The sequence below is a fragment of the Pan troglodytes genome, chromosome 10, assembly GCF_028858775.2.
Source record: "Pan troglodytes isolate AG18354 chromosome 10, NHGRI_mPanTro3-v2.0_pri, whole genome shotgun sequence".
NCBI lineage: Eukaryota > Metazoa > Chordata > Mammalia > Primates > Hominidae > Pan > Pan troglodytes.
This window is the reverse complement of record NC_072408.2, coordinates 43,201,844-43,319,807: the sequence shown is the minus strand read 5'-3', so window position 1 is coordinate 43,319,807 and position 117,964 is coordinate 43,201,844. Positions and strand designations below refer to the sequence as shown.

Below are 117,964 nucleotides of genomic sequence, written 5' to 3'. Positions count from 1 at the left end.
TGCAAATCAGAAAATCTTTGAATCTGTTTATGACCTGTAAGCTCCCACTTAAAAACATCCTGACCAAACACCGCATGTTCTCACTCATAAGTGGGAGTTGAACATTGAGAACACATGGACACAGAGAGGGAAACAACACACACCAGGGCCTGTTGGGGGGTGAGGGGTGAGGGGAGGGAACTTAGAGGATGGGTCAATAGGTGCAGCAAACCACCATGGCACATGTGTACCTATGAAGCAAACCTGCACGTTCTGTACAGGTATCCTACTTTTTTAAAGAAGAAATAAAGAAAAAAAAGAAAGACATCCTGCCATTTTAGGCCAAAGCCAATGTGTAGCCTTCATGTATTGAATTTCGCCTGTAACTTCTGCTCTGCTGAAATTTACCCCGCCTTTAAAGCCTCTAATCTTCACACCATCAGGGAGGTTGGGACTTCAGCATTAGCTGCCTGGTCCCTCTTGCTTGGTGCCCTGCAAATAAACGCCTTCCTTTCCACTGCTGCAAACCTCGGTGTAGATATCTGGTCTTCCTCGGCCGGGCAAGTGGACTCCAGTTTGGTTCTAGAACTCTTGCCTCCCTCCCACCCTTCCTTTCTTCCTTTGGTGGACTTCTACTGAGTGCCTGCTGTATGCTGGCACCATGCTCAGTGCTGGGGACACAGGAGTTGGTGGTGTACACTGAAGATTTGAAGGTTTTCTAGAGCTCTTGCTTGTGGTCCTCCATCTCTGGCTCTGAAGGCTGCATTTCTTGACATGCATGGCAGAGCCCTAGCTCAGCCTTTAGTGTCCCTGCTGCTGCTGCAGCCACCCCAACCCATCCCACAACCTCCTTCCTCGATGCCCCAGCCAGGGACATCTCACCCACTGGCCCCATCTTCGACTACCTCCAAAATTTTGCCAAGCTATTCTTATTCAGCCTGGAACACCTTATCTCCCGATCTCCTCTGACCCCAATCCCACTGCTCTTCTGAACTCTTGCTTAAAACCCTGGATTTTGCAGTCTCCCCTCCCCAGCGTCCCGACTCCTCTGTCCCTTGACACCCATGTGCAGGTTGCTGTTTCCTAGGGCCTGGGTCCTGGGTCCTGGGTCCTGGGGAGGGTCCCATGTCCCAGTCAATTCCTCCTTCTGTGCCTTCCCTGAGAGCCCAGGACCAGCCTCTGAACATCCCCTCCCAGGTACGGGAGAATCAGTGAATAGCCCCTTGTTGGAGAAGCAACAAAACAGAGCAGAGTCAGGGCATCTTTAGGGGGCTTCTAGGCCTGTTGTCCACCTGGAGTGGCACCAGGTTGGAGCCCAGGCTGCTGCAGGGATCTGAATTCCATGCCACCACTCAGCCGCACAGTTTGCTCAGTCTCTCTAAGCCTCAACTTCCCCAGCTGTAAATGGGAAATAAACTCCTGGTGAGATAGTTATGATGATAACATGTTAATCCATAGAAAGTGCCTGCTTTATAAAATACATAATAAATGTTATCAACAACTAAAAGCAGAGAGCTCAGTAGAATTGGGGAATTGGCCTGTCCTCCCCTCTCTCCTTTCTCTCCTCTGGACCAGCACATTCCCATGCAGTGTCATCTGATGTTGTAGGAAAGGGAGGGAGTGGGGTTTCCTCAGGCCCCAGGCTCAAAGAATCTGCCAACTCAGACCCTCCTTGATATTGGAAAATTTGCCATTAAAAATAAAAATTGTAGGCCGGGTGTGGTGGCTCATGCCTGTAATCTCAGCACTTTGGGAGGCCAAGGCAGGAGGATCACTTGAGATCAGGAGTTCAAGACCAGCCTGGCCAACATGGTGAAACCCCATCTCTACTAAAAACACAAAAAAAAGAAATAGCCGGGTATGGTGGCTCGTGTCTGTAGTCCCAACTACTCGGGAGACTGAGGCAGGAGAGTGGCGTTAACCCAGGAGGTGGAGCTTGCAGTGAGCCGAGATCGCACCGCTGCACTCCAGCCTGGACGACAGAGCGAGACCCCATCTCAAAAATAAATAAATAAATAAAAATAACAGCCACCATCTAATAAGTGCTAGCCAAGTACAAAACTCAGTAGGAGGCACTTTACAAACATTATCTCAGATCTTTTGGTATTGATCTTTTATCACATATTTATTGGGTACCTACCAAGTGCTGAGGGGGGCCATAAAAAGTTTCCTGCCCTCAAAGGATTTAGTCTCTGGGTCCCTCCAAATGCAAGCACCCCTGGGAGAAGAAGCTCATCAAGCTTTTAACAAGTGGTTAACACCTTAGCATGAATTAGTTAGTCAGACACTGGCCATTAGGCATGAGACACCCAGTGTTGTTGATGAGGCCAGTGATAGAGGAGGAAGGAGAGTTGGGGACCTCCCACAGGAAGGGAGGGCCTAGGTGGGGCTCCTGAGGTGCCTGTGTTTTTCGGGAGGGAAAAAAGGAGAGACTGAAGGAAACCAGGACAGGGCCACAGCTCACTAGGGGGACTAAACCCCCAATCCCCCCGGTCCCGCTTTAACTGAGATCTGGGAAGATTTAGGGGTGGGAGGAGCCAGTACCCCTGCTTGGGGAGCCCTCTGGCCTGGTGGGGAGGCAGGATCTGAGCTGCCCGTCTGGCTCTGTTTTTCTTTCATGCCCTCCATGGGAGGGGTCCAGCTTTCCACATGAGAATTGAATTCTGAGCAATGTTTGGGCAGGCGTGGACATCTCTGGGCCAGTTATACCCATCTGTGAAACAGTCGGGGGAATGCGTCATATCAGAGGATCAAACCCCTAAGATACCAGGAACATCTGGCTTGGACATTCAAGAAAAAAATTAAATGGCATGTTACATTACATTTGTGTGGCTCTTGGTTTTATAGCCACATGTTTTATTTGGCTTACATGTATAATTTGTAAGTGTCTTTGTATTGTTGTTTCTGTGTCTGTGATCATGACCAGTTTGACACATTTGTGTGTGAACCCATGGCTCTAATTTGTATCTTGCTCTTTCCTCTCAGCACTCTTGGGTCTGATAAGTCTGGAGAGAGAAGACCTCCAAGAGCAGGGCAAGACAACCGAGTACAATATAAGAGGGTAGTTGCTGGGTGAGAGGAAAGGGGAATGCATAGATGTGGGGACACTAAACCTACAAGGGCTGCCTGGAGGATGGAGTTTGGATCCCAGTCTCTTAAGGGAAGAAGGCTTGGATGGACAGGCATGGAGGAATGAGGAAAACTGCCCTGGGTGGCAGGAGGCAGGTCATTTGTGAGGAAAAGACCCACCAGGCTGGAGCAATCATGAATAAAGGACGACTTTGGGTGGGGGGACTCTAGATGCCAGGCTGTGCACATGATGGGGCAGGCAAGTGATGGGGAGCCATTGAGGGCTACTGAGCCAGGGAGGGCCTGAGCAATCCATGTTTGAGGCAGCAGAATCCAGGTGCTATGTGGGCAGGATTGGTGGGGGTGGAGAGAGGCTGGAGGCACCGAGAGAGGGTCAGGTGGTTCTCTGAGCAAATAATTGTCTCCAGAATTAGAGAGAATGAGCTGAGCTATTTGGATGATATCAGCCCAGGTCCTGCCAGCCCTCCTCAGCAGATGAACCCAGGAAATGAGCATGTCATCTATGGATCCCCCAGAAGCCCCCCTCCTGGCACCCCCTCATCTTTCAGTGGTTTCAGATAGGCAGGGTTTTCAGCCCCAGCCAGCCGGATGGAGCACAGTGCCGGGGGCCTGGCCACAACCCACCATTCATTGGGGGGCAGGACAGCTGGTCAGCATTTTTGCAGCTGCCAAGGCTGAGGGTGTGCCCACCCCAGAGGAGCTGGGTTATAAAGGATAGGAGGGCTGTCCTTCCAGGCACGGCTCCCCTCCCATTTTGCCATATTTCTGACAGAGAGGGTCATCTGGGGCTGCCCCCTCCTCATTTCCTCCGCACTCAGCTCCGTGGCTGGGAGCACCTCCTTTGAGCCATGCTGCAGCCCCACGCCAAGCCTCTAGCGAAGTGCATGGACTTGAGACTCTGAGGACCCAGGTCCCAGTCTTGCCTTGGCCACTCATGAGCCGTGTGACTGTGGGCAGGTCTCCTACCTTCCTAAGCCTCTGTTTTCACATCTCTAAAAGAGGGGGTGCCAACACCTGCTCCACCTACTCCCCAAGGTGGTTGGGAGGCACCTTGTAAATAAGAATAATGGTGACGATGATAATAATAGCAGTGGTTAACACATATACAATGTGAGTGCTGTGAGGCATCCTTCTAAGCGCTTCACATATATTAATTCATTTAATTCTCACAACAGCCCTATGAGGTAGGTGCCATTATTGTCCCCACTTTACAGATGAAGATGCTGAGACACAGGAAGTTAGGCAGCTTACTCAAGAGAGTACTCAACCAGGATTTTTTTTTTTTTTTTGAGATGGAGTCTCACTCTGTCACCCAGGCTGGAGTGCAGTGGCACGATCTCAGTTCACTGCAACCTCTGCCTCCAAGGTTCAAGCAATTCTCCTGCCTCAGCCTCCCGAGTAGCTGGGATTACAGGTGTGGGCCACCACACCGGGCTAATTTTTGTACTTTTAGAAGAGACAGGGTTTCACCATGTTGGCCAGGCTGGTCTCAAACTCCTGACCTCAAGTGATCCACCCACCTTGGCCTCCCAAAGTGCTGGGATTACAAGTGTGAACCACCAAGCTCAGCACTCAACCAGGATTTGAGCCAGGGCTCAAATACAGGCATGCTGGCTATAGTCTGTGCCCTTAGCCTCCACACCATCCTGGCTTTCTTGAGTACAAATGTCTAGTGCCCCTGCGTGTCCTATTCCCAGGTGAGCATGCCCACCTCTAACCCTCACCAGCTCTGGTCTCTGCTCTCTCCTGTCCCTCCAACACTTGAACCATAGTGTGAAAAGCTGAGCTCATCACTTTCTGTCCCTAATATACCGTCCCACCCCATCAGTGCCCACGCCCTCACTCATCCGGGTGCTCCGCACTCTCAAGAAGTCACCTGCCATCTCTTAAGGCACTTGCTCTGCATCTATCGCCATGGCATGGCCCAGGCTGCCCCTCATCCTCTCCCCTCTGGAATTCTGGCAGCAGCCTCTTGGGTGGTCCTCCTGCCAGCCCACCCTATAAGCCTCTGGTTTCCAGGATTAACATTTCATACACTCCTGTCTTCCTGTCACAACCCTCCAGCCAGCCACATCTGACCCCTCAGTCCCCTTTTCAGCCTTCTTTGCTCTTTTGGGGAAAATAGATGTGATTTCAGGACCTGGGTGAGGATGGGGTTGGGGATGCTTGTGAGGCCCTGACATGTTTCTTACGGGCAGCTTCCTTTTTCCTGATGTCATGCTCTGGGCTATTCTCCCAGCCTCCTGCCTACCAGGCAGGACATAGCTACTCCAAGAAGCCTCCCCTAAGCCCTTCCGAATTCCCCTGGTTTCCACCCCTTCCCTGTCAGGGTCAGGCTGCAGCTTTCTCCTGCTGCTCAGGTTCTGGGCGCATCCCTCCACCCCAAAATGACCAAAGGCTCCAGGGCTTAATGCATGAACTGTGAGCACTGCATGTCTTACCAGCTGACAGACATGTTCCAAGGCATATCAGAAGATGTGTGTGCACATCTGTATGTGAATGGCTGGGAGCAGAACAGGTGTCCAGCCATTATGAACATGGCTGTCCTGGTTGTCCATGGCTGACATCTCTGATTGGTTAGTGCCTGCTTGTACCAGCTGTTAAATATTTTGCATCTTCCATAGACATCAGCTTTGTGAGCCTGCAGCCTCATGTCTATGCATGCGTTACATGGGTTTCTGATGACATTGCACCTGATAATTGCTCCCATCTTCTATTAGCTGTTGCTTTCAAACCCCTGAGTCTCCATTATTCTCCATTAGTGGTTTCTAACAGGGAGCTGATTGTCCCTTTTTCATATATTTTCAATATATTCTTTTTCAATAATAGCCATGATGGGAGGGAGCAAAGCAGTGACTCCCAGCTGGTGACCAAGTGAGGGAATCAAATTCATTCATTCATTCATTCAACAGCTCTGAGACCATGAAAGCAGGAGAAGTCATGACAGTTTAGACCTGAAAGAACATCCCTTCCCCAGGGCAGGAGGATGGCCAAGGTGAATTTTCAAGGTCACAGAGGATGCATTTCAATGAGACTTTCTCTACCAATGAACACAGATTACTCAGTTAAAGCCTCCTGCTACACTGAGTTTGGAACCTAGAGAGAATGGTTAGAAAAATCAGAAAATGGGAAGGTCAGAGGCAGAGGGAGAGGCATAGGAAGAAGCTGCAGGAAAGGGTGGATGAGGTCCCAGGACACAGTGCACAGACACTGATTGTCGTGTTCTTTTGCATTCAGTGATCCCATTTGACACTTACTAAGCAGCCTCTCTGTGCCAAGCATTTACCACATACAGGGATAGAGGAAGACACCAGCCTGCCTTTGAGGACTTCTCAGTCCAGCAGATAGGTCTGCCATTGCAGAGCCTTGTAGGTTTCATTAAATCCCAGGTGGAGAGAAGATTCCAGTAGCAATTGGGTTTTGTGCTCACTTCAACTAATGAACCAAGGTACCGTGAGTTTGGGAACTTAAGCAAGATTTTGGGTGTCCACTTAAAATCTTAATCCAAGTTACTGTGCAGAGGCCATGACCCTGACAGAGAAAAAGAAATATTGCAGTTTTTTGGCTTCAGATGCTTCAACTCAACAGGCATCAGCAAGAGCTATGAGAGCCACTCGAGAGCACTGAGTTGCTCTTCATAACCAAAGTCTGAGACTCAGGTGGTTAGTTAAGCAAGCACTTAATTAGCCGAGAGAGAGCCAGTGGTTGTCCTCAGCTGGGTGTAGCGGCCAAGTGTCAGAGACATGGTCAGCTCTTGGCCATCAGAAGTCCAGCTCCCCCAGGCTTGCCTTGGCCAGTCAAAATGAGGGTAAGTAGTGTCTGTCCCCCTGCTGGTCATGGACAACTCTGTCTTTATGCCAGGTTGCTATTTGCCACACGGTAGGGAAGGCGGAGAGCAAAGTCCACGGATACAGTTTCTCTGACCTTTTCCCTGCTGCACTCCCAAATTTTATTTTATTTTTTATTGGGGTGAGATTCACATAACATAAAATTAACTATTTAAAGTGAACAATTCAGTGGCATTTAGTATGTTCACAATGTTGTGCAACCATAACCTCAATCTAGTTCTAAAACATTGTCATTACCCCGAAAGAAAGCCCTGTGCCTACTAGCAGTCACCCCCATTTCCCCTTCCCCAACTCCTGCAACCACCAATTTGCTTTCCATCTGTATGAATTTACCTCTTCTAGACATTTCATATAAATGAAATTATATAATGTGTGGCTTTTTTTGTTTGGCTTCTTTCTCTTAGCATAATGTTTTTGAGATTCATCCACATTGTAGCACATATCACTGAGTCATTCCTTTTTATGGCTGAATGATATTCCACTGAAAGTATATACCACAGTTTTTTTTGTTTTTTTTTTTTCATTCATTGATGGACATTTGAGCTGTTTCCACCTTTGGCTATGGTGAATAGTGCTGCTGTGAATATGCATGTACATGTGTTTGTTTGAGCAACCTGGTTTTAATTTTTTTTTTTTTTTTTTAATGAGACAGGGTCTTGTTCTGCCACCCAGGCTGAAGTGCAGTGGCACAATCACTGTTCACTGCAGCCTTGAGCTCCCGGGCCCAAGTGATCCTCCCAGCTCAGCCTCCCAAGTAGCTGGCACCACAGGCATGCATCACCATACCTAGCTTTTTTTTTCTTTAAGAGACAGGGTCTCCCTATCTCCCTTGCCCTGGGTTGCCCAAGGACAACCTCCCTTGCCCAGGTTGGTCTCAAACTCCTGGGTTCAAGCCGCCCCCCAGCCTTTGCCTCCAAAAGTGCTGGGATTACAGGGATGAGCCACTGGGCTCAGCCGTGTTTTCAATTATTTTTGCTTTCTATCTAGGAATGGAATTGCTGGGTCATATGGCAAATCTGTTTAACTCCTTGAGGAATTGCCAAAGTTTTCCACAGTGACTGAACCAGTTTACATTTCCAACAGTAATGTATGAATGTTCAAATTTCTCCATAATCTCACCGCATTCATTATTTTCTGTTATTTTTATTATAAATCATCCTAGTGAGTATAAACTGGTGCCTAGTTATGGTTTTGGTTTGCATTTCCCTGATGACTAATTATGTTGAGCATCTTTTCCTGTGCTTCTTGGCCATTGTGTATCTTCTAAAGAAAGTTTATTAAAATTACTTGCTCATTTTTTAACTGAGTTGTTTGTTTTTTTTTATTGTTGAGTTGCAAGAGTACTTTATATATTCTGGATACTAGACCCTTATCAGCTCTATGATTTTCCAATATTTTCTTTCATTTGGCAGGTTGTCTTTTCACTTTCTTGATAATGTCCCTTACTGTAAAGAAGTTTTTTAACTTTGAGGAAGTCCAATTTATCTAGTTTCTCTTGTGTTGCTTATGCTTTTGATGTCATATCTAAGAATTCATTGCCAAATCAAGGTCACAAAGATTTCCCTCTACATTTTTTCTAAGAGTTTTATGGTTTTAGCTCTTATATTTAGGTTGTTGATTCATTTTGATTAATTTTTGTATATGATGTAAAATAGAGATTCAGCCTCATTCTCTGGCATGTGGATACCTCACTGTCTCAGCACCATTTGTTGAAGAAGCTATTCTTTCCCCTATCGAATGGTCTTGGTACCCGTGTCAAAATGGCCATAACTGTAAATAATTGAAATTAACAATCGCCTCTGGTCCTGCCTTCATGATTTCTCCTCTTGGGCTTCAGGGGACTCTGAGTCCAAAAGCAAGAGCACAGTCACTCCTGTGCACCTCTCAGCATCTTCATAATCCCAGATGGCAGAGAATCTCTCCATTTCTCAGGTGGATAAGCTGCAGCCAGAGAGGCTGCTCCTTCTGCCCACCTCAGCACTCTAGTAGAGGACACACTGTATCACATCTGCTTAGCCCTTCATCCCTGCATCCAGAGCCACGTTTGCATGCAGCCATCACAGCCCAACAGCACCAGCTCAGGTGTGCCCAGTTGTCAGGGGCATGCTGCACAGCAGCCTTGAAAGAAGTGATTTCAAGGAGGCTCATGAATTAATACTTCTCCAAATGCTATTTCAGGTTGTGGGTCTCATTCCCTCTCTCACCTCAGGCCCTCTTACTGGGTCCCTCACTGGGAATGTGGTCTTTTGGGAAAGACAGAGCATCAATGCTAGGAAGGGCCTTAAGGGTATCTGGTGCAAAGGCTCTTAACCGGTGGTTCATGACCCAGGGAACCCATGGATGGGCTGTGGGGATCTGTGAACCTCTGGACATGCAGTAGACCCTGTCCACATTTCAGGGGAAAGATCCATGGCTTTCATCAGCTCTCAAAATGTTCATGACTTACAAGGTTAAGAACCACTGTGTGTAACAGGTGACTGGTTAGTGGTAGAGCTAGAATGGAGCCTCCCACTCCCAGGGCACTAGTTCAGTATCCACAGTGGCAGCAGTGGTGACATCAGAGGGAGACATTTGGGCAGAAAGCCCAACACACTCTTGGGCTCTTGTGTTTCCCACGGTTTACTGCACCCTGGCACACACAGAAGAGGACCTCCTTAATACATGAAAGCCACAGGGAGGTGAATGGAGGCCACTACTTAGGCCAGAGTTCCCATCCTCCCAAGGCCTGTCCCCATTGTCTTGAGGCCTGTAGAGGTGAACATCTTTGGGCACACCCATGACACAAGACAAATTTGAAGGCTGCTTAGACAGCTAGACTCTGCCGGCCACAGCTGAGGGACTTGGAAATCCACCCAGCCCCACTGCAGATTAAGCATCTCTAATCCAAAAGTCTGAAATCCAAAGTGCTCCAAAACTTTTGGAGCATTTTATTTAAAATTTGTATAAAATTATCTTTAGTCTACGCAGAAGGTATATATGAAACATAAATGAAGTTCATGTTTTGATTTGGGTTCCATCCCCAAAGTATCTCATTATGCACATGCAAATATTTCAAAATCCAAAGTCAGGAATGTTTCTGGTCCCAAGAATTTTGGATAAGGTATACCCAATCTGTATTGACTTTGGAAAATCTGAGATCTCCCACCCCCTACTAAATAAGCACATGAAAGCCTGTGTCCAAACTACTATGTTGCTGTGATTTAAATTCCCTCTCCAGGAGCCCATGTGTCCATCTTTCTGGTTATTTAATTAAACTCTCCTCCTCCTCCAGGAAGCCTTCCTTGCTTAGCCTCTCTATTCCAGTCCCTTACTAGCATTGCTGCCTTAGGCTGCCCTTCCCTGATTTACATGAGTGTATATCTGTCTCTTCCAGCAGCCTGAGATTGCCTCCAGAGCAGCCTCATCTAAGTTGGCCTGCAGCTTCCCAGCAAGAGTCCTGCACGCTTGCTGGGGAGAAATGGAGGGTGGCACATCATCACTAGAGGGTGGAACATTTGGAAAGATTGACAGACTGACAGAAGCATACCTCTGACACCACTCAAGGACAACTTAATGAATATACAGCAGAAATTCAGAGTCTTTAATTCAAACAAAAGAGGAAATAGATGCTGCCATTCTTAGGAATATTTACACCCTGAGCCATGACATCTGGACTAGGCAGTACCACTCAGCGACAGAAAAGCCAGCTCCACTCACTGAGCTCAGCTCATGGCACCAAAAATTGAGAGTCAGAAGCTATGTAGGACACAGCCCCAGAGAGACTGTGGAAGACAAATCACATACCCACAGTCCTGACAAAAGGCAATGTAATTACGCTGCCCTCATCAAAAAGAATGGTGACTTTGACAGCCCTTTTGTTAAAAAGGCAGTGACACACCACAGAAAAAGCATAGATCCTTGTGTCGGCCAGGCCTGACTCTGGCACATAGGTGGGTGACTGGGGCCAGTTCTGCAGCCTCTTGGGATCAGGCTCCCAGTCTGTTCCAAGGATGCTCATTGCATCTTCTTTGCAGGACTGGATGAGAATAGGAGGCAATGTGTGTAGGGTGTCTGGCATCTAGTAGGTGCTTGACAAATGATGGTAGCTATTGCTGATAATGAAGGAGGTGGGTGGGTGACACAGGCTGGCAGAGAATCCCCAATACACCTTCACTTGGCTTTGTGGAGATGGGTGCAGCTGGTGGTCTACAGATGTACACGTGGTGTCCTAAATATTGGCGTCATCCTGCAAAGTTGTTTCTGATGGAGCAAGTAAAGGCTGTCTAACTTCTCACCACCTGCTTACAGGTCTCGTGTCACCCCACCATGCTGGCAGGGGATGTAAAACCTCTCAGACAGTAGCTAACTTGGCCTAAGCACAGAACAAACCAGCCCCTCCCCTGTCGTCTCCTGCTCCTTCCCTCTTTCTAGGGATGATCACAGCTTCCTTAGGGCCAAGAAGGTTATAATGGCTTGTGCCTCCAAAGCCTCCTGCCAGCCAAAGGCAGCGAGCAAAATGAGAAGTCATTAGTCCACATGGGACCTAAGGAAACAGGGGAGGTGACTGTGTCAATCAGAGCTTGAAAGTAAAAGCTAAACCACGAGGCAGACAGTTGAGTGTACTACAGACAGTTTTAAAACTCAGGGCCTGGGAACTTGGGTGTGGCAGACACCTTTGGGGGTGGCAAAGTCACCTCTTCTTCCAAGTGCTGAGGTGGGTGAGGCCATGGGTCTAGCGGGTGGCTTTCCTTGCTGGGATGCTGGCTGGGGTGCTCTTGCCCTGGGAGTCCTTGAGGTCTCCCCCTCGCACCTCTGTGGTCTTGGTCTGCCCGCTCTGGGTGCTGCCAGAGCTGCCTGCCACAGCGCTGGCCCCGAGGTCAACACCCGCAGAGCTGGGGTGGTGGTAGCTGTAGCTGCTACTGCTGATGACAGCTGAGGAGGAGGGGCCAAGAGCAGGGGAGAGGAGCAGTGTCAATCAGCAGATAACAGCTATGGTAACGGCTGTCCCCAAGGGCTTCTCCACAACAACACCTCATTTAATCCACAGAACCACCCTCAGTAGTCAAGAAGCACTACAGAGATGAACTGAGAGCCTATTATGGGCCGGACTTCGTGTGAGGTGAAGACCCCATAGGATAGATACAGTCCCTGCCCTCCTGGAAATTCTAGGAAAATCCATGTCCACCAACCCTTTCTCCAAACGACAACGTCCCAGGGGAGAAACAGGAAGGGAAAAGGGTGGGCATGACCTCAGTCACCATTTCACAGGATGAAAAGGGAGAACATTTCCTTTGAAGCCCAGAAACCTTCCCAAGACAGTAACAGAAGCTTCTTGGGAGGTGAGACAGTAAACGGAGGTGACATCACTTTGTCCCAGGGTCCCTGGCTTTCCCAACCCAAGGCATCTCTCAAGAATACTCACAGATGCTCACAGAGGATGGATTCTCACCAGACATCCTGTGAGACAGAAAGTTAGAGAAAGATAAAAACTCAGTGTCGAGATTCCACTAAACATCAATGGGGTCCTGCTTTTATACGTGCATCATTTAAACTCATCCTTATAACATCTTACGAAACTGACACTATCGCCTTCATCTTACAGATGAGAAAACAAGAGTCCTGGAGATACTAGATGATTTACCGAGACCACACCACTAGCATGGGGTAAAGCCAATAATTAGCCCCTGCTGAACAGCCAGTCATTAGCCCCAGGTCTGTCTGAGCCCCCGGTTCTCTTCACAGCAGCACACGGCCATCTACGCTTCATGGCTCATGTCCAACAACCCCTTGCAGGAAGCTGCCTCTGAGTTCACGAAATCACCACATCTCTTGCTTGTATTGGCACTAACCATGTTGTTCTCCGGGTGGCCCCTCAGCCAGACAGGAGCCACACCCCAGTCCCTTCTCACACTTTCCCCTCCACCCCACCTACCTGCACTCCTCGCCCTCCAGCAGCTTGCGGTAGGTGGCAATCTCCATGTCCAGGGCCAGTTTCAGGCTCATGAGCTCCTGGTACTCTCGCAGCATCCGCGCCAGCTCCTCCTTGGCCTGGTGCAGGGCGCCCTCCAGCTCATCCAGCTTGGCCCGGGCATCCTTCAGGGCATTGTCTCCCCGCTGCTCAGCGTCAGCGATGGCCGTCTCCAGGCTGGCACGCTGAAGGGCAAAGAACAGAGAGACCATCAGAACAGAAAATTACATTTAGCTCATACCCGTTAAGTAGAACAATGCCCTCATTTTGCAGATGGGGCCCTAGGTGACAAGGAGTAAAAGCTGCAAAGCCAACACCAGAACTTTGTCTCTTCTATTTTCTATTGCAGAGGAGTATTCAAAGCTGTTGTCACATGAAGCTGTGGAAGCAGTTTCATTTCAGGAGGTCAGGAAGAAATGTCGATGTTTGCAAAGTTAGATAGTGCCTGAGACCGGAGGCCACCAGTATCTACAGATTCAAAATACTCCAGGTTCAGGAAAATCATGCCCGATCCCCTAGCAAGGCCAGCCCTGAGGATGAGACAGTATGCCACGGTCCCACTGCGATCAGATTCCTGCTGCAGGACCTCTCCCCATTGGGGATCCTTCTGATCTGTTAGCATCCAGATGAGTGTTTCTGGACTCCAGCACTCTGGGGAGAGTCTGTGTGAAGGCTCCCAAATCTGGCCTTCCCTTAGAGCAGGAGGATAAGGCCCTAAATTATAGGCACAACCTCAGAAGCTGGACTCTGATGAACATCTGGGGGCCATTGCGATGCCTGTTGCTAACAGAGAGGGAGGAACTATGCTCATGGAATTTGTGAATTGGCCAAATGTAGAGTCGTAGAGTTGTCCCTGTGTTTGCCTGCAGAGCATGGAGGGTTGTCGGGGCACCAGAAGGAGAACAGGCTCAGATCTTTCCGCTGGGCAATTCTATCACTAGCAGAGCAGACCTGGTTCTCAGAGAGGTCACAGGAAGGATCCTCCAGCCTCCAATATCATCTCCCCACTGACGCAGTGTTTAAAATTTGCTGCTGCCAGGTAAGACAGGCCCCCCACCCCCACCCCCCCGCCCACTAACATGGAAGTAGTACCATGGCACAGGGCAAGGGAACCCAGGAGGGCTTCATTGACTGCTGTGTCCCTCAGTCAACAGACCATGCCCCACTCCGAGAGCAGGAACCTGGTGTGGCCACAGAGGCGCCTGATGCATACCCTCTGCACCCCACACACGTTCCGTGTCCAGTGGGAGGAGGAGACAGAGGGTCTGCCCTCAGAGGGGGCACCCAAAGGGGACATGGGGCAGGTTCATTGGACACAGAAAAAGTCTGCAGAAGAGGAACCTGGGTTCTAATCCTAGCTCCATTCATTACCAGCTGGGGGCTCTGGGAAAGTCCCTTCCCCTTCCCAGCCCAGTTGCTTTATCTGCAAAATGAGGAGTCAGAGAAATAGGTTTGAGGCTCCTCCCAGTTCTGGGCGGGGTACCAGCTCTGATGGTAGGGTACTGAGGTAGGGTGGGAAAGGGAGACTGTGGGTGGCCGAGGGACCCCTAAGCCCAGCAGGGGATATTTGCTTGTTCCCAAAGGGCAGGCCCCATTTCCTCATCCCAGAGCCTGCTGTGGAGACCGAGAGTTCTTTGTGGGGCTGCTGCCCACCTGCTTCTTCACATTCCCGATCTCACACCGGATCCTCTGGATGAGCCGGTTCAGCTCCACCATCTCGCTCCTGGTGTGTTTCAGGTCGTCACCATGCCGACTGGCTGCCAGCTGCAGCTCCTGGATCTGGTTTCCCAGAGATAGGAAGTTGGTGATGAGACAAGGGCACTGGGGAAGGGTCCTGTAAATAAGCCACCCCTGCCACCCTCGCTGTCGGTGGGATTTAACGGAGCTGAAGAGGAGTGCTGGGACAGGGTCCTGGGGGCCCAGGTAAGGGGTTTTCTCCCTGACAGCCCCAAAGCATAGTTCCATTACTCAGTTTACCCAAAGCATAGTTCCATTACTCAGAGCACTCCTCGCCTTCCATTTCCTTTTGAAAGTCTTCCCGTGGGGATCAGGAAAGAGCTACAGGCTTCTCCTTCTCTCACTCGCCCCCCACCAAATTCACCCATGGCTACACTCCCGCAAGTCTGTGATTCTCCCTCTGCTCTGTGGCAGCATGCCCCCATTCCTATAAGTGTGTTTGTTTTACCACCTCACTTCTTTCACATGCAACAGAGAGGAACAGGCAGTTCGTGGATGGAGGAAAGAAGTGAGGGATCCTCTCTGTTGCATATATTCAATCCATACCAGTTTCATGATTTATCTTTGATAACAAGCTCTGCTAAGAATTCCTTTTTTCCTTGAAGCCTTGGTTGGAACCTTTCTTTCATTCAGCATGCCCACAAAAGTATTCCTCACATTCACTGTGCAGGTGACCCCTCCCAGGAAGCGAGGGGCTGCTGTGGGAGGAGACCCATTCGGTGACCACCTTGGTCTGGTACAGGGCCTCGGCCTCGGCCTTGCTCTTCAGGGCGATCTCCTCGTAATGCATGCGGACCTCAGCGATGATGCTGTCAAGGTCCAGGTCCCGGTTGTTGTCCATGGACAGGATGACAGAGGTCTCACTGGCGTGAGTCTGGATCTGAGCGATCTCCTGCATTGAGAGAGGAAGACAGATTCAGCAACCCCCTGGCTTCCCTCTTCTGCCCCATCAGTCTTCTGGGCCCATGGTCCCTGGCCCAATAGGCTGCTAGGATCCACGGGGACAAAGTAGGGGGAAGAAGTGCCCTGTGGGATGTGTCTGCAGAGCTGAGGGAGAGCAGCTCACAGCAGCAGGAACCCCTGCGTATGGCAGATGCCCGCTGGCACATGCAGACGGGTGAAGAATGCATTTTCCACAATTTCACAGAATCCAAGGGTCTGTGCTTTGTAAGACCTCACTGGGTTATCTTTTCCTGCCTGTGGGCAAGGCCACTATTGTGGTCAAGATCAATTTCCTCCTGTATGTATGGCCTCCAAGGACCAGCATCCTGCACTTCCATGGTCTCCTGGTGCAGGGTTTTGCACCTTTCTACCAAAACATCTTTCATTTTGTTGATCCTAAATCTCTCCTTTTGGTATCTCCCTGGAAGAGTCGGGAAGGAGGCAGGGTGAGGGTGGGGGGACAGGAGTGTCCTTACTGCATCATACAGACACTTGAGGAACTTGATGTCTTTGTCCAGTGAGTCCACTTTGGCCTGAAGCTCCACCTTGACTGCGTAGGCTGCATCTGCATCCTGCCAAGAGGCCCCAGAGTCATTGGGGGATGCAACCCTCATCCCACAGCTGCCCTGCCCAACTCCTGCCTCAAAGCCACCTGATTTTCTATTTTCTACCCACAAAGGAAAGCTCACTCAATATCAATTTCTTCTCAGACTCCCTGAAGCTTTGGGAATAGGGAAAGGAGGATGGGGCAGCTCTGTTATGCCAGGAGAAAACAAAGCCCAGAGAGGTAGTAGGTTTCCTCAGGTCACACAGCAAAGTTGAGCTGGACCCGAGTTTCACAGTTCCCAGACCAGAATTCTGTCGGTCTCTGTCCCTTTCCCGAGTGTGTGTCTTTCCTCTCCAACTCACTGGAGGCCAGGACTATGACTCCAGCCTCACCAGGCACCAGCCCCCTCCCCAGCCTCCTGGGCTGAAGTCCTGAGCAGAGTTGTTAAGATGGGGGTGCGAGAGACCCTAATAAGGAGGCTCCTCCCTCCCTTACCTTCTTAAGCACCACAAACTCATTCTCTGCTGCTGTGCGCCGGTTAATCTCCACCTCATATCTGCCAGCAGGGAGAGTAGATGGCCTTAGCCCCCTTAGCCAAGGAACTTTCTCTTCCTGCTGGCCAGGCAAATGTTTGGGATACAGGGTCCCTGCAGGGTCTCTGGGGTGAGCAGTAAGAGGCTAGTGACAGGAGTAAGATATCCCTGAGTTGCTTCACTTGCCTCCTAGTTTTTGCATGTTAGGAAAACACCCAGGTGCCTATTGGGCCCCCGACACCAGCAACTGAACATTTCAGTGGGTCAAGGAGCACAGGAACTGCTTCCTATCAACTAGGCAGGAAGTTATCATCAAAGAGGATAGGCCCTTCCCCCTAGCCAGAGAAAGGGATGTGAGCTCCTGACCCTGGAGCATACTCCCCCATCTCCTAAAAAATAATGGCACAGATATCAGGTGAGCCCAGAGGCACGGGAAACATGGTCTGTGACCCTCGGGTGGGGCCTGCTCACCTCTTCTTATAGTCCTCCACCAGATCCCTCATGCTTCTCAGCTCCGAGTCCAGCCTCACCCTGTCCCCAGACAGTGTCTCCAGCTGCTTCCGCAGGTTGCTGATGTAGCCCTCAAGGATGGGCTCCAGGTTCTTCTTGCAGTTGTTCAGGTCCAGCTGCTGCAGCAGCTCCCACTTGGTTTCTAGAACCTGGTTCTGCTGCTCTAGGAACCGTACCTGGAACCCAAATCAACAGACACCTGGAACCACAATGGGTGCAGTCATGCCCCCTGGACACACACCATTGACTCCCCAGGTTTGCCATAGATTGTTGTAGTCATTTTTGCTCATGTCTTGACTCTCCACCCTTGCCATTCCACACAAACTAGATCCTTTACAAGTGCTCATTTCCTAGCCTTCTGGACAAGCCATCACTGAGAACTCACTCAAGGAGTTTCCAGAGCTTTCTTCTATTGCTCGGCCCTGGTCCCAGGAGATGTCCTTCCTTATGTCTCGACTAAGTGTCTCTTCCTGTACCATGAGCCCTTCCCTCTGAACACTGCTGGATTCTATTAGCCTTTCATGTTCTTGGAAGATCCAGCTGTCCTCAAGAAACTCATCACTTTTTTGTCAAGGAAGGGCTGCTCTTTACCCAGCTTCCCATCCTTCCCTGCAAAATCGCCAAAGAAGCCGATATATTCATGTATTCCTTTGTCCTCCATGGCTCACAGACCTACTCTCCTTCCCTAATGATGAGGAAGCCCTTCCTGAGGCCCAGCTGCACCTTTCCAGCCACAGTGTGCAGTCCATTCCCAGGCAGCAGGAAAACTGCTCAGACCTCAAGGTGCGGCCTCATCCTCCTCCTATGAGACCCACCTTGTCAATGAAGGAGGCGAACTTGTCGTTCAGCACCTTGATCTGTTCCCGCTCCTGGGCGCGCACCTTCTGGATCTCAGGGTCCAGCTCCACGTTGAGGGGGGCCAAGAGGCTCTTGTTGACAGTGACCTGGTGGATGCCCCCAGGTGGGCACACAGACAAACATGCAGGCCCCAGGTCCACACTGCCAAACATACTGCCAGCAAAGCCACTGGCCCGGCCCCCTCCATACCCAGAGCCAGGCCTGAAGCCGTAACCTCCAGCCCGAACGCCGCCACCAGCCACATTGAAAGAAATACGCCGATTCCCTCCAAGGCTATAGAGGCTCCGACTGCCAAAGCCAGCACCAGCCCCTCTGCCAGCTGCACAGTAAGAAGCCAGGCTACCCACAGCCTTCCTTGGCACCACTGCCGAATGCACACTGAAGTTGCCCTTGTCACCACTGGACTTGATGTTCAGTTGCTGACTCATGGTGGGAAAGGTTGAGTTGACAGAGCTGGAGAAAAGCAGTCTCCAAGGGGTAGAGAACACACTGATGGGGCACCCAGAGTGCTGCCTCCTTTTATCCCTGTTGAGCCCAGGACACCGGAAAAGGGCGTCTCTCCACTATCTCCTTTCCCCTGCTGATGGGCCAGGGGCCATGGGCAATTTGTAGAACAGAGATCTCCAAGCCCTTTGCAGCAACAAAGCTCTTCTGATAGCAAGTGGAATATGCTGCCCTTGCAGAGTGGAGTGGTCTAATTTGGAGTTTATCTGTGCTCCCTAATTAGGGACCTGAAGACTTATCCCCTGAAGAGATCTCCTAGCTTTATTTTTCCAGTGCTACCTCCTTCTTGCTTAACCATCAGCAAGGAGCAGGGGAAATGCCTGACTTTCCCCAGAGGAGACTCACCTGAAAAACCCCAGGTTTCTTCCCAAAAGAAACCATCTCTCTATTATAGGGTCTTGTGTGGAAGCTGGAATTTTTACATCAGGGAAAAGAAGACATGGAAAGATGATTCTTCTTGGAAAGATGTCCTCAAAGATCTGGATCTGGGTAAGAAGCTCCAGGGTCCGTCCTTGGGCCATGCTAAGGACCACAGCTGTCTAGCAGTGAAGTGGACCCCAGGAAGGAAGAGGAATGACTCTGCAGCATCTGCATGCCCCCCTAGCAGGCATATTGTCTAGGGCCTTCTGTGTTGGGCAGGGCCTGGGTGTTGGTGACCTTGACATTGCCTTACAACCATGAGAACCTTTCCAGTCAGCTGCATTTCCTCCAGTTGGATTTTCTCTCCTGGATAAGATTATTTGTCCTACTCTAGGAGGTCAGGCAGGAGCTGGGATATTAGCCCCTGCACTCCCTGGGGAAACACCCTATGGCTGAAGTCACCAAGGAAAAGGACCCCCTAAGTTTCACTCCCAGGTTCAGGGTGGGCTGTTCTGCCAGTTTCCTGGCAACTTCAGGGAGCACTCAATTTTCAAACAGGAAGTATCACTGCTTTATAGCTCAGGTAGTGTGGGTACAGTGCAATGTTAAAAAATTATTTCAGGGCTGGGCATGGTGGCTCACACCTGTAATCCCAGCGCTTTGGGAGGCCAAGGAGGGCAGATTGCCTGAGGTCAGGAGTTTGAGTCCAGCCTGGCTAACATGGTGAAACCCCGCCTCTACTAAAAATATAAAAATCAGCCGAGCGCAGTGGTGCATGCCTGTAGTCGCAGCTACTCAAAAGACTGAAGTAGAAGAATCACTTGAACCTGGGAGGCAGAGGTTGCAGTGAGCCTAGATTGTGCCACTGCACTCCAGCCTGGGCAACAGAGCAAGACTCTGTCTCCAAAAAACAAAAAAAATTATTTCAAAGCTAGGTATCTGGCAGCTGCCCTCATGCAAGACTCTGACCACTTCCTATAACTAAACTGAGAACACTTGGCTTGTTTGGATCCAGCTGAGGGCAGAAGACAACTGCTCCCACTGCTGGGGAGGGAAAAGGAGAAGCTGACCTGGGCAGGGAGCGTGGAGCTTAGGCCTGGAAGCTGCCCCAGAAGAATTTCCCCTTCACAGGGTGTTTTCCTCTCAGCCCCTGAGGTAACGGTGGAAGGTCCTTCCCCAGGGACCCTGTCTCGGGGGGCCTTCCTGGCAGGGCCTAGCCCTACAGCACAGGAGCATGTAATCAAAGGGGTTGCTTGTGGTTTTCTAAGTCAGGTTGCAAGGGCAGCAGCAGGGGTGCTGCCAGATGCTGGGTTTGCCGCCCTCCTGTGCTGGAGTGTGCAAGACAAAAAATGGCGTGAGTTCCTTAACCTGGGGGTGACTGTCCTAGGGCCCCAGCCACCAAGAAGCCTGCAGACCAATGAGAGGAATCTACACAAAGAACTTAAAGTAGAGCCAAAGCTCTGGAATGACAGAAAAGCATTATGAACCATGAATCAGAGGTGCACTGAGGAATGGCTCATCTTGATTAGGGTTTTTGGGGATCTCCAGAAGCCAGGCTTATATTCCCAACAACGCCCACTACAGGTGCTGGCTCAGAGTAGTGGCTCAGAGGTAGTGGGGCTGGTAGTAGTAGCAATAGTGGTAGTAACATCATTGTATAATAGTGATGGTAGTAACAGAAAGTGTTAACACTTATTCTTCACTTCACATGTGCCAGGCATGGGATGTCTACATGGGATGTCTCACTTAACCCTCTTTAACTAACTTTATTTACAGTTGAAGAAACAGAGGAACTTACCCATCTCACTCAACTGGTAAGTCAGAGCTGGGCCTGGAATTCAAGTGCGTCTGGTTTCAAAGTGCATGTTCCTGACCATCGTGTTATGTGATAGAGATGGAAGTTAGTGGCAAAGATGCAAAGACATTGTGGTACGTGTGGCAGGCATGGCAGCTGTGGGCTGGGGACCTTGTGCTTGTGTTTCTGTTGTTTTTGATTCAAGTGTGACATGAGGAGAAGGGGAGGTTGTTGCTGAACTAGGGGCTTGCAAAGGGTAGCTGCTCAAGATAAGACATCACTCTAGGTTCAGAGAGAAAATCAGCCACAGCAAGGATGGGCAGGGGGAAGGAAGAGACTTGCTTTCATGAGCGGCTGTTTTATTCTAGAATCACCAGCAGCTGGCCCTTCATTGCCCGGCTCCAAGGGGAAATAATCATAGTTCTGGCTAGCTGAGTCTTTGCGCCACCACTGCCTGGCTCACTATGAGCCCCAATCTGATAGGAACTTCAACAAAAAGGCATTTACAAAGCAGAAAAGGCATGAGGCTAGATCTTTGAGGCTGGAGAAGACTTAGGGTAAACAAAAGGCAGATATCCAGGTGCCCAGGGAAATGCAGCAGAATGAATGGGGTCCATCCACACTCAGAAGTGATGGGCTGGGGAGGGCCAGGACTAAGGCTAGGGGTCCTGGCACCCTTTGTATTCATTACAAAGGGTGCCCCTGTGGGCTGGGCCCTGTGCTGGAGGCTGGCCAGTAAGGGTTGCTGACAGCGGTGGTAATGATGGTGGCAGAGTGGCTGTGACAGAGAAGGAAAAGGTAGAGGCAGAGTAGAATTTCCTGACAACAGTGTTGTGATTGTGGCCACACAGAAGCAATCCTCCTAATTGGTTCCTAGGGAGCTTAATTGCAGGGGAATTGCCTTTGGCCTATGCAGTCAGATCCCTAGAGTTCCAGCCTTCACTGTTTCAGATACCCTTTAATTAGTAATCACACACCACGCCCTGGTCTTTGAGTTCATTGGACTAATGAATGTCCCAAGTCCTGAAGGGATTAGTTCATTAAATGCATATAAAACTGGGCATCTACTGTGTGTTCAGCTCTATGCTAGACAGGGGGAGATGTCTGAGACACTCTCTTTCTCTTTTAGGAAGTTAATTGAACTGGAGGACAAACAATATAAACTTACAAAAGTTGTTTTGCTGTTGTTATTGCTGTAGTTTTAATTCTACATGCCTATATTGGATTATATGCTTGAACAAGTAACTCAGACAAGCTGTTCATTGAAATTCTGATCTAAAAAAAAAGAATTTAAAAAGTACATGAAAATCTACTTTTTGCTTACCCTAAATCTTCTCCATCCTTGAATTAAAAAGAAATGGAAAAATAGAATAAAAGAGAGGTTGGGCTCTCTGAGGTAGGGGTTGGGAACTGGAAGGTCGGCCAGATTGGGCAGGTGCATGGGGCATCCCTGAGACAGCGAGAGGCCCAGGCGGATTGTAAAGGAAGGCTCGACTTGGGAAGCAGAGATGGAGGCAGAGATGGCGGCGCAGGCCTAGACAGTTCCCTTCTCCCTGTAGACAGTGTGGCATCATGCGAGGGTCCTGAGGGGAAGCAGTTTCACAGGGCCAGTGCTTTCCGTTAAGGAATAGGCTCTGTGTTGCAAGAGGAGGGCTGTGGAAGACACAGGTACCCCAGGGAACCCAAGGGAGCTGAGTCAATTGGGCCATAATCTCTCACCATCTTCCTGGAGGATAAGAATCCCCTTCTGCAGAGCACCTCACCAGAGGGAAATAAAAAGCAGCCCCGTGAAAAATCCCAATGGCCGTAACCATCATGTCTGTAGTTTGAAGATGAATAGCGAATGTCATTTTTCTCTAGCCCTTTGGCCTTTGACTGCTCCTGGGCACAGAACAACAGTTGAAGGACCCAAATTCTGTAGATCAAGGTCATTAAAGAAAAGAGAAAGAAGGCCAGGCATGGTGGCTCACACCTGTAATCCCAGCACTTTGGGTGGCCGAGGTGGGCAGATCACTTGAGGCCAGGAATTCCAGACCAGCCTGGCCAACATGGTGAAACCCCGTCTCTAATAAAAATACAAAAATTAGCTGGGAGTGGTGGCACTGCCTGTAATCCCAGCTACTTGAGAGGCTGAGGCAGGAGAATTGTGTGAACCCAGGAGGCAGCGGTTGCAGTGAGCTGAGATTGTGCCATTGCACTCCAGCCTGGGGCACAAGAGCGAAGCTCCATCTCAAAAAAAAAAAAAAAAAAAAAAAAAAAAAAAAAAAAAAAAAAAAAAAAAAAAAAGAGAGAGAGAAAGAAAAAAAGAAGCTTGAAGGATTCTTGAGCTAACTTTGCGGGGACAAGACCTGGGGACAAACCACAGCACCTTAGCACTGGAAAGGACCTGAAACTGAGTTCTCTGATTTCCCTTTGAAAATAAGCTAAGTGCAGAAACCTAATACCCTCTGCCTGTCTGAACCGGTTTGAAAGGAGCCTGTTTTTCCATGCTAGTCCAAAGTTAGCTAGCCCAGACAATAGAGTTCATCTGCTTTTTCCCCATGTGTCTCCCAAAACCCTTCACTTTCCTGACATTAAATTTTCTGTGCCAGGAGTCCGATGACAGATGGTTATATGCACCAGAGACATGGGCAGAACCCACTGCTGCAATCCCAGGCTGTAGACATGGCTTGGGGCCTAGTTGGAGTGGGTGTGGAGAGTGAAGCAGAAAGCTCTGTGTTGGTGAGTGGGGGAAGAGGAAACTCTAGGCACAGAGGAATAGGAAAAGCGCCCCAGGCAAGATGATAGGGATTATCTAGATACTATTTTGTAGAGTACTCAACTATCCCAGTTTTCCTAGGGCTGAGGGGTTTTCCAGAATGTCCGACTTTCAGTGCTACAGAAGTTCTGGAAAGTTCTGCACTGTTCTGGAAAAAACTGGACCCTTGAAAACCAGAACGTCATTCACCATATTGGAGAGCTCTGAGTACCCAACTCTCCAGTGGACCCTAAGGATCACTGAAGTCACATCTACCAAGCTTGTAAAACTTAAACACTCAAGCAATCCCTGGTCTGTCTCCATCCCTACTAGACCCCCTTTTCCCCTCACACACACTCTTGTTAAATGAATTCCTCAGATTATGAGAAGAAAGCAGGTGGCTGGATGGCATCAATTTTTTTTTAATTCCAATCCCTCTCACTCAATGCCTATTCTGCTACAGGCACTGTGCTGAGTGAAATCCCAGACAGGCAGTCAGCATGGTCAAAATTCCCATTTCTTGGTGTCATATTAGTGTAGAGCATATTGTGCAGTAAGCCTCTATTTATTAAACACTTAGCAGAGGATGTTTAGTGACCTGAAACCTGGCAGTTTCCTTATCACTGCTAGTCTCATGGAACTTTCTACCTGCACCTCTCGGGGTAAATGTAGGGGAGCTGCGTCTCTGCAGACACCCTTCTCTGAGTCTAGGACCTTCCCCACGTCTTCCCAGCACGGGTATCTCCCTCCTCTCTGCTGCAGCCCAGCTCAGGAGGGGCATGCTCCACCCTTCCCACCTGGAGAGAGAAACATCAGAGCAGTTTAACCAAGTGGTTGCAGGGCCATATGGTGCCTTTATGCCAATCAGAAAAAGGCACCCCTTCCTCTGGGCAGACGGAGCCCTTTCCCAGGGTGCATGGCTGGATTTCAGCCTCTACTTCCCCCGCACTGAGACTTAGTGCTCAGCACAACCTGCACGCCCCTCCAGGGCCGCCCTGGTAGCTTGCCTAAGTCTTGGGGATGGGCTTGCGTTCCACAGATGAGTTGGAGCCTCTGGTCAGAGCTGTCCTCCTGCACAAAGGGTCATGGGAGCCTCCTGGCTTCCCCGAGTACTTGCCTCCTTCTCCAGGGCTGCCTGAGATCTGTCTGCCAGTTCCCAGGGTCTTTCCTCTCTGATCCCTGGGGAAAAGTGGTGGTCTCCCAGCTCCCTCATCACTGGAACCCCCAAGGGCTTGTCCACCAGGAACTCTGCCCCGCCTAGCTTTTCTCTGGCTTGGGGATCCGCGGACTACTGTTCATTGTTCCAGCCTGAGTATCCTTTTGTCTTCAGCACCTCCTGGATTGTGTCTCTCCAAGCTCCTCCATTCTTGGTTCTCTCCCTGCTCGGGCTCCTAAGGTTTTGATGATGGAACAGGCCCCTAGCCACTTACTGTAGATCAAACACTCTTTAGTTCTCTTTCTCTCCTCTTTTTTTTTTTTTTTAAAGAAAAGCTCTTTGAACTCTTTACGACTCTACCCACCACCTACCTAGTCATCACAGGGAACTTTTCTCAGCTCCAGTGCACATAGGTATGTGAAGACAAGCACTGTCTTGCCCTGGGAAGGACACATTTCTTCCATTTGTTCATTTTAAAATTCCACTAGGCCCCCATCTGGGCACTATTTAATCCATCTCCTTACCTCAGACCCCCTCCACCTCCCCTCCAGCCACTTCAGGAAGAAATTTATATTGTCTGACACCCCAACCCCCTTTATTACAGGATTCATTTTTGAAAGACAACAGGGAGGCTGGGGGAAATGCCTTAATCTTTTGATCTTCACTGTGAAGTTTGATGCTTGATCCACCTCTTCTTCTGCCCATTTGCAAAGCAAACAAGCAGGCTGTGCATTGGGCTGTAATTAAGCCACATCATCGCTAATGACATGCTCTCTATCTCCCATCATCAGAGCATCATACAATCCATCCAAACAGGAAGGAGAAGCCCAGCCCTGCACCATCCCTGGGGAGTGCTGGAGTGGTGGGTCAGGCCTGGGGTGGCAACTGCCTCCAGTGTGGAAGGAATGACCAGCTTCCCTCCCTTGGCCCACATCATATCTGAGCCTGCTGGGCCCTGGGGAAAGGTGTTAAGAAGGGACAGGAGAAGGGGAGAGATACCAGGCAGGGCAGAAGCACTAGGGGCCTGGACCACCATAGGCAATGTGGAAATTGGGAGGAAGAAACATAAAAGTAGCACATCAAGAAGACATAGAAGAAGTGGAGACTTTAGAGAAAGGAGCTAGGGAAGGCTGGGTCAATGAGGAGGGGAAGTTGCTGCTGAGGGAAGGGCTAAAAACAGAGAGAATGGAGGATGAACCCCGAGGCTGGGGCAGGGGGCTGAAATGAGCCTTTCAGAGCTCCATGGGAGACACATCCATGCAGCCCCACCCTGCGGGTGGAAGGGATGGTTGGCCTGCTGGATACAGGGAACCTCTCACTGCTGTGGGGTGAGGGACCCTCAGCACCACCCTCACCGATGCAGACCTGCCATGGAATTAGAGGCTTGGGCCCGTGGGGCCTAGGGCAGGCTTGACGCTGGCACCTGAGCCTCGGGGTCAGAGAGTGAGCTCCTCCATCTGGAGCCAAGACCACAGCCAGCCCTTTTGGAAAGTTCTATCCCCCTCTCCTACAGAAAAGGAGGCAGGAGATGTTGACACCAGGAGACCAAGTCCCCATCTTCCCATTGTCATGGGCCCCCACTGAGGCAAGTGGTGTCTTATGCAGGGCTATCAGGTTGGACACACAGCTGTGGGTTCAGGAGGCAGGTTATGAAATAAGCCAGGAGCCTGCAGATCCAAGAGTTGGGGAGAATGACTCACATCATGGGGAAAGCCGTCTGGAAGTGAGAACCGGTGAAAGCAGGTCCTGGGTCCTGGTGGCTCCTATTTCAGGGAAGAGGAACAGGGGCAGCGTGGAGCAAGGGTGGGGGCTGCATGTTTTAACAGGGGGCCAAGGAGAAGGCTCAGAGGAACCAGCAGCCCTTCCAGGAGGAGAGAACCTTCTGGAAATGGATGTGGGCTGGGAGGCTGGAGGAGAATGTAATGGGACTGGAACGGAGCCAGCAGCTAGCCTGGCAGGTGTGCCTCAGGTGCGACGAGGCTTGCTTTGCACTAGTCGCTGTGCTAAGCTTTTTGCATATTTTAACTCATTTCATCCTCACACCAACCTGTCAGGTAAATACTCTTGTTTTTCCCACATTACAAGTGAGGAAAGAGAAATTGAGCAGAGAAACTGAGTTGCCCACATTGCAGTTATAACTGGGAAAAGAAACAAATCAACAAAAGGATTCAGATCCACACCTGGCCGACTGCAAAATGTGTGTACCTCCACACTGGACTTCTAAGGTCCCTTTCAGTCCTATATCCACCACACTATGGTTCAGTTCCTGAGCTGGGAGCAGCTTTAATCTAGAACTTGAGCTGCATCTGGAGTTCCAGGAAGAAGAATCTGGAATCTCTCCTGGAGATGGACGAATTGGAAGCAAGAAGGAAGGATTTCAAGGATAAGCCCTCTAAGAAGGGTCTGCATCTAAACGGGGATGCAGCGTGGACGACTTACCAGGGAGGAGGGATGGACAAGCCAATGGCAGCTGGTTTGCAGGAGAGGAGGGACCCTCAACATCTCTGGTGCTCCTGGAAGCTTTGCTAAATGTGAATGTAAGAACTGAGGGGCAGTGCAGAACAATTATCCTTTGTGTAGTTGCCACTCTATAGGTGGCAGAAGTGGCAGAGCCCCTGAGACGGAGATTGGAAACAGCTGGCAAAGGGCGGCTCAAACCCCAGAGCAGCTGCCAAATGGGACCTAAGCAGTCTTTAACAAGCTCCCTGTCTCCAACAATTCACATCCCTGTTACCGCCTCCTCCAGGAAGCCTTTCCAGATTGTGTTCCTCTCTCAGGCCTTTCTTCCTATGGAGCCCCCTGGCTGTGCCTTGCCAGTGCCTCCATGCCTGGCTCATCTACTGCCTGAGAAAGAAAGAGTTCTCAGAGGAGGGAGGGGTTTGCACACTGTGCAGGCAGGGCTTAGGAGAGGGGGTCTCAGCTGAGTCATGGGGGCCCTCACTCCAAGGACCTCTGGATCAGCACCAATATTTTCAGGAAAAGCTGTCTGAAGGCCTCAGGTTCTCTAACAAGAGGTGTGGAGGTTCAGGCAGCAGGCAGCATCAGCCCCTGCCCCCTCCTCCTTCCTGTAAGAGGAGAGGCCAGAGAGGAGAGGAAGAGGAGACAGGAGTCAGACCCAGGCAACACAGAGGCTGGGGCCAGCCTGGGCATGCCAGGGAGTGAAACAGCATCCCCTCCCACTGGCAGCTCCGCGAGGGGCGCAGAGCCTGTCTAGGGTCATCCCACGCCCTCTCTGCTGTAGGGAAGTCTTTCCTCCAGAGTCACAGGGGTAGAAAGTGCAGTATCCAGGACCAATGGCAGAGGGCAGTGTGTGCACAAAATAGAGGCACCGAGGGTTTTTTCCCCTGCTTGGAAATGAACAGCCAGTGAACAGATAGGAATGTATTTTAGTGAATGGACCCAGTGCCCTCCACCTCTCACTTAGCCCATCTCGGCCAGGTCTCTGGGCAAAGTCCTGCTGTTGGTCCACACCTCTCAGACATGAACCAGCCCACAGCCAGCAAACACAGACGTGTGCTTTAAAAATACTAGTAATAACAGTGAACATCTACAGGTGTCAGACTGTGTTCCAGGCACTGTTTTACTCCCCTTATCTCTTTTCCTATTCTCTGATCTCCTCTAAGGTGAGTTCTTTGAAAGGTAAGGAGGTGTCGAAGCCGGGAGCATAGACTCCAGAATCAGACTGGAATTCAGTTCCTCCCATTTACTAACCAGGTGACATTTGGTTAGTTACTTAACTCCTCTGAGCTTCAATATCCTCACAAGTTAGATGGACATTATAATAATCGCATCTTATAAAAATAATACATGTCAGATTGTTGGGAGAATTAATTGAGTTACCAGCCATAAAGTGCTTACCAGAATGAGTGCTGAGAACAGTTTCTGGCACACAGAAAGCACTTCATAACGGCCAGCTTGTATTTATCTTCTTTTACAAGGGCAGGATCTTGCACTAGGCCACTACTGGCAATTAGAAGAGCTAGGATTCAAAGCTAGGTATATGACTCTTCTGCCACTATGCTAGGCCCAAGGGGACCATTTATCTGACACTCCTGGCTTTGCCAGTTGTCCAAGGATCCACCTTAGTATTTATTTAGATCAAAAGTGTCCCAGTTTGAGTGACTGCCTGCACACAAATGCATATAAGACACAAATTTATTAACACAAATATGTCATATCACTTGCATACCAGACAATTGAGACATGGGTATGTTGTGTGTATATCCAGCTCTTTTTCCCAGGGAAGGTGGGCTAAACTAAGGCATGCATTCCCATGGTAAAAGTGCTGACTGCGAGCCGGACCCTGGAACAAGGGGATGTAGGGCATGGAGTGAGGGACAGACATGTGAGCAGCTGACATGACACCAGAAAAATAGAGTGCCGGCTTTAACACAGGCTCAGGACAAGGCTGTGAGTGTACAGGCCACTGGTCCAGCCCCGGCTGCTCACCAGTGGTGTGAACATGGACAGGTCACTCAGCCATCTGGGACTCGGTTTGCCTGCCTGTAGAATGGGGGTGTGGGGTAGGGAGGTGTTGGGCCACAGCTGTATTGATCCTTCTCATGTAATGCTTGAAGATGGATGGGTCCACCTGGAGGGACCAGGCACCACAGAAATGTGGGTGGTGGAGTCTCGGCCAGGCCACACAGGTGCGCAGGCTGTCCATCATGGGTAATGGACATCTGAGGTTGAGAAAATGATATGTGCAAAGGCCCTCAGGTGTGAAAAGTTGGCCTGCATGGGGAAAGGCTGGAGAATAAGGTGGGAAACGACGTGGGGGAGACAGGATCTCGGGCACTCTGAATGCCATCCTCAAACGAGGCTTGCACTTGAAAGATGGTCTCGCATTAAGGGTTTTTCTCAAATCAACTGTGCTAACTGACTCTGAGAAACAAACATTCTTGCAGAAACACACACATACACACACAAACATACACACACATACACATACACACACACGCAGAGCTAAAAGAGCATCCTTGAATCTCTCTGCTTCTTACTCCACCGAATTTTTCTTCATAGTAGTTAACACTGCTTGACTTCATATTATATATTGCTTTGGTAGGTGCATATTTTCACTCTCCCTCTATGGGGCCAGTGTCTGTGCCTATTTTGTTTATTCTGGTATTCCCAGTGCCTGAGCAATGCCTAGCTCACTAAATATTTGTTAAATAAGCACTATTTCATATACACCTTAGATAGAGAGGCTACAAGCATATATACACACAGGCCTTACATATTAGGGTGAAAAGGAAGTTGGTTAAAAGAAGAGGAAGGCAGGGCCATTGTGTGGGAGCAGGACTGGGGAGTGAGTGGTGGGTGGTGGAGAGTGAGACAGTGGGGAGAATGAAGGGACGACCACTCGTTACACAGACAGTGAGTGTGCACAACCACGGGTGCTTTAAGAACCAGAGCAGGAAGCCATGAGGAAGCTCTAACGTCTGTATCTGTCATGGGGTAATGATGTCTTGCAGGGCTATTGTGCAGAATAGGTGGCACAGGGCACGTGAAGCAATGGGCCTGCCCGGCAGCGGCCTCAGTAATACATTTCAGCTGTTTACAAGGATCAGCCCTCACCCAGTGCCTACCTGGCTAAAACCAGTGAAGAGCCACATGAGCCCAGGGATACAGAGTGAAGCAAGAATCAGATGAAGAAAAGTTAAGGCACTGCAGATGGTGACATCCTGGGCAACAGATTCAACTGAGAACCAAACAGATTTAATCATTTATTGCAGAAGAAGCAGAGGACTGGACACAATCCCAATCAGAAGATGAAGAGAGTCCCTTGGCAGTGAAGGCCCAAGAAAGGCATGGGGGCAGAGGGGCTTGTAGCTGGCCTTGGGGAAACATCCTGGGTAAGTGTGTTGTCTTTGCATTTCAGGCAATGACCCAACGAAACGGGACCAAGAAGGAGGCCACTGAGAGAGCTCCTGACTGGACTCCTTGCATCGAAGCATCACACCTTGAGGACAACAGGGAGAGGAAATGGGGTTGGGACTGTAGTGACAGACAAAGCATTTCTTGACTTGGAAAGGGAGCCCAGGGAAGGAGAGGGAGGAGACGGGTGAGTTAGGAAGCCTTCTGCTCATAGAGCCAACCACTTGTCCATCATCTGGAGGCCTTTTTGGTGGCACAGCTGCTCCCCGAGGTTTTGGCAAGGGGATCCTTGAGCTCACTGCCACAGCTGCCTTTGGTCTTGACGTCTGCAGCTGCAGTTTTGTAGCTATAACTGCTTGAGGCGCCAAAGCCCATGCTGAAGCCAGCCCCTCCTGCCCCAGCATTGGTGCTGCTGATGACGGCTGGAATGGATGAGAGAAGACCTCAGCCCCCGCCAGCTCTAGCCCCACATCAGAGCCCCTTCCGGGGCATCTCGGGCCACCCCCTTTACTCTCGCCCGCAGTGGCTTCCTGCTGAGATGGATTCTCTCTGTTGTGTGTTTCAGTCTACTCAGAGATTTTTATCAGCACTGATCATACAGCTTCATTTTTCATGCACTTAGCCTCATACATTTTACCTTTTCCTATTAGTGTGTGAATTTCCCCCATGGGCAAGACCAAATGAAGAGAGGCACTTCCCAGGGCCCATCTGGTGCTGCTGGTCTGCTGATGAGGAAAGGGGCCACTGAGGGCCCTGTCTCTCAGCACCACAGCATCTCCACACAGGCTCTCCAGCTTTTACAGCTGAGGACATGCTCTCATTCATTCATTCAACCATTCCATCTCATTCATTCATTCCATCACTCAACCCTTCAGGCCCCTCAATTCCCCTTAACTACAATCTGAGGCCTTTGCTTTGGTCAACAGAAAAATAATGTCACCATTAAGCATCAATCGTTGGATGATACCCTCATGAGTATCATTTGATCTTTCTATAGGTTGTACTTTTGTCTCTCATGATAGTCTTCTCCATCCACTGCTTCCCCTTAGTTACTACAGCCAGCTCCTTCCTTTTGCCCTTAAGTCTCCCCTGAGCCCCCTCTGTCATTCTGATTTCTCTTTTGTGTCATGAATTAAAGGGACTCGGACTTCTGGTAAGGTGACTAAGGGCAGAACTGAGATCTGCAGATACTTACAGATGCTCACAGAATTTGGATATTCGCCAGACATCCTGAAGAAGGAGAACAAAAACAGGTAAATCCCCCATAAATAATCACCCCAACCACCTGGAAGTCACCTCTGTGAATAAGCCTCTCCACGCAGAATGCGTCTTCCCAACCCCATCCCAGCCTCCTTTCTTCCCACACATCCCAGTGCGACACACCCCAAGAAATAGAAAACTGAGATGAAAATCTGCTGCAAGGAGTCAGCCCTCCATCAAGACGCTTTAAAACTGCTTGCTGTGTGGGATCATTAGGCCTCCACTTCCCTCTAGTCATGCCACTGTTCTTAGACAATTAAGAAGAATGAGCTTACCTCCCCATTGGAGCCCCAGGCTTTGCTGGAGCAACCTTGAACTTGGACAGCCCTTAGAGGCCATCTTGCTCCTCCCCCCACCCACAAAAATGCACCATGAACGGTCGGGGATGCTGTTTCTCAAACATTGCCGGCATTAATACCTCCTCTCCCACAGCCTTTGGGATTTTTTACAACTTGGTCTTTCTTGCTGTCTAACTTTGGCCTTCCTAATCATGTGACAAGCCCATTTGCTATATGGTTTTACTTCAGTAGGACCTAAACAGGACCAAACTGTTTGCCTTGGAGCTTCCTACCAAAGCAGAGAGAAAACTGGTCCCGACACAAGGGTATCCGGCCCCTCACCTGCACTCCTCGCTCTCCAGCAGCTTGCGGTAGGTGGCGATCTCCATATCCAGGGCCAGCTTCAGGCTCACGAGCTCCTGGTACTCACGCAGCATCCGTGCCAGCTCCTCCTTGGCCTGGTGCAGGGCGCCCTCCAGCTCATCCAGCTTGGCCCGGGCGTCTTTCAGGGCGCAGTCCCCCCGCTGTTCAGCGTCGGCGATGGCCATCTCCAGATTGGCACACTGAGGGGCAAACAGATCCAGCACTTAAAAGTCAGAGCCCAGTTCTGAGATCTTGCTTGGACAACCTCCCCTTGTTTTGTCCTGACTGATGGCAAGTGCTTGGAGATCCTCCTGGTTTATCCAACTTTGGCCATCCCTAGAGGTGAGTCTGTCCTTCCCCTAACTCCAGGCATGGTTCACCCTGGCTCATGCCTCTGCATCTGAAAGTAGAAAACCTTCACCTGGGAGGGAGGAGGGGAAGGCACGGAGAAAGAGGGCGGCCTGGGCACATGGCCCCTGCCCTCTCCCTCCTGGCCTGAAATATCAGCTGTAAGATTCTTATGTCAACTCTGAAAAAAAGTCTCTGAGCAGCTAGATTTCATTCAGCTCTGCAGTGTACAGGTTGTTTTAGGAGATCCCATAAATCATGGGGAAAACATGAGGGCTAATAAAGTTCCTATTAATAAATTGTCCTATAAACTTGCCACACTTAGAGTTTGGTCGCCAAATCCCAAAGAGAACTATGCTAAATGGCAACAGGCTTAGAAGATACCTTTACTTAACTGGGAACAGAAAACCAAACACCGCATGTTCTCACTTATAAGTGGGAGCTGAACAATGAGAACACATGGACACAGGGAGGGGAACAATGCACACTGGAGCCTGTTGGCAGGTGGAGGGAGATAGAGCTTTAGGAAAAATAGCTAAAAAAAATAGCTAATGCATGCTGTGCTCAAGATGCATGGTTAATAGGTGATGGGTTGATAGGTGCAGCAAACCACCATGGCACACGTTTACCTATGTAACAAACCTGCACATCCTGTACATGTACCCTAGAACTTAAAACCAAAACTAAAATTAAAAATAAATAAATAAATAAAATAGACTGGGCACAGTGGCTCATGCCTGTAATCCCAGCACTTTGGGAGGCCAAGGCAGGTGGATCACCTGAGGTCAGGAGTTCAAGACCAGCCTGGCCAACATGATGAAACCTCGTCTCTACTAAAAACACAAAAATTAGCCGGGAGTGATGGCGTGCAGCTGCCTGTGGTCCCAGCTACTCGAGAGGCTGAGGCAGGAGAGTCGCTTGAACCCAGGAGACAGAGGTTGCAGTGAGCCCAGATTGTGCCACAGAACTCCAGCCTGGGTGACAGAGGGAGAATCCATCTCAAAAAAATATATATATATATATATATTAATTAATTAATTAAAGAAGATAGCTTTGCATAACTGCAGCTGGGGCTGTGTGCTTGCACTTATGTGAAAGCCCCCAGGGAGCTTCCTGAGCCCTTCAGTCTGGTATGTGTTCCCTCAGCTAAGGTTTTGGTGGGAGCTGAGGTTTTCTTTCTGGGGTGTGCCCATCTGTGGAGCCACATTTGCTTCACACCAAGGAAAGCAGCTGATCCAAGGCCAAATGGGCTCTAGAATATTGTCCAGCTGCCACCATCCTCCTCTGCTGGGCAGGCCCACAGCAGTGCCAATGCCCTCGTATTTTGGATGAGTGGCTCACAGCCTCAAGATGCCTAGGACCCAGCCTTCTAACCACAGAAAACCCTGCCCCACCCTTGGGACTGTAGAAGTTTTAATCATTCATGGAGTGGCCACACACACTGTCACCTGAACTCATCAAACTGTCTTCTGTTCTTTTTTACTGACTAAGATCCCACAGAGTGAACCTGGGGCAGAGGGACACCAAAAGCTTGGGTCTTGTGAACATGGCCCGAGTTGAGAGGACTTGAAATTTTAGCATCCTTTGAAACAAATGTCACATGAATGCTGAGGACACCAAATGCCAAGGAACTCTGCATGTGACAGGGTGGGCTTCTTTGATGGAGGAGGCCAGAAGGGCAGGAAGCACCTTAGCTGAGGGCCCTCAAAAGGAGCCGCAATGGGGACTCAGCATTGCAAGGGATCCCCATTTGTTCCCCGCAGAGGGTATCTTCCCTGACCACCAAAGCAAGTCAGTTTCTGGTAATAACTTCGTCCAACCATAAACACATAGCATTTCATTAGTTAAACACTGTAGTAGAATACTGAGGGTAGCTTCAAACATCTGTGTTTTTTCTGCACTTATATAGCTCTTGATTAAACAAAAACACCTTAAGTTATTTAATGCTGGTCTTTCTTCTTCCCACTACCATGAGCACAGAGGAGTAGTGTGTGTGTGTGTCTGTGTGTGTGTGTGTACATGTGTAAGCATGCACCATGCGTGGTGAGAGATGGGGTGCAGGGGAGGGTAAGGAGATGGGACAACTTGACTTGCCTGGGAGCTGAGAGCCTTAAACCCTTGCACTGCTTTCACAAACTTGAGGACTCATGGGTTTGCTTGCTTTAGAGCCACAGATGTGGTTGCATGGGTACTACCTCCCAAAGAGGGGGACCTCGGTGCAGTGTCCTCCCCACAGCACAGCACTAGTGCAGGAAGGCCCCACGCTGGTGCAGGGCCCTGAGCCCGATCTGGGTTGTGGGGGCTGTGCCTCCTCCATTTTGTTCTAAAATCTCCTGCTGGATTATCTCTCCTCCCACAAGGTATCATCATGGGAAACCTTCAAATGGCTCCCTTTTACCTCCTGCGTTAGGTCTAAACCCCAAGGCTTACCTATTCCTACCCAGTGGTGTACCCTGCTCCCTGCCACCCCTGCTGAGCAGCGAGCTGCCTGCCCCAGATAGGCAAGCCCACCTGCACACGTGCTGTGCACATCACTACCTAGGCCCATTGCTCCTGTGGGCTCCTTCACCTGCTCCTTCCCCTCTCCTGGTGTAATCCCACCTCCTGCAAAGCTTCCCTGGAGTCCTCATTCACCTCTCACCCCTCTGGGCTCCTGTAACACTTACCTACAGTGTGTAGGCTGCTTTATCCCTCCATATCTGTTCAGATCATCCTCTCCTGGTAAATTAGAGGAGGCCCTAAGGAGGGCACTGTGTTTTACCCTTTCTTCATATTCTCTCTGGCCCAGATTGTGACTCAATAAATACTGTTAGTGGATTAATTTCATAGAACCCACCTGCTTCTTCACATTCCCTATCTCTGAGCGGATCCTCTGGATCAGGCGGTTGAGCTCAGAGATTTCAGCCTTGGTGAGCTTGAGGTCATCCCCATGCTGGCCTGCTGTGACCTGCAGCTCCTGGATCTGAGGTTGGGTGACAAGAGAAGAGGAACACAAGGATCCTACTGAACTAGGGCAGGTCCCTTTTCTTCTGGACAGAAAGGATCCTGCCCTAGTTCAACAAGATCCTCAGGTTCTCAAACATGAGAGCCTTGGCAGAGTGTGAATTTCCTATCCTCATTTTGCCAAAGTGGAAACATGAAGATAAGACAATATATGTGAATTACCCATAGAAACTGTGTCAGAATCCTATCAGGGTTGTAGCTGGTGTGGCCTCAGCCAAGGGCCGTGACAGGAGAAGGGCTAAGCCCCATATATGTCCGCAAAACAAGCCAAGACTGTAGTTAATCTCCCTTACCCATGGGGTGGCATTTCCGCAAGGCCCAACTCCAAGACAAAGGAGGTCTTGACTGAGCCCAAGTACACACACACACACACACAAACACACGCACACACACGTACACATGCACACATACTGAGAGGGTGCTAGCTGTGGCCAGTGGGACTCAGCACACCTGGCACCCAGCTCACCTTGGTCTGGTACAGGGTCTCAGCCTCGGCCTTGCTTTTTAGGGTGACCTCCTCGTACTGGGCACGGACCTCGGCAATGATGCTGTCCAGGTCCAGATCCCGGTTGTTGTCCATTGACAGGACGATGGACGTGTCGCTGATGTGGGACTGGATCTGAGTGATCTCCTGGGGACGGTTGCGGGGAGGGGAGCTAGTTAAGGGGTACTCATGAGGAACCAGTTCTCTTGGTCCTCCCTGGGCAAATTCCTCACTGTCCCTCTGCCTTTCCTCAGCATTTGAACTCTGCCCCAGCACCAGTGCCTGGCAGGCACGTGAAGAAGTGCCTTAGGCTTTCAGCCCCAAACGCTGGGACTCCTCTCTCCATTGCACACTCAGGAGCACTCCCGCACTCTTCTACATTCTCATCCTCAGAAACCAGCCACCGCCACCCTCCACCCATAGGACCAAGTCTGAACTCTTTACCTAGCACGTGAAGTCCCCTAGGGAGTCACCAGCACCAGTCCCTTCCCCAGGCCTCTGCGCCCTTCTTCATTCCTCATGCTTTAGCACAGGACAGGCTCCTGGACCTTCTATTTTTCTGCCCCCCTCAGCACCCACTGAAATCGTCCTCTTTCTCCTCTCTCTCCAAGAACCTTCACTGATGGCCCAGGCAGAACCCACCATTCCTTCCTCTGCTCTCTGAAAGCTCAGCTACGTGGTGTTTTCCTGCCAAGCTGTGAACTCCTGGAGGGCGAGAATCATTTCTTCTCTTTCACGGACTCCTCAAAACCTAGCTCATTGTTCAGCACCCAGTAGGGCCTTGGTGAATGTCAGGGGCACCAGGTTGAAAGCTTTCTCCCTCCCAATTCTTGGTCCACACCACCTTCCAGCCAGGGGCCAGAAACCACTTGTTAAAGGAGCAGATCTCACAAGAGAGGTCAGCCAAGTCCTTACCCCTTCATAAAGGCACTTGAAGAATTTAATCTCATCTGTCAAGGAGTCCACCTTGGCCTGGAGCTCAACCTTATTCATGTAAGCAGCATCCACGTCCTGGGAGCACATGATAGTCAAGCCGCCCTGAGAGGGCCTCCCCTGCCCATCCCTCCCTCCCTGCCACAGGAAGCGTTGCTCTTTCCTCTCCCTTCACCCTGTGCTTCATGGGGGGGCTCCCTGAGAGTCCCCTTCAGTCCCTGAGAGTAAACCAACTAACGTGCAGTGCAATGGCTACACCAGTAGTGCAGTAAAATGCCCAGATTTTAGACTGGCAAATTCTAGAAACAGCATGCATCCCAGGCAAGGGACTTGGAGGCAGGGGCTGGGAAGTTAGAGTGCCAGTCACCCCTGCCCAAGGGACTGAGTGACCTACAGGGCCCCTTTCCTCACCCTACAAGCATCATTGTGCCAGGTGGTCAGGTCTAGGCTTCTTCCAGCCCACCTTGCACCCCTCTTACCTTCTTGAGCACCACAAACTCATTCTCAGCAGCTGTGCGTCTGTTAATCTCCACCTCATACCTGCATGGGGCAAGACAATGAGGTAATTCAGTTCTGCAAACACTCACTGAACAGTTAGTGACCACCTCTGTGCTGAGAGCTGCAGGGTGGGGGTCTTCAAACTGGGATTCCCATACCCCTGGGGCACACATAACCTTGCTTAAGAGGATGCAGGCAAGGACATATTTAAAGGCATCAATTTCCAGCTCCTTTGTGCCTATGCAGTCTGTCTTAAAACTACCTGCCTCAGAGAGCACCTGTGGTTGAGATGTCATACAGATTCTACTGTCCCTCTCCCTGTCACAATTAGCCCCTCCCACATTATAGCAGAGGTGAAAAGACACTCCCTTCTGGCACATGGCATCTTAATACTGTGCAATGGCTCAGGGTGCAAAAACCTCCTAGGCACCAAACAAAAGCACCATTCTCACTTTCAAACTGTATGTTATACCTATTTCTTATACATATTTCTGTTCCAGGTGAAGCAGAAACAGAAGCAAGGTCTAAGACACAGAAATGTGGTTAGGACTGGGATGTTCTTAATACAAACATATTGTTGATTGGGGAGGTAAGGGTACTAACCATTTTATTTAAAGAGCTTACCTCTTCCATCCCTTATTATTCTCAAAGAATGCATTACAGGACATTTGTGAGAGTATGGTAACGAAATAGAGCATTGGTAAGAAATAATTAGTGCTAAATGGATAAGCAAAATGTGGTGTATACATACAATGGGATATCATTCAGACTTAGAAAGAAAAAAAATTCTACAATATGCTACGACATGGATGAACCTTGAGGACCTTCTGCTAAGTGAAATAAGCCAATCACAAAAAAGACAAATATTCCAAAAGACAAATGATCTCATTCATGTGAGGTACTTAGAGTAGTCTAAGTCAGAGACAGAAAGTAGAATTGTGGGAGCCAGGGGCTGGGAAGAGGGGAGGGAAGAAATGAGGAATTAGTGTTAAGTGAGTATAGAGTTCCCATTTCACTAGATAGAAAGTGTGTTCTGGAGGTGGACAGTGGTGATGGTTGCACAACATTATGAATGTATTTGATACCACTGAACCGTCCACTGAAAAATGGTTAAGATGGTAAATTTTGTTATGTGTATTTTACCATAGTAAAACATTGAAAAAAAGAATTAAGGCTAGATAATAGCTTTTTTATTCATGTACTTAACATAAACAATCCTTTTCAGCTCTTCGCTCATTCCTAAGGCATGTCCCTGGAAGCCCCCTCCTCAAAAAGCACTGTTGAGTGTGGCAATTCCTCAAGGATCTAGAACTAGAAATACCATTTGACCCAGCCATCCCATTACCGGGTATATACTCAAAGGATTATAAATCATGCTACTATAAAGACACATGCACACATATGTTTTTTGCGGCACTATTCACAATAGCAAAGACTTGGAACCAACCCAAATGTCCAACAATGGTAGACTGGATTAAGAAAATGTGGCACATCTGCACCATGGAATACTATGCAGCCATAAAAAAGGATGAGTTCATATCCTTTGTAGGGACATGGATGAAGCTGGAAACCATCATTCTGAGCAACTATTGCAAGGACAGAAGACCAAACACCGCATGTTCTCACTCATAGGTAGGAATTGAACAGTGAGAACACTTGGACACAGGAAGGGGAACACAACACACCGGGGACTGTTGTGGGGTGGGGGGAGGGGGGAGGGATAGCATTGGCAGAAACACAGTATAAATGATGAGTTAATGGGTGCAGCAAACCAACACAGCACATGTATACATATGTAACAAACCTGCACGTTGTGCAAATGTACCCTAGAACTTAAAGTATAATAATAATTTAAAAAGCACTGTTGAATGGCTGAGCAGTGCAGGGTAGTGAAGGGAGCTATTTCAAGTGTGACTGGGATGTTTTCTGAGGCTGCAGATCTATCTAGTTATGCTATATAAAACACACAGAAAGCAGTTTATATGATTTATCCCAGATTCTGTGTCTTATTCAAAAGATAACCAAAACCTTTTAATCAAATTATGTCATGAAACAGCTATTTCTATTACAGTCAATCTTTATTTTATATTGCCTTACAAAATGATTAATAATGTCTACCCCCTCTTAATAAAAATAAAACATATGGTAGTTGCCAGGCCAATTAATTTTTAGTAGTTTATATCTATTTCCTAAAATACATAGAAAACGTTTGACCAAGTGGGCTATCAAAATCAATGACATTAGCTGTAAATAATTTTACATTATTTACTTCTAGAGGCCAAACAACAGAGTTCAATACACACATTAAAAAGAAAAATAAGTTTTATAGCATTATTAACTTAAAAATAACTTATTATTTAAAAATATATTATAATGAATAATTAAAAGTTAAATCATGAAAAAGTACATATTGATTTCTCTTGTTTTATAACATAAATAGTTATATTAGTTATATTAAATCTAAATCATTTTAATCTTGAATGCTTTCAATAACCTATTATACAAGACATATTTCTTAGTTTATTGCTGAGTGGATTTTATAACAGTCCCTAAAGTACAAATTCTTATTTTTACTTGAATTTAGAAATGAAGTCAGGATTTTTCTGATAAAAAGCAACTCATGTCTCTGATTTGAACATGAAAATTGGCTTTTCCAATGAAGCTAGAGGGCAGATATTTTCTATATAAATTGAATGAGGTAAATCTGCAGCTCCAGAGTTTCAAAAATGTGCCAGTGTGTGTATTCGTGTACAAAAACATGAGGCAGAATCACATTATTTTTTAAGGATAAAGAATTGGCATAGGTGTATTGAGTACTAACAATGTTTTATGTTTCCAGTTCTTTCTGATCCATTGGATTAAACGTGGTGCTCCTAAAGGACAGAATAAGTTGTATAAGCATGGCCATTTGATCAGTCTTGGTAAAGCCTTATTGAAAAATTTTCCAGAAATTTGGAAGATAATGACTTTACTGACTAGGAAACAAGTTCTTTTTGCAAGTCAGATGGTTTTTAATTTTTGCTTTCAAAAAAAGAAGGATTTGAATTGTCAGCTGACAGATGGTTAAACATGATCTTTAATGGTGAGTCATTATGTGATTTTGACATGTAATCATTCACCTAAGAAAATATGTGTTAAGTGTGGGGTACTTTGTAGGCACAAAACAAAACAAATATCCCTGCCCTTACGAAGCAGAGAGAGACAAATAACAAACACAACAAATAAGTTGTGTCAATTATGCAGCATGTTAGAAACAGTAAGCACTATGGAAGAAAGAAAAAGCAGAAAAACTGGAAAGGCATTCCGAGAACTAAATAACACTGGGTTTGCAAAACTCCTTCCGTTAAAATCTACTTATATAATTAAAGTTTCCCAGCACTCACCTAAGAATGGAAAACACACAGGACTAGAATCCTATCTCAGCTCAATAAGAATCAATATTCATACATGGATAACTAAGCCACTTAGAAAAAAATCTGCCCCATTCGACTCAATAGGAAAAGTATTTTCAATTTTTTTTCATTTTTTATGTTTAATACTTATTTAACAAAATTAGCAATACATTTTGTTTTTTGGATAACTCAACCCAAAATAAGTATTTTGACATTTAAAAACTTATGATCACAAAAGGTAAACTTTCTTTTTTCCTTTTTTTGTTTTTTTAGACAGAATCTTGCTCTGTCACCCAGACTGGAGTGCAGTGGCTTGATCTCAGCTCACTGCAACCTCTGCCTCCCAGGTTCAAGACATTCTAATGCCTCAGCCTCTGAGTAGCTGGGAACACAGACGCACGCCACCATGCCCGGCTAATTTTTTATATTTTTTGTAGAGACAGGGTTTCGCCATGTTGGCCAGCTGGCCTCGAACTCTTGAGCTCAAATGATCCACGTGCCTCAGCCTCCCGAAGTGCTGGGATTACAGGCCACAAGAAGTAAACTTTCTAAGGTTTCAAGATACATGCATATTTTGTGATAGGGTGATCAATAAAAGACTTAGAGGCATAAAAATATATTATATTATAACAAAATTATGTGGGGAAAGTGGGATGAAAATTGGAGTCCAAACGGGAAAAGGATCAAGGTAAAAGTTATGATTTTTAAAGCAGAGCCCATTCATTGGCTTTTTAGATGAAGGGTGATGGGCGCTAACCTGCTGCAGCACCTGGATGCAATTGGATACATCTCAATGAGTGATGTGGCTATTACAATTTTAAACGGGAACACACATAATACGTTTGAAATTACACCCTTTGAAACTACTTACACTTATGATTAAAAGGTTGTAGTTTCAATTTTTTAACTGTGAAATGTTTTAATTGTGAAGTTTTTTAAAATCATTTTACAGAGTCTATGAGAAAAGCTTCAGCATATACAATGATGCTTAAGACATATACACTGTGCATCTTTTAGAAACTCACAGTTTAACAGGAAGGCAAATGCACTGAAAATTCTAATTCAACAATGATATATGATTAGCATTTCTTATGATATATCATAAGAGAGATGCAAAAACCTGGCATGAGGACCCACAGGTGGAAGAGATGGGTGATAAAATCAGTTTTAAAATACTCCTAGTAAATGCAGCTAATATTTATTGTACCCCTTACTACATGCTAAACACTGTGCTAAATTCTTAGCACAAATTATTTCATTTAATCCCCACGACAGCCCTATGAAGTAGATTCTATTATTATCCCAATATTATAGGTGAGGCAAAAGACATGAAAATACTTGGCCAAGGTCATAATGCTAGTTACTAGTGAAGCTAGGATTCAAATCCAAGCCTTCTGACATAGGGAAAACAACGCCTTACATTTGTGTAGCACTTGGATTCTTTTCAAAGCTGCTAATACACTACTGTCTGGCTGGCATTATCCTCTCAATAGCTCTTTTAGGTAGCAAGGCAAGTATCAGTATTTAGTTTTCATAAATACTAAAACTAAAGTTCACAGAGGACACAGAGACTCATCTGTGGTTGCTCAACTAGTTCATGGTGATTCAGGAGCACAAAGCCACTCCAATCTGAAAGGCCCAGAGATAGCACTGCCCCTGGATGCCTCCATGTGGGACTTCAGGACTGTGTCTGGCAGCCCCCTGTTCTTTCCAGACCCTGCTTGCATCTCTAGTTGGGCTCCAGTTCCCATCTTAATTCCACCTATCTCAGTTCACACCATATTTGTTTCTTCTTGTTGGTGGCTATCTGAAACTGTTCTTTAAACCTGTCCTCACAACCTGTGTGCTCTCTGAGGTCAGGGACCGTGTCTCCTCCTTCCTTAGGTTCTCCATGCAGGGCTTGGGCCAGGGCTCTGCTTTGAAGGAATTTCAGAATAGGGATGGGAAGGTAGATTGAATATGGAGCAAGAGAAAGAACTCAGCTCTGACGACCTCCAACCACTTGAATTGTGGAAGAAGCCACCTGTCCCTAGAAATCCTGGCATCTGGAAGCAAACTTCCAAAATATCAGGTCACACTGAGCCTTGATTTATTACTGTCTCATATTCAGCTCAACTTGGAGGAAGACACAACCTCTGGTTCCATCTCATTCTCAATCATCCTCAAACATTCTCAATTATTCTCTTTAAAGCCAGGATTCAGCAGCACAGCCATGATTCAACATGGAATAAGTTTTTAAAATTCTTTTTTTTAGATTTAAAATCTGCCCTGGAATTGGTGGGGTGTCTTACATTCTGGGAACTGCCATGGAAAACTTCACTCAGGAGGAACTACAAAGGCGTTTGGGTTGTCCATCTGGTTTTGATACAACTCTCTTTCCCCCATTCCTTCATTTTCAGTGCTAGAAATTGAGCACACATTTCCTCGACAGTTTGGAGAACCGGTGTAGGTAGATCTATTCTTTTCCTAGTTCCATTCTGTCTGGATGTTCCTCCCTCCCCCAGTATCAGCAAGGATCTCAGAAGCAAAAATGCCGTCTCCAAACGAAAACCTCATTTGAAATCAGATCCTCCAGGGCCATATTCCCTGCCTCTCACTCACCTCTTCTTGTAGTCCTCCACCAAATCCTGCATGTTCCTCAGCTCTGAATCCAGCCTCACCCTGTCCCCAGACAGCATCTCCAGCTGCTTCTGCAGGTTGCTGATGTAGCCCTCATAAATGGGCTCCAGGTTCTTCCTGCAGTTGTTCAATTCCAGCTGCTGTAGGAGGTTCCACTTGGTCTCCAGCACCTGATTCTGCTGCTCCAGGAACCGCACCTGGAACCCAAAGGCAGTCATCGCCCAGAGTCCCCATGTTGTTGCCTCTCAAGAGTGGGGAAAGGGCCCCAAAAACCAGAGGCAGCCATCCTGGGGGACTGGGGGTAGGAAAAAACAAGGCTCATCCCGGGGTGGATTCAGCCAAGGGACATGCTCACCTGGATCTCCAAGACAAGAAATAGGACCCGGTCTATATGAAATCAGGAAGAGGGCTTAAGCAATGGTACCATCTGCCTCTGCCTCAGTGAGTTTTCATGAGACAGAGGTAGCTTCTCTTGCTATAAATGCTGGTGTTTTCTGAGTAAAGAGAAATGGGGAGCAGGGGAGAAACAGGGACTGGGGAGTGACATTGGAAAGCACACTGGCATTTAGAGCTTTCCTCCTGTTGTGTAGCCTAAATTGCACTTGGTTTGTTCATTTCTTTGTTGTTCACAGCAAGTTACCACATCTTCACAAGGTTCCTTCATACTTGACCAGGGTGCACATTTTTAGACTCAATAACTCCAACCCCTCTGCCACACACCAGCATTCCTCTTCTCACCTATCTTTTAGCTTGAGGGGCAGAAGGAAACATGCTAGGGAACAACAGACATAAAAGAGCAAGAGAATGCCCTGGCCTCTGGAATAGCCGCTGTGTTTCTTCCATGCAGACCTGTGCCCTCCTGCCACCTCACTTCCTCTTCCCTAGCATAGTAGTGACACTCGGTCCACCACCAACTGTCCTGTCCAAGGTGAGCTCATTTCTTAGCCTCCCATGTCTTAATATCCTCATCTGCAAGGCAGAACAACAACAGAATCATGGGTTGTGCATTAGTAAATCAGAATCACTTGGGACGGCACCATAAATGTCAGCTATTGTTATCAGGCTGTGCCCTTATCACTCACCATCTAGACCTTCCACCCAGGTGGAGACAAGAGAAGCCCATTCCCTGTCTCCTCTCCACTCACTGGGGTCATTGCCTCAGAAGCTCCAGAGACAACTTCCCTATTACCCCAATTTCTGGATGCCCCACCCTCAGCACACACCTGTAACTTTACATGCACTCTTTCCAAGTGCCTCCTCAGCCTCACCCTTCAGTTTTCTGGCCCTTTTCTCTCACCTCCTCTATCACCTTCCTGGCTACACACTCACCCCACTCCTCAAGCACCAAGCACCATGTCCTGCAACGTCTCTTGGCCTCTGTTCCTAATGCCCTGCCCTGAATGTGGGTCCCATCTCCTCTTCTGATATTGGGAGCTCTCAAAGTGCCCATTCCTTGGACATCCTGACCCCTCCCTTCCCACAGTCTTGTCTCATGCAAGAAAGAAATGAAGGTCCTTGATACGTTTTGGCTGTGTCCCCACCCAAATCTCAACTTGAATTACGTCTCCCAGAATTCCCACGTGTTGTGGGAGGGACCCGGGGGGAGGTAAATGAATCATGGGGGCCGGTCTTTCTCCTGCTATTCTCCTGATAGTGAATAAGTATCACGAGATCTGATGCGTTTATCAGGGGTTTCCGTTTTTGCTTCTGCCTCATTTTTCTCTGGCCGCCGCCATATAAGACGTGACTTTGGCCTCCCGTCATGATTCTGAGACCTCCCCAGCCATGGAGAACTGTAAGTCCAATGAAACCTCTTTTTTTTTTTTTCCCAGTCTCGGGTATGTCTTTATCAGCTGCATGAAAACGGGCTAATACATCCTATTTATTGGAAGTATGTGCCAGGCACTGTTCTGAGCACTTTGTAAACATCCCAATTAAGCCTCATCGCAACCCACTTGAGTAAGACCCATTATTGTGCCCATTTTACAAATGGAAAAGGGAGGCTCGGAGAGGTTATGACCCGCCCACGCTCCCACACAGCTTGCCAGTGGCAGAGCCAGCACCACTGTGCACATGCGCCCTACACAGGGACAGGCCAATGCCCGAGGACTCACCTTGTCGATGAAGGAGGCGAACTTGTTGTTTAGCGCCTTGATCTGCTCCCGCTCCTGGGCGCGCACCCTCTGGATCTCGGGGTCCAGCTCCACGTTGAGCGGGGCCAGGAGGCTCTTGTTGACGGTGACCTGAGGGATGCCCCCGGGTGGGCACACGGAGGGACACGCGGGCCCCAGCCCGGCGCTGCCGAAGATGGTGCCCACGAAGCCGCCCAGGCGGCCGCCGCCCCGCCCCGCCGCAGCGCTGAGCGCCAGGCGTCGGCTGCCCCCAAGGCAGGAGAGGCTCTTGCTGCCAAAGGAGGCCGAGCCCTTGACCCCAGCCAGGAATGAGGCGGAGCTGCTGCCGATCCCACCAGAGAGGACCGTGGAGCAACCGCTGAAGCCCAGGCGCTCCCTGCGGGGGAAATGGGTCAGTTGGCGGCTCATGGCTCCCAAGTACCGGTGCTGGCCGCGCGGGAGGCAGAAGGGGCGCAAACAGCCGCTGCGTTCTCGGCCCAGCTCGTCCCTTAAATAGCCTGGCTGGCTGGAGTCAGCCTAATTTGTATGTCGACAACACCTTTTAGATCCCTTGAGGCCTCTTGGGTTCTTCATATAGGAAATTACCATGCACTCACCGAGATTTTTGTCTGTTCCACCGTGAACTCCCCATGAATCCCTATAAAGTGACCCAGAACCCAGCATTTACTTGGCTCACCTCCTGCATTATCATGGCTTAGCGACCTTATCTCCACCTGCTGGCCTCCAATTACTGGGGTTATCACTCCCAAGATCACCCCTGGAAACTTCCAGTGGGGCTGACCCTCTGGGTGTGTGTCTGGGGAGACGGAGGTGTGTGAAGCAGAAGTCCAGGCTGCTTCTGCTTCAGAAGGCCATGAATAGAGTCAAGACTATCGCAGAAAATCATCCTTAGCCTGTCCTCCTCCTGCCTCCCAGGCTTCTGGATGAGGACAGCTCTGTCCCTTGTGCAAGAAGGAAGTTCAGAAGGAGGAGATTTTGGCCCCGTCTGCAGAGACCTCTCAGTCTATTGGAGAAGGCAGGACACAGAGACCTCTGGTCACAAGTGTTGGGGGTTGACTTTGGACCAGAGCGAAAAGATTTCTCCACTAAGCATTTCTGGATTAAGAATGGGGACCATGCTATCTGGGAGGGAGGGAAGAAGGCCTGGGGAGGTGGCACAGGAAGGCTCAGGCATGGTTTAGCAGATGATGTTTCCTAAGGCTTTTGGTTGTTTTCATTTTTGTTTTCTTTTAATAGCAGAAGAGGCTTATTTATCCCATCCAGGAAACCTCTGCTCAGGTCATTTGCCACCTGGTCATTTCTAATTCAGCATCAAAATGTAAACAGTTATTAGGAACAGGTCAAGACTCTTCAGATCTAAAACCAAGAACTAGATTCTAGAACTTCATTCCCTTTCAGCTACAGAGGCTCCTTCTTCCACCTAACCTGACTTCCTTTTCTCAAACTTAAGCTGCCTTCAAGTCTCCTCCTCTCTTAGCAACAGCTCTCCTGTTCCTTTGGCATGCGGGTAGGATTATTTCATTGCTCTTATTTCTCAAGCTGCCTGAGTCCTGGGTGTGTGTTCCATTTCCTCTATCAGATTGACAGGGCCCCCTGGATTCACCCTTCCCTCCTCTGCTCCCCCAGTGCTCAGCCCAGGCCTTGGCCAAAGGGACATTTAGGATGATTGTGAAACAGCAGAGTGCTTAGGGCAAGGCTTGTTACTGCACCTTCAGTGATACCCTGAAGGCTGGGCTCCCCTTGGGGACCTCATGGGTTGGCTAAATGGTACCTGGGGGTAATTGGCTGACATAGCCTCCACTGGGCCAATGACAGGACATAATAACAGCCAAAGCGTTTACTCCACGGGGAACAAAGTTGTGAGGGCATTGTTAAGCGGTGGAGATGGCACCGATCACAGATGAACAGATAACGGCGTCTGGGTGTCCTAGGTGGGAGAGAGGGTGGGCTCTCAGTGCTGCCTCAGAGGAGGGGCTGTAGTCCCTTCCCTCTGAAGAGGAGAAGGGCAGTGTCAGTGTGGCTGGGTGACAGCAGACCCTTCAAGAAGATCAAGGTTGTGTTTTTTATTATTACATGAGATTTTCCCTCTACCCCATAATTTTAGCCAGTTTTTTTTCCACAAGCACAAAAATGAATTTATTTATTCCAGCCATTGAGAATAGAAAAGCAAGGAATGGATTACACTGAAAGAGGAGAATTTTTACGTAGGATTGACTGACAAAGGGTGTCTTTGAAATATTTTTTTTTTCTTCCTAGGAATTTTCTAAGGAGTTAAGATATCCTGGGACCAGGGCTCTTCTGCCCAGGGTTAGGGAACTGTAAGATGACCTTTTCTCATCTTCCTATGAGGGGTTGACTGGCTGGATGAATAAGGAATTCCTCAACCCCTGAATCACCTTTATTACAGATCATGAGGAGACACAAGTGACACATGCAGATTTCAAAGGCCTCAGATGTGTCGGGATGTCAGCAGATCAAAGGGGGTTGAGGCCTGGGAGGAGGGGTTCTCATTGCCTCTGCCTCTGACAGCAGCTTACGGTGTCACCTCAGGCCTTGGTGACCACCTCTGTCATTAGTTCTTGGGTTAAAGCAACCCCTGGATTAGTAAACCAGACAAGGAACATTGCCCTTAGAAGTCAGATCTTTACAAAAGACGGATGAAACCACTCTAGGCTGGGAACTGAAAATGCATTGCTGGTTAAACTGGGTCTCCTTGCCCTGTAACACTACTTCTTGGGAAGTTAATAGGTATCATGGGAAAAAAATATATGGGAATGGATTCTGTGCTTGGTTTAAAAAAAAAATGAAGCAGGCATCTTATTGCAGGACTTTCTAGGCCCATTAACATGCTCAGTGCTAGAGCAATTTTAGGGCAGTGAACTATTCTGTACAGTACTGTAATGATGGCTACATGTCATTATACATTTGTCCAAACCCACAGACTTCCCAGTGAATGCCAGTGTAAACCAGGGACTTGAGGTGATAATGCTGCATAAGTGTAAGTATCAGTTGTAACAAATGTACCCCTATGGTGGGAGATGTTGATAAGGAAGGAGGCTATGCATGTGTGGGGGTAAGGGGTAAATGGGAAACCCAAGTACCTTCCACTCTATTTTGCCGTAAACCTAAAACTGCTCTAATGAATAGTAAACAAATAAATGGATATATAGATGGGTGGGTGGGTAGATGGATGAATGGATGGACAGATGGATGGTATTAAACCATAATAACAGAAAAATGCATGATACTTTCTGTTGCACAAAAGGGTAATACAAAACTTAATGTTTTTCACACCTGATGGCTGAGAGGTGAACTTGTGAATGGGGCAGTGTCAGTGGGTTTTTTTTTCTATTTTTTAATATTTCTGAATTTTCTAATATGAGCATATAATGCTTTTATAAATAAGTTACATTTTTCAAAAAAAAAAAAAACTAAAGATGAAAGGAGAGGGAAGTTGATTCTAGAATCGGAAATAAAGTACTGTTCTTGTCACACACAAAAAAACCCCACAAAACTCAGTGTTTTCCAAACCACTTTTTAGGCCATTGAGCCCTCTCTTTGGCCAGATACTTTATGGGGCCAGAGTTTCAAGGAATATACTTTAAGAAACACTAAACAAGATATCTCCACTTCACCATTAAATTGACTTAAATTTCCCAAATCTGAAGAGACTTACAATATCTCCCTAAAAACATGAAGGAGACCTAAATATAACAGGCAGGCTTATCTAGTTTATGGCAATATGGCCAGGGTTGTATTGTCCAAACCAAAGGGAGGTAGTTTGCATGGACTCCTGAGAGCATGGCCAGCATCATCCCTGCACTGGCCAAGGGAGAGAGAATTCTCAGCCTGGTGATGAGCATTGGGTATCTAGACTGAGCAAGGTGAGCCACAGCTTGCTCTCCTCTCACTTCCCAGCCTCCTTTGCAGTTCTGGTGGGGCTTGGGGTCATGTGACTAGCGCTGGCCAATGAAACATGAGTGGCATTGAAGTGTGTCATTTCTGGGGTGAGGCAGTAAGCAGGTCATGTGCCTCCTCCATCTCTTTTCCCCTGTCTGGTGACCTTGGAGTTCATGTGTCCCATGTGGCAGGGCTACAAGGCAGAAGAGCCTGGGTCCCTGAGACACCCAATGGGAGAACCACACAGGGCAGCTGCCCTAACCTGCCTTGGACAGTGAGTGAGAAATAAATCTTTGCTGTGTTAAGTTAAGCTGCTCAGATGTCAGGGTTTGTCTCTTGAGGCTGTCAGCATTCATTATATGAACCCAAGCTTAGAAGTTAGATGGCAGAAATCTTACATAATAGCCAATGCTATGTAATCTAAGTTCATGTTCTCAAGCAATCTTCTGATCACTATCAGACATTCTCTACTTCCCTTCTCACTTCAGTTTCCTGACAGAATAGTCTATACCTAAAAACAATAGGGGCAGCCATTTATGGAGCACTTACTATGTGCTAGAAGAACTAAATAATTCTCGTGCATTATTTCATTAAATTTAATTCTCATGACAACTCTATGAGGTAACTCCAATTATTAACCCCTTTGTACGGATGAGAAAACTGAGGCTTATGGAGCAGAAGTATCTTGCCTAAGTTACACAGTTAGTAAGTGGCAAAGTCCTTCTGACTCAGGGTCCATCTGACACCCAAGGTGTTAACTTCTTTCTCAAGCTCTACAGGATAAAATCCCAGCTCTTAGCATACATGAAGGGGCCTCTCTTACACATCTGCTGCCTGCCTCACCAACTCTGGATGCCACTGCACCCTCCTTCTCCACCTACTGAGCCTCCTCCATCCTTACACTTCACACTCCAGCAACAGTCACCTATTTGTACCATGTTGGTGCCTCTGGCTACAAAGCCCACTTCCTCCTCTTGTCCACCTAGGAAATTCCTATCCATCCTCTAAAACCTCTACACATATTGCCTCCTCTGAGAGCTTTCCCTGACCTCCCTGAAGTTCCTCTCTCTCCTCTGTGCTGCCTCTGTGTCTTCTATTGTTGCTGATACCTCATCATGTGAGACACCATGTTACAGTTAGGTGTTTTATGGTTATGCCTCCATTAGGGACATGGACAAGATTTCTTCATCACTGTATCCCCAGCACTAGCACATGCCAGGCATATGATATATGCTTAATGAATATTTGTTGAACTGACTTTCTTCACTGGCTCTAAGAGTATAGTCCTGAGACTAATTATTCTGTCTGCCAGTTCTCCTTTGGGAAATAAGCTTGTGCTGTAATTTATGAGATGGTCTCTTTAAAGTCAGAATTTTTGAATTGCTTTACCAGCAGCTGTACACCTCTTTCAGCGAGCTAATTAAGTCAAACCAAAAATATGGAGGACACGCTTTTGTTTCCACTGACATTTATTAAGTATCAATTTTGTGCCAGTAATTGCACAAGACATCCTCGTGTTGTCTCATTTTAGCTTAACAACAATTTAGGGGCATTAGTCTTCCTGTTTTATAGCTAACGAAATGAGGTTCAAGAAGATTGAGAACTTTGTTCATTATTGCCACTTAGTTTCAGAGTCTAAATCTGAATTCAAAGCTATTGACTTGAAGTCTAGGACCCTCCCAGGAACGACAGGGACCTGTTCAGATGCAACGTGGTGGCCCCAACCTGAATGTGTGCTAGCCTCTCACTCGCTTTCGCATCCTGTTGCAACCTGATGGCATCATCATGGCCTGGGGATCTATGAGAAATCTCTGAGCATTTTCAAAACAAACATTTCCCCCCCTGAGTTCCTCCCTGGGCCTCACTTCACGTCTCCCACGCTCACAGTGGTTGAGCCCTCCTCTGTCCTGCTCCATCTCCTCCTAGAGCAGAGACCCAGCCACATCCAGGTGGAGTCCTGTCAACCTGGGACTGACAGGCTTGTTACACTGGGCCCCACAGCTTTATGAAAAGAATCTGCAATTGTGTGTGTAACAGAGAGCCCCGTTCTTAAACATATACGCATATGCACACACATATTCATACATACATAAACAAACTCATACATATACACATATACATAAACACCCGTGCTCAACTCAGTGGGAACTTTACTAAGGGCCAAGAGAACACATGTCATTACTTCAAAGAGGAGTCTCTACCTTTGGGCCTTTTCTTAGGGGACATGGAGCCGTCATAATTCGACCTAGGCTACCTAGAACTGGCCTTCTCCTGCCTCTTGACCAGTTTTAAATCTTGACACCAGGCAAGTGTGGGCTCCTTCTCCCTGCCAATAACCCAAATGTTCTTAGAGATCCCCCATTCACTGGAGAATTGGCCTGAGAAAAGCAAGACTTAGAAGGTGATGGTGAGATCACCCAGGCTGAGTAGGGTCTATTTCACTCAGATCAAAAGATCCTTCCAGACTTCAGGTGCCCCAGGCTCCCATTCATTGACCACTCCACAGGCAGAAGACACATGGACTGAGATGAGGACTCCCTTAGGAGAGAGAATCAGCCTGACCCCACGTGGGCTTTATAAGTTTATTGGTAAGACACAGGAGCAGGGAGGTGAGGCCTAAACAAGGACAAGTACCCACAGATGAAGAGCACAAATCCCTTGGTTGGTAGAATTAGCCTCAAGGGGTACTCCTGGCTATGTAATATGCAGTGGCTATACAAGATACAACTTCCCACCAGGTGTTTTGCCTGAGCCAGTATTGCTCTAACATGAGAGAGTTCCTGCAGGTCTATCAGTAGATCTGAAAACTTGTGTACCCAGGGAGCACATGGCCAAATAGTTACTGAGAGAGGGTATGAAAGAGCAGCACAGGCAGATTGGGGTTACCCTTGAGAGACAGCCTTCCTCTGCACAGGGACATGCAGGCAGAGAAAAGGCCAAGTCTTCTTCCAGAAGGGGAGGCTGAGTTAAAAGGCCTCTTTGGATTGAGGCAGAAAGATGGGCTCCAGCTCTCAAATCCTGACTCAACATTAACAAAGACTGAGGCAGAGAGGTCAAGGAGAAGGAGGAGAGGTCCACAGCAAAGCAAAGCAAGAAGGAGATGAGGACAAATGAGACAGAGGAATTTCCTAGAAGAGTCCGGAGCAGTCTGCCAGGGCAAGGCAGACTACTGGGAAATGGGCTGCGTTGCACTTTTATCTCATGGTTTTTTTGGTGGGTGAGCTTAGAGCTAAGGTCTTTCCCTGGGAGTCCCTGAATTCACTTGCACTCCCCAGCCTGGTCCTGGCTTCCCCACGGGGGCTGCAGTTCCCACTGCCAGTGACACAGCCCCCAGGCAGCATGCTGTAGCCCCCGCTGACAGAGCTGGGCCAGTAGCCATAGGTGCCAGCATTGCTGAATCCAAAGCCAGCCCCTGTGCCTGCCATCCCGGCCATGGAGCTGTTGATGACCGCTGCAGAGGAGGGAGGGACGAGTGATCAGTGTATATCCCAGGACAGAGGTGGCCTTAAGTCCCCCTCCAACCTCCCAGCCCCACTAGCTTAAATACCTCCTTCTTAAGCAAACACTTCCCATCAACCATGAACTTGGGTTCATTTGAGCAACTCAAGCGCGGGAAGAATAGCCCCAATCCTGCAAGACTCCCAAGTCAGGCACCTTGTCATTCTATGAACAAACAGGAGTAGCAAGGGCTTTCCCCAAGGGACAGATGATGCTTGAGCATCAGATGAGCCAGCAGGTTCTTGCATTTAGCTTTACAATACCTTCTGAGTATTTTTCAAAAGAATTTCCTGATTGTTAAAATTAGGGAGTTTCTGCTGGTCCCGCTATAAGAAGGAGACTGCCAAACCCTGTGGGGCCAGCAATAAACTGGCTTGCACAGTGGTCCACACACCAGTCTCCACTCCCATTGAGGAGGCACCACTCGGCGCTCAGTTTCCTTCATGCAGGAGAGCCGGTGTGGGGGTGAGAGAAGAGGGGAGGGGCTGAGAGTTTCACCACAGCAGGCAGGAGATTGCTATGAAAGAGGCTAGTGTGCAGTATCAGAATGTCCTGGGCGCTGGCTCCACCTGGAAGAAGTAGCTCTGAATGGGGAGGCCGCAGGTCTCAGCAAGGAAGGTGAGTATGTGACAAAGTGGTCAACAGGCAGAGCCAAGCTGTTCCCCAGGGGGCCGGGCGGTAGACACCCACCCACTTTGTGTTTGCTGATGGACTAAAAGTATTCCCTCAGAGTCATGAAATACTCACAAATGCTCACGGAGTTGGTATATTCTCCGGACATCCTGCAAGAGAGAAAAGCACAGGAGAGTCTGAATCACGTGGACTCCCATAGTGGCCCTCACTGCCTAAACACAGGCTGGGGATCCCCAGCCAGACCAGCTCAGCCTCCACGCACCCCACACTTGCCAGATGGCACTGGCTGCCCTTGCATGTCTCTAAGCCCTCCCTCTCGCTCCTCAATCTACTCTTCCTGCTGCAGAGATGTGGAACCTGCAACTTTGGAACCCCCAACAACATTACCACCCCCAAGGTCCCTCCTGCAGGGTTTCTCTTGAACCCATTTCTTTACTACTGTGAGCAGCTGTCTGAATGAATACATATGTGGAAAGATCAGGATCAGGAGTTGCTACTAATGAACGAACTGTATGATTTTGGGACAAGTGACTTCTCTCCAGGTCTCAGTTATAAAATGGTGCTAGGTTAAAACAGGGTTTTTCAAATGTTCATGCTTCGTGTGCCACCCTTCCGACTGTTGCTAGGACCATGTTTGACTTGTACTGTTAGATATTTAGTATTTTTAATTGACTCTGCCTTTTACGACAAAAGTGCATTTCTTTTAAAAAGAAGTTTTATATCACCAGGGTAAATAGAAACCAGTATTATTACCTAACCAAATAAGAAAAAAAGTAGCAGTAAAAATAAATATAATGAAAAGAAAACAATTTAAAACTTTTGGGCTAAATAATGCTATTATCTTCCCAGAGATTCTGCACCTGAGATCTACTGTCTCTTTATCAATAGGGGATATTTGTAAGTGTCTGAGAGGTGTTTTTGTGTTTTGTCTGTTTGTTTGTTTGTTTGTTTTTGAGATGGAGTCTCATTCTGTCACCCAAGCTGGAGGACAGTAGCAGGATCTCAGCTCACTGCAACCTCAGCCTCCTGGGTTCAAGCGATTCTCCTGACTCAGCCTCCCGAGTAGCTAGGATTACAGGCATGCACCACCACATCCAGCTAATTTTTGTATTTTTAGTACAGACGAGGTTTCTCCAATGTTGGCCAGGCTGGTCTCAAACTCCTGACCTCAGGTGATCCACCTGCCTCAGCCTCCCAAAGTGCTGGGATTACAGGCATGAACCACTGCGCCTGGCCATCTGAGAGGTGTTAAAGACACAACAGCACCCAGCTAAGACTTTCTCCAAAGAGTCAAAAGAGAACTGTAAAGGAAATTGCTGTCACATTATCTGGCAGGATGCTGTTTGAAACTATGCTTGTGGGTGAAGTAAACACATCGCCAGCGCGCCGCCGCCGCCCCCGCCCCCGCCCCCCGCCCCCAACCACACTCTGGGAAACTTTAAGGTGGAGACTTGCAGTTTCTTCCAGTCCCTCGGTCCCGCCCACCTGCACTCCTCGCCCTCCAGCAGCTTGCGGTAGGTGGCGATCTCAATATCCAGGGACAGCTTCACGCTCAAAAGCTCTTGGTACTCGCGCAGCATCCGTGCCAGCTCCTCCTTGGCCTGCTGCAGGGCGCCCTCCAGCTCATCCAACTTGGCCCTGGCGTCCTTGAGGGCACAGTCCCCCCGCTGCTCGGCGTCAGCGATGGCCGTCTCCAGGTTGGCACACTGGGGTCAGGAGGTAGCATTTCTCCCTGAGTTCCTCCCTGGGCCTCGCTTCACCTCTCCCATGCTCTCAATGGTTGAGCCCTCCTCTGTCCTGCCCCATGTCCTGGAGCAGAGACCCAGCCACATCCAGGTGGAGTCCTGTCAACCTGAGACTGAGAGGCTTGTTACGCTGGGCCCCACAGCTTTATGAAAATAATCTGCAATTGTTCCAAACTTCAGATGGCAGCTAAGGGTGAGGGATGAGAGCAGGACCTCCACTTGAGGAAGGGGATTCTGAAATGGATGCTCAAGAGAAGGAGGGGGCAGGGGGTGCTAAGCAGTTCACCCTTCCCTTAGGAGTGAGTAAGGAAGGCTCCAGTCCCCTTCACCTGCTTCTTCACACTCTCAATCTCCGAGCGCAGTCTTTGGATGAGACGGGTCAGCTCTGAGATCTCATTTTTGGTGTGTTTCAGGTCATCCCCATGCCGGCCGGCTGCTAGCTGCAGCTCCTGGAACTAGAGGAAAAGGAACCAAAGCAAGAACACTGACTCAGGGCTTGGCTGGGATCAGCCTGGTACAGAGACTGTGCCTGCACTTGCAGAGCCTGGCAGAGGTGGGTCCAGGTCCCCCACCTCACCATGTCTATCAGCAGCTTCCCATTAAAGCATTGGGCCATTGCATTTGCTTGCCTTAAGCACGGCTGATCTCATGGATGGTTAGAATTGGCCATAAGGACTGTTGAATGTCCCAGACTCTCCACATGGCAACTTTATAACACACTACTCCAATTATGACGTTCCTCTGCCTATCGTCCTTCAGAGTCAAGGTCAAATTCAAACTCTTACATGGCATCCAGGGGCTCATTTCTTTCTGCCCTTGCCTAACACCTATCTGACTCCCAAGCTGGGCCAAACAGTCCCACGCTTCCCCCAGATGTCCCACATGCTCTTTTGTCTCTGAGTCTTTGCCTGAGCCTCTCCTCTGACCTGAAAAACCCTCCCCCATCCATCCTCCTTTTTCCCTAGCTAGCTCCAACTTAGCCAGTGCAGAGTCCCTTCCTCCATGAGGACTTCCGTGATGCCCTGGTTGGGTGCAATTCTATTCCATTGCCACTGGCACACCAGTCCATAGGTCTCCCCACACTGTAGTGTATTGTGAACCTGTTTCCATGTGTTCTCCATCCGACCCAGAATGAATGGATGACAGAGACTTTTTCTTTTAACTTTGAATTCCCAGTACCTAGCATAGTGCCTAGTTGGTGCTCAAAAAAAGTCTGATGAATGAATGAGTGAGCCAATGAGCTGTCCATCTGTATTTTCTGTGACTCCCTCCCTTTGATACCTTAGCTGGGCCCCAGCCCACAGGCAGCTTTCCTGGGCTGGGATGGAGGGAAGGATTAGCATGGAGGAACATTTTGTGTGCATGATGGGGGTGGATTCAGCTATACCCCAAAACCACTAGCCATGAATTTTAGGTCATCTACTAATTCGGGATTATTTCTGTCTTTGTTGTCATCTATTAAACAGTCACAGAGAGTACATCAGTCCTACTCAGAATGTGGCTCAAGGGGAAAACAAAACAGGGACCCTTCAGCACTCTGGTGTACTGCTCTGTCTCTGTCACTGGGTGCTCCACCCCAGCATGGCCCAAGATTTAGGATTGTTCCTAAAGATGCCAAGTTATCCAGAAAGCAGAGAAGGCAGAAGGGCTTCTGTCTTCACTCCTTGTATTTTATCTTTGGTGCCAACCCTAAACAAGGGGCCTTCTCCTGCTTCTCCGCAAGGCTGTGTGAGCAGGATGCCTCCCCGTACACTGGTTCTGACACCAAGCAGCTTCATTCTGAGACAAACAGATGAACATCTTCCTGCCACTCCTCTGTCAAGCCACACAAAGCCCTTAGAGTAAATGCTTCTTTCCCAGAGTCACCTTCTGATTTTCTGCCTAAATGCAGTGGAATTTGAAGTCAGTCACCTAGATTCTGATCCAACTGCGTCACTTGTCAGCTATTGCCTTTGGTAAGTAGCTTGAACTCCCTGGGCCCTACCTTCTTTATCTTTAAAAGGGAATCATCAAAATAAGCAATCATAATACTGTTATGATTCTGGGCATTCCTGACCCTAGCTTGCAACACTAATGTGGAAGGCTTTGGGGACTGAAGAGTTGAGTTTGAACCTTTACCAAGAAGCCCTAGCCTATGTCTCCTAGACCTTGAAAGCCCTCTCTCCTCCACCACTGCAGGCTAGCAAGGAGGCAGGGAGAGGGATGAAATAAGATTTCCCAAGAGTGTGGATTCCCTTGGGAAAGAGCCTGATAAACAGCAAGGAACAATCAGGAAGTTGCCATCTTGATCTGAGAAACCAAATTATCTAAAGAATCACTTCCCACCCACTACCATTAGGGGAGTTAAGATCTGAGGCCTCAAACTTCTGCTTTATCCTTGGAGTTAGACTTGAATGAAAAGGTAGAAATTACTTGATTCCAGATCACACTGAAGAGACCCCCTCATTTATGATAATTAGTGGGGGAGTTGAGATGCCAACTACTCATGTGGCTTCTCCCCTCCAGACAGAACTCTCTGCCTCCAGGGAGTTGTTTCTGACCTGCCCCACCTGGTCCTAGTTCCTCAGTCTGGACTCTGTTTGCACCACATTCACCTGCACTCAGCTGAGTGCATCCTCCAGGGGTGCTGTTGATCTAAGTGGGTGCCAAGGACAGAGCTGTGTCTTCTCCTCCCCTTTGGCTTCCCCCAGTGCCCAGGACAGTGCTGTGCTCCCAGCAAGCTATGGGCCACCACAGTGAGTCATGGGGCAGACAAGACAGAGTCTGGAGCAGAGGGCCTGGCATACTTCACTGTGGGGAGTTTTGCGGCCTCACCTTGGTCTGGTACAGGGCCTCAGCCTCGGCCTTGCTCTTCCGGGCGATCTCCTCATACTGGGCACGGACCTCAGCAATGATGCTGTCCAGGTCCAGGTTCCGGTTGTTGTCCATGGACAGGATGATGGATGTGTCGCTGATGTGGGACTGGATCTGAGCAATCTCCTGCAGGGGAAACAAGGAAGCATGAAATGCCTTCTGTGACCAGAGAAAGGTGCCAAGGTGATGGCCCTGTCCCAGAGGGATGGCCCTAGACCATCCCACACAGATGGAAGCTGCACTTCCCAAAGCTTGTAAGAACAGAGCTCACAGCCCAGAGGTTCCAATACCACATCTGAAAACTGTTGAATGGGCTTGAAGCAGCCCAGGAAGAAAACAGCCCATATGTCTGTCCCCTGAGGCAGGACAGGAATGGGGAAGGTGGAAGACAACAGCGTGGCTGCCACACATGGGACACTAAGGGGCACAGGAGCCCAGGAATGCTTGGCCAATAGGTTGAGGCTTGAAACCAGATGTACATAGAGAAGGCAGAAAGGGTATGAGGACTTCCTACCTCTATCCCTGGGGATTCCTGCCCAAGACCCCAGGAAACATCCCCAGCCACGGAGAGAAGAGAAGCAGGAATGAGAATATGCTTGGCTGAAGTTCAGTGGGAACCCTTTAAGGACTCTGTTTTCCTGGAGGAAGTGAAAGCAGGACATCCTCAGGGCAGTCAGGGATGGATGGGGCACCAGGATAGATGGCCACTCCCACCTTTGATCTGCAAATTTCTCAGCACCCCAATGCTGGAGGTGCCCTGGACTGCTTAAGTTACAGATAAGTAAGAAACTGTTCATCACATATCTGTCCTTCCAGAAGACAGAGCCAGAGGTGGGGCAGGGGGAGCCTTACCCCCTCGTACAGACACTTGAAGAACTTGATTTCTCCATCCAGGGCATCCGCCTTGGCCTGCAGCTCCACTTTGGTCATGTAAGCTGCGTCCACGTCCTATGGAGAATCCAGATACCCCTGACCTCACCTTTCTTCAAGCCCAGACAGGCCTCTCCAGCGAACTGACACCCGCAGGCCCTGCCCTAGCTAGCTGCCCAGGACTTCAGATCCAAGGGGCAGGAACCTGCCTTCCAGTCACAACTTCACTGTCAGACTCACTGCGAAACCTGGGGCAAGTTTCTCATGCCTCTGGAACTCCTTCTGCCTCTATTTCTCAGAGAAGGGTGTGAGACTCTATACCCCACTCAGCCAGTCATTCAGCCAACAGAGGGAGGCAAGGACAGCCACGGCGATTTGCCAGAAACTAGCAGAGTTGGAAGGCAAACCTGCAGCCCCTCCCAAAGCCTGTCCTGTTCCCCAGCCAAAGGGGACATGAGTTGGGACTGACTATCCACATCTAGGTTCCTGTCCACAGACAAAGTACTGTGTGCTAAACCAACACCCAGGTGTCCCAAAATGTCCTGAGCAGCAAGCCCTTCATCTCCTCCTTCAGCACTTTGGCTCCAGGCCCTTCTGCGGGGGGCTCAGACCTCAGCTGCTCCTCTCTCTTAGCCCAACACCCACTGCTGGGGGACTGAAGGGAACCCATGCACCCTCCTCACCTTCTTAAGCACCACAAATTCATTCTCAGCAGTTGTGCGCTTGTTTATTTCTTCTTCATACCTGCAGGGAAAGCATCACAGTAAGCAGAGTGTGTGTCTGTGTGTGTGTGTATACATTCTCATAGTGAAATGAGAAAAGAGATACCCATATTATATGCCTTTTAAGAGGTATTATTCTATACCTTTGCAAGTCCATCCCAACACACCAGGACTATTTGGCCAGAGTTGGAGGCCAGGTATGAAGTAACCTCCTCCTAAGCCTGGGTGGTTTGAGGTCTGATTTCCTCTGATGCCTGGGGAGTGAGTAGGTTCTTCCTCTTCCCACTCAGTATCTGAATCACAGAAGCATGCCAGCTACCCCTTTCAGCCATGATTCTTGTGTCAATCCTGCTGCCTGACAACCTACCAACAACTCCCCTCCATCCCTAGGCAGGGGTCCCAAGGAAGCCAGAACTATCCCCCAGGGGAAAAAGAAGGCACATGGCCCGTGTCCAGGACCTAAAGGCAATGAGCGAGGAAGCCCAACAGGAACTCCACCTCCTTCCCCGCGGCAGAGAGCAGCAGGTGGGTGGGGGGTGGTTCTTTGGAACTCAGGGGCACAGTGGTGAGCTTAGGAGCCAAGAGGCTGTGGCACACACAATACAGGCTCTCTTGAGCAGGGAGCAGGAAGGAGCATGCCAAGGAGGGGATCACCTGCCAGGACAGCCCTGACGCTGCCCAAGAGGCTGGTTGTCCACTGTCTAGTCTGCCTCGTTGCCCATAGAAGGCTCTCATCTTGCCGGGACAGATGAACCCAATACTTCCAAGGCCAGAGGCAAACATCCCAGTGCCTGCTGGGAAAGCCTCACCCTGGGAGGCAGACCAGCCTGGAGTGGCGTCCTGCTCACCTCTTCTTGTAGTCCTCCACCACTTCGCGCACGCTCCTCAGCTCCGAGTCCAGCCTCACCCTGTCCCCGGACAGCGTCTCCAGCTGCTTCCGCAGGTTGCTGATGTAGCCCTCGAGGATGGGCTCCAGGTTATTCTTGCAGTTGTTCAGGTCCAGCTGCTGTAGCAGCTCCCACTTGGTCTCCAGCACCTGGTTCTGCTGCTCCAGGAACCGCACCTGGAACCCATGCCACACATACTTAAGCAATGTGGAGAGGGGATGTGAGATTTCCCTTCCTGGACAGGAACTGTGTTTTCTTATGCTACATTAGCTTTAAAAATGAGCCTCAGCCCTTAAAAACTGCCACCCATGACACTCACACCCCCCACTCCTTACCTAGGGTCCTTTATCTGACTGAAGTTCTCACTCTGAGGCAGCCCGTAAGGTTGGGAGGGGCACCAACGTCTTCATTTCCCTCTCAAACTATCAAGATCTAGATCTCCTGTCTCCTCTGCACTTATCCAAACCTGCCTGGACCGATGTCCATGTTCAGTCCAGGCCACCTCTCCAAGGCAGCTCCTTAGACACAAGCTGGCCTGTGCTAGCCTTCACACTGTCAGGCCTTCTGCTCGGGGTCTGGTGGCCCGTGCTCTGCCTATTCTCTCCCTCCTTGTGCGTGGGCTCTCCCAGCCCAGCCAGAGGCAGATGCTCAGCTTATCTGGGGTCTCCGGCCCTCCTAAGTTGCTTTCATGTCTGAATCTCTACTATCTCAATCACAGCATTGTCCCAGCAGCAGAACAAGCATTCTCAAGTTGCAACCTACAAATATATCATTCCCTTGCTTAAAACCCTCAGGTGGTTCCACATCATCCTCAGGGTCAAGTCTATATTCCTTATCACACTCTTCATAATGTGCCCAGCCCTCCTGGCTTCCTTCTTTACTCATACAATGATGTCATAAACCGAAGGTCTCCCATTCCCCCAGACAAGTTCTACCATGCTGCACGTGCTGTCTCCCTAGATTGCCTTTTCCCCACCTCCATCTGAAAACTCCTACTCATGCCTCACCACCCTACCTCACTGTCGCTCTGGGTGAGCTTCCCCTGCTTCTCTAAGCTTAGGAAGTCTCTGCTTCCCAATACCTTCCTACCACTTTGTTCCTCAGTGATTCTCAAATCTGAGTGTACATCAGCATCATCTGGAGAGCTTGTTAAAATGCAGGGTGCTGGGCCCTACTGCAGAGTCTCTGATTCAGTTGCTCTGGGGTGGAGCCTGAGAGTTTGCATTCTAACAAGCGTCCAGGTGATGTTGCTGCTGCTGGTTCCAGGGCCACCTTTGAGAACCACTGCTCTAGGGCACCATGACCTCCAGCTGCCTTGCCTCATAGGCTGTGTGTGTTACGGACTGAGTCTGAGCTTTCAGGGGACACAGGAGGAACAGCTGGGTCGCATGGCAGTCTAGATGCCCCAGGCTGTCAAGGGCATCTCCTTCGCCTAGCTTCTAAGTCTCACAGGCTGTCACTCTGCTACTTCTCAACTCAGAGACCGCTCTCATTGCTTCCAGGACACTTCCTGGGCTAGGCTGCTGGCTCCTCTCACCCCTCCAACCCTGGTCCCTTGGCTCTGATGTCCAGGCTTTGTCCAGTTCCTCCCTGGGCTATGTCTGCATCCTGGGGAGGTGTCCTGCCTTCCTCTGCTTCAGACAGGGAGCACCCCAAGGACAATGAAGGCGGGGGAAGGAAGGGGCTCTATGGCATGAGCAAGCCTTATGGGCCCAGCACCTGGGGAGCTTTCAAGTTGTTTACCTGGTGTCTGATTTTGCTGGGAGAAAATGATTTCTTGCTCTCAGGCAAATTGAACCACAAATTAGGGCAGTGGCTCCCTCCTGAGTCCTTAAAAGGGGAGCCCAAGGTCAGCTTTCTCCAGAAAGACCCACCTTGTCAATGAAGGAGGCGAACTTGTTGTTCAGCACCTTGATCTGCTCCCGCTCCTGGGCACGCACTTTCTGGATTTCAGGGTCCAGCTCCACGTTCAGGGGTGCCAGGAGGCTCTTGTTGATGGTGACCTGATGGATACCCCCGGGCGGGCACAACGACGGACACACGGACCCCAAGGCCACACTGCCAAACATGCTGCCAGCAAAGCCACTGGCCCGGCCCTGGCCAAATCCATAGCCTCCTGCCCACCCACTGCCACTGGCCACATTGAAAGAGATGCTCCGGGCACCCCCCAGGCTGTAAAGGCTCCGACTGCTGAAGCCTCCACTGAGCCCTTTGCCCCCTGCTCGGTAGGAGGATGAGCTGCCCCCTGAGAGCACAGCGGAGCAGCCGCTGAAGCCCCCCTTGGCAGCAGCTCCCGACTTGTAGGTGAATTGGCGGCTCATGGTGGGGAGGCCAGAAAGTGGGGATAAGATGCTGACCCTTAGCTGAGATGCAGTTCACCAGCCTGTGATCCTGGGCTCCTACTTTATAGGACTCAGGAGGGAGCCATGGGCCTAATTTGTGGGTTCAGTTTGCCTGGGAGCAAGAAATCATTTTCTCCCAGCAAAATCAGACACCAGGTAAATGACTTGAAAACTCCCAAAGTGCTAGTCTTGCAAGTCTTGCTCATGTAATTTGAGTTTTATCTAATGAACATGTGTAATTAGCATGGGCACATTATCCATAGAAAGATCTTAGGTGGGAGATTTGTCGCAGTCTCAATTGCTGTTCCCCAGGGAGTGGTGGAGCCTGGGATTGTAGGGGTACAGAGGGGAGACCTTTAATTGACAGTGTCATCTGTGAGAAATCTCACAACCATGCCAGCATCAGATGGGCTGCTTCAGGGACCCTGGCCGAGCTGCTTTTATGTGGTTAAGAAGAGGCTCCTGCTGCCTGGCTTCCCAGAGTTCCTGGAGACAGGTTTGATGGCTGGCCAGGGCCATAGGAGAGGAGCACACTGGGAATCCAGGACCAGCCTCTGGCTGCCAGCCCCCTGCTGTGCCCTCCCAGGCAGCTCTCCTGCTCCTCTGTGCCAGCCGGGCTGCCCTGCTCACCTTCCTTTGCACACACTGACTTCTTTGTCCCTTTACCATCCCACTACCCTGACTCTTGACCTTGAAATAATGGTCATTGCACCATTCACGATGGCTGACACTGGTGCAGCACTTTACAGTGTAAAAGAGCTCCTCACACAAGAAGCTCATTTAATCCACTTAGTCTGCATGGAGGGGAATGGTGATGATCCACATTACACAAATGGGGAAACCAAGGTTCAGATAATTGAGGATGTCATTCCTTTAGCAAACATTTAGTGAGTCCTTTCTTTGTGTGAATCCCAGAGAATGAAAATGCCCCAGAAAAGCACAGGCCCCAGCCCTGAGGACTCCCTTGGATGGTCTTCTGACTCCACATTCAGAGCTATGCCCGCCTTATTCATTCGTCCATCTATCCGTCCAACCAGCCAGCCAGCCATCTACTTGTTCATTCATTTATCCATTCGTTTAACAGACTTCTCTTGAGGGCTGACTCTCTCCCAGGTACTGTGCTAGGCTCTTGGGTCCCGAATTATGAAGACCAAACCTAGCTCACAATTTTGGAGATGGGGAGGTAGGGGCAGACATTTGAATTTCATGGATCCTTGTCATTGCCAAAGTATGTGACCCAAGAGTTTCCCAAATCCCAAATCCCAAATACATCCATAGTATAGAATTTCCTCCATAAAAACACAAGTATTTCACTAGCTGGAGTACTTGAATGAACAGCTGGCCCATCCTTCTTTTCTATTTCTGTATAGAGGTTATGATATGCCTCTAAAATTGTTGTACTAGGCAATTGCCAAATTCAACCTCCCCTCTTTTTTATACAATATGGTTGTTTTCTAGTTAAGAATAATCATTTTCTTTGATGTCTTCAATTTCACTAAAGGCAATGCCACTTGGCAGTCCTTTAATCTTTTTTAGCTAACACAAAGTTCTATTCCTTTTTTTCTTTTTTTTTTTTTTTTTTTTTTTTTTTTTTTTTTGAGATGGAGTTTCACTCTTCTTGCCCAGGCTGGAGTGCAATAGCATGATCTCGGCTCATCGCAACCTCCACTTCCCGGGTTCAAGGGATTCTCCTGCCTCAGCCTCCTGAGTAGCTGGGATGCAACACCACGCCCGGCTAATTTTGTATTTCTAGTAGAAATGGGGTTTCTCCATATTGGTCAGGCTGGTCTCGGTCTCCCAACCTCAGGTGATCTGCCCGCCTCAGTCTCTCGAAGTGCTGGGATTACAGGCGTGAGCCACCGCACCTGACCCAAAGTTTCTATTCCTTCGTAAGTTTCTTTGTAAGGCACAAAGAAGACCAACAAAACTGCATTGTGATGAGAATGCTGAGTATTCCAGCCAGAATCACTCCCTAATTGGCTCATTTCAGCACACCAGCACTGGGGTGGAGGTGATTCAGGCCTGCATCTCAGCAAAACTACAAATTGCTGCATGTCACAGGCCCTGAGATCACCCCCAATGGCATTTATGCTGTGAATGCCAACTCTGCAGTATGGCGTGGATGTGCTTATGAGCAAACAGCCCCTCTCCTTATGGTTTTCACTTCCCCTCCCCTCCCCTCCCTGGCCTTCTCATCTTGTGAACCTGCCACAGAGGCACCTCCGGAAACCTTCTCTGATCACTTTCCTAATCCAATCACACCTCTCTTCCCAGCCTCCCACATGTTGTTTGTTGTCCAAACAACAGCATCTATTATGTCAATTGTCTCTTCTAATTTGATGTCTCTACCTGTGTTCAGGAGGTATGTCAATCTTTCCTAATGGCCAGAAATTTTCCTGAGGACAAGTTCCAGGTCCTATCCTCCCTTTGGTCCTCTCTACTCACTTCCCAGAACTCCAGTGGCAAAGGACTCTCAGGCAGTCATGGACTAGGCTAAAAAACTCTTAGGTGCCCTTTGAAATCATTCTCCCTAAGAACAGTATGCCTAGCACCTGTCATTGAAACTCCTCTAAGTGGGTTTTCACACAGTGAGCTCCTTATATTTCACATCCTGCTATTGCCCTCACCAGGGGAAACTCAGTGCCAGATGAACCCAATTACCAAGTCAGCCCCACTTCCCACAGTGGGGCTGTCCTGCCATTAGCCTCTGCCCAGACACTAGGGCAAGAGTTTCTGATGGTTTCAGAAAAGAGAGAAAGAGAGAGAGAGAGGGAGAGAGAGAGAGAGAGAGAGAGGCAGGAAATCAACTTTCTGTCACCCCCAGGGGCAATCAAATAAATATTGTGAAATCAGTATTCCATATGTGGATATTCCACATCTAGAAAGATGAAGTAGACATACTTTTCCCTTATTCACAAACATAAGAAGAATCTGAAGTGTAGAGAAGAAGGCACACCAACAGGGACCTCAGGACCCAATGAAAGACATGATGATTATTTCTCTAGGTTTTCTATTTGTCTCCTATATTCCAGACTTGGGGCAGAAGAAGGCAGGAATCTGGAAAGGCTCAGATTTTTAAAGACTGAACAAAAGCTTGATCTCTGTAGCCACATCATCAGGAAAGGGGCAGCCTAGCAAGATGGAAAACTTACAGAGAATAATCACTCTATTCCATCTCAACACACAGAAAAAACTATGGTTTCACCTACACCCACATCAGCAAAAGCTGAGTGTGAGGCCTAGACCTTCACACTCACCAGGCTATAATGAGGTGCCCCAACTGCCCCCTCCCCCAGCAGTTAAATGGAATCAGGGAAGTCCAAGAAAGAAGCCGGGATTCCATCCCCACCAGGAGGTAACAAGTGCCTGACCCACTTGGTGCCAGTGGAGACCATGTGGGGAGCCCAGACTTCCACCCTCACCTGGCAATAACAAGGTAGCATCCACACCCTTTCCCCCGCAAGGACAATGTCAGAAGAAGGCAGCCAAAACAGAAGATTTAAACAATATCCAGAATCTCATAATAGTGCCAAAATGTCCAAATTTTTATTTAAAAAATCACTCATTGTGCCAAGAACAAGGAAGTCCTCAAATTGAATGAAAAAGAAAATTGATAGATGCCAATACTTAGATGACAAAGTTGTTAAAATTATCTGACAAAGATTTCAAAGCAGCCACAATAAACATGCTTAAATGAACAACTAAGAACATGCTAAACAGATGAAAAATTAGACGGTTTCAACAAAGAAATTAAAAAACCAGAAGAACTAAATGGAAGTTTTATTTATTTTTTACTTTCTTATAAACATGCCCAACTTGCTTGTTTTATTGGAGAAGAGGGCATGGAATAAACATCTGGGACGTGAGTCTGGGAAGAACTCCCTATCCTCCCCATACATGCCTACTGCCCCAAACTAAAAATAACCAACTCTGGGAGAGCAGCTGAGACAGCAACTGGGGGCAGAGGAAGGAGACACGGAACTGGAGGGCAGTGGTGAAGAGACCACACGTGTGCTGGGAGGGCCCAGAGGCAGTGACAGCATGAACAGTGCAAGTACAAGTCTCTGTGCCTTCCCTGGGGTTGTGTATAAATATATAGAAATGAGGCCTTCTATCCCATTTCTCTCCCTTCCGCTCCTTGCTGCCTGCCACAGTCCCAGCTCCTCTTTCCACACGAGGGCGAAGGGAAGTGGAGGATGAACAAGTCATCACTGAATTGCGATCAGACCCACATCCATCAGCTTCTGGATCTTTAAATGGAAGTTTTAGAACTAAGAAATATAATAATCAAAATAAAAAACTCAATGGATACACGTAACAGGAGAATAAAAGGCCAGAGGAAAGGATCAGTGAACTGGAAGAGAGGACAATAAAAATTACCCAATCTGAATAATAAAGAGAACTGAACAATAGACTGAAGAAGAATAAAATGAACCAAGTCTCAGGATCAGGGAGACTCTAACAAAAGATCTAACAGTCAAGTCACGGGTTCAGAAGGAAAGGAAAAGAAGGATTGCTGAAAAATAACTCAAAGAAATAAGGAATAAAAATTCCCCAAATTTGGCAAAAGACGTAAACCCACAGATTCAGGAAGCTGAGCACACCCTAAACAGAATAAACCCAAAGAAATTCATACCCAGACATATTATAGTCAGAATTCTGAAAACTACAAATAAAAACCTGAAAGCAGCTAAAGAGAAACAATGCTTTACCTTTAGGGAAAAAACAATTTGAAGGACAGAAGATTTCTCATCATAAACTATGGAGGCTAGCAGGGAGTGGCATAGTTTTCAAGTGCTGAAAGCAAAGAACTGTTGATGCAGAATTCAGTGCCCAGTAAAAATATCCTTCAGGAATGAAGACAAAATGAAAACATTCTCAGATGAAGAAAAACTAAGAATGTGTTTCCAGCAGGCCTACCCTAAAAGAATGGCTAAAGTAAGTTCTCTAAACAGAAAGAAAATGATAAAAGAAGACAACTTGAAACATTAGGAAGGAGGAAAAAACATGATAATTTTTAAAAAATAAGTTAATACAATAGACTTTCCTTCTCTTGAATTTCCTATAAATTATGTTCAGTGGTTGAGGCAAAAATTCTAACACTGTCTGATGTGATTCTAAATGTATTTAGATGAAATATTTAAGAAATTATATTATAAATGAGAGATGGTAAAGGAATATAAAGAGGTAAGGATTCTTCAACTGCTAAAATAATGATAGCAATAGACTGTGATAAGTTATGTATATATAATAAAATACTCAGCAGCACTAAAAATGCTATACAAAAACGTTTACTAAAAGACACAATACATAAATCAAAATGGATTCTTAAAAATATTCAAGTAACCAACAGGACAGTAGGAGAAAAACATAAATAGAAAAAAGAGAACAATTAGAAAACAAAAATTTAAATGGCAGCTTAAGCCCTAATATATCAATAATTATGTTAAATATAAATGGCCTAAATGTACCAATTAAAAGACAGAGATTGACGGAGTATATTTTTAAACATGAACCAACTATATGCTATCTCCAAAAACTTATCTCAACTATAAGTGTCTAGATTAACATCAGATAAAGTATACTTCAAAGCAAAAAAATTATGAGACAGAGAGAGACAGTGTATAATTTAAAAAGACCAATTCACCAAGAAGAAATAGTGATTTAGTAAGAAGACATTCCTAAGGTTTATACACCAAACAAAAGAGTTGCAAAATATGTGAATGAAAGACTGATGGAACTAAAATATTAGATAGACAAATCCACAATTATAGTTAAGGACTCCAATATTCCTTTCTCACAGTCAATAGAACAATTAGCAAGAATATTATCAAGGATATAAAAGAACTTAACAGTACCATCAACCAACAGGATCTAATTGATATTTATAAACATTCTACCTAACAAAAGCAGAATAAATATTCTATTCAAGTGCCCACAGGACATATACCAAGATAGGCCATACTCTGGGATATAAAATAAACCTCAACAAGTTGTAAATAACTTAAACCATACAGAGTATGTTCTCTAGCCAAAATAAATAAACTGAATGTAAACAAAGGAAAGATAACAGGATCTATTCAAACACTTATTAACTAAACAATATACATCTAAATAACTCATGGGTTGAAGAGGAAGTCTCAAAAGAAAATTTTTAAAGCACATTATTTGCAAATACATTCACATTTGGAGGTAATGGGAGTTAGGACTTTAACATATCTTTTTTGGAGAATGCAATTCAACCCATAACAGAAACAAAAAGCATAAGCAACAACAAAACAAAACAAAAATAGATAAATTGGACCTCAACTAGTTTCTGACAGAGTCAAAAATAATTCAGTGGAAGAAAGTTAGCCTTTTCAACAAATGATGCTGAAGTAATTATATACACATAGGCAAAACAAAAATAAAACAAAAAATCTTGATTTAAGTTTCATATTTTGCACAAAAATTAACTCAAAATAGATCACAGACTTAATTGACTATAAAATGTAAAACTATAAAACTTTTAGAAAAACAATAGGGGAAATCCTCAAGATAAAGGGTAGGTAAAGAGGTGTTAGATTTGCCATCAAAAGCATAATCCATATAAGGAAAAATCTACTGGACTTCATCAAAATTAAAAACTTTGTACTGCAAAAGACCTTGTTAAGGAGGATGAGAAGACAAGCAATGGACTAGGAAAAACTATTTGCAGACCACATATTCAGCATAGGACTAGGATCTAGAATACATAATGAACTCTCAGAACTCAACAACAAAAGAACAAGCAATTGCATTAGAAAATGGGCAAAAACATGACAAGACTTTCACTGAATAGTTCATACCGATGGCAAATAAGCACACAAAATGAAATTCAACATTAGGGAAATACAAATTTAAGCCACAATGACATATTACTCAACACCTATCAGAATGGCTTAAATAAGACTTAGTGGCAACACTACATGCTGGCAAGGACCCAGAGAAACTAGAGCACTCATATATTGCTAATGAGAATGTAAAATGGCACAGCCACTCTGGAAAGCAGTTTAGCAGTTTTTAAAGAACCAAACAAGCAACTCTCATACATCCCAGCAATTACAAACCTGATCATTTATCCCAGAGAAATGAAATATTATGTTCACACAAAAACCTGTATGCAAACATTTATAGCAGCTTTATTTGTAATAGCCAAAAAATGCAAACAATCCAGGTGCCCTTCAATGGGTGGCAAACCGTGGTACATTCATGTCATGGAGTACTACTCAGCAATGAAAAGAAATAAACTATCAGTACATGCAATGACCCATGTGAATCTCTAAAGAATTATACTGAGTAAAAAAAAAAATCCTCAGGGATTGTATGATTTGTATATTGTATGATTCCATTTATGTAATACTCTCAAAAAGATTCCATTTATATAACATTCTTGAAATACAGAAATGGGGAACAGATTAGTAATTGCTTGGGGGTTAAACAGAGTGTCACAGGAGAGAAGTGGGTGTGTCCAAATGAGGACAACATGAGGGAAATTTGTGATGATGGTAATGCTCTGTATCTTAATTGTATAAATGTCAATATCCTGGTTGTGATATGCGATAGTACATCTTGCAATGTTTACTGAGCACATTAATAAATTAAGCATGTATATGACAGGTACTGTTCTGAGCACACTAATCTTCAAAATAACCCCATCAAGAAGGTTCAGTTAACACACAGTTTATAGATAAGAAAACTGAAGCACAGAAGGTTAAGTTACTTGCACAAGGTCACATAGCTAGAACCAGGACTGGAAGCCAGGCAGCCCACTGCAGAGTCCATCCTTTTAACCACTATTACCTGAAATCTTTCTAAAATCACTACTTTCCCTGACCCTGAGATTCTTATTGAAAAGGTCTGGGTCAGGTCTTGAGCTTGGAGAGTTTCTTAAACTTCCTCATATTGTTTTCATCAGAGCCTGAACCCACTCTCAGGAGTTGTGCCTTTTAACAGCACAATCAGGAGCAAGATACCACAACTCATATCCCTCTGACCAGAGCTTAGTTTCATGGCCATAGTTATTTTCAAGGGAGGCTGGGAAATGTCATCTTTGGGTGGCTGGCCATGTGCTCATCTAAATTTCTACTTCCGTGAAAGAAAAGGAGAAAGGATACGGGGCGGGGTGGGGAGGCACCCAGCAGGCTCAGCTATGCTCTGCCTGCTAGGTAAGCAAGCATTCTTGCCATTGTGTCTAATAGTCCACTGCTCAAAGCTGCAGCATGGAGTCCAAATCTGGGAAGGCAACGCAGCCACAGGATGACCAACCTTTTCCATTTGCCTGGGCTTATTGGGTTCTCAGGATGTAGGACTTTCAGTTTTAAAACTAGGAAAGTTCCAGGCAAACAGGAACAAGGTGGCCACTCTACCCAGAAGGGCTCTCTTGTCCTGATCTTGCCCCGCCCACCTGTCCTGCCACATCTCTCTGCAAGCTCCACCAGACTGCAGTTTCTTATGCTCTTGTCAATCTCCTTTTCTTTCATTTGACCATTTCAACCATTTATGGTGCACCTACTTATGTGCCCAGCACTGCTCTGTTCACAGTAGATACAGCACCTCTACTTAAACACTCCCTTCCCCTTGGCTAACTCTTCATCTTTCAGGTTTCAGGTTTCAGCTTTGAGAAATCTTCATCAAGGAAGTCTCCCTTATCCTCCTAATCTGGGTCCCTTGTTCCTGAGATGCTCTTCCCAAGATAGCATCTGTCTCACTATACTGTGCACCTTCACTTACCTGCTTCCCAGTAGCCAGAAGTCTTGATCACCCTTTTGTATTAGTGTTGAGAACAATCTGGCACATAAATGGTTGTTGAATGAATGCATGCTGCCTCTTCAGAAGTGTAGGAGTGGCTCAAAGGCAGGACCTGTGCACCTTTATCCCTGGCTATCTTCCTCCCCTTGCTGCTCAAAACAGAGCTCACAGCAGGGAACTTTTGACAAGACCTGCCTTCCAATACAACACCTCTGGACTCCAAGTGCAGTGCTGGACTGGAAACTGCCTTCTGAGCAAAGCAGGAGATGAAACAGGAGAGCTGCCCTTGTGACCCAAGCCCCCAGGCTGCTTTTCCCACTCCACACCCTCTGGCCATTTAGTTACCTGATAATAGTCCTCCTAGCAATAATGATAGCAACACTATTACCCTGCAATTAGCCAATAATAACACCAGCTTGGCTACCAAACAAGGCTCAAGGCCTGAAGTTATTGCTGTAAAAACGGAAGCTGAGTTTTCCTAATAGAGAGAGGAAACAAGGGTCCTTTGTGCCCACCTTCCAAAGCCAAACAGGAATAGCACCCCTTCCAGTGTTCCCTCCTGTCAGCACAGACAGCCAAGCAAGGATAGAACAGAGTGAACATGTGTGTGTGTGTGTGCACACGTGCACATGTGTGCCTTGCAGGATGGCAATCTGGGGGTAGTGAACAATACTCAGGGAAGATCTTATTAGTGAATATTTTTAAAGTTTCCAAACAGAATAAATTCCCCATGAAGTTTATTGGAGAGGTGTGGGAGAGAGGGTAAGGTGGGAGTGGGCAACCCTTTAAAACAAAACACAGGATGCAAGATCTCCTTCATAAACTGGAGGGCTCCAGGGCTCTAGTCACACCCCTCATAGCCCAGCAGGTCACACTGGACATCATTTCAAACTAGACTCTGCCTGAAATATGGCCCTTGTGATGGATTTGCTTCTGCTATGTTTTTATCCTCATTCCGGCAGAAGGGGAGACACCTGAACCCAGCCCACCCTCAGGTTGCTCTCCAGGTGGATAATCCACCTGGCTTTCTCAGGGAATGGGGTGGGGCCAGGCTGGCACACTTTCACCCTCCCAGTCCCCATAGATCTTCCTCTCTCCGCCTCCCTTTGGTGGCCACCCAGGGTCTATGAATCCATGGAAGGCAAAGAGTCCCTCTGCCTCAGAATAGGTCATAGGAGGCCTTGTAAAATGAAACAAAAACAACTTCTTGCTAAACATGGTTGCAGATGATCAGTACCATGGCTGACATCCACTAAGGTGGATAACTGAGAATTGATAGCAATCACGTTTCAAAAGGTGTTTATGCATGCCCTTACTTCAGTACCAGAGATAGAAGAGCTCTTGCTTCTGCATCACAGAAGGAGACAGTGTGGGCTAAGAGCACTACGAGGCTGCAGGGAGAGACAAGGGAGAAGGTGACTGACATCAAAGGCCCACTGAGAGGGGCTTTCTTCTGGGGCCTGGCATTTGGATGCATGAGGGAGTAAAGAAAAAGAATTTGTTTTGACCCAAAAGCCCATCTCCACATTGCCACAGAAGACAAAAAGGTGGGGGTAGAGCCAGAGCGGGTATGCGTGCTCAGGCAGACAGATACCAGGAGAGAGTAGGGCCAGAAGATTGGCCTTTGCCTCTGGGAGGGAGACCCACAGGTTTCTGTGCCCTGAGTTGGAGACCTGGACTCTCATTAAACTTGACTCCTCATCTCCCAAGTCAGGACCAGCATGTCCAGGATTCCTAGCTTGAGGTCTGGACCCTCCAGCTGGCCCCCAAGGACCTGGCAGCCCTGGACATGAACCTGGATGCTGCACCAGATCCTCAGGGGATGGTGCCCCCTCTCAGGAAGGCTCTGTTCCCTGAGCAGAAGCCAGACACAGTGGCCTGAGAGCTGAAACAGTGCTTGACACTACAGCTGTGGGGAGACAGCTCTGTGCACCCCCACACCCCTTCTACATCCCTGAATATCCATTTCACACAGCATTGAGGGGCACCTTCTTGAAGTGTCCCATGAAGGAACAGTGGCCAGGGCTCCCACACCACCCACTGTCTGGGCCATGTGTCCACCACAGGCAGAGAGGACCCTGAAGGCAGGGTCTCCCCTTCTCCACGTGGATGCAGCGTGAGCTTCTACATGGAAGAGGAAACCTGCAGCTCCTGTACTGTGGAGGAGGAATCTTCACAGGGCCACGGACAAACAGTGACTTTCCCAAGGCCACACAGCCAATGCCTACAGAGCAAGCTCAGGGCCCCAGGGCCCCAGCTGCCTGGTCAAAGGCTCCTTCCTTTTACTCTCAGAAAAAGGGAAGGTTAGATCCTGACCACACAGGAAATCCACCCTCACCTATGTAGAGCAGCTCATGTTGTTGGTGACTTCTCTAGATTGCCTGCTCCCATGAAAACAGAATAATCAGTAGATCCTCTCACGGGGCTCAGAGGAGAACAACGTCAGAGGAAAGGATACCTCAAGTCTACTTCATAATTCATAATTCAGTCTCCCGCTGGGAATCGCATCAACTCCTGTATAGAGTAACAAGAGCAGCCCTTCTCAATCTGTTCGCCTTGCTCACCCTCCCAACCCACAATCGCCTCATGGCCACTGTTCCTAGACTTGCACAAACACTCACACTCTCCCAGGCCCCTCAACCCATATGCCCTCCACCTTTTCCAAGCCCGGGATCAATACAGCCATGCCTGGACCAGGCGAAACCAAGGAAAACTATAACTTGTCTCCCAGCCTTTCACAACAGCAGGGAAATCCCCACCCTTTTCCCTCTTATTCAAGTGAGGGAAAGTCTAGAGAGTTAAGGAGTGCAGCGTACAGGGCCAGGATTAGTGCTCATCATGTGCACCCTGGTCAAAGGCCCTGACTGGACAGCACTGCTGAACGAAGCCTGAGGGACATTTCAGGAATGAATGAGTTAATCAATTGCCTATCATACAGATGCGAAGGTTGACAGAGTGCCTGCCATGACGGAGTGCAGTGAGGACCCTTGCCTATCCTGTCTCCTCTGGGTCACCCACCTGCACGCCTGGCCCTCCAGGGCCACCTTGACGCTCATCAGCTCCTGGTACTCACAGAGCAGCTGGTCCAGCCTCCACCTCAGCCAGCTTGTCCTGGGCATCTCCGATGGCTACCTTGCCCTTCTGCTCTGCCTCCAGGATGGTGTCTTGCAGGGCAGCACTGTGCCGAGGGCCAACAGTAGGCAGTGAGTGGATCACGAGAGACCAGGTACCTTCCCGCATCCACCTATGCTTGTCTCTTCTCCACCCTCTTTCCCACCCACCCTTATTGTGGGAAATGTGAGAATATAGAAAAGTTGGAAAAAAAATCTATCTTAACCCCACTCTCCCCACTCCAAACGTTACCACTGCTGAGTTGGGGTCCCATCTGTTTCCTGAGGTTGGTGATTTCTGCCTGAAGTCTCTGCGTGGCTCAGTTCAGCTCATCGACCTCCATCTAAATGGCTTTGAGGTCTTCACCCTTCCTCCTGGCAGTGACCTGGAGCTTCTGGTACAGGAAGTGGGGGAAGGCAAGAGTGAAAAGATAGCACAGAGAGAGTGAAAGCAGGGCTCCTAACCCCAGATCTCTAAGCCTCGGTCAACCAAGACTTGTATGTCCTGGCCAGGCTGGTCACTGTGGCCAAAACCAACACACAGAGGAGACATATTCCTGTCTGCTAGGAATGTATAGTCTAGCTGAGAAAACAAAACAGTCCTATGTAACATACTTACGTAACTATCAAAGATCACCTAGCCAGTTCCTAGACAATAATATGGAATGCTCTGTCCCAGTCAGATCTTGATGAAAGAGATAGTAACATAGACAATCCATAGTGGGAGGAAGATATCCACTACTTTATGTGTGGACCTAGAAGTGTTATTTCTACCAAAGAACCACCTTAAATCATTTTCCACCCAGGTGAGTATTAAGAACATCAGGCTTCCCAGAGATGGGCTTCCATGCATTGTGGAGGTGGGAAGGCATTGGGGAGCCAGTGGAGGTAGAAAGAAGCCAGCCTGAGTTGAAATATTGGCCAGCACAATGTGTGGAATGAGGAGCTGACTGCACTGGTGTGAAGGCTGCTTGGTGTTTCTCAATGCACCTGAGTCTGCAGAGTTGAGACGGCTCCCCTGACCCAGGACCAGCAAGACCCCAGGAAGCCAGAGCCCCAGTAACTTCCAGTGGCCTAGCCGAAGCCTTTCACCAGACATATGAGGTTAGGGGACCCTTCAAGCCACAGGGCAAATGGAGCAGGTCAACCCTGCATGCAGGATACTTCTCTGGGTGACCTTGGACCGACCCAGTCCTCCCTGCTCTCTCACTTGTAGTTCTCAAGAATAACTGCAGGATGTTCTGGGAATGCAGCATGCTGAGATAAAGGGGTCAGAGCAGCTGGGGTGCTGTTCTGGTTTCCCCTAGAAACACAGTGTCCTTCAATGCTTTAGCCCAGCACATCACATTCCCTTGGGGTATACGACTCTGGGCAGGCTGCTTTTCAGGGTTCCTTAGCTGTAGTGTAAGTGGGATACATGACTCCATCCACTCTGGGCAGCTTTCTAAGCCTTGGAGACCCACTCAACATGAATCCTGGGCTTCTGTTGTTCTTTGCTGTCTGGAAGCAATAAATATTCTTCCTGTAACTTGTTGCATGTCAGTGTTGTCTGCCTCGCTGGACTCAGACAAGTTAGTAACCTCTGGACAGTAAGCCTGCTTCACGAACCCCTGTTGGTGGAGGGAGGGGATCCTTCAACTTCCCTGGGCATAACCCAGTGCGGAACACTTCTCTGGGTCCTCACCTTGGTCTGGTACAGGGCCTCGGCCTCAGCCTCAACCTTGCACCTTCAAATAATCTCCTCTCACTGCACCTTGACCTCAGAGAGGATGCGGCCAGGTCCAGGTGCTTGTTGCTGTCCATGGAGGGCCCCACGCTAGTGTCACTGATGGTCTGCTGCACCTGGGCCAGCTCCTATGCAGCAGGGCAAGGGTTACTCCTCAGGAAACAGTCTCCCACCTTTTGGGGCTCTCAGAGCCATATCAAGCCTTCTCCTTCTTCAGTTCTCCAAGCATCCCAGGCCCCCAGGGAGCTTGGACCCCAGACTTACTGCAGCATAGAAGGCTTGGAAGAATTAAACCTCCTGCTGCAGACATCTGCCTTAGCACTAGGGTCAACCTGGACCAAGCAGGTGCTGTCGACATCCTGAAAGAAAGGAGGCAATGGGCCCCTTCAGGTTGGTCTGGGAGACTTCTACCTGCACTGTCAGGATGCCAGAAGGAGAGTAGCATGGACAGGGCAAGCACAGAGGGAAGGTCAGTTCCCTGTCTCAAAACCAGCAGAGTGGGTTTGCAGCCTGAACAGTGATAGCCTTAAGAAAACAGGACTTTAAGCCATAATAAAAGGAGAGGCCTTCATTCTCATTGTTTCTCACAGGCTTGCACTTAGCCGCTGCTGACTTGGAGGTTAACTGGGCTCAGGGATTATTTACAGCTGAGGAAACCTAGCCCAGTGCAGAGCAGAGTGAATTAAGATGCTAGGATTAAGACCAGGAGTGTGGTAAATCCAGCTGCCTCTCAGCACCACAAAGTCATTTTCAGCATTTGTCCAGTTGTTGATTTCTGCTTCATATCTGGTGGGATTTAGTAGACAAGAAGACTGTTGGCTGGGCACGGTGTCTCATGCCTGTAATCCCAACACTTTGGGAGGCCAAGGTGGCAGATCACCTGAGGTCAGGAGATCGAGACCAACTTGGCCAACATGACAAAACCCTGTCTGTACTAAAAATACAAAAATTAGCCGGGCATAGTGGCGGGTGCCTGTAATCCCAGCTACTCAGGAGGCTGAGGCAGGAGAATCACTTGAATTGGGGAGGCAGGGGTTGCAGTGAGCCAAAATCTTGCCACTGCATTCTAGCCTGGGGGATATAGCGAGACTCTGTCTCAAAAAAAAAAGAAGATTGTTATGTCTGCAGATAGTCCCTTTTCCCTGTATTTCTTACACCCCTGAATGCACATCCACAAGAAATAGATTCACAAAAAGAAAACAAACAGAGATCCCAAGGATTCCTGGCTGGAGAGGCTAATTCTCTGCCATTGCACTTCTTTCAGACCAAGATCTGGGACCGAATACCAGCTGTCCTACCAACCCCAGGCTCACTCACTTCCTCCTGTATTTCTCCATCTAGTCCTGAGTGTTCTTGAGCTCTGCTTCCTGCCTGGTTTTCTCTGCCATGACCTGGGCCACCTGCTTCCTGAGGTTGCTGATGTAGCCCTCGAAGATGAGCTCCGGGCTAGTGGTGCAGCAGTAGCTGCCATCTAGCTGCCATCCAGCTGCCACAGCAGCTCCCAGTTGGTTTGCACCACCTGGTTCTGCTGCTCCAGGAACTGTACCTGGAAATAGGAACTTGAAAGGCTCAGCCCCAGAGGACAGCCATAGAGGACTTCAGAAGTCCCTGCTGGCCTGGCAAGAGTGACAAGTGATTCCAGTGTGGCATTAATTCCCACAGGCTGTGACAGAAGTAGTTTAACCCTATTATTTGCTGAGGCTCAGACACAGTCTCCTGGGGGAGGCTTGGAGAACATGAAAAACAAAGCGTGCGCCTTTCACCAGGGCCAGTTTCTAGAGATAGGGACTAAAGTTGTTGGCCTCAGATAATCTGGACCTGCACTGTCCAATACCATAGCCACAGGCTACATTTCCATCACGGCAAACAGGCCTTTTCCGAACGTCCCTCAAGTTATCCAGCTCCGGCTTTCTGACCTCCAAGCATGGGCACTCACTTTGTCAATGAAGGAGGAAAACTTGTTGAGTTTCTTGATCTGCTCCTGCTCCTACCTCCTAGACCTCAGTGTCAATCATCACATCCAGAGACTCCAACAAGCTTTGGTTTATCACAACTTCCTGGATGCCTCCAGGGCAGACCAGAGAACCTACAGACCCATGCTCCCCAAAACCACTGTCAAGACCAAAGCCCTCCCTGCTAGGCTTCCCACCCCAAACTGTCCACCTCCATAGCTCCTTTGTCTGCCTCCATGGTGCCGGCCTCCAGCCATTATGGTGGAGATGCTCTTTCTCCCCCCAGGGCTAACGAGACTCCAGCTGCTATAACCGCCTGGCTCAGCATAGCCTTGGCTTCATGCCCCTCTGTGCTGGTCCACAAGAGTGGCAGCCTCTGCCAAGGCTGTGCTGCTCCTCTCTGGCACCCTCCCAGCAGCATGGCCCAGCCGCTACCAAAGCCTGTGCTCTGGCACCTCAAGCATACACCTGCCTGCTCACAGTGACTCCAAGGCAGTGAGTGACACAGAGAGGTGGGAAGAAGGTGTCTCCATGTTTCCCTGCCAGAATGCTGAGGTGTCACCTTATACCTCTCCTGGAGCTGGCAGTGGGCCAAAGACAAATTCATGGGTTTGGCTCCCCTGACACTAAAAGTGACAAAAAAATAAATACAGCCTTCTACTTGGGAACAGTCAGTCTAGTAACTATTGCTTAGTTAGCAGGGTTTTCTTATTATGGTCTACCTGTCAACTATCTGCTGACCTAGGCAATATGAGGTGTGTATGATTACGCCCAAAAAGCTCTCAGATCGGGTATTTTCTGAGATTGTTGCTATTTCAGCACTTTCAGTTTCTACCAGAGTGATATTAAAACCAGAGATACATCTTCCTAAAGCCTTAGGACAGAGACACTGATGAATTAGAAACTGATATCTGTAAAGGAAAGTGATTTAGAGACACATACTCAATGGAATTTTCTACAGTTGGTGAGAGTTACTTCCACCTCCCTACCAAAAATATACACAGTATCCTGTATATATTTTCCCAAAACAAGTGTCCACAAAAGGGACTGGAGTTAACTGTGTCCACCAATGAAATATTACATAGCTAATACAAATTACTGGGCTTATGCAAACCAAAAAATTCTGTTTTAATGTTAAGTGGGAAAAGGAAAAATCAAAATTGAATAATCAGTATGACCACTAAATCCTAGGCACAGAAAAGAAGGCCTAGGATAAGACTGGAGGTATAGGATGAGCAGAGAAATATTATTTAACTGACTAAAGCTAAATACTTTAGAAAAGCATGTTCAAAAAGAAAATACATCAAAGTGTTAACAGTAGTTGTTTTGTGTAGTGGTGAATTTTTAAAATTTTCTATATTTCTATTTTTCCAAGATTAAAATAATAAGCAGGTATAATTTTTACAACAGAAGCAATCAAGCCCCATAAGGCTTCAAACTCCTCTATGGGGAGGTGAAGCAGGTCTTCTTTTAGAAACTGTGATATATATATATATATATATATATATATATATATATATATATATATATATGATGGAATACTACTCAGCCACAAAAAGGAATGAATTAACAACATTTGCAGGATGGGACTGGAGACTACTATTCTAAGTGAAGTAACTCAGGAATGGAAAACCAAACATTGTATGTTCTCACTCAGAAGTGGGAGCTAAGCTGTGAGGATGCAAAGGCATAAGAATGACACACAGAATTTGGGGACCCAGGGGGAAAGGGTGTGAAGGGGGTGAGGGATAAAGGACTACAAATCAGGTTCAGTGTATACTGCTTGGGTGATGGGTGCACCAATATCTCACAAATAACCACTAAAGAACTTATTCGTGTAAGCAAATACCACCTGTTCCTCAAAAACCTATGGAAATAAAAAAAAATTTTTTTTTTTTAACATTCAAGCAGGCCAAGAACATTGGGTCCTTCTTTCGGTCACTCCATAACTATTTGGCCAACTGCCTGAGAGAATATTCTGGGCTCAGGATTCTCTTTGTATACGTTTTATCCAGGCCAGAGAAGTGCAGACTTACTCTTGTCTTGGGCCCCTACTTCTCTTCTTTCCCCTGAGTCCGCATACCTGTAAAGTCACCTGTGAGATGACACACGTGCCTGGCAGGGCTCAACAGCCCCTCTCAGCTAGTCTCCTTCTCTGGATCCAGGTGAGAAGCAGAGGTGTCTTCCCCATGCTATGATCCTGTACCCTCCCTGCTTAGCCAGGCCCTACCCTGCGGTCCCACCCACTGTCTGAGTGCCCCTAACCCGGCCACTGGGGAGAGAGTCAGGCAAAGGAAGAACACGTGGTAGGGTATGTGGTGGAAATGATGTGAAATGCAAGAGCCATAGCCGTGGTTTCCAATGCCAGCTCTACCACTTCCTAGTTGTGTGACTGTGGATTTTTCAGCCTTAGCTTTGCTATCTGTCAAATGGGGTGATAATGACACCTGTCCTTGCTACATAACCAAGGTGTTATACAAACTGTTCGGGGTTGGCGGGGGTGGGGGGGCAGTGGAAATAAATGTTAGTTTTTACCACTGAAATTTTACAAAGATAAATGTTTAAGTCCACATCTTTTCCCAGCAGCAGCAACAGCAACAGCAACAGCACGGGTATCATGTACTGCCCGATTATTGTGTTTCACAACTGTAAGTGCTTTACAAAGATAATCTCCTTTAAGCCCCACAACAGCACTATGAGGCAGCCACTGTTATTATCTTCATTTTTTTAGTAGTGAAAACTGAGGTTTAAAAGATGAAGCACTTTGCCCAAATGACGCAACTAGTTAAGAATTAGAAACAGGATTTGAACCAAGGCCAACTGATTCAAGAGCTCAATACAGAAATATTGAGTTGGGTCCATAAATGCTGAGGAGACATGAATTGGGACCCCTGCTTGGAGGTAGTGCACTTTGAGCAGGTTTCAGGGGAAGAGAGGAAGCAGGGAGAGGGCAGTCTTAACAGAGATGAGGTGGGAGCCTCACTAGCCCCACTAAACAGAGTTGAGAAAGAGGTCTTAGCAGGGGTCACAGAAAACCAGAAGGGGGAGAGTGAGACCAGGGTGACAGGACAGGCCAAGGCTAACAAGATTAACTATGACAAAAGTGACAGGAGGAGGGTGGGTGCCCAGGCCAAGACAGAATATAATTGTACAATCTCCACTATTTCTTTTCTCCTCCTTTTCAGGCAATTCTGGGATTCTAGTGAAAGTCATCACCTTCTTAAAAATTTCTGATAATTTTTCTTGAGTACTCTGCATATTTGACCCCAGATAAACTTCTGTCAAGGTCATGAACTTGAGAAAGTGTTCTTCTATCTCTTAGGAAATTTCCGGTCTAAATAGGCAAAGCAAAAGTCTGCTATAAGGAGTCCCCAAGCCCTCTCTCTGCTCCCAGCCTCCCCGTGCGTCCTGGAACCCTCTCCTGTGCACACTCCGGCCCCAGCTGTTTCAGCAGGCTGCTGGCTTCATTTTCCTTAAGACCCTGAACAGAAACCTGTGGTTGCTTCTAATGCTCTGCCACGATGGCTACTTGAAAAAAATAAATCTTTTTAGTTTTTATAAAAGAAATACATGCTTTGTACAAAAACTCAAACAATAGAATACAGTATAAGAGCACAGTGTAAAAGTTCATTCTTTTCACACCTTGTCACTCTGTCTTGTCTCAGGGCTACTGCTAGCCTATAGAGTGCATTCGTGACTATTAGACAAAGATGTTCCTTCCTCCAGACAGATAAAAAAATATTTAATGAAATGGCAAGTTGAATCCAGCAATGTATAAAAAGGTTAATATTTGGGAGGCCGAGGCAGACAGATCACGAGATCAAGAGATCAAGACCATCCTGGCCAATATGATGAAACCTCTTCTCTAATAAAAATACAAAAATTAGCCGGGCATGGTGGCACATGCCTGTAGTCCCAGTTACTCAAGAAGCTGAAGCAAGAGAATCACTTGAACCTGGGAGGCGGAGGTTGCAGTGAGCCGAGATTGTGCCACTGTACTCCAGCCTGATGACAGAGCAAGACTTCATCTCAAAAAAAAAAAAAATAAAATAATAATAATAATAATAATAATATAGCATGACCAAATGGAGTTTATTCCAGGAATGCAAGATTAATTTAACATTTGAAAATTAATCAATGAAATTCACTATATTAACAGAATGAGGGAGAAAAGTTATATGATCATCTGAATGTTGAAAAGTATTTGAAAAAAATCAATGTTCACTCAAGATAAAAACACCCAGTACACTGGGAGTATAAGGAAACTTCCTGAACTTGCCCATCTAACCAAACAAACAAATTTTAAAAATGCTTACATTTAATATTATAGACAATGGTGAAGAAAAATAAATGTTTCCCTCCAAGATTAGGGAAAAGGGAAGGATGGCAACTCTTGCTGCCCCCATTCAATATTGCTCTGAAGATCCTAGCCAGACCAATGAGGGGAAATAAACAATAGCAAACAGTTTGGAGAGAAGTCAAAATCATCTTTATTCATAGACAACATAATTACGTACATACAGAATCCTAAGGAATCTACAAAATAACTAGTAGAAGTGACAAATGAATTTAGCATGCTCACAAGAAACAAGGCCAGTTTTTAAAACTGTGCTTCTATATATGAGCAAGAAGCAAATAACAAATTAAAATTTTTAAATACCACTTATAATAGCATGAAAACATGAAATACTTAGAGATAAATTTAACAAAACATATATAAGACCTGTACGCTGAAAACTGTAACACACTGATGAGAAAAATTAAAGAAGACCTCAAGCAATGGAGAGAGGTACTATGTTCATAGACTGAAAGACTCAAGATACTTAAAATGTCAATTCTCCCCAAACTGACCTATTGATTCAACATCGTTTCAATTAAAACCCAGCAGTATTTCCTGATAGAAACTTACAAGCTGATACTAAAGTTTATACTCAAATTCAAAAATTCAATCCCAAATAATTTTTTAAAAGAAGAAGAAAATCAGAGGTATTATACTAGCTTATTTCAAGACTGATTCAAGCCACCATATCAATACTGTATGTTAGAAGTGTTTCACAGATACATTAATCAACAGAATAAAGAATCCAAAAACAGACCCACACATATGTCTCCATTGATATTTGACAAAGTTGCCAAGGTAGTTCAACAAGTAAACAATAGTCTTTTGAACAACTGGTGCCCAAACAACTGGATATTTACTTGGGGGAATAAAATGAACTTGGACCCTTACCTTAGACCATACTCCAATGGCCACTTAAAATGGGGTATAGACAATGTAAACACTAGAATTATAAAACTTCTAGGATAAAAGTTTGTATTGTAGGAGAAAATGTTTGTGACCATTAGGTAAGCAAAGATTTCTTAAGACACCAAAAGTCCAAACCATAAAGAAAATTTGATAAATTAGAATTAATCAATATTAGAAAATTCTGCTGCTTGTAAGATGCCATTAAGAAAATGACAAGAAAATCCACACACTGAGTGAAAATATTGACAATACATATACCTGACAAATGACTGTTATCCAGAGTATATAAAGAACTCCTGCAACTATGTATGTCAAACTGCCCAATAAAAACTTTCACAAGATTTGGACAGACCTTTCCTAAAACATGTACAAACGCCCAATAAGAACCAAAAAAAGACACTGCACATCACAAGTCATCAGGAAAATGCCATTAAAACTACAGTGAGACAACATGCACACCCTGTAGAATGAAAAAGACTGGCAATGCCCAGTGTTGGAGAGGAGGTACATCAACCCTAAGAAATCCTAGAATAGGCAAAACCAGTCAGTGGTATCGACAAGGAGATCAAAAGTTGGCTGGGGGCATAGGGTAACTCATTGGAGTAGTGGAAATCTTCTATGTAAGTATTGTGGTAGAGGTTATAAGGATGTATACATTTGTTTAAAAATATTGAGGTATATGCTTAAAATGTAATACAATGCATTTTCTTATTCATAAGTGAATCCTCATTAAAGTTGACTTTAAAATAAACAGCATGCACATTCGAATGTGATCTGTAGTAAATTTTAATTTACTGGAGTTCAACAATGCATTAAATTAACTCAGCGTTCTGCACTTTGAACTACAGCTTCCCCTGCCATCTATCTTTCAATGGAAAGTAATCAGAAATTTCAAGTCTAATTAGTTACAAATATTATTACCATTTACACCCATCTATCTGTATAAATCAAGATTTTCTCAATACAGAAATATGTTGACTAATAAGATACCTTTGGATTTTCTACATATGCAATCACATCATATATTAATAAATCAGTTTTATTTCTTTCTTCCTATCTGTAGGATTTTATTTATTTTTCTTGCATTATTGCACTATTTAGGAATCCCAGTACGATACTGAATAGGAGTAGTGACAGCAAATACCCTTGCTTGTTCCCAAGAAATGCTTGTGGGAAAAGCATTGACTTTCACCATTAAGTATGTTAGCCATGGGTTTTTACAGATGCCCTTTATCGGGCTAACGAAGTTCCCTTCTACTCCTAGTTTAAGAATCTGTTGTTGTTGTTGTTTTTGTTTGTTTGTTTGTTTTTACCATGGAGGGTGTTGAATTTTGTTAAATGTTTTGTATCTATTGATACAGTCATATGTTTTTTTGTTCTATGTCAATATGGTGAATACATTAATTCTTTGAATGTTGAGCAAGCTTTTTATTTCTGGGATACATTTTAAACACATACCTCACTATTTTTAAACAATATTTTTAAACACATGGTCATAATGTATTATCCTTTTTATATCTTTCTAGATTGAATTTGCTCATATCTTGCTGATAATTTTTGAATATATATATATATATATCCATGAGGGATTTTGGTCTTTAGTTTCTTCCATTAATGCTGGCCTTATAAAACAAGATGGAAGGTGTTTCTTCTTCCATCTTCTGAAAGAGTTCGTGCAGAATTGTTATTACTCTTTAATTAATCCCACCTATCTGCCAGTGCCTGGATATAAAGTTATCTCATCCATGAGGTCTTCCCCGGTCCCAAAATACTGCCTGTAACTTACAATAATAATAATAATGTAACCTACCGTACTGCATGCTTATGATGGCACAGGTCCTACAGAATAAACATTTATCATTGATTTCAGTGTGTAAACCTCCAGCAATCCTATGAGGAAGCTGTTGTTGCTACCTGTTTACAAATGAGTAAAGAAAGGCTCAGAGTTGTTAAATAACTTGCCCAGGGTCACACATTCTTTTATCTGATCAACTTTTCATTTAGTGCCTACTAAATTCCAAGGTGCCAGCAAGTGAGCCCACCCCAGAGCCCGCTCCCTTAGCATGTCCATCAGTGCTTTCCAAACCATGGCCCTTGTGTCACCAGCATCAGAATCACCTAGGAGGTTGTTAAAAATGCAGATTTCTAGACTCCTCTGTAGTGGAAACTCAGGGAGAAGGAGGGGATGCTGGAACAAAGAATATGTATTTTTAGTAAGGGCTGCTTAATGAAATTAATGCACACTACTACATTCTGCCTTATGTTAATAGCTGTTTGCAAATTTCTCATTCTTCCCCTACTAGACCATAAATCCCTGACAGGACGCACTGTCTTATAAGTCTTGATATGCCCACATAGCCACATGCACAACCTTGCCCACAGTCATTGTCCAACAGGCATTTACTGAACTAGAATGAAAACCACTTTGAGCTTCACATGCTCACACCTATTCACAAAGGGTCTCTTTGGATATCCTGACAGTGTCCCAAATCCCCTGTTGGGCTGAAAGGCTTTAGGAGTAAGCACTGGCTGACCCAGTAGCACAGACAGGGTTCTTTTCATCAGAGCTGGAAGGATCTGTAGAAACAATCTTGGCCACCGAAAGTCCTTAAAGTGAGGCAGAAATTGAGCCAAGAGAGGAGAAAGGACTTGCCCAGTGTCATGCAACAGTTCCCACAAAGATGAGGATGAGCATTGAAGTCTCCTCACTCCCAGGGCACTCCTTCCCCACTTCACAGCAAGAAAAGGAGGCAGGAGTGTTCCATTTAGGTGGGCTTCCTGGAGGAGGTGAGCTGTCCTGAAGGAGGTGAAATGTCCAAAGGAATTTCCTTTCGAATGACAGGAAAGAAGGAATTTGGTGAGGAAGAGAAAAAGGGTTTATTTGAATTCATACTAAAACTCACAGGCAGAGAAAGGGAGGGAACCACAAGAGGGAGGATGTCCCAAATATTCTGCAACATCATCAGAACAGAAATGTTTAACCCAGTTCCCTATGGAAATCGAGCTCGTAAAACCCTTCTGCCTGTGCCTGTCTCCTTTTTGAAGCCCAGGACCTGAAAAGTCAATTACCAAATTTGGTGGAGGAGCAGCAGAGGGCCCTGGTGGGAGGGTGTGGCCCAGATTCTGGGCTACTCTACACTTCGGAGGGAAAGGAGGGTCCCTCTCCAGAGGTAGCCCCTCTCTCCAATACCTGCTTAGAGCTTGATTTCTGTCATGCCTCAGGCCTGGGTCCCTCTGAGTTAATGTACAAGGCTAATTTTACTACTGGAGTCCAGCAAGAAAGTAGCATATATATGATCTGGAAACCAGAAGGGCTGTGTCTCAGGTGGGGAAGGGATGGGGAACTGGAAACGATAGAAGGAGCTAGAGGTTCAGACCACTGAAAGTCTCAAGAATTAAGGCCGGGTGCAGTGGCTCACGCCTGTGATCCCAGCACTTTGGAAGGCTGAGGCAGGCAGACCACTTGAGGTCAGGAATTCGAGACCAGCCTGGGCAACATGGTGAAACCCCGTCTCTACCAAAAATACAAAAATTAGATAGGCATGGTGGTGCATGTCTGTAATCCCAGCTACTCGGGAGGCTGAGGCATGAGAATCACTTGAGCTGGGAGGCGGAGTTTGCAGTGAGCTGAGATCATGCCACTGCACTCCAGCCTGGGCAACAGAGTGAGACTCTGTCTCAAAAAAAAAAAAAAAAAAATAGAATTAAGGCTCCCCTGGGAATAAATCTGCCACCTTACCTGCCTCACCTCTTTTCCCCTCAGAAAGTTATTAGAATGGATTGCTATTCCCAAAGCCTTTTAAAAAATGAATAAATTGGGAGTGGGAGACCTGGTTTCTGTGTCCACCCTGGGCCTTACCTTTTTCCTCACCTAAGTGAAAAGTTCAAATACGCTGATTACCAAAGCTCCTGTCCAGCCTCAAATGTCTGGGACCAAGTCCCTGTTAAAGGTTGTGTTCATGTCTACACTATGTACATACCCGAAAACAGCCAGCTCCTCACACCACTTCTTCCCAACCTGCACCCTCTCCCCACAGACCTCTCCCCATGACTGAGGCCTGGGTGGTTCTCAGGGACCTTCTCTGATCAGCGGATCACTTTAGAATGCTCAGCCTGGAGTCTTGCCACCTTGCCACCTGCAGCCTTCAGAGCTGTTCCTGCAGCGCCCTCATACCTGGGTCCTGGCTGGTCTGGAGGCAAGTGAATGCATCTGTTCTCTATTAGAGCCGTCCCTGCAACCTCTGGGAACAGGAAGACGGTCACAGACTCAACTAAGGACTCTCCAAGGTTTTAAAGCTGGGGTGGAGTGGGAGAAAAAAGGACCCTCCAGGAGTGGTTCTGAATGGCTTTAAGCCACAGCTACTATAACCAAACGCCACATACAGAAAGCTAAGCTGACCTAGCCTGAGCCACCAACTCCCATTTGGGCAACTCTGGCCTGTCTAACACCAACCCCAAGCATGCCCAATCCCACCTGCCCAACCATTCCTGAACTCCCTGGAAGCCCTGCTCAGGTGACATGGCCTTCCTGAGGAAGGGGCTGAAGGCATCTTCACACCCACAGGAGAAGGCCACCCTGATGGCAACATCCACACGACAGGCCCCGGGGGCTGCGGTGAGGGAGGAGAGAAGGGCTTGTTTGCTGAGTGTGGTGGGACTCCTCTGACAGGAGGGGTGTCCTGTGAAAATAGAAGTGGCTGTTTTGGAGGCCACTTTAGAGTCCTCCAGACTCTTCCCAGGTATCCTCCTCCAGGCTTGCTCAGAGCCCCCGCAGAGACAGAGGCCAGGACCTACATCAGGCTGAGGAAGGTCTGCCTTGGAAGCTCGGAGCTTGGAAACTCACCACGATGGTGCCAGGGGCTCGGCGGTTTTGCCCTGAGGAGAAGTGATCCCGGGCCAAAGCCTTTGTGGAAAAGGGAGAGGGCAGTCTGTGGGAAATGCTCAGGAAGAATGGGTTTTTCTAGAAAAGAGACTCTTCCACAAATCTACCTGTCCACCTCCCGGCAATGCCATGGCCCTCAAGTCTGGTAAATACTTTCTGAGAACCATACACCCATCCCCAGGCTCCCATTCATCCAGAGGCTGGCGCCTGGGCTTCCCTCAGGGAGGCACGCTCCTCACCCAGGAGCCCCTCCTTAATGTCCAAACCTCCCTTGTCCATGGCTGCCCACTTCCACCAAGGTTTGACATCACGCAGACAGCACATGATATGAATTGCAAATGAAGTTTATTATGAAGACCCCCAGACCACAGCACTTCCGAAAGCAGAGTGGACAAGAGGAGCTATATACACAGAAACACATTTCCCCCCAGCACTGCCAGGCTTAGAGATGAAATCCCTGGACGGGCCTGGGTCCTCAACAGAATACACATCTGGAAAATGGGCAATGCAAAGAGGCATGGTGGGGGCGGGAATGGGCATGGCTAGAAGCACAAACCTAGACAGCACAGATTCCGCCCCAGAACACAGAGGCGTCGCTGGCTCTAACTAACTGGTTTGGAGAGAAGATCTTTCAAAAACTGTATGTGGACATTCTTTTCCCTCAAAATGCCATCAGAGATAAATGACAAAAATTTAACTTGCTGCCAGTTAGAGGTACAGAGACAGGCTTCTACATTCTGGAGTGGGAGAGTCTGGGTTGGGAGAGTCGGTGGTGGTGGGGGCTCATCTTTATCTAAAAGAGAAGGTCACGCTGGAACCAAAAGCTTCACTTGAGCTACCCTTTACAGAGCTAGAACCCCCACCTCCAGAGCCATATCCTCCTCCAGAGCTGGAGCCTCCTCTAGAGCCACCTCCAGAGCTGTGTTTTCCACCTCCAGAGCCATATCCTCCTCCAGAGATGGACCCTCCCTTAGAGCCACCACCAGATCCGTATCTTCCTCCAGAACCACCGCCAGAGCCATATCCTCCTCCAGAGATAGAACCTCCTCCTCCACCACCGCCTCTGGAGCCAGACTGTCGGCCTCCAGAGCCATAACTGCTGCTTCCAGAGCTGTATCCTCCTCCGGAACTGGACCCTCTACCTCCAGAACCTCCAAAGCCAGCCTTGGATGTCACATTTGATGAAATGGTGCTGCTTGTCACAGCTGCAGAGAGAGGTGGTGTTACCACAGAGATTATGACTGCCTCTCCCTGCCTCCACCTGACACAACACCCCATGGAACAGGACCACACCCCATTACTTACACACAGTCACATTGCTGCTGAGGTCTCCAGACATCCTGTAAGGGAGAGAGAAAAAACAAGTTGTGGTGGAACACTTAGGTTCTGTATGCATGTTGTTTTACCACTTCCACCCGCAAATGTGCAGTTTAGCCTCTCTAAGCAGCCACCAGGGCTTACACACCCCACTTTCTTCTATGCTGCCAGGTCACACAATGACGACAGACCCCCTTCCATTTATGCACAACCTTGCATGTCAATCCCTCTCAATTTTTGCTCTGATAAAAAATGAACAGTTGCGTGGTTGATCCAAGGTCACTGAAAAGCAAATTCACTTCCTACTTTGCAACCCATTTGTGTATTTAAATCCATCTTGGAGAGTCTGTTATTCAGAATCCATGCCACATCAGAAATTATATAATGAGGCTGCCTGTGAACATTCAGTTCAGAAAGAACTGTGACTCTGTAGAGCCTCCCCATTCCTCTCTTCTTCCCACCCTCTTCAGCTTCAACTGAAAACTTTCCCACTTCCTCTTACAAGCTGGGCATAGGAGGCATTGCCTCTAGACAGGGACAGAGCAACCTCCTGAAGAAAGCCACTCCCTCTTTGTCATGCTGGCTTGCTGATGGCCTGGGGTAGCTTTTCCCCTTCCAATTGCTTCAGCCAGATTAAGTCACCCAAGATGCTGATAATACGGACAAAGGTCTCAGACTACAGAGGAAGCAAAGGGTGCCTCTTTGAAGGTTAGCAAATGGTTCCATTTGTCACTCCAGAAACCTGCAAAGAACTGGGGCTGGCACCTGCTCCGGTCAGCATGTCCCCACCAGTCAGCACATTCCGAGACATCATCTCCCCCATTCTGGGTCACCTGGTGGAGGGCACAGAAGCCACTCACCCTATGGACCTAGAGACCAAAGTTTCAGACTGTCTAGGACTGACCTGTTTTCCCATGATTTTGTTTTCACTTTCAGAAAAGACCAGGATGTTTAACTTACTGCTTAGTTTAATTTAATGTGCCTTATGCATCATTTCATGTTGATAAATGTATAACTCTCCAATCGTGCTTTATGTCCTGAGTTTCTGCTTGGGGAACACAGAGAATGTCGGTTCTCAGTCGTCAGGAGGGCCGGCCCCATTCTCTGCTTTCCCTGTCTTTGCCTCCAGCCCTGGCTCTGGGAGAGATGAGAGGACGGGCCAGGGTCCCCTTCTCCCTTCCCAGTGCCCTCACCTGCACTCCTCGCCCTCCAGCAGTTTGCGGTAGGTGGCGATCTCCACATCTAGGGCCAGCTTCACGTTCATCAGCTCCTGGTAGTCACGCAGCAGCCGCGCCAAGTCCTCCTTGGCCTGCTGCAGGGCCTCCTCCAGGTCATTCAACTTGTTCCTGGCATCCTTGAGGGCATGCTCCCCACGCTGCTCGGCATCTGCGATGGCATCTTGCACATTCTTACACTATGACAGAAGGACAGAGAATGGATTCTGCCTGACGGAGGCGGACAGAGAGCAGAGGTGTTCGAAGTGCAGGAAGCCAGAACCACTGGCCCCAGGAGTGTTAGGTCCCCTCTGGAGTTTAGTCGCAAACAACTGTGCTAAGACTTGCCGCTGTCTCTGGCACATCTTCTTCCCATGTCACCGTTGATGACACCCTTTGGCTTTCCCCATAGTGCCCTTTGATCCTCACATCACAGGGCCTGAATCATGATCCCATTTTACAGATGGAAATGAAAACATTTGAAATGGTCTGCTTGGCAAAGCTTCTGCTGCTGATGGAATCCACTCTCTGCCTCTACCTTTTCTATTCCAAAGCTAACGTCCAGCCCCAGGCCAGCTGCCCTCAATACTCACTGCCCCTCTATGAAGCCAGTCGGCTGGTGCTCAGGGCCTGTGCTGAGCACAAACAGGAAGCTCCATCGGCAATCCGCAGCAAATCAATCAAACTAACGTTTGCTCTATTTGTTATGACTCCCTTTTCCTCATATAAACAAGTGAGCACAATTCTTTCCCTTCGCTAATCCTTACTTTGGAATGTCTCTTAGAGCACTCTAAGAATTGTTATAATAAGCCTTAAATTATGTTAAGCTGGGGAATTTGGGATTGATACATGCTAGAGTGCAATATCTCAGTGTCTCTCATCTCTCACATGCACACTCACACACAGCCACACTCTCACGCACACCCAGAGACAACCTCCCGCCCCTCGCTGGACAGGGCTGGGCCTCACCTGCTTCTTCACATGTGCGATCTCCCCCTGCAGCCTCTGGATCACGCGGTTCAGCTCGCTGATCTCTATCTTGATCTCTTTCAGGCTGTCTCCATGTCTCCCGACAGTCACCTGGAGCTCCTCATACTGATATGGGGAGAAGAGGACAGTTTGCAAGGAAGTTCCAGCCTGGCTCACATTCCAGACTGACTGGAGTGAAGGGGAGCTGGTTACTGGTCCAGGGAGGGTCAACCCAGCTAAATGTCATGGCTGCATTCATGAGAGGTAGGGACTGTCTCACATGCCCAAAAGGACTTGGTGCCATTCTCAACATCCTTTCTTGGGAATGGTGCCCAACTACCATTAAACAAAAAACCAATAACCTTACTGTACACTTTCCAGCTGGGGGTGCAACCCAGCTCATGGCAGGGAGCTGTGGCTCTTCCTACATTCCCTCTACTTGCCTTGCTGTGGTACAGGGCCTCCGCTTCTTCCTTGCTCCTCTGGGCGATCTCCTCATACTGGGCCTTGACCTCAGCGATGATGCTATCCAGGTCCAGGTTGCGGCTGTTGTCCATGGAGAGGATGACGTTGGTGTCAGTGACACTCTGATGTATCTGGGATATCTCCTACAACACACAGGAAGGTCTGGTCATGACATCCTGCCATAGCTACAGGCAGACAGGAGGCCTCTGTCTCCCAGCACAAGGGAAACGCAGACCCTCAGACTAAGCATACACTAGGTGGGATGAAAATCATGTAACCATCTACTCCTGGGCCTCTCCCAAGGTTGTCCTGAGAATTGTAGTGAGAGGCACCTGTATTTCTGAGCCTCCTAGTTAACATTCAGCACTTAAACCAGTTATGGTAAGTGCCCCCAGACAGAAGCTTGTCCATGGCAAATACCTTAAATGGACTTCCTGTTTCAGAAATCATCTGTGCACCCTTGGGTTGGGGAGAGGGATAGGAGACAAATGCATTTTGACCTCTGAAGTACAGTAGGCACAGGAATGGGCACAGGGCTTGTCTCTTCCCCAGGGGAAATGGACATTTGGGGAATGGAGGGAGGGGAAGCTGTCCTGGTGTTTCCTGAACCTTATTCCCATAACATCGGAGGAGAAAATTCCTCACCCACAAGACCTATGCTCTGAAAGCCCCCCCAGTGGCCTGGAATGATGGCAGATTGAAGTCAGCTGGTCCATAAACCCCACTTCTGCCACTTTTTCACCAAGCAGAAAGGACTTTCATTTGGTGAGAAGCGTGGGAAGTAAGGGTCTGTCCTGGAGCAGCCTCCTTACCGCATCATAGAGAACTTTCAGAAACTCAATTTCCTGGTTCAGCAGGTCCACCTTGGACTGCAACTCCACCTTTATCATGTAGGCATTGTCCACGTCCTGCAAGAAAGGTTGAGGCCTCTGGTGTATGGTTCCCTGTACAGGCCTCTTCCTCTCTCTGCCACTCCCCTCTACTCAGTCCCTGCTGGCTCCTCTCTAAAATCCCAGGCTCCCCAACCTGATCCCTGTCCCCATGGGACTTCTTTTGTCGTGCAGTTTACCATACACCTCTGCCAGGGACTTCATGCCTACGTCCATGGCTCACAGCCCTCAGGACCATCAGAGCCTCGAGATGACCAAGCTTTGCCAACCAGCCCCTCTCTCCTGCTTGAGACACAGTGTGTTTCTACAACGGGATACGATGTTCTTTGTGGGTTTCCACAGTCCTCAGCTCTCTCATCCCGTCTGTCCATCTCACCTCTCCGAAATTTCCCCAGAATATACACCAAAGGCCCTGCAGGACCCAGCAGGAGAACCCTTGCTTTTCGCCTACAACCTCAAACCTTTGTCAGCACAACCAACAGCAACTTTAAGCAGGCATTCTAAGGGAAGTCCCATTCCTTCCTCAGCTCTTTAGAAGGAGAATACAAAGAGATTTTTGTGTTTGCATTTATCATGATTCAATAGAGGCTTTAAGTGGGTTACTACTGGGAAGCACTGTACCAAAAATGCAGAACAGCTTTGAAAACTGTATCCAGAAGCTTGACCTACAGAGACAATTTTGTTTGCAAGAGAATGGGCCATGGGTCTCACTCCTTTCTCTGGCTGCTGCTTTTGCACTCACAGTTGATTTCCAAACCGGCTGCTTAGACACAATGGGGCTGTGAAGCACTCCTATCCCCACCCCCAGCCAAGACATTCTCTCGCTCACCTTTTTAAGCGTCACAAAATCATTCTCAGCAGCTGTGCGCTTATTGATTTCATCTTCATACCTATTGGGACACAGATGTTACAGCAGTTAGATTAGTTCCCCTTTATTTTTTTCTTTTCCTTTTATACTGGATTCACCCCAAATGCCCCATTCTCTGGGAATATTACACACTTTTTAAATATCTAAATTGAAACTAAGATTTCCAAACTAAAGATATATTTTTATAAACTAACTCTCAAACATACAAAAGACAAAAATGATCTCTAAAGTCTCACTGTCTTCCTCACAAATAATCAACAAAGATACATATGCCTCTCCCCATTACCACCACAAATGCAACTGGGAGATGAATGGCTTTCCGGGGAATGATCAAATGGCTCAGTGCAATGTTTATCTCCACTCAGCGTTTCACTCTGCCACCTACTTCTTCTTATAATCCTCCACAAGATCCTGCATGTTATTCAGCTCTGAATTCTGTGATGTTCTTTCTGCAGTGAGCCCATCCAGATATCTCTTGAGGTTGTCGATATACCCCTGGAAGATGGGCTCCAGGTTGATGGGGCGGGTGCCAACATTCATTTGTTGTAGCAGCTCCCATTTGGTCTGTAACACCTGGTTCTGCTGCTCCAAGAACCGCACCTGCCATGACCAGAAGGAGAGCACATGAGTTCTAGATCATCCTTCACAGCAAGCAAGCCACGCTGGCCAGGGGCAGCTCAGGTGCTGCTTCAGGACCTCGAGAAGTGTCTGAGGCTGGATGCCGAGCCATGACTGGCAGAGTTTCTGAGCTCCCTGCTTTCGCCCCTGGAAAGTCCCACAGACTCCTAATGCTACATCCGGCTCTCTCCATGCAGAGGAGACTCTTTGCTGCTTCACTGCTCACTGGTTTGTTTGCAGCTGCTCCCAATACTCTAGACCATTTCCCTCCCTGCATCCTGGTTGAATTTCCAGCCAAGATCCCATAAATTCTGGGGAAAACCGAAAGCAGCCATCTGCTGGCACTGCTCGCAAGGGTGCTGAGTATGAGAGTCCCAGAGGGCAGGGCTCCTCAGCCTGATTTTTAAGAGCCTTGTAAATCCCTGCCTATTTCAAGGCAGATAAACCAAGACAGGTTCGTCTGCCTTGAAATAGGAGAAAAGCCAGTAACACTCCGAAGTGACACCAATAAAGACTTTATGGATCACAAAACTGAGAACGCTTCTCTTGAAGGCAGGAATTTCCTGCATTCCCAAGCAGATATTTCAGGTTCAGCTTCCCAGAGTTTAATAATCACTGCTAAGGAAGGAAACACTATCTCAGAAGACGATGGCTTCCAAAACCTGCTGCTCCAGTGGCCTGTCCCAAGGATCAGTTCAATACTTGCCTATATCCATTTTTTATGGTTTTCAGAATTTTCCATAAATATTATTTATGTGGACTGTAACAATAAGGTCAAAGGGACAAATGCTTCCTAAGTGCAGGCTGTTATGGGAAATGTAACCCACACAGCTGGCGTCTTTCCCATCTGGAAACCGTGAATGACCCAGGCTACTGCGGTACACCACTGGCTTCTAAGAAATACAAATCTGTGCCATTTTCTTTTTGGTTGGCTCTGGAAGTGAAGTGGCCTGAGCATCAGTGGGAGCCGTCTTCTCCAGACTCACCTTGTCAATGAAGGAGGCAAATTTGTTGTTGAGAGTTTTGATCTGCTCACGCTCTTGGGCCTTCACATTCTGGATCTCTGGGTCAACTTTCACGTTGAGAGGTTGCAGGAGGCTCTGGTTGACAGAGACTTCGTGGATGCCACCAGGGTATCCTCCAGGCCCAAAGCCACCAGGACCCCCAAAACCTCCAACACCACCAGGGCCCCCAAAACCTCCAAAGCGGCCTCCACCAAAGCCGCCTCCACCGAAACCACCACCTCCGAAGCCGCTGCCACCTCCAAAGCCGCTGCCGCCTCCAAAGCCGCTGCCGCCTCCAAAACCACCTCCTCTGCCACCAAATCCACCAGCGGCGCCAAAGCCACCACCTCCTCCAGCCACACTAATGGAGATGCTCTTGGTCCCTCCAAGGCCAACAAGACTCCGACTGCCAAAGCCGCCTCCACCGAAGCCCCCGCCACCACCACCATGGCGGCTCAAGCAGGAGAAGCTGGAAGTTGATCTCCGGCTTCCACCAGACACCACAGCTGAGCCGCTGCTGAAGCCCCGGAATCCTCCTCCACCTCCTCCTCTTCCTCGAGATTTGCAAGAGATCTGACAACTCATGATGCCTTTGTCCAGGGAGGAAAGTCACAGGCTCTTGAGAAGAGTCAAGGCTGGAGACTCAACTGTGCTGCTGGGAGGCTTTCAGGGTCCCCTTATATACCTGCCAACTAGGTGTTGTGTACATGGGTGTGGATCCACTTATACGTGGGTTTGGTCTGCCTGGGAGCTATTCCTGGTGCGTGATTATCAAGCTAATAGCCATTAAAAATCTACTAATCAGCTCCATCCCAGAACTTGCTTTGATTGCAAACTTCTGTTTATCTGGGCATCTGTCATGCAATTTGATTTTTGTAAAATCATCAAAAGAGGAGATCAGGATTTGGGTTTCTCAATCTGGAAAAGGACCTTCTGCAGAATGCTGCTCCCTGTTCTGGACCTGCCCAAGGGAGGTCAGCTACCACCCATGCTTGTGCAGGCTCACCACTCCAGTTCAACAATGAAAGGGATGGTGGGTTTAGAGACTGCAAAAGCCCCTCAATGCCAGCCTTGTAGTTCTCTTTGTAGTTTCCCTCTTTCCCAGAAAGAGCCCCAACTAGTGCAGGGGAGACTGCAAAGGTCTTAAATGACCTTAAATGCTAATTGGAAATCGACCTCCTCTTACAGAAAGTAATTGGCCTCGGATACTGCAAAAGAGGTGTCGATTTTCAAAATATCTTGGCTTTTTTCTTCCCATGCCACACCAAAAATACACAATAACTAGGCACTGAATAGAGATTTTTTATAACCATGATGGTTTGTATAACCATCAACTGTCCCTTGTCTACATGAACACCCAGAGGTTGAGAGGTATGAGAAAAGTTTCACTGTTTCTGGACCTGTGTGATGCGGGACACCAAGTGAAAGTTTGCAAACCAAGATCCAAGTGTATATTGATTCAGTCAGTCAGTAATCACGTATTGCCTGGTGATCCTGGGAAGTGATTAGGAAGTCATACTCTTCAATGACATCCACAGATGCATGAGTATAAGAAGACCATCCACCCTGCACAAAGCACTCACACTTAAACTCAACCACTTCCTCTGTCCATGTGGCCAACTATGTGGGAGAGGTTCTTGGAGTAATAAAACTGAATTTAGTCAGAAATTCTGGGTTTGAGTCCCAGTTTTGCTATTTATTGGCTGTGAGGCCTTGAATGAAACCCTGAGGCTCTGTGGTCCCAGCTATAAAATGGGAAATTCGTATGAAGTGTTTTGAAAACCACCGTGCACAATAAAATGTCAGTATCATTATTGTTTGGGGTGAGACAAAGATAATTCCTTTTCCTTTCCCCCTTGCCATGTTACTGTCTTCTGGCTACTATGAACATGCACTCTCCACAGGCATCATAAATTACAGAACCAGGTGGTTCAGATCCTAGTACCAAGTTATCACAAAATAATGTAAAAAACATAAGTTTGAGGTCAAATCCCAATTTTCTTGTATCTTAGTTAAATGACCTCAGATAATCCATAATCCTCTTCAAGCCTCAGTTTCCTCATCTATAAAAAGTGAACAAGAATAATAAGAATATGGCTATTGTGAAAACAGAACAATACACACATGTGCTAAACACAGTTCCTAGTTCATAGCAGAAACTCAATAAATGCTATTCACCCTTCTGCATCTTCCCCGCCAAGTTTCCAATCCTATGTCTTAACTACTATTCAAGGTATTTAATTTGCAGTAAAAGAATGCTGAAGGAAACAAAGCTACATGTCTCCTCAATTATTTTTTCCAATCTGGTTTGTATAATTATAATCATGCAAACAAATCATGAAGCTAACAGCTTTGGAGACAGTCTCAATCCAAAGCAAAATGTGTCATTATCTACAGATATCTGAGCAATGCCCTAGTCGTCCCTTACTCCACCATGACTGTGCTCACACTATGGCAGCTTCAGGGGGGTCTTAATGCCTCTATGAAGGAAATTGAGCCAGATTTGTGCTAGGCACCCAATCTGCATGTTTTACTGCATTTTAATTCTGCCCTCACACCCTGGTCTCCCTCCCCACTCTCTCCACTGAACATCTTCTCCTTCTAGACCCATTCACCAATTTTTGAAAGTCAAGTTGAAAGAGTCCTCCTACTCTTTTGAAATGTGGAGAGTAGAATTAATGCAATTTGAATATTATGTAACATTTTATTTCTATATTTTTAAATTTTCAACTTTTACATAATCTCAATGTGCTTTCCTAGATAATATGCTTTGCATTCTTTAAGAGAGTGAAATGGAAGTTAAGAATCTTGGTCTGGTTGTGATTTTGCCTCTACGCAAACTGGTATCCTCAATTTCTTCATCTATAAAATAGGAACATTTATCTTGAATCCCTACTGTCCCACAAGGACATCGACCTATTGCTGCAAAGAGTGTTAAGCTTCACTGCCTCTGAGAAGAGAACAGGAATCCTATAGAACAAAATCCTTCTTCCTGTTCCCCACTTTTTCTTTCAACAAACTGCCAGCAAGTCCAAGATCCTAAATGCTTCTCCTCATAGTGTTTCAAAAGCTCGTCTATTGGCCAGTGGGGCAGAAAAAATGAGCCCCCAGTATTAAGCAGAGAAGGGGTTAACTGTCTAGCCAACAGGAAATAAATGCTCAACCTGGTGTGGATGCTAACACCAGAGTCTCCAGGTAAGAATTCATTTCCCTCTCTTCTGTTCTCCTTTAGCGGTGGCGTATCTACCTGCCTTACAGCCTCATCATCACAGTCCTCCCTGTGTGACAATGAACCATGTCCCAGGACTTCTGTAGGGTAGAGGCAAGGTCATATTTATCTAACCCAAACCTTTATCCCCTCAGCACAGAGAATCACTTGAAGAATAAGCCTGTATTCCAAAAAAATCATTTCTCTGGTTTTTGGTTTGGAATTGCAGGTGTTTCCAGATGTGTGCATGTGATGCTGGCAATGCTTGAAGTCTTCGCAGCCTTTCATGGACCTGTTGCCTAAAGGTCCCACTTGGAGTTGTCTCAGGTTTCTGTCTCAGCCCTGATCAGGGTTCTCTCCTCCAGCCAGTGAGCTTAGTCTCTCCTTCCCAAAGACTCAGTGCATCAGCTGGAGATGGCTGCTGAGCCCTCGGGGCATCTGGCTCCTACCACCTTGGAATGGAAACCAAGAGTTTGGGTTTAAGAAAACCAAACCAAAACAAAAAAAAAAAAAACCCTCCTCTTCCAGCCCCTGCTGCTGGGCTCAGGCTGCTCAAGAGGACCAAAATCCTTAGAGAGTCCAATAACGTCATGAAAGAAGTTAGGAAGACAGAGAGGCGAGTCAGCAGGAGGCTGGAACAAGCTGAGCAGCAGGTCAGCTGGAAGCAGAAGCCTCCATGGGCAGCGGCTGCCTGGCCTCTGCATGGGCTGCTGGCTCCGGGTGCCTTCCATCAGAGCGCCCAGGTGCTGCTCCAAGGAGCTCTGCAGCTCCCATGGCTCCCAGAAAAGAAGGGACAGGAGGCTGACAGACACCCAGCAGGAGAGACTTGCTCAACACCTCCCTCCAGGGCATTCCTTCATAAATGATCATTTTTAAACTGCCTACTCAGTCTCTCTTCCCAGACCCTGACCCAGTTCTCCATTTTGGCCCAGGCTCCCCTCCTTTCTTAGCTAACATCTCCTTTTCAGTTTTTTTTTTTTTTCGATCGGCCCCTTTTCTTACAGCGAGACAGGTAGCTGTTTGATTTTCAGGTGCCCTGGCCAAACTGGTTATGACTGAGGAGCCAGGCTGGCAGGCAGCCACATCCACCCTGAGCATGAAGCACCAAACATTCCCACTGTACAGAGCCCATTCTGGAACGAGGAGATTCCAGGACACACACGGCAGGCTTATCAGGAAAGCAGGATGTGTCCTCTGCTCAGAAACAATGCTGGCCCCAGAAGCAGAGGAGGAGAGAGGGCAGGGACACTGCCCAGTGCACAGCAGGGACCCTACACATGTTGGTTGAACAAGACAGCTGTCTAGCAAGAGGATATGAGCCATCAGTGGAGGATGGCTCTGGCACAGCGCCTAGCACAGAGCGAGTCACCTCCTTTCCCATAGCCAAGGCCATGTCGTGTGTAGGTCTAATTTTCCAAATGGACCCCAGAATATCTGACCCAGAAAATGGCAAGTGACACAGTTCAGCTTTATTCTCAGTGGGATCAGTCTCCAGTTGAATTAGCTCTGCTGTATGCCATAGGCTACTGCAACTCCCGGGGGCCTGGGCCTTGTTTGCTAAACTGTGGTCTAGTTAATGATACTAGTGTGACATGTGGCTGTGTGTTCCCAACTACAGCAAGTCTTCATTCACACAGAGAAAGCCTCAAAAGGGTCGTCTGTGAAAAGCTCTTGCCCTTCCCAGCTGCAGTCCTCACTCCAGCCGAACTGTTTCCCTGGACCACGTTCTCCTTCTGCTCTTGCACTGATATTCGTATTTTGTCCATGATCTGTGTAGCCACGCAAATGTGGAAGGACAAGACAGCTGTCAAATACTCCATCCCATCCTGGTCATGATTTCAGAAAAATGGAGTCGCCGTAATCATACCACTCATGCCACCCTCACAGTGCAGACTTCTCCAGGTTTCACCAGATTTAATGCTGCCCCCTTCTTACCCAACTTCTCCATCTAGAGGAGCCTTCCAACTAATGCTATATTGTGCTGCTGCCACTGACAGCTGGAATTCACTTTGGATGCCTCCACCTGGGCATTCGCCAGTTCTTCAGCAGCAGCCTGTGCCATGCACCACAGGAAGCTCTAAGAGACATCCCAGCCCTCACCTGCTCTCCCACACCAGCCCCACCTCTCTGCCCCATCACTGAGAGCTGCCGCCACCCCCTTGTGAGCTCTTTCAAGGCTTCCTGCATTTGTTCGGATAGAGATCATTGCAGAAGAAGGCAGGTGGGAAAACATCCCCCCACCAAAAAATCAGAGAGAGAGTAAGCATGAAAATTAATTGAATTTTATAAGACCAAATTCAAGAGACTCCTGCTCCTCTTTCTAGCAACAAAGGTTTTAGACACACCGTCAGACCTGTGGGTGCTGGGATGCCTCATGTTGGAAGCAAAGGCCAAAGGCTTGATTCTGAATGACCTGATTGCTCCAGGGATTTTTATGAAGCAAAGAAAAAAAGGAAGATAAAACTGCTCAAAATTCTCTGGACAGTTTTTTTTTTCCACCACAGACTCTTCTTTAAAAGCCTTTCAATTCTAAAAAAAGCAGGTGGAATCATTGCTAATTAAGCAATTAATGTTTAACAGAGCTATTATAGTCATTCATGTGAGATTATTAAATTTACGACCTGAATTATATTTTTATGAGCCATAGGCACAATTCGTAGTCCATTGGGTATTCAAAGAAGTATATTAGTCTCTATTTAGAAGTACATTTATAAGGGAAGCCATGTGATAAACTGGGAGGAATGTGTTTAGGAGTGAAGGTTGGGTTCCTCTGCCAGAAGCCAGCCCTGTCACCTTGGCATGTCACCTCCCTTGCTGGGTCCCCCTTTCCTCCCCTGTGGACTGAGGGATTTGAAAACCAACAGGAACAGGGTGACTCCTAGATAAGGAGGTAGAGGACGTGCATTCCTGTGGCCAACTGCCTCCAGAACCTAAGGAACCTCAGCTTTTCTGAGCCTTGATTTTCTCATCTGTAAAGTGGAGGCGCCGGGCTACACCGATTCCTTCCATTTCAGACATCAGTTTGTGCTTTAAATGGACACAATAGCTAAAGCCCTGAGAGCAGATGCAAACTCTGGGAAAGCGTAGAAACAAAATGTGCAAACACAGACCCTGCTTTCGGTTATTTTCTCACCAAGAGATGAAGGAAGAAATGGCAGCAGTAAAGTAGACAAAGGGAAGCCAGAGAGGAGAGAGAAGGGCAAACAGGTACGCTGCAGCTGAATAGCAGGGTTTGCCATCAGGCAGGAGCTGCCATCAGTCAGGGCCCAAGAGGCACGAGTTCATTATATCTTGATTCCCCAACTGTAAGCTCCTTAGGGGCTTATATCTCTTGTTTTTCTCAAGGATACCAAGAAGTAGAGTAGATCCATAAATAGTTGTCTCTTTGAAATAACCTCTCACCATTTCCAAAAGCTAAACAAAGTCTCTCAGATCCTGGTCCATTGCTTCTCCTTTAATACTTTCTCTTCCCTTGGGCTCAGCATACCCAGGGCAGACAGAACTTTACCTCCTCTTCTGGAGCTCCATGTCACTAGGGAAAGTTTTGTGGAAAGTTTGCCTGGGTTTGGAGGGGGCTCTGGGTGTGTAAAATCTCCAGGCTCTCTCCCCTCCCTTGGGTGGGCATTGCTTTGCTGCTCCTGGATCATGCCTAGACACCCTGCCTCGTTTGGGTTTGCATGCTTCAGGCTGTGTCTCTCCCACTCAGATCAAGACCAAAGATGCCAATCTCATTGGCTCTCCAATAAGACCCTTTGGAAGTCTGTATGGTTCTGCATGGACCCGCCTTCCCTACCAGGTCTCCACGTGGGCACTCAGCTGGCACTTACACACTACAGCCTATATGCTGGGGGCTTCCCAGGACCCTTCTTTCAGGAGAGGCCCCAGACACCCACTCCTTCTGGTCAGGAGTCCTCTGGAGGCCCATTAATATATCCATGAACTCAGCTCGCTGTCCATATATTGGAAGACAAGATGTTGCCTGTACTTCTCTCTGTACAGGGATTAACTCCATGCCATTCACACTATTAGGGAGAAATAAAGTTTTTCTGGTAAGGAAAAGAGAGATGATAGTGACAGAATTTTAGAATGGGGACAGGATGGCAGGCTTGTCTGGGCAAATCCATGAAACCAGATTACTGCCAACATTTTCCACTGCCTGGTCCTGTGCAGACACTAATCATCAAGACACATGCAGAGGCCTTTGCAGTGTCTGATGTTCTGGGTTTCTGCTCAGACCCAAAGGGGTAGAGACGTGAGTGGGCAAGCACAAAGGAGGGGAGGGCTGCTGTGGGGGTGGCGGTGGGCCAAGGAGGAGTTGGCAGGGGCAGTATAGTAGACTATCATACTGAATGTGAGGAAGAGGGGCTCCTCCCTCCTCCCATGTTCCAGGGAGATCATGTCACCCACTAGAAAGGCCAGGGAACGTGAGGATCCTTCCCCACCACTCGGAGTGTGAATACAATGGGCAGCCTCTTCGGTGTGGCATTGCCAAGACAGCAGAGAACTATCTGGGGCCTTGTTAATACCCAGTTTCAGAGGCCCTCATCCTGCTCTCTCTGGGGACAGAGGCATGGACACAGACTGCCATGTGTGGTACTGAGCCCAGATACAGCCGGAGCAGGAAGGTTGGGCAGGGGGCCCTTGCCCTGCCTACACCCAGGATCCCTGCACTCGGGCAGTGGGCAGTGAGGAGTAAATGGAGGAGGTGGGCTGAGGACTTGCCATCTGCATAGTACAGGAGTCCCCAGCCTCCCTGGGGACGAGATCTTGGCAGTGTGGGAAGGCTGGGGGACAGAGAGCTTGGTCTCCTGGGGGCTGTTTAAGGGAAGACACCTGGCGGGAGCCACCAAGAGAGTGAATCTGCCTGGAAGGAAGGAGGGGAGCCAATAAGGAAGCACAAAATGCAAGCGCCTGTCCTGCTGCCAGTCTCTAATGCTGCTGGAAGGCATGGCAGGGCGCCTGCACAGCGTTTTACAGCTCCACACCCTTGGGATTTGATCTCTTATTCACCAGCCACCCTCCTCTAATTTCCACCTCTGCTTCTCTTCTTCCCTAGACCAGCAGCCAGGAGATCAAGCTCAGCTCGGTCCCAGGAGCCCTCCGCATCTTCCGAACGCTTGCTCTTGCAGGAGCTTTCTAGACTCCCTCACCCACCTAACAGCCTTGTTGCCTGGCATCCTGGCCCTTCTTGGGGACACCTGCTTTCCAAACAGCAAAACAAGGAGCATCATACTAGAGCAGGTTGGCTGTTTACATTATCTTGGGAAAGCAGACTTTGCCTTTGTCCTAAAACCCAAACGATCGTCTGTCAAGGGGTGAGCAGGCTCCCCCTGGTTCCTCTGAGAGCTAGAGGAAAGAGAACTGCCAGGCAAGGGAGGGGCAGGACTGGGGTGAGACCTGATGATGAGGTTGGGAGACGCCAGTTTATGTTTCCTCACTGGTGTTTCAGCAGCAGCGCATGGCACTCAGCTCTTTGCCTGGCATTGATGGGGAGCAGCAGGCCCTGCCAGAGAAGACCAGGGTCCCTTCAAAGGACCAAGGGGCACAGCTCCTCATCACTCTCCCCAGGCTGATGGAGGGAAAGAGGACTGAGAAGGAAGCTTCTGAGGCCAGGTTCAAGGCAGACCTGCCCTGCTCTACCCTGGTGGAAAACCCAGGCTTTCCAACACTGGGCTGTTGGGCCCTCTGCCTGTCCCCTGAGTCTTTTCTTTGCCTTCTGTCCTCATATGAAAAGTGACTACAGTATCCCAAGAGAAAACATTGAGAGGGATCTTCTGTTTAGGAAGAAAAGCTAAGTAATGTAATTAAAAGTAATAGCCAAAACCGCAATAATTTTTGCACCAACCTAATATCACAATTAATTATCCTTACATGGTGCCTTGTAACAAGCAAAGGCCGCCTGTGTACTGGTTAAGGACATGGATTTGTCCAACACACCTGGGTTGAATCCCAGCCCCACCACTTATCGGCCTCTTGGCCTTGGAATTGTTACCTACCCTTTTGTGGCCTCCATTTCCTCATCTGTAAAGTGGGGGTAACAGTAGAGTTGACATTTTAACAACTGAATGGTTAGGGGGCATGACCCCTCTTGCAGTTGAAAATTCAATATAACTTTTGACTACCTAAAGACTTGACTATTATTAGCCTACTGCTCACCAGAGGCCTCATTGATAACATAAGCAGTCAACACATATTTTGTTTGTTTTATATATATATTATTGCTGTATTCTCACAATAAAGTAAGCTAGAGAAAAGAAAATGTTGTTAAGAAAATCATAAGGAGAGAAAACACGTTTATAGTACTGTACTGTATTTATCAATACCATAAGCTTACATCATGTGTTTGCAAGGTGAGTTATCTATCATGTCAGAAATGGCAGGCAACTGCAGCTGCAGACCTCAATCTACAGTACATATCAAGCAATTCAGCTTTTTTTTTGTAATGTCATGGTTTTTCTCTGCTTCTTGGGAGCACTTCCAGCATTACTAGTGCCACTCTGCATGGGTCCCATGGTGTTATTCAAGGTTTACTGTAAAGCACTAAACATGATGACAAATACGCGAGAACCTCCAGAGATCACTTTTTACTGCTATAAGCAATTTACTGGGGGAGCTAATTGCTCTTGTGGAGATGACTAGCATCACACAGTGTTTTAATGGCAATACTTGAGATCACTGAAGTAGCAACAGGAGGTGGCTACAAAATGATTACAGTAGCACATATGTATCACAGTTAATTTTAAGCAGTTATGATTTAATAATGCACCTTTACAGTTGCTTACATTTCTCTTGACTTTGGCACTATGTAGAGTCCGTGTGTGTACATATTTTGATAAATTTTAACTTTTCATAATAGATTTGTGTATATTTTATGGGAGTAAGTGATAAAATAGACTAGTATCTACATATATTTTATGCGTTTATGACATGCCTAACTTTTTAAAATTTTTTTATGTTTCTAGGATACAAGTTCATCTTCAAGTTTTTTCAAATTGTCACAAATCTCCAAAAATTTTTCCAACATATTTACTGAAAAAGAATTCACATATAAGTGGAGTGGTGCAGTTCAAATCTGTGTTGTTCACAGGTCAACTGTAGTACTTCAGAGTTGCTGTGAAATAAGTGATTTATGTGACACAGCACAATTTCTAGCACAAAGCAAATATTTCTCCTTTCGCATTATCTGTAGAAGTTATAGTAAGTGTCTAGAACTTCCAACATTACGTCGATTTTATGTTATTGCCACAATCTCCTAGCCTGCATCTTGCCACCTGATCATGCACCTCTTTCCTTAGCTTACAAGCCCACCCTAACCCTATGCCCTGGAGCTCCCGCCCTGTCTCCGGTCCTGCTCCCAACTGGTGGTCCGCTGCTCCCTGCTCAGGCACTAAGTGGCCATTCATTACAAGGCCAGTGGTCATGGATTTAGGATATAAGCCCTCCCTTCATGAATGGGTATTTCTTTTAAAAGAATGAAGCATAGGACCCCACTTTGGTCCCCAAGGAAGCAATCCTTCCTGCGTACCCAAGCTGCACCGCTACTCGTTGGCCTCATCCCACTCCCACCCTTGGGCGCCTTCTCAAGGAAGAGCAGCAGTGCTGATGATCGCTCCCTCCATGTATTACTTCAGGTCCCTGTTGCATGTGTCATTTCACTTTGACACTCTCCCTCTGAAGTAATTAGGGCAAATGTTATCTCATTTCACACATGACCAAACTGAGCCTCTGAGAGAGTGAAGAGACCTGCCTGAGATCACAAGACGAGTGGTGATAAGGCTTGGCCCAACATACTCACAAACCACATCCTTCTGGGAGCCCCACTTCTGCCCTCTCCACCCTCATTCACCTAATTCCCTGTTCTCAATGCAAAGATTGAGTGAGAGTGCTCTGCCCTCCTACAGGTTCTCCACCCTACTCTGGCATCTGTGCTAACAGCTCAAAGACATGGTAGAAACCACTGTGGCTGACATCTTCATTTCTAAGATGAAGACACTGAGTTCAGTGCTTGTCAAGGCCTCATGAATAAAGGGTAACAGAGCAGAAGCCCGGCCCTGCAGCTCCTCCACCTCGCCACACCAGCCTGACAGCACTGAATTTCAGAGCCAGAAAAGGCCTCAGGTAGACCAAAGTCAGGGGCTTAATAAATACTGCAGTCAACGCTCAATTACCCATAATAATGGAAAATAGGAAGCAAATAGGAGTTGTGTCCTTTACAACTTCTAAATCTGTCATTGCCACACTTCCCCCAGGGCTGTTAAGGCATCAGACCAACTGCTCCTCCTATTCACATCCCTGCAGATGGCCAGGAAAGGAGCTAATAGGGTGGTTACAGGGGCAAGATGGTCCAATCCTTGTTTTATCAGACTCCTAGTAACCACAGCTTGATGACTGTCCTGCTATAGGACAGACTGCGTTTGCTCAGGTCCTGCCAGCTGTGCACCCCTCCATGGTGCCACATGGCAGGTCAGAAGTGCCAATGAGGTGGCATGAGGCTCCTGCCACACCACCTTGCCTCAAAGCCTTATGTCTTCATCATGGAAACCTTGTTTATCCATTACCAAGCCAAGAGACAGGATTACTGAGATTAAGGCAGCCAAAAACAGGGCACTCCCTTTGGAACCCAGCGGGGTTTCTCCGATCCCAAGCACACCTTAGTAGTTAGCACAGTGTGAATGAAGACACCCAAATGTTCATCTGTGAATGCTAATAATGAATGGCTGCAACTACAGGACCAGCTTGTTCTTCCTTCAGGTACATGGAGGCAGATATCATGCTCTCCATTTGCCTAAAATGCTCTTCCAGCTCCACCAGTTGTAGAACAGAAGGAAATCAACTGTGCTGGCATTAGCAGAAACTTAAGACTGATAACAAGAGGGACTAACCAACTACTCCATTGCATACAGAGTAAGAATGTGGAGGGTAGGAAGGTCTGGGTTGTTGGGTCTGGAAAGCTAAGCTAAGAACCTGCCCTGCCACACACTTTCCCACTGTCCATATAATTGAGGTTAATTAAGGACCTAGAGCTAGGGGAGGGGCAAGATGGCCTCACCTCAGACCTTGTCTCATGCACACCTCTGCATGCAGACAGGTGACTACAAGCCAAGATGGAGCTTGACTCACATGATCTTCTTCCCAAACAAGAGTTCCCTTGCATTGGAACTGGTAACATCCCCAGGGATCCCACCTACTTCCCCCAAATTACCATCAACCCACCCTCCAAGACCCAACTCAAATCAGATGTTCTCTCCTCTTGACTGATGACCCTGGTGTGATGTGGCCCCCTCCTTCCTGTATTCCTCCAGTGCTTACTCTGTCCAGTTCATTGACCAACAAAACCTCACTAATCACTGCAGTAGAATACACATTCTGCTGCATCCTCAGGATGAAAAGATAAAGAAGACACAGTCCTTGTCCTCAAGAAACTCATTATTCCATAGGCACTCATTTCTGTGGAGTAAATATACCTACCATGGTTGATCTCAAGCAATCAACACGGTGTTACTGAACACGGAGTTAGGAACAAAAGCAGGCAATTGGCTTTCATGAGCTGGTGCGGGCGGGTTCCAGGACACTGCTGGACATCATATGCCAGAAGCAAGGAAACATAAATGGAAAAGTGAGGCAGGAGTCAAGGAAGGAGGAACTGTGAACTGGCTTTTAAAGGATGAATTCGAGTCTACACACAGAAAAGGGAGAAAGGAACTCCAGGAAAATGGAGAGACATTTGCAAAGACCTAACAGCATAAACATGTGTAAAAGTTTGGTGTATTTGGAGAATGACAGTACCCTCTCCCCTAAGCCTGACCCAGATGAGAAACTGGTTGACACTCAACCTCTAACAGATGCCCATGACAGGTGTCCTGTGCACGTTCTCAGCCGGGACTCTGATGGCCCTGCCACCTGCCTCCAGCCTCCCTCCATGCAGCTCACCCCAGCAGGGCCCTGCCTCTGTCCCATGCAACCTCAGGAGAATCTTCTCTATGTCTGTAGGTGTCTGGGCAAAGGACAGCTGTCTTGAGGAGAAATCATACCAAACAAGGTTTTAAACTAAGGTCAGATGTCCTTATGCATGTTTAATCATCCTGTTCTATATTTGGTGACCTTAAGGACAGGTCTTAAAGAAAAGAGATGACACCCAGTCTTCTATCCCAAAGGCCACTCATCCCAAGGGCATAGCTGGCAGCACCTGTCTATGGCTGTGGCTGAACTTTGACGGCCCTTTGCTCATCTCCCTAGTAAAAAGTAAGGCACTTGCTGAAGTCAAGAGTCCCAGGGCATCCCTAGAAAGACCTCAGAGGCGAGGCCATCCTGACTTAGCTTTCCCTGTCCAGTTCTCCTAGAACCTACTGTTGTGACATCCACTTTCGCCCCATCAGAAATTCTCCACTGGTGTAGCATGTAATAGACTATACTCCCACCCCACCCAGGGACCCCACTTAGGAGAATTGTTACCCCCTGAGGTCTTTCCTAAGAGATTGGGCCCTAAATCCTCCCAGTCCCTATCTGCTCACCTTGCTAGTTACTTGTCTCGCTAGGTAGCGATGGTCACCAAGGGCCCTCCCTGGCTCAGGATTGGTCAGACATAGCGACTCCTGATGGCCAGTTGAACTCAGCCTGCCAGAGACAGCTCCATTATAACCCCTTTACCGAAGGAAATATGGTCTAGGCAGGTGAAAAGACACCCAGTAGAGCCAATAAATGCACATTTCAGACCTTGGAATGTGCTTTTCTAGGACAAGATTCCTCACCCAAGGGGCCCAAAATGAAGGACCCCATGTGTTTTTTTGTTGCGGGATTCTTAACCTATTTTGTCGGAAATAATCAGAAATAAATAAGGCATGCCCCCCACCCACTCACCCATTTAGGACAACACAAATCATTGGAACAGACATACTTGTAGCTACCTATATTATGTTATCAATGCCAGGACACAGGCAGGCAAAATGGGATGGGAACACAAAAGAATGTTTTTTTCCCCACGGGAGAGAGAAGGAGTCACAGAAGTTCTGGCATTTAGCTGGACCTTGAAGAAAATGTTAATGATCAATATTAAAATACATGCTAATAATTATACTTACTTTCTGGTTACAGCTGCATTCATTCATCTTTACATAGGAAGAGGGTCTAGAATGGAAAGGAAAACTTAATAGTTCTTAGTTGAGGTGAATTTTCTGTTCATTTTAATTTTCTTTCATATGGATACTATGCTGTTTGTGCAATTTTTCAGTAAGGATAAAAAATACATCCTAGTAATTTCATTTGGGCTATTTCCCACCCCTCCCCTTTAAACATCCTTATGAGGTGGCTGAAGACGTAGCTCCTTCAAAGCTGGAAAATTTCTAAAGCTATAAGGAACTGCATGGCAACTGGGCATGATGGCACATGCCTGTAGTCCCAGCTACTCGGGAGGCTGAGGCAGGTGGGCTGCATGTGCAGCCTCAGGCTGGCCTCTCCTTCATGACAGACCCCCACCTGTCAACACCCCCACAGGGTGTACACAACAGGAACTTGAGCAGGATTGAACCAAATCCACCATAAACAACCCCTGCTCAAGAACTGAACTCCAATATTTTTTAACTGAACAAACATAAATGTTCACCAAAACACCTATAAGATCAGCTCAAACCAGAACCAAACCTTTATGCTTTTTAAAATAACTGCTCAAAATATTCTGGGAGTTGAGTCTGGGAATCTTGGGAAGGAAAAAAAAAGAGAAAGAAGAATTTGGAGGACTTGTAAGGAGAATGGGGAAAGAAGGCAGCCTTGGGATCTACAGGTTGGAAGTGGTCCAATTTCCGAACCAGGGCTGGACTCTCTGCTCAAGTGCCCTTGCCTTGGCAAAGACCCTTCTACTTGTTTCTCCAAGGCAGCTTAACTCCTCTCACAAGACAGCTCCTGCACTGTGGGGCAACTGAGCTGGGGTGAAAGTTCTTCTTTAGAGTGCCTCCTGTAACTTGCAAGCAAGAAGAGGCTGACTCTCTTCCCTACAAACTATGGTGTGGTTTATCTTCATTGAAAGTGACCATTGGCCAGGTACAGTAGTTCACGCCGGTAATCCTAGCACTTTGGGAGGCCAAGGCTGGTAGATCACTTGAGCTCAGAAGTTCATGATAAGCCTGGACAACATGGAAAACCCCATCTCTAAAAAAAGAACAAAAATTGGCTAGTTGTGGTGGCGTGTGCCTGTAGTCTCAGCTACTTGGAATGCTGAGGTGGGAGGATCGCCTGCACCCAGGGAGATTGAGGCTGCAGTGAGCTGAGATCATGCCACCGCACTCCAGCCTGAGCAACAGAACAACACCCTGTCTCAAAAAAAAAAAAAAAAGAGGAAAGAAAGAAAAAGAAAGAAAGAAAGAAAGAAAAAGGAGGGAAGGGGAGGGGAGGGGAGGGAAGGGAAGGGAAAGGAAGGGAAGGGAAGGGAAGGGGGGAGGAAGGAAGGAAGGAAAGAAAGAAGGAAGGAAGGAAGGAAAGAAAGAAAGAAATCATCACACCCCACCCTCAGCCATCTTCCTTGACCTTCTTTCCAGTCCTTTCTCTGCTCTAGTTTTTGCCTCTGTGCTCACATTAGCTTTTCAATGGGTCACTTTAACTTCCAAGATGCTCAGGACTGAGCTCAACACCCAGGGAAAACAGCTTTCTCCCACGATCAAAGATTCTCTGTATCAGGAAGGATTTAGCTGCTTCCTTATGTCTTTGCAACTTGTGAACAGAATCAAGAGAAGTCTTTTTGTTTCTATTTTTCCCAGTAAGCTTTCTGAAATATCCAAATGATGTAATCTTCATCCTCACCCTCCCTGGGAGCCGCTGCGTTGTGGTGACCATCACAGGTACCATCATTGCATGTAGAGAAGCCTTTGTACCAGCAGAGGACACTCCATACTGCCTAGAGAGAATACGCAGGGCCTATTGACAGATTGGAAATCGGGCGTGGGCCCCTGGGAGGGGTGGGGATAAACCCGCATGAACTTGGGAAGGTCGCAAGTTGACTAAGACTGCGCCATATTTCTGATAATGGATTGGCAGGGAGTGTCAGGTTCCCTCCAGCAGATATGGGAGGGGCAAACACGGTGACACAGAGCATCCCAGGGCATTCTGAGGATCCAACCTTTCAACAAACAAATAAATTTGCTGGCACCGCCCAGACATCTCGTGGGCATCTTTACTCTCCCTTTCACCCAGCACAAGGCTCCAGCCCACTGCGGCTCCAAGAGGCAACTTTAGAGACCACGTTTCTGGCCTCTAACTGCAGTCAGACAATTATCCATGCCCCCTTCACCAGGGAAGGGGCCTATAGTGCCACTTCCTCCCCGCCACCTACCCAAATCTGGACCCTATTTCTAGACTCGTCTCAACTTGCAGCTCCTCCACGACTCACATTGACTTCTCCTCCCAGCTGCTGATGGAAATGGGCTGGCCTCTTGGTTTCCAAGACAACATGCTCCCTCACTTCTCTCATCCTCAATGATGGCTCCTTTGGACTCAACTGATTGCCCTTTCATTGTCTAATCTTTAGGCATAATGGTCCCTGGGTTCTGTTATTGATGACCTCCTCTCTTTAAAAAAAAAAAAGAGAGAGAGAGAATAAGTTACTTTAATGGCAAATAAAACTGAAATTAATGGAGAATTAGTTACACAATTCAGGGGTCCATATAATCTACTCTCAGGTGGAAATATATGCTTTCCACAACACTTCCCCACAACACACACACACATGCACACACACACACAAACACATATACAAACAAGTACAGTTGAAAATAGGTGCCTATTCTCCCTGGATGCTCTAAAAATGTCCCCAGCCACAAAAATGTCCTAAAGCAGCAATATTGTCTAGAGATCTTTTAGAAATCTGTGGATGCATTTTTTTTGCTTGTCACTGTGACATGGGGAGCTGTGACTGGCATGTAATTACCAGAATCCAAATTATGCTAGGCCTCCTGCCCAGCTTTCGAGTGCCCCATAATGTATAATGGTTGAACCCGGAACCCAACTGTGTATCACATACAGATGCAGAGTTTCAGCACAGTTTTCAGATACACTGAGTGGTTGAGAAATACAACTACTGTATAAATAGAGAGAAGATCATATTTCTTTTCATCAGAAGCTTATAAGAGTTTTTGTTTGTTTTTTGTTTTTTTGTTTTGTTTTGTTTTTTACCTTTTTGGGAAATTGTGTCATCATTAGCAAAACTACCAGAGTTTTTAAGTTGCCCATAGACATCCTACATCCACTTGCATTTGTAACTGGTTTAATGCATGGTGATTTTACCTATAGGCACAAATATCTGACTGCTTCATTATGTCTTCCATTGCAGTTCCACCTAAGATCTTACAGGTTGAAATATAATATGATATTATACCTTTTTTTTCCTTTTCTGTCTCCTTTATACTACAGTGGGGATTTTTTAAAATTCTGTGTTATCACAATATAACTATGCCTTTCTTTCTCTTCCTAACAGTAAAGGGTGTTACTTTAATTTTTGCTATAAGACAAGAGACAATGAGACTGATACCTTTAGAACTGCAATTTAAATAAAGAATATTCTTTTCAAAAGAAAGTTTTATCAATATCCATAAAGTCCCTGTTAAAATTTTCACACCAGTTTTTGATAGAACTGGGCAGTTGTGTGAGACTTCCTCATGGTCCCTCCAAGGGACAAACAGAAGGTCCCCATTCCAATGAAGTCTTTCTTGGACTTCCTAAAATTCCAAGAATACTACAGGCTCCAGCTCAAGACCATCATTTGGAATTCTCTCTCCCAAAGTGCTACAGAACAGAACAGCCCCTGAGGCCAGTGAAGACTTCCCATGGGGAGGAGTTGGGATAGCAGAGTTGAGCTGAGCTAGGATTAGGATCTGAGAGGCAAGGGGTCCAGGGAGAATTGCTGGATTCTGCTGTTCTCCACAGACCTTCAGTGGCTGTCTTAGGCCTGGAGTCGTTGGAGAGAAGGCAGTTAGTGTGTGGGAATGGGAAAAGGTGGGAAGTCTGTTCTTCTCTAGAATTAGATGAATCCCCAAGCTGTGTTAGAGATGTGGCTGTGTAAGAGCCACACAGTTATTGAAAAAAGAAAAAAAAATTGATCAGTTGTGGAAGGAAGACTGGCCACTGAATTGATGGCTGCAATGTTGTGGCCATTCCACAAAGAAGCATGGTGCAGAGGGAGCCCCATTGACCAACCAGCTGAAGGTGAGATCCTGTCCTTCTAACTGTGCTGCTATGGGGGAGGCACATGGATCTAGACCCAGCGAGAAGAGGTGCCTGCAGGTATCTTAAAGTAAGGACAAAATGCGGGAATTGGTAGGGTGTGGTGGCTCACCCCTGTAATCCTAGCACTTTGAAAGGCCGAGGTGGGTGGATCACCTGAGGTCAGGAGTTCATGACTAGCCTAGCCAACATGGTGAAACCCTGCCTCTACTAAAAATACAAAAATTAGCCGGGCATTGTGGCGGGTGCCTGTAGTCCCAGCTACTTGGAAGGCTCAGGCAGGAGAATCACTTGAACCCAGGAGGCGGAGGTTGCAGTGAGCTGAGATCGCGCCATTGCACTCCAGCCTGGGTGACAAGAGCGAGACTTCGTCTCAAAAAAAAAAAAAAAAGAAAAATCCAGGAATTGGGTCATAGGTTGTAATGTATGGACAGAAGCCACAGTCAGATTCCAAAAGGCCTATCTGCTGAAGAATATGCAATTCAAATCCCATCTGGGTGAAGATGATCAAGTCGACTGCGGTGGGAAGGCCAGAGTAGCAAGACATCTGGAAAAGAGAAATTAACATATATGTATATTTTTGCCTGAATGTTCATACATACCTTTTGAAGGACACCCAAGAAACTGAGGGGAGTGGTTGCCACAGAGAAAGGGAACTCATGGCAGGGGACAGGAGAACTTTAACCCCACGTTCGCCCTTGTAGATTGCCCTCCTGCTGAGTATTGTTACCAGGATAAGCACCAAGTATCAAACACACACTAGACCACCTAGGGATGGAAGAGTACAATCTAAGGTTTGGGGAGGTCACCAGCAGATCTGGGGCTCTCAGTAGCTTTGGTGGATGGCCTCTGAGGAATTCTGACCAGCTTCATGTCTGTTAAACTTTGTCCACTTGAGCAAGTTTCTCCCATTTACTTCCGGTTTTCCTTCCAGGGAGTATCAGTAATTCTCCTTCTGCTCCTTCTTCCTGAGTTATCTGATGATTTATTCTACCCTCCAAATGCTGATGACTCTTTGGTTTACACCTTTAGCCCCATTCATTACATGGATAAAGCAGATGCACTTGCTACATAACTCAGCATCTTTCCCCACAAGCCCTCTTGCTAGATTCTTTGTTACTACCCAGACCAGGAATGTGGACTCTCCTCTTTGCCTCACCCCACCGCATCCTCATCCAATCTATCACCAAGTCCTAATGATATAGCAACTAACTATCTCTGTAATGCATATTCTCATTTCTGACCTTCTACTACTTCTAAGGGCTGGAATTAAAGTGCAAGTCCCTATCATCTTCTGTCTTCACCTTTGCAATAGTCTCTTAAGTCTTCCTGCCTCCAATATGGACCTCTCCAATCTGCCCTGGCTGACTTTTCCAAAACACCAATCTGACCATGACACTCTCCTATTAAGTCCTTTTACCAGTTCCTCCTCACCTATGACAGCTGTTTCAGACATAAAATTCCTGAGGGAAAAAGACATTTCCATAAATAGATCTCCCATCAGCAGACCAGATTTCTTAGGGGATACTTGGAAACAAGACAAGCTGTGGTCCATACCCAATTCCTACTCCACTAGCAGTAAGACAACCCCTTTCCCTTCCACTGGACCAGTACATAGTAGGTCTAATAATAGATATGAAAACCCCATCTGAGAACTTGTGACCCAGAAGCCAAAGTCCAGACTCCATAGAATGCCTACAAGGCCCTTCTTGATTGGATCTGGATATATTTTCCGCATCATTTCTTGTCACTAATTCCATGCTTCTTCAGATGCTTAACTACTTCATGAAATTTCACTCTTCTATGTCCTTATCTATATGATTCCCTCTGCCTTGAAGATCCTCGTCTGCCTGAAAAACTCTGATTCATTCTTTAAAGCCCTGCCAAGCATCACTTTCAATCATCTATGTTCCTGTATATCTATTTCTGTGTCTTGGATGTATCTCTACCATTGCTACCACCCAGGTCTCTAGGCTCTCTGAAAGCAAGAACCATGTCTCACTCATCATCATCTCCCCAACGCTCAGTTCCTCATACATAGTATTTGTGCAGAAAATGTTTTTTGAACAGAACTGAATCCAGAGTCTTCCTTTATCGTCTTTCTAATATGGATGCATTTTGGCGTTTGGTCTAACTCAATTTACTTCTTCACTATATACTGACTTACACAGGGTTTTCATTTAATCCTTGTAACCTTACAAGCCTTGGTAAGTTTCCCTGCAAATTGTATTTTTCTCTGTTTCATGACCTTCCCATAAAAACTCGAGTCCAAAGAAGATAACCAGGAGTATCCCCAGTACTGAAATGTGACTAAATAAAGTTGTAACCTAAGAAAGAATCTAGAAAATGTGGGCCAGAGTATAAGAGCACATCACTGTTCATTCAGTAGCGTCCCTGGGAAAGAGGTGCTATATCTGTTGACCCCAGAGGTCAGCTCTTCTGTGAAGGAGAGTGAATCATCTCCCTCAAGGCCACCTACTCTCATTGTTCTAAATCCACAGATCAAGCCAACTCTTGTCAGTACTTCAGTTTCCCAGATCTCTTGATAACAGGATGGTATTTCAGTCACTGAAAGTATATGTTTCCCCACAAGCTAATGCTGGACATTCTGGTTGACACATCCTTCATCTCTTGTGTGTTTGGTTCCCATAAATCAGTACTCAGGAGCTGATTCAACTTTGGGTGCACTAACAAATCAATTTCCTGTCCCTGCAGAGCTGTCACTGAGCCACAGTGACCATATCAAGGTACTTCCCTCCATGGAGGCCCTGAGCAGCCAGCTGCCTTTTACTTTTTTGTCACTCCCTTTTTAATTCTTTTAGCTACTCTGTATAACACATTCACAATTCACAAAGGTTTTCACATTATATTTCTTTTCTTCTTGATGTATAGAGGAAAATATTCTCATTCCCATTTCTCCTACAAGACAACTTAGGCTCAGGATGGCCAAGTCACATCCAAAGATCCACACATCTTATAAGCTATAGATGCCTTTTCTTTGCCTGCCCTTTAAATAGTACAGTTCCTTGTTCTTTCTACTCTACCATAGTGCCTTTCAAATTCTGACATTAGTCTGAATGGAAATGGACATGGTGGTGTTTCATCCAGCTAAACCCACTGCTGGACTCACTCTGACAGTGACAGCAGGGGAATTTCCATAGGGAAGTGCCCCAAACCATCCCAAAATGGAGCCAGGTGGGATTCCAAAAAACAAAGCACTAAACACCAGGGTGATCAGTGTGCAGTATTTAAAAGGAAGATTAAAGGTTCAGAGTGAAGTGCAGCATTCTCACGGTGGACAGGGACATGAGGGATGTTCTAGCTGGGTATGTCTGCAGTT

General features: G+C 47.3%; 4 protein-coding genes and 1 long non-coding RNA gene across 6 annotated transcripts; 1 reads left to right on the top strand and 4 right to left on the bottom strand.

Moving 5' to 3' along the window:
- Nucleotides 1-10,477: 10,477 nt before the first annotated feature.
- KRT74 (keratin 74) lies at nucleotides 10,478-18,419 on the bottom strand. Its single transcript, XM_522392.6, has 9 exons — nucleotides 17,949-18,419; nucleotides 17,095-17,309; nucleotides 16,586-16,646; nucleotides 16,020-16,115; nucleotides 15,329-15,493; nucleotides 14,518-14,643; nucleotides 12,829-13,049; nucleotides 12,319-12,353; nucleotides 10,478-11,828 (listed from the first exon to the last, which is right to left on the bottom strand). The coding sequence occupies exons 1-9, from the start codon at nucleotides 18,417-18,419 to the stop codon at nucleotides 11,629-11,631; spliced, it is 1,590 nt and encodes a 529-aa protein (XP_522392.4). The 3' UTR covers nucleotides 10,478-11,628.
- Nucleotides 18,420-30,256: 11,837 nt separating this feature from the next.
- KRT72 (keratin 72) lies at nucleotides 30,257-48,722 on the bottom strand. Of its 2 annotated transcripts, none has more exons than XM_522393.7 (9): nucleotides 45,713-48,722; nucleotides 43,581-43,795; nucleotides 37,569-37,629; nucleotides 37,072-37,167; nucleotides 36,139-36,303; nucleotides 35,506-35,631; nucleotides 32,301-32,521; nucleotides 31,616-31,650; nucleotides 30,257-30,842 (listed from the first exon to the last, which is right to left on the bottom strand). In XM_522393.7, the coding sequence occupies exons 1-9, from the start codon at nucleotides 46,136-46,138 to the stop codon at nucleotides 30,652-30,654; spliced, it is 1,536 nt and encodes a 511-aa protein (XP_522393.3). In that variant the 5' UTR covers nucleotides 46,139-48,722; the 3' UTR covers nucleotides 30,257-30,651. The 2 variants fall into 2 exon arrangements, with proteins under 2 accessions (XP_522393.3, XP_016778844.2); XM_016923355.3 differs by having other exon boundaries at nucleotides 30,257-30,505; nucleotides 45,713-46,172.
- A 3,476-nt stretch (nucleotides 48,723-52,198) lies between these two features.
- On the bottom strand, nucleotides 52,199-63,159 carry KRT73 (keratin 73). The gene is made up of 9 exons (XM_001142875.5): nucleotides 62,713-63,159; nucleotides 60,800-61,014; nucleotides 59,913-59,973; nucleotides 59,212-59,307; nucleotides 58,321-58,485; nucleotides 55,836-55,961; nucleotides 55,247-55,467; nucleotides 53,876-53,910; nucleotides 52,199-53,081 (listed from the first exon to the last, which is right to left on the bottom strand). The coding sequence occupies exons 1-9, from the start codon at nucleotides 63,157-63,159 to the stop codon at nucleotides 52,825-52,827; spliced, it is 1,623 nt and encodes a 540-aa protein (XP_001142875.4). The 3' UTR covers nucleotides 52,199-52,824.
- Nucleotides 54,481-59,939, top strand: LOC107967509 (uncharacterized). The gene is made up of 3 exons (XR_001707970.4): nucleotides 54,481-56,059; nucleotides 56,973-57,461; nucleotides 58,197-59,939. It is a non-coding gene; the product is annotated as an uncharacterized LOC107967509 (long non-coding RNA).
- A 26,036-nt stretch (nucleotides 63,160-89,195) lies between the features above and the next one.
- Nucleotides 89,196-96,866, bottom strand: KRT2 (keratin 2). The gene is given in 9 exon segments (NM_001098569.1): nucleotides 89,196-90,072; nucleotides 90,173-90,207; nucleotides 91,378-91,598; nucleotides 92,368-92,493; nucleotides 92,811-92,975; nucleotides 93,645-93,740; nucleotides 94,552-94,612; nucleotides 94,976-95,190; nucleotides 96,195-96,866. Coding segments are annotated over 9 exon segments (1,938 nt in total). The 5' UTR covers nucleotides 96,798-96,866; the 3' UTR covers nucleotides 89,196-89,656.
- Between the last annotated feature and the right edge of the window lie 21,098 nt (nucleotides 96,867-117,964).

Excerpts from the sequence above, each read along its gene's own strand:
- KRT74 (XM_522392.6), bottom strand. The coding sequence starts at position 18,419 with ATGAGTCAGCAACTGAACATCAAGTCCAGTGGTGACAAGGGCAACTTC. Across the intron at positions 14,644-15,328 it reads AGGCCCTGTACCAGACCAAG|ATCCAGGAGCTGCAGCTGGC; the intron begins GTGGTCACCGAA and ends CTGGGAAACCAG. Across the intron at positions 12,354-12,828 it reads CTGGAGGGCGAGGAGTGCAG|GATGTCTGGTGAGAATCCAT; the intron begins GTAGGTGGGGTG and ends TCTGTCTCACAG.
- KRT72 (XM_016923355.3), bottom strand. The coding sequence starts at position 46,138 with ATGAGCCGCCAACTGACCCATTTCCCCCGCAGGGAGCGCCTGGGCTTC. Across the intron at positions 32,522-35,505 it reads TAGGGAATGTGAAGAAGCAG|TGTGCCAATCTGGAGATGGC; the intron begins GTGGGTTCTATG and ends TTTGCCCCTCAG. Across the intron at positions 30,506-31,615 it reads TCCAAATTCTGTGAGCATCT|GTGTGATGCTTCGATGCAAG; the intron begins GTAAGTATCTGC and ends GTTGTCCTCAAG.
- KRT73 (XM_001142875.5), bottom strand. The coding sequence starts at position 63,159 with ATGAGCCGCCAATTCACCTACAAGTCGGGAGCTGCTGCCAAGGGGGGC. Across the intron at positions 59,974-60,799 it reads GTGGAGGACTACAAGAAGAG|GTATGAAGAAGAAATAAACA; the intron begins GTGAGCAGGACG and ends CTTTCCCTGCAG. Across the intron at positions 55,962-58,320 it reads AGGCCCTGTACCAGACCAAG|TTCCAGGAGCTGCAGCTAGC; the intron begins GTGAGGCCGCAA and ends CTTTTCCTCTAG.